The 144,179-nt window shown below is 40.8% G+C and overlaps 1 protein-coding gene across 1 annotated transcript; it reads right to left on the reverse strand.

Annotated features, from left to right (window-relative positions):
- Positions 1-627: 627 nt before the first annotated feature.
- Positions 628-63,602, reverse strand: COLEC10 (collectin subfamily member 10). Its single transcript, XM_063450269.1, has 7 exons — positions 63,584-63,602; positions 35,812-36,006; positions 25,803-25,874; positions 24,327-24,398; positions 8,277-8,330; positions 7,106-7,201; positions 628-1,312 (listed from the first exon to the last, which is right to left on the reverse strand). Exons 2-7 carry the CDS (start codon positions 35,951-35,953, stop codon positions 921-923), a joined length of 828 nt encoding a protein of 275 aa, XP_063306339.1. The 5' UTR covers positions 35,954-36,006; positions 63,584-63,602; the 3' UTR covers positions 628-920.
- Between the last annotated feature and the right edge of the window lie 80,577 nt (positions 63,603-144,179).

Genomic DNA, 144,179 nt, shown 5'->3' on the forward strand with positions numbered 1-144,179 from the left:
AACCATGCATTCTAATAATCAGGAAGCGAGAAAGGAAGGGTCGGCTCTATATCAATCAGCACACAGTATTGCATATCCCTGTATAGTACAATTTAGTACAATATCTTAGTATAACTGTACCACTATATGTGATCAGTAAATTACATAATTTTACTTTGTATAAATCTCTGCAATATATACACAAATATGTTATCCTATATTTATGTACTGCTTATAAATCACATATTTCATATAAGTGCAATGCTAATATATATATTTATTTTAACAAAATGTGCTCAGTAACGAGGGCTGAATTAGTAAATTGGAAAGATCCGAGACAAAATCTTGTATTCAGAGGTAGACATATCATACCTGCATCTAGGAAGTAAAAACAACAGATAATACGCTTACAGTATATACATTGGCACATGGTCTGCTATGTACAACCCAAAAAGAAACGATTTGCAGAGACCCAAATTTACGCTAGAAAAAACCCAACAAGTCACCTTCTGCCTTCATTTTTCCACCCAGGGAGAAGAGATTAAACTTTAATAAGTTGCATTGTTTAAGGTATACTTTATTAAACATTTCCCTTAAAAAAACCTATGAATATAGAGAAATAAAAGAAACCATGCACCATGTAGTATGTTTTATGAATTAGCGTAATTTTATTATCACATATTAAAGCGTTAGTTCAATATATTGTATGTAAAGCACATAAACCACAAGAGTAAATGTAGCAATCGTAATATCTATTATTTGTATACACTACAAATGGGAACTATGCACTTTAAATTAAGCAAATTTGATAAATCTCACTGGAGGAGAGTTAGGAGTTTTTTTGGGTAGTAAATGTGCACAAACTAGGAATATTTTAAATGTCGATGTCTGGAATGAATATAACCTTGGAGACTGGTGTGGACATCCATAGATTTATAGGGTTATTTAGCCTTTTTCGAAAACTCACACATGAAATATATAGTGAGATTACATTCTACATCATTCCAATCTCCGGTGCTTTGCATCTCCACACAGTCTTCATACCCCGAGCCATCATTTGGCTCTCCGGCTTTCCAGCTGCTGAAGTTCTGCAGAGGAGTGTTGTCTGTGTACATATACTGCTTCTCTTTCTCAATGTCATTTATTCCAATAAACACCCTGAACAGTCCCGTCTTCGAGATGTAATCAGAGATCAATGAGTTGGTGGCTTGATCCTTGGGCATTGCCAATGTGCCACCTCGTATCCTACATTGCGTCAGAGCATCCCTGTAATTCCGTTCTTCCTTCACAATGTAGTAAAACTTTTCATCTGTTTCCCTGATCCCAGCAATCACTTGAAAAAAAAAAGAAAACATATATATATTTTCTAGGTTAACAAATCTAACAGTGAACCATAAAATACAGGGTGGGATGCAATATGTTGCACTTTGAAGGAATTGGGAATGGTTATCTAGATCCATGGTTCCATACCAAGATGCACTAACAGTTAAGAAGTTAGGCCATTCCAAATTCTGCACTGCTGGCATGCTTTGAGAACCATTGGCATATATAACAGAGATGCATTACTTAGTAGGGATGCAGACATGGTTACTTTGACAAGTATATAAGAGACTATAAACTTGGTCAAAGTGCATTGTTGGGCACGCCCCTCAGCTTGGGGAGTTTCTTCTGCCCCGCCCTCCCTCTTAACCACCAATCTCAGTTTCAGACCAGCCCACTAATGACAGAATTACATAACATCATTGTGTAGGAAAAGTAAAAACGGACACCGGAGTCTGCATCTGCATGATCACACTGATCAGACTCTCGACAAAGAAATCTTTTACACCTCCAAATTGTTAGGTGTATTGTGTAAATAAAGTGATAAAGATCTCAATAAAATCCATTTTAATTCAGGGTTGTAACATTATAAAAAGAAGAAATGTAGAGTGAGTCAGTCCATCAGTGTGTCTGTCTGTCGAGCAATGTATGTGTTGCTTTCTTGTTATAGATATCTATTGTGGAAACCACGCTTTTTAGTGGAGCAATATCCGTGGATCACATCGATATTGAATTCTTGGGATCCTTGCTTTCGAAATAAAAATTTAGGAGGGGAGTCTGTTTTAATGTCTATTTTTTTCTGTGACAATAAATGTTAAATATTTGTTTTATAGCTTATACCTTAATCAGGAAGAAAAGTTTTGTAACATGCATTTATCATATGATAACATCTACACGGAAAGAATACATTTTATTACCCGAGTATGACACTAATGTGTTACACGTTTTTTTTTTATCACATGATATTTAACTAAGGGTTTCTAAGCCTCTCTCTATGGCTCATTATGTTATGACTTGACAAAGGTCATTTAGACTGCAATGTTACCACTTTCACCTCTGTTGATGCAATAAACTAATCTAGGTATTTGTACTAGACTTTCCAGTTATGGCCTCGATTAAATGAGCTTTCCAAATGATTTAATAGTCTTAGACACACTTTCCATAAAAGTCTATATGTTTGTGGGTAAAGCATTTTGGATTTTTTTTTTTATTAACAGTATTTAATTACTTGGAAAGCCTATTAATGCAAGGCCCATATTTGAAAATACAGAAATAACTTTACACGGTTCTATACTCATGACACCTGCACCGGCCTTTTACAGTAATTACAGTTGCCTGATTAAAACCAGTTTTCTGTACTATCAAAAGGACAATGCACACTGCTGTTGTGCCCAGTAGATATACTATTAATTCGTTATATATGGATACCTAAAGATGTGCTCAGATGCTCCCTATCCTTGTAACTGTAAATCTGAAATCATCTCCTGCTGAATAGGAGCTGTCTCGAGGCTCCACTAGTAATGTCAGAACCAACACAGTGTGGCATTGGTTAAACATAATGGAATGTTTTGTTAAGATAAAGAACCCAGATTTGTATTGATTGCCGGTTTGAATAAAGGACAAGCCAGGTTTATCTTACCTACCTTCTTCATGTGTTCTGGAATAGATCTGGTTGGTTAGATATCTAACATATTACATCATGAGATCATTTTAGATCAATGTATATTGAGATTTACTGAGTAGGCTGAGTTTTACCAGACTGTCATTTTAGATCATCATATACTGAGTTTTACTGTGAAACCCCAGGTATCACATTGTATCCCACTCTGAGGAAATAGCAGGTTGAACCAATAGGTACTATATGGGCTGTTAGGATCTGTCAACATCCAGAGGATATATTTCTGGGAGATAGTCTATGTGTGAATATGAGTGCTTTGACCTCTGGAGTCTCCTGACAAGTAGTGCCATAGATCCCAAGGAAAGCCTAGAAGCAGTGATCCCATTAAAATGCTATAGTAAAAATCTATGTGATCTCACCCATATTCCTCCCCTTACCCACCAGTCACTCAACTGCCACTGAAAAAAGGTAGATATTCATATATCCACAGCTTCCAATGTATTTATGGTTTATATAAATTCTGCACATTCTCCGTGAAATCTTTGTTTATCTTACTCCTTAACCAGCAGTAAGGGCTCTGTTTGCTGGAAGATTTGTTAGTGGTGTCTGTGGACTAAGTAGATGAAATTAGTGTATTGAATTTCAAATGATATCACTAACTTGTATCTTGATTCCTAGGACAGAGGTGTAAGTGTCCTATGCAAGCAGCAATCAACCATTGTCTTTGTTATTTCCATCAGCAAGGGTATTTGTATGTTATGGTGTAGAGTTGCTTAAGATTCCTTCAGGGATAGTTTTGAACAAAATGTTTAGGGGCTTACTATGCACCCACCTATGTACAGATAAATACTCCCAGACACACACGTACTATGCACAATTATATAACACCAGAAAAATACACAGAGCTACATACTCCAAGACACATGTCCAGATATATCCTCCTGTACACACAAACACACAGCCAGATACACACTGTCATACACAGATACACAGAGTCAGATACATGAGAGAAGATAAGATTGCTAGGCACACACGGTTATTTACTCGCGCACACGTATAAACACAAACTTCCAGAGACAGAGAGATGCACACTTATAGACACATACACACAGACACACACTCCCAGGCACAAACATACACACTGCCAGACACACTGTAAATGGAGACCTCAAGCTTTTACAGCCTGCAACAATTCCGCTGTTCAATGTGATCTGATGATGAGAGATAGTTCTATCCTCCCCACAGAGATACATTCAGGGCCGGCCTGGCCCATCAGGATACCGGGAAATTTTCCAGTGGGCCACAGCACTTGGGGCCAGGGAAAGAACCCTAATACCTATAACTAATACCATTTGGTATTTTTCCCTTTAGACTGTGAGAGTACGAGGGAATTATGGAGGGAGAAGCTTGGGTCCGGTGCGGCCGCATTGAGGATGCAGCGGCCGGAGGGAGCACTGCAGGGAGGGAGCTTTCTGGCACTCATGCTCCACCCCCCCGATTGCAATCCCCGCCCCCAATCTCAAGCTGCTGACCTCAGGGCAGAAAAGGGGCCTGGAAATTGGGTCCTCACCTCCCAGGGCTTTTTACAGCAGCAGCCTCCAGTGCCAGGTAGGCTTTAAATACACTGAAGCTAGTGAGTGAGAGTGATCTTTTGTGTGTGTGTGTGTGTGTGTCTGCTGTTGTGAGCATGTGTGTTTCAGTAAGCTTGTCTGCAGTAAGCATGTATGTATGTCAGTGAACATGTCTGTAGTGAGCATGTATGTGTGTGTCAGGAAACATGTCTGTAGTGAGCATGTGTTTGTGTGTCATGGAGCAAGTCTGTAGTGAGCATGTATGTGTGTGTCAGTTAGCATGTCTGTAGTAAGCATTTTATGTCAGTGGGCTTGTAATGAGCTTGTGTGTGTCTGTAGCACTACCATGGCACAATGACTTATGGGGCTGGCATACATTTTTTTTCAGGGCTGCTTTGCATTCCCAGTCCGGCCCTGGATACATTAGATAAGAGATTAATCAAACTGTCACCAACAATCTGCAGTTACATTTATTAAATCTGTTGGGTGTTTTCATCTTTTTCTTTTTTTCTTTTTTGCGTCCTGTAATTTTTGAATATCTGATACATTTTGCCAGTATAATGGATTTGTGATATTTTTTTCCGCACCAATACTTCTGAAAGAAAAGTAGCAACATTTTCCCGCCAGTATAAATTTGTCAGTTTCTGAACTGGAAATGTCTGCAAAAGAAAGCCATCACTTTTTTAGATCACTTTAATAAATACAATGGAAATAATGATGGAATTTACCGCCATTTTTAGGAACACTTTGATAAATATCCCCCGTAGTGTTCGGTGTCCTATCGTGTCTTGGCGGTGGCACACATGTTGGGAACAACTGTCAGACATGTAAGACGTTACACATGTAAAACGCCTCCCAGCAGATCTTTACAACGGCCACTTGCTGCAAGATCCTAATGTTGCTCGATTTTTTAGCATTGTATCGTATTGACCTTAGGTTTGATATATAATTTACAGAAATAAAGTATAATAAGTACCTCGTGCAAGTTGTAAATGAAGGGTTCGGTAAATAATAGTTAACACGCATCAATTTAAGGAAGATATGATTCGAGATGTCAAAAGAATGTGTGGGTGAGAGAGAAGTGTCAAGTATGAAAATGATCCCTGTAAAACAATAATTGCAGGGAAGAATACGTAAGGAATATCAGGCAAGTGTGAGCGTAAAATAATGTACAAACCATTAGCTGAGAAAGAGTGAATACTACGCTGTACAGAACTCCTTGGTGTGTATTGTACGGCACTGCGGAACATGTCTGCACTTTATAAATACTACTAGTATCACTAATAAAAATAAAAATGAAATGACACCAGTGAAAGATCATGAAACCATGTGCAGAAGCAGTATAAGATGGATTTCTACTCGGGTTAGTCACTACATCAGGGGATGGGGAAAATATGCATTTATACATTCATAAGCAAAATTAGTCTGTTGAAAAAAAAATTGTAACAAGGAAATAGCACACGTTAAACTAGAAAGAAAACAGTTTTGGAAAATTTCTCAAACTCAGCTTTTTTTTTCCAATTTGGCTATATCAGTTTAAAATGAGATATCTAAAATAAAAATGATATAAATACAAAGATAACTGGCATTTCTATAAAAGGTATTGGGTCAGTATGTTACAAAATATAGTGTCAATGAAACCATTGTATATTAGTATCGATATCTCTCAGATAAATAATTGGTTTCCCAAAACAGTGAGAGATTTATTTGCCTGCCTGGTTTTGTCCAAGTTATGGGTTTCTGTTTATTCGTGAATTTAGACACACACACATATATATGTATTTGCATATTTAGATATTTGGGCTGAATTTTCACAGTAGGAAAAAATATTCAACTCCACTGTATTATTTTCCAACTTTAGTTTTTTTTTGTCTAAATTTTAGTCTAATCTCAACTCACAGCAACAACTCTATTTTTAGTGAAATGTGCCATTGGCCTAAATAATTAAATATGGCTCTAAGCTCACTACAATTTCCTGTTTAGTTAAAAGACATTTCGGCAATTTGTTCTCAACTCACAATTTTATGTAAAAACAAAAAACATCCTAATCTGTCTAAATAAAACCTGTAGATAAGTCAAGTTGGGATACTTTGTGCTGGAGATAAAATAATTTTAAATTATCTATGATAAAGGATTTATTTATTAATCACGGACAGATTTATTCACTAAACTCAGAATTGTAGTGAATTGGAATCTAAATGTAACATTTTTTACAAAATGGTCTATTTGGATTTTAGTTCAGTACAATGCAGTTTTAGCGAGTAAATGATTGATCTGATAAAAACACTCTTCTAGGCAGAATATTTTGTATCTTGATTGATATCATTGTAAAGAACATTTTTTTTCCGCTCTAGGTAAATTCTCATTTCTTCAAATCTCAGTCTGGTAAAAGAAGTTTATATAAAAAAAAAATAAGAAAATCATTTCAAGTCATCTTCCGCCATAAATCCTGATACTTCAAAATAGCACAGTCTGAGGAATAATTATCACTCTGGCCATAGACTAGCCATATAAGGTAACCGGGTATGCAGGAGTTTACCCTTCGGAAGATGTTGCAATAATATACTTGACTTTGACCATTGTTACAATGTTTACGATTCTAGCTTTTAAAACTCACCATTCTTTACAAACATTAGGGACGATTTGAGACGGGCAACATTATTATCCAGCTGTCCCACAAATTTTCGGTATCTTCCACAGTCACAGAAGCTTCCTTTTTTTTTATTAAAGAAATAAAAATAAAGCAAATATTCATATTACGATATTCAGAGAATCCAAGTTCCTTGTATTTGACATAAAGATTCCAAAGCTTTATTAGAGGATGTTTTTTACATCCACTACTAGCCTGTAATTTGGAAAATCCACATAGCATTTAGCGAAAAAACAAAAAATCCTCTGTGCTCCATATCTTCATATCTTCCTATACTTGTAACTTGCAACTTTACACTAAGCAGACATGACACAAGAGGAACTGAACAAGGTCTTCCGTTGTGCATTATCAATAAAATGTCTTGACGAAGGGCACCAGCAATACATGTTGTCCGTTTGATGTTGTTAAATAATCACATTGAACTTTGCTTTCTCTAACACTATATTTTTCACCTATATGTTATATTGTAAAACTATTGACGGTCATTGTAAAATCATCTGAATTGAGGTGTATACTGCAACATATTAGCAGATATTGTCAAGAATAATCACAAAGTAAGAAGTCAAGCACTTTGTAACCATAACCTCTATGTGTATGATAAAGATAGTTTTTTGCCTTCATCTGTACTGGCTGTCAATGAAAAAAAAAAAATGTAAAAAAAAAAATCCACTGTGCTTCAAATGCAAAGTTTAAGATGTTGCAACGGCTCTGTCACCCCACCCCTTCAAACACACACATCCAACATGAGTATTTTATGAAGATACAATCTTATGGAGCAGAAAATACTTAAAGGGAGACTCCGCTGTCCAGATAAAAAAATAATACATAAAAATCACTGTTTAGTAAATATACCCCAAATAAAAACATGCTGGCATTTAATTATGCATTTTTTTGTTTTATTGGAGTTATATCTAAAAACATCTTGCCAAAGCTGCACATCTTGTGTCTGCAATCTTTGCAACCCTCCTCTTCTAACCCCGCCCACACTTTCTGCTGTTGTCCAATCACAGGCTTCCCAATGCAGCTCAATAAGAAGTATCTCATAACATCCCTACATGGACAGTGATCGCCGAAGCTACAATGTAAACGTAAGGAAAGAATCCCACGTTTAGTATTTTAACGGATGGAAGTAAAGTACCTGTTTTTCCTTTGCCTCCTGGAAGTCCAGGAGTTCCTTTATACCCTTTATCACCTGAAACAAACAAAACGTAAATTACTTGGAACATGTCATTGAAAACATGCAGAAGGGGCTACTAATCAATGTTCAGGAGTATACATCCAGCAGTAAATGGAGCAGTTAAATATAAAGAATGGTCTGGTTCAGATATTAACATTTGGAAATCTGGATATTATTCTAACAGTCGTTCTGAATGAATCAACAGTTGTGTCTGTCATGCCACTAACCCCATTTACTGCAGTGTTACATCAGGACAATATTTCACATTTTAACTGTGATTCTCCCTTGCTAGGATTATAAAATGTATTGCACTCAATAGTATACTTAATAAAATGCAAAATAATTTAGATTTTTGACACAGAGTGATCTATTGCAAAGTAGCAAGCAGGAGAATAAGCCAATAAAACAAACCAATCACCGTGTGCATTGCTATTTGCCAACATTGTACCTCTAAGAGAAATGTTTTTACATTGTGGCATTACTGCTCTTTATTTTTCTGCCATTGCTATTTTACCTTTGTTTGGCGCCATCTGCTGTCTGTTTTTTTTTTTTTTTGAGAGTGATCTTGAAGTGCAGTTGAGTTTTGTGAGAATTATAAATAAATAAATGACATATATATAAAATATATAATAATAATAATAATAATAATAATAATAATAATTTGAGATTATTATAGCACTTTTCTCCCTGTGAGACTCAAAGCACTTTACAAGTATACAAACATAATGACATAAAAGTTCGGAGTTTCTGTAGGTCAGCTGAGTGGACTGAATGCCGGATGGAAGAGGTGGGTCTTTATCTATTTTTTTGATTGTGCGGGGTAAAGAGTTCCAGAAGGTAGGGGCAGCGTGGCTGAATGCCCTGGAACCTGACAGGAGCGATTTACTGGCTGATCGAAGTGAACAGGATGGAGTGTATATGAAATAATATAACATATAAAAACATATATGAAATAAGGAATAAAAAAACAAAACAATAACCTAATGAGAAAATCAATGTATGTATTATAGGTTGTTCTATTTTGTAACCCTACTGCCTCCTAGAATTTGTATCAAGCCCCCAAACAGATTGTCAAACACACATGTCTATCCTGCCCGCAGTTCCCTGTGTACCCCCAAATTTATGACATGGAATGGTTAATACAGTTGTTAGGTGGATGTTCTTGCATCCTGTGAGTCTCCATACTGTTTCCTGTGTGGAAAACTGCAGAATCTTATGTGCCATCAGTACTTCCTTGAGAGAATGCAGTCACCCGTGCAACCAAGTATTTACTCTATTTAGTACAAATATGTGAACGTTTGTAGCCCTGTTTTATTTGCAGAGCAGCCTTCCAGCAAAGTGTATTGCTGTGCAATATTGCCTGTGTCCTGTCTTGTAAAGTGCTTCCCACTGTTACAATAAATGATACATAGTGCTAAATTACTAAAGACTCTTAGTCCTAGATATTGATCTGTCTACCTGGAATTTCTGATCATTTCCTTGTTCATACAGCTTTGACAAAAATACTGGTTTTGGTCTTGAGTGTGTTGACAAAGCCTCAGCCCTAGTTTTCAAATTAAGTACTTATTGACATAAGTCATCTACATTCCTGGACTATAATGTTAAATATTCCTTGGTTACAGTTCAGAATATGTCTTTCTTATGTCTAAAATATAGAGGAAAAGTGTGCAGCGCTAATTATATCACAAAATGAACCACAAAACATGCACTGTGGTGGTGTATATAACCAATCAAAAACACACATACATATACCCCAAATATATACAGGATCAGAGGGTAGCCAGAAGTCAGATATGGTAAAATGCTGTAGTGTATCCCATCTCTGAAAACTCTGTATGGGGTGATGGTGTATAGATGGTAAACCCAGAGGTATTCCTTGGTTTAAAGCTTGTTCCTCAAAATAAATGGTGTAAAACAGGCACACCAATTAGGTATACAATATACACATTTATTAGTAGAAAAATATTAAAGTCTTACATATAAGTAATATTGATGCCGTTCACAGGTAAATGCCCAAAGCACAACGCGTTTCGACGAATTAGATCGTCTTCCTCAGGTGCAGCAATACATTACAAGCTTCAAACTACATTTAAATAAAAGAATAGCACGGGAAACGGGTACTTCCAACCCGCCCCCTTCGCCCAACAACCAATCAGCGATGAGTGTGCTCGTTTCCTGTAATCGCGGCTGTTTTACTTCCGGTTGCCGGTGCTTGGCGTCGGCCGAGTTCACTTCCGCGTTTCTTTGCGTTCCACGGATAGCCAATCACACGCTCCATGCGTTCCACCCATCAGGAATACAGTCTTTTAATGCCAAAAAGGCTGTGATGCTCACAACTCAGTCCATACAGATAAATAGTAAACAGTCCATGAATAAGGGAGGAAAAATACCGATAACATAGTAAGAAAATAGCAGCATATAAAAAAAATAAAACAAAAGAATAGCTGCAAATAAAAAAAATATATATAATAAAAATGTCTGATATATATATAGTGAAAATCTTAAATCTTAATTTGAAGATCCTCAATAAAACAGAAATGAGATGGATCTTCGATTTGGAAACCCTCTCTCCTCAGGGGTTAAATATTGATTTTGACATGTACAACTATATTTAGCCTTAAGATTTGCACTATATATATATCAGACATTTTTATTATATATATATTTTTTATATGCAGCTATTCTTTTGTTTTATTTTTTTTATATGCTGCTATTTTCTTACTATTTTATCGGTATTTTTCCTCCCTTATTCATGGACTGTTTACTATTTATCTGTATGGACTGAGTTGTGAGCATCACAGCCTTTTTGGCATTAAAAGACTGTATTCCCGATCGGTGGAACGCATGGAGCGTGTGATTGGCTATACGTGGAACGCAAAGAAACCCGGAAGTGAACTCGGCCGACGCCAAGCACTGGAAACCGGAAGTAAAACAGCCGCGATTACAGGAAACGAGCACACTCATCGCTGATTGGCTGTTGGGCGAAGGGGGCGGGTTGGAAGTACCCGTTTCCCGCGCTATTCTTTTATTTAAATGTAGTTTGAAGCTTGTAATGTATTGCTGCACCTGAGGAAGACGATCTAATTCGTCGAAACGCGTTGTGCTTTGGGCATTTACCTGTGAACGGCATCAATATTACTTATATGTAAGACTTTTATATTTTTCTACTAATAAATGTGTATATTGTATACCTAATTGGTGTGCCTGTTTTACACCATTTATTTCGAGGAACAAGCTTCAAACCAAGGAATACCTCTGGGTTTAACATCTATACACCATCACCCCATACAGAGTTTTCAGAGATGGGATACACTACAGCATTTCACCATATCTGACTTCTGGCTACCCTCTGATCCTGTATATATTTGGGGTATATGTATGTGTGTTTTTTGATTGGTTATATACACCACCACAGTGCATGTTTTGTGGTTCATTTTGTGATATAATTAGCGCTGCACACTTTTCCTCTATATTTTTGTCACTGTGGTATTGTGGGATTTAGTGATTATTCCCATTAAGTGTGTCCTAGCTGCCTCTTACAGCGCCACGGATTATACTACCTTTTCACCTTTGTACTTTCTTATGTCTAGTTCTCACCCTAAATGATTTATTTATTTTCTAATCTCTTACTTCTACATCTTTGAATTTGCCGAACCTCCCACCTGTTAAGTCCCGGTGACCTCCGCAGTTCAAGGGCAAAGCCAGTGGTTGAAGATGGCTAACTAATCAGTGGTGTGTTAGGTCCCTCATTACATAATTAAAGTGGTGGCATACTAAACGGTGGCTCTTAAAAGTAGAGATAAATCAAAACAGACAACTTTTAGAAAGGAAGTTTGAAAAACATTTATTATATGATGTAGACAGCAAATGGTGTGAGACATATCTTAATGCCCTATCATAAGTCAAGGCCCAGACTTCTGTTATTACATTTTATTTCTTCACTCTTTCAATACACCTCTGTAACTTAATCCGCCTCCTTCTGACAAATAAAGAATATTTGTTCTCACAAAAAACAAACAAAAATCAAAACACAAGAGAAAGGTGTATGAAAGGGTAAAATTCTATGAGGATGATTGGAATATCTATTGTTATGTATATATTTTCTTTAATAATATCCTGTAATACCCTTCTGTATCACCCAAAAATATTAATATGCAATCTAACGTTCTTTATAAAAAATATACTTTTATTCTACACTCAATGCAAACAACAGTACTTACATTAAAAAAAAATTGTGATAGATGGTACAGCTTAACAATGTTTTAGAAAAAGAGATGCTCGATGGAGAGTAAGCGTCTTTTTCCAGAAAGTCAGGGGAACAACAAAATATGGGACTTGGTCTACATGCACCCGATTATAATGACATCAGAACTTTAAGCTAAAACTCTTGCCATATAAAGACTATCAATCCTCTTATTATACACACGTTTAAGACTACTCATGGTACAAAATAGCAAATTATCATCGGTTCTTTTTAACACCTTAGACTTCCAGACCTAATATGAATATGAACAGGAACATAGAATATTTAATATTATGCAATTCCATCTGTTTATGGTCTGTCTAAAAACTAGATAAAAATGTTATTTGCCTGTTCATTCATGCATCATTCGTATCACATTATTCGGGTATAAGAAGAGATGTGTTCATAGATTCCTTGGATGTATGATGTACTACTCAACAAAACACGTACATTTATACAATTGCTGACTATTCATGTTCCGTCCCTCTCAATTCACCTTGTTCGAATTGACTTACTTTATCTTTCAACTGACTTTACAACAAATATAATAATACTTTTTCTTAATCTCATCTGCCCACTTTATCCACGGAAACTCATTAAATTGCAAAACGTTAAATTGAATTGATATTGTATCTTGTGTAGAATTCTTAGATATATTAACTGGAGTTCCTTGTATATTTATTATTAATGGACCTCAATCGATACGGTATAAACCTTTCAATAATGTTTCTGAATGTGTACATCTTGAAAATGTAGCTCTTACTAACTCATTGTTTGCAATATCCTATACACATAATGTATCATACTCTATGGGTATTTCAAGTTCATGAGGATTATTAACTGTTTTAATTCTACCAGAACATAAACTTTCGTCACGGAAGTGTGAATGATAAATGGTTTCAAAGGTAGTATGTATTTAAAATAGAAAATAATAAAATAAAACTTCACAATTGCTTTAAAGGACCACTATAGTGCCAGGAAAACATACTCCCGTGGCGCTGAAGGGGGAGGAAGAGGTTAATCCCTTACCTTTTTTCCAGCGCTGGGACTCTCCTCCCTCTTCTTCCGTCATTGGCTGAATGCACATGCGCGGCAAGAGCCACGCGCGCATTCAGCCAGTCTCATGGGAACGCATTCTCAATGCTTTCCTATGGACGCTGGCGTCTTCTCACTGTGAAAATCACAGTGGGAAGCATGGAAGCTCCTCTAGCGGCTGTCAATGAGACAGCCACTAGAGGTTGGATTAACCCTATTGTAAACATAGCAGTTTCAGTGAAACTGCTATGTTTACAGCAAAAAGGGTTAAACCTAGCTGGACCTGGCACCCAGACCACTTCATTAAGCTGAAGTGGTCTGGGTGCCTATAGTGCTCCTTTAAGTAAAGCATGGAATTCATCATTTGCGGTAGCTGGTAATCCTTTGGGGCAAAAAAAAAGTAAAAAACATGCACTGAGGAGTATTGTAAAAATAATCAATTATAATTTTTATGTGTAATCTATGGTTGATTATTATGATTACATGCACAAGCGGCCATGTTTCATCAGGAAATTCTATTGAAAATTCAACATGTAACGTTCAGTTCTACATAAAGTACGTGTCACAAATCTTGACAATGATGACACAGAATATTGTTATTTAAAGCTAATTATGTTCTTATGAGCTTTATAATAATAATAATAATAATAATAATAATAATAATAATAATAATAATAATAACAATAACTAACCAGGAAATATATATTTTGTTTATTATTATTGTTATTTATTATTATTTTATTATTTATACAGAGCCAGCAAATTCCATAGCACTGTACAATGGGTGGACTAACAGACATGTAGTTGTAACCAGACAAGTTGGACGCACAGGAACAGAGGGGTTGAGGGCTCTGCTCAATGAGCTTAAATGCTAGAGGGAGTGGGGTAAAGTGACACAAAATGTAAGGATAGTATTAGACTAATGACAGTTGCAAGAGAGGAATCAGTTGGGAGCTATTAACAGTTTTATTATTATTATGTTATTATTTATAAGGCATGTGCATGGGGAAAAATTTTGGTTCAGTTCGGCATTCCTAAATTCGGGACTTCAGCAATTCGGAACTTTGGAACTTCGGGACTTCGGAACTTCGGGACTTCGGCACTTCGGAACTTCAGCACTTCGGAACGTCGGCAACTTCGGAACTTTGGCATTTCGGGACTTCTCTTGCAGCCGCTTAGTAGATAACTCCCTAATTCCCACGGTATTAGGGAATTATCTACCAAAAGGCTGAAAGACCTAAATTGGTCTTTCAGCCAAATTTACTAATACTAAGTAAAAATTACTTAGTATTAGTAAATTGTGCCTCTACTCGCTATACCCCGAGTAGGGGCATGTCTATCAAAACAGTGAGCAGCCAGTGGCTGCTCACTGTTAAAAAAAAAAGTGTTCCCCCTCCCGAGCCCCCACCTGTGCCACGCGAGTAGGGGCTTTTAAACTAATGGGGGACATATTGCCCACCCCGGCCCCAACCCCTGAGCGGCGGCTGGGGGCCCTAAATCAGAAAAACAGGGGGTGGGGGGGGGGCCTAATGTCCTCCCCCCGGCCCCCACCCCTGAGCGGGGGGTGGGGGCCCTAAAGTAAAAAAAGGGGGGACCTATTGTCCTCCCCTCAGCCCCCATCCCCGAGCGGCGGGTGGGGGCCCTAAAGTAAAATAATGGAGGGGGACCTATTGTCCTCCCCCCTGGCCCCCACCCCTGAGCAGCGGGTGGGGGTCCTAAATTAGGTGTGGCTAGGGTTGCATAAACAGAAAGTTTAGCTCTTAAATGGCAGATAATTGAGCAGTTAGACTGTAGGGATATGATCTATACACCAAAAATACTTCATCAAGCTAAAGTGATTTTTGTGCCTATAGTATCCCTTTAATTTAGGATAATTTAAATGCATTTAAATTATGAATCCTATCTCTCTGGAAGACATCTGTTGTTCCCACCATCCAGCAATAGATCACCAAAGTTGAAGAACTGCATTCTATGGAATTTCTCACTGCTTCTCTGCAGGGTCAGTTGGACCAGTTTGGTCAAACTATTTATCTCTCCCGTTCTTCACCTAATTAAGGCTAGTGCTTTCTAAATGTATTCTGACCAGCAGAGTGCCTGACAGTTTATCTACATATTTTTTTCTCAAATTCATACAATGTTTCTAGTTATACTTTTTTAATTGATTTTATGGTTGGTATTCTCAAATTTGTTTGTGGGATAGACAGAGTTAAGTAAGAATAATTCCAGTTCAGTTATTTTGTCTTTAAATTTAAACATTCACTTTGAATTCTCAATTTAGTGAATAAGCACGTTAGACGGGATTTGTTCATTATTAAAAGTGTTTATGGTGTTGTCAGTGTATAAACATCTATAGCGGGGCTGTCTATGGTAAAACTGGTCCACGTGTTTCATTTTGCTTGTATACCTTTATTTGCTTTGATCTTATGTTTTTACAAAATTTTAAAATAAAGCCTGTCCAAAAAAAATAAAAAAAATTAAATATGAAATCAAAATATAAAGATCTGAAACTGGAAAGAAACACAAACGCTTTCTCTGCTGGAAACGACTAATTCAAAAATATTTTAATTCAAAACAATATTTTGCAAGCTCCTGTCTGGAGTGTGTTTGATAGTCCATACATATATATTCTTTATCCCGATGGAAAGACCAAACCTTCCGGGAAACTCTGGAGAATGCTGGTTAGATTAGAGTGAAGGTATGAATGAAATACCACGAAGGGTGACTTTCATCACTCTATCCAGCATAAACAGTACAGGGAGGATATTCATGTTATATATGAGCATATGAGCAAAAATGTCAGCTAAGTCAACTTTTAAATATGAAAATGTAAATGTATATTCCTCTGATCCAGTTGTTGAATGGAGTCATTGTTTATACTTAAATAGATATTAGTTACATTTATCGAGCCTTGTGTTTAAGACCTTTTCTGGGAAGCTCCCACCATATCTAAATAGAATGCTCTCCCCGGCAGTCCCCACCTCCTCTCCGATCCAGTACTGGCACTTTATTTAGTATACCACATTACGAAAATAAATCAGATTGGCCCTGAGTGATCTGGGGGAGGCGATAAAGGAGAGATTTAAACTGGAAGTGGCAAGACTCGAACACTGCCAGACAGTGTAATGCCCCTGAGGAGGACGAAACGCGTAGAGTTTCTTGGATAATTATGTTTATTTCATGCACGTTTTTTTTATTGTAGGACTTTCTTCAAGCTGTTTACGTATGGTTGGGGACTATTGCAGAGGATCCAAAATAACCATCTCATGTTTGATGCGCTTTTACTTACTGGAACTTTGTGAGTGCAATATTTGTTAAAATCTAAAAAAAATTCACTATTTCTGCTTTCTTCCTTCACATGTAACTGAGGAATTGAGGTCCAGAAGGAGGAAGATTGTTTGCACTTAGTATGTGTTCTGCCTACTATCAATCCACTCTTGTGACTGTGTTTATCCTCATATATACCTTATGGTGTCCTGACAATATTACACAATTTTGAAATATTTGTATTGTATATTTGTTTTTTCTGAAGATTTAGAGGAATCTGGTTATCATAATAGTGTGGAGACAGGTATTTATTTCTGTTTATTTTTTTACCCCACATTTGTTTTTCCACTGGTGCGTGTGAATTTTAGTTTTAGCTATAAAATATTCTATGAATAAATAAATAAATCTACTTAAGATATTTGGTCAGCAGGTGGCAGTGCAGTCTTTGATATATTTGAAAACGTTATGCCACTAACTTGCAGATCATTCTCACAGTGCTACGTTTTAAAGAATGTATAGCTAGTTAAATGCAACCAGATCTGTGCTGTCCCAGCAAATAGGGTTACTCAAGGTTATACACGGCATGACGTGCTATCCCATAGTTCATTTAACATATAGTTCTAGGGAAAGACTGCTGAAATACTGAAGTATGAACAGGCAAAAGTTTAGAGAAACTCAGTGGTTTGCTCTTTGATTAGTCCCGGCTCAGGTCTCAAAAATGTTTTTGCTCACTTGTGCCATTACAAAGAGAACCTTTACCATTTTCATATCAGACTGATGCCACCCATTAGGGCAGTCCAGAACCGAAATGCTGCCAAGTCCTCTCTGCACAAGAGATACGTGACCCCAGACAATTGTTTCTGCCTTTTTAGGCTTTGTCAGTGAGATGTAGCTGATATCTATCTATCTATCTGTCTATTGGTCTATCGATCTATCGGTCTATTGGTCGGTCTATCTATCTATCTATCTGTCTATCTATCTATTGGTCCATCTGTCTATCTATCTATCTATCTATCTATCTATCTATCTATATATATATCGGTCTATCTATCTATCTATCTATCTATCTATCTATCTGTCTGTCTGTCTATCTATCTATCTATCTATATATCTATCTTTCTATCGGTCTATCTATCTATCTATCTATCTATCTATCTATCTATCTATCTGTCTGTCTGTCTGTCTGTCTGTCTGTCTGTCTGTCTGTCTGTCTGTCTCTCTATCTATCTATCTATCTATCTATCTTTCTATCTATCTATGGTTCTGTCTGTCTGTCAATCTATCTATTTAGCCATTTCTATGATGTATGGAGCTGGCTGGAGAAAAAGAAATTGCTCTAGTACATCTACATGATCAGTCGGTCTGTTCAGCTACCTATAAGATGTGGTCATTTACCCTGATGACAATGTATGCAATGACTTGCATACTTATTCACCTCATTTCCCTTGACTTTTTAAAACTTTGCAGTAATGCAATCTAGTATCCCATGGATTTTAAAGGGATGTTTATCATTGAACTGTCATAGCATAATTATCGGTTGCAGAACTATCTGCTTCCATTGCTTTGAAACCTCAGGTGCAACCAATCATCTTCAGATCATATAATTAGGTGAATGAAGCCCACCTGCATCCAAGTAACAAGTCCTCTGACCTCAAAAATAAATACAACTGTGTATGAAAGGCCTCACATTTCAATATAGACTACATCTAAGTAAAAAAACATCATGAAGACCAAAGGAGATGACAGAACAAATATAGCTATGGAGTTCTGAAGATGCTCCAATCAGGTTTGCTTTATATATAAACATTCCAAACCTATATGGCTGTCCCAGAGCATCATTACACCAATCATAAAAAAATGGAACAACTGTAATTCTTTCTACATGGGATCAACCAAAACCCAAGGTCTGGATAAGGATGGCATTAGAGAAGAACCTTTGCACAAATATTAAACTCCCTTGGAAATCTCCACCTTTTATAGTGTTTTAATTTGTGATTTAAAAGGATTGTATCAGGATTTTACCTCTTGATTTACAGAACATGGTAACCCCTAAATTAGCAATTGGTTGAATATGCTCTATTTGTGACAATTTAATGTCAAATTATCTTAAATAATAAATACACCTCTTTCTGGTATGTCCCACGTTTTGTTAGAGAGCTTGAGGAAAAAAGAACCCTGAAGGCAAAAGAGCTATAAAACAAGTACAAGTCCTTTATTATATAATTGCAGATTAAAAAACATTCAAGCATAGCCGGCCAATAAATCTCACTATATGCTGAGTCCACAAACTGTCCCGTCTACCATCCACTGGGCTATTATCAAAAGTTCCTCATTACTGCTGAATTTGGTCATGCTGTGCACAAAGTTACTTACGTGTTTCGCCATTCTTCCACGCTGTCTCAGAGTTTTTCGATGCCCTTACTAAAGAGGTATTAAAGACCTTCCTATAAGTGTATTGTTACAGTGTTATAATGACTGAAATTACATGCTGGCTAATGAATATTAAAAGCATACTGTGATGCATAATGATTCATAATATGGAAAAAGTTACTGAATAACAAATTTTGAATTCTAAACAATTATCAACAATTAAGAATAGGTAAATATATTAAAGGGACACTATAGTCACCTGAACAACTTTAGCTTAATGAAGCAGTTTTGGTGTATAGAACATGCCCCTGCAGCCTCACTGCTCAATCCTCTGCCATTTAGGAGTTAAATCCCTTTGTTTATGAACCCTAGTCACACCCAGGCCCGTCGCTAACAGACAGGCAAAACAAGCAATTGCTTGGGGCCCCGAGCTGGCCCGGGGCCCCAAGCAGAGCCGGTGCTTGTTTTGATTCCTTTAAGGCTGCAGCCGCCTAAACGCTCTATAGAGAGCCTCAGGCGGCTGCAGCACTCCCCGCGGCCGGGAACAGGAAACTGTCTGAATCTCCTGACCTGTACCACGCGGTACCCGGCCGCACTGAGTGACAGCCAGGACTGGAGGTAGAGAGCGAGGAGCTCGGCCACGCTACAGGGTCCAGGGAAGGAGCCGGAGGACTGAATTACCTAAGGTAGGGTAGGGAGTAAAAACAAAAAACAAACAGGGAGGGGAGAGTAAGTAGGACACAGGGAGGGGGAGGGGGAAGTAAGAAGGACACGGGGAGGGGGGACTAAGAAGGACATGGGGTAGTGGAATAAGAAGGGAGGGGGGGAAGTAAGAAGGACATGGGTGGGGAAAAAAGAAGGACACAGGGAGGGGGGAGTAAGAAGGACAGGGGGGAGTAAGAAGGAGGGGGAGTAAGAAGGACAGGGGGAGGGGGGACTAAGAAGGACATGGGGTAGTGGAATAACATAAGAAGGGAGGGGGGAAGTAAGAAGGACATGAGGTGGGGGAATAAGAAGGACACAGGGAGGGGGAGGGGGCACTAAGAAGGACATGGGGTAGTGGAATAAGAAGGGAGGGGGAGTAAGAAGCACACAGGGAGGGGAATAAGAAGGACACAGGGAGGGGGAGGGGGAGTAAGAAGGACAGGGGAAGGGGGAGTAAGAAGGACAGGGGAAGGGGGAGTAAGAAGGACACGGGGTGGGGGAATAAGAAGGACACAGGGAGGAGGAGGGGGAGTAAGAAGGACAAAGGGAGGGGGGGAGTAAGAAGGACAGGGGAAGGTGGGAGTAAGAAGGAAATGGGGGAGGGGAATAAGAAGGACACAGGGAGGGGGGAGTAAGAAGGACACGGGGAGGGGAATAAGAAGGACAGGGGGAGTAAAAAGGACAGGGGAAGGGGGAGTGGAGTAAGAAGGACACAGGGAGGGGGAGGGGGAGTAAGAAGGACACAGGGAGGGGAGGGGGGAGTAAGAAGGACACGGGGGAGCAGTTTTATATAATTTGCACATGTTTGTGAGAACTGAAAAATGTTAATGTGAGTGTATGTGTGTCTGTTAGTGTGTGTGTGTCTGTTAGTGTGTGTGTGTGTGTGTTTTTATGTACGTTGGATTTAGTTATTGTGCACTTTTTTAATGTATATTTGATTTTATGGTACAGTGGTGTTTTTTGCAAATGTTCAATTGTTGAAAATGTTCAAATTTTATGCACAGTATATGCAAGAGCAGTATTTGCACTGTAAACCTTTTTTATTTATATAAAGTGTGGGTGAACTTAAACTGTATGGCTTTGCTGTGGTTCCTGTAGGCTTTGCGTGCGTGGGGGGTGAGGGGTGAGGTTGGGGGGGGGCCTCCATGTCCATTTTGCTTAGGGCCCCCAAATTCCTTCAAACGGCCCTGGTCACACCTCCCTGCATGTGACTTGCACAGCCTTCCATAAACACTTCCTGTAAAGAGATCCCTATTTTGGCTTTCTTTATTGCAAGTTCTGTTTAATTAAGATTTTCTTATCCCCTGCTATGTTAATAGCTTGCTAGACCCTGCAAGAGCCTCCTGTATGTGATTAAAGTTCAATTTAGAGATTGAGATACAATTATTTAAGGTAAATTACATCTGTTTGAAAGTGAAACCAGTTTTTTTTTTCATGCAGGCTCTGTCAATCATAGCCAGGGGAGGTGTGGCTAGGACTGCATAAACAGAAACAAAGTTATTTAACTCCTAAATGACAGTGAATTGAGCAGTGAAATTGCAGGGAAATGATCAATACACTAAAACGGCTTTATTTAGCTAAAGTAATTTAGGTGACTATAGTGTTCCTTTAATCACTCCGACACTGGCTGGGACTATCTATTACTGTATATTAAAAAAAAATATTATTACTATCAAACTGAATATTGCACAATGCATATTTTAAGGGAAGAACATAATAGCTTATAACTTGATTCCTAATGATCACAAAATGTCCAATATTATCTATAATAATCTATGTATTAATAAAAAATCCAAAATCCTACCAATATATAGAAAGATACATAAAAAATATTGTAAAAAGTATTAAAAAGAGTATTTAAAAAATTTAAAATATTATTAAATATATAAATGTATTGTTCTAAAATATGAACCAACTCAGTTCTATATTAAAATCACAAGGGGCTAGGGCTAAGTCTAAAAATCAACTCCATTTCTTGTTTAGATAATTTTCTTAATACATTTAGCACCCTGTTTATCTATACGGGACGTTGCTGGTATTTTTCTTTGAAATGGACTGACACGCTTGTCCCTGATAACTCCTCCTTACATTATATATATGTTCTTAAATACGAGTCTTTAAGAATCTTTCAGTTCGGCCTACTGAAGCCCACATAGGAAGATTTATACATAAATTACCCGCTCGCTGTTGCATGTAATGAAATTGTGAATTTCATATTATATATTTATTCTATTTAATATATAAAAAAAACGTTATTATTTAATTAGTTTATCTAGACATTTTTTTTTTATTCCCTAATCGATTGCATATTTCACACTTTGCAAGCATCACACCTATAAAAGCCATCTCTTGGTCGTAAAAAATGATCTACTTTTCTTGTTTCTGGCAACGAACTTGGGGTCAATATAGACTTCATGTTCTTGGCTCCCCTAAGATTAACTTTGGACTTTTCTTGGTGTATAAAACAAATAATCTTGTCTTATAATGGAACATCTCTTCCTAATTCTTCTTTTTTAAAATTCTTTATTTTCAGTGTGCATTGATTATACAGGTGTGCTCGCATCGCCACAACTACTGAGACACTTTTGTATGGCATACGGACAGTGCCCATTTTTTGAGTTAATACAGGATTGTAGGAACAAACTAAGTTTAAAAGGGCTATGATAAGAAATGCAAACTGAGCTATGAATCATTTTAACGTTGCCGCACATAGCCCCATAAGGTATAAAACAAAAACCACTGGGTAAGCAATTAAACAGTAGAGCGTAGAGCGCCTGCGTAGTGGTAACTGACGAATTGCGGTGTGTTTACTGCTAGTTCAGCCTATGCCCAACAGGTAATAACCCATTATCCAGAACGAGTGTTCACAGGAGGCCTACTTATCCGCTTCCCACCAGCCCTGGGCCAGAGCAAAGTCCAACCCAGCCGCCCCACACCTCTTTCGTCAAGCCGCATACACGACCTGATTCCGAAGTCTGCAACTGGGCATCTGCATGTCAAGCTTGGTAATTGCCGTCTGCGAATGTGAGTGGAGTATATGGGGACCTCTCTTGCTGGTCCATGGCCTAGGCGTAAAGCAGCGCACAGGAATACCAGACTTTCGGTGGTGTTGCTGTTCTTAAGGCCTCTGCCTTCGCGTTCTCTGCGCCATGTTAGGGCCTCGCCCAGCATGTCTCGAGTGAATTTTGCCTCGTTGCGGGGAAGCGTGAAGCTAATTATTCTTTTTATCTGTTCTGCTTGATTATAATTAGTAACAAAGGTTATGTCCAATTCCTTCTCAGGTTATTTAGATTTTTCTTTATATATTAATCCAGTTGTTCTTTCCCCCTTTTCTACCTGCTGTGATGTTTTATCTATCTCTCCTTCATTATATTCCATTTCAAGAATCCTACTCTTCAAATAGGCAGATGGTTCCTGATAGTTCCCAGGTTGCTATGCAGTTTCTTCTTACTCTAATAAACTGATTATTCGGAATATTGGATGGTCATGGTTGATAATGGCAGTTTGTGTATAGAATATTATTAACATCCACCTTCTTAAAGAAGGCTTTCGTCTTTATTTTACCCTTCTCGCCATATATTTCCAGGTCAATTTTTAAATTGCTTTCATCATTTATAATACATTTAACGGAATTCAGGTGGAGAGAATATGTCTCCTCTTTGTGTGTTAAATTTCAATTGTAGTTGTGTCAGCAATTCACCCAGATAGCCAAGAATAAAAAAAGATCAAATAAAAAGATATGCATATATTGAAATATAACATAAAGTGAAATACGTACAACTGTGTGATGTGATATGTCTCTTATTATAATGATTGCTGTATGTACATCGTAGCCAAATCTAAGGTCATACACCATTATCCTGCTTGATAGCACTAAATGCTAATTATTTCAGAGAACAAACGGTGCATATCGAAAGGAAATATAGTAGGTTGACCTGTATTTTAATAGTAAAATGGCACTCTCGTTAATCACAGCCTAGAGAGAATAATCCCAAATAGTAATACAAACTATGCAAAGTCATTTCGAATGGATTTATGGTAATAAAACACTATAGACATGTGAATTCTAATGCGTCTCTTTATTTATACGGAACATAAACAGAAAAAACTCTTTGTACATACAGTATGGTAAGACTTTTATTTTTATTTTTAACCAAATGTGGTTCTTTTTTTCCCAACTAAACCAGTAATTGTATAGAATTTATACGGCAATTGCATGGCTTAGGCCAAAACTGGAACTATTTTCCAACTCACCTTTGAACTAATTATTTTGACCTAAAATTGACAATTAATTTTTCAGTGTGGCTGAAAATTCCCTCTTTAGTCAGTAACTCTACACATGGTGTTATGGATCACCTTCACAAAATATTAACAATGTATCAATTCCGCCCTACCTTTGGCACCGATTGGCCCAATTTTGCCGAGGAGCCCGTTGTCCCCTGAATTCCCAACTTGGCTTTTGTTACCTGTCAGAAAGCAAACAATCATTAACATAGTTGTATTGATTTGTCTGGTGTGTTTTCCTGTTTCCCTACAATGACTTCTATTTATTAGCTACTTACGTAATTACCTTCAAATCTATCTATTATTGATTTGTTAAACCTCTGGGTCATGCACATCCTTTCACTAACATCAAAAGATTCTTGTGGCAACAGAATAGCTAATATCATATGAACTTGTCTCATTGTACAGCGCTATGGAATTTGCTAGCGCTATATAAATAATAAAATAATAGTAATAATAACTATCTGTTTCATATTAACGGGTCACTCCATGCACTTCAGTGATTGGCCACCGGAGTGATTTGTATCATTCGGACATCAATACTAGGCAGTTCAGAATTCTTGGCTGCACAGTTGGGCATTACTTTGCTGAGAGTGATCAGTTGCTGATCTCAGGCAATGACTGAGCAGCAGAATTCAGAAGGAAAAAGGTGGTCCAGCGCTCCGTCAATTCAAGCAGCTTTATTAGACATGAGCAGACATTGCAACGTTTTAGCCTCCAATGGAGGCCTCGTTCTGGGCCGAAACATTGCAATCTTCGTTCATGTCCAACAAAGCTGCTTGAATTGATGGAGTGCCTGGTCCAACTTGTTCTTCTGACTAAATGACATTGAGGGATTGCCAGCCCTTGTTCAAGAGCACCATATTACTGTTTATATACCTTTTCTATTGTTGATTACAGTAAACAACTGGCAGCAGAATTGGTATCCAAGTTCTACAGCTCTGCAATAGCTGTATGTTGGTAGCCCGATGCAGAGGAGGCCTATTACCCAGCATAAACCCAGGTAAGAAGATAAACTGTTGTAACGTAGGCTGTAGGTGTTATGATGGTTGGAGTAATCCTTTAAGGCTATTGATACTATTGTATTACTGACCCCTTCGTTTTTTAAATCATTAATTTACACTTTTACTTCCTTTTCTCTCAGCCCCCTTCATAGCCTTAGGATTACTCATGTAAAGGATATATTGCTATTTCAGTTTGTGAAAAATGTTACATTATTCACTCCCAGGAAGGGCTCTACATTTTTTGAGCTGACGTGCCTAATTTTATGTTATACAATCTGTACACTCTTATGTACACTTGTACATAATCACTGGTCTATGTGAGGATCCTATAAAATGTATTGCAATATATCAGATGACATGATTAACCTGCATCTAAATTTATAAAATATAATGATTAATGAAATGTATAATTAAATGTTAGATTAAAATAAAACATATAGGTACCTATATAAAGAGATCGCAGCTTATTGTTTAATCTGATTTATTGAAAAAGATCATTTCAACTTTAGTGCAAAATTGATATTTATGGTCCCTAAATTATCATGATAAATAAGGAAGTTTAAAAAAAAAAAATACTAATACCTTTAGAACCCATGGGTCCTTCTTTTCCTTGTTTTCCAAATTCCCCTGGATCCCCCTTTTCTCCTACATCACCTAGAAAAGAATACATTTTAATAAATAAAGGTACAGGCAAGTGATACATGCTATATTAAATCACAAAATAACAAAAACAGGTAAATTGGAGAGCTCATTCATTTAGAGAATGCCATTGATAAATTAACATACACATTAAAGGACCACTATAGTGCCAGGAAAACATACTCGTTTTCCTGGCACTATAGTGCCCTGAGGGTGCTGCCACCCTCAGGGTCCCCCACCCGCCGAGCACTGGAGAGAGGAAGGGGTTAAAATCTTACCTTTCTCCAGCGCCGGGCGGAGAGCTTTCCTCCTCCTCTCCTCCTTCCTAGCGACGTCATCGGCTGAATGCGCATGCGCGGCAGGAGCCGCACGCGCATTCAGCCAGTTCATAGCAAAGCATTTACAATGCTTTCCTATGGACGCTGGCGTCTTCTCACTGTGATTTTCACAGTGAGAAGCACGCAAGCGCCTCTAGCGGCTGTCAATGAGACAGCCACTAGAGGCTCTAGAGGCTGGATTAACCCTCAGTGCAAACATAGCAGTTTCTCTGAAACTGCTATGTTTATAAAAAAAAAAAAAAGGTTAATCCTAGATGGACCAGGCACCCAGACCACTTCATTAAGCTGAAGTGGTCTGGGTGCCTATAGCGGTCCTTTAATTAAAACTCAAAAGGCGGGGGAAGCGAGGCAGGGAGTGAAACCTGACTGTAATGGGGACTGGATGTGTTTTCAGAGAGCTCCTTGTAAATCCTATGATTTAATCCAGTTACCTACACCTTTGGCAAAAGAAGCAAAATTAGATGACTACATTAGTATTCACCTCCATGAGTCAAAATTTTGCTCAAAGCCTGTTGGCTGCAAATACAGCTAGAAGTCTTTGGAGGTAATCTGTTCCAGCTTTGCATTTCTTAATCCTAAAAAATGATTAACCTTTGTGGTACAATAAAATATATTTCTACATGTAAATAAATATTTTGCACATTATAAATTGAAATCAAATGGTACAGATCCCCAAAAATCCCAATAAGTCAGTATGTAACAGCACAAAATGTGGAATGAAGTGTCCGGGATGAATTTTTATGCAATAAGCTCTAACAATGGTGATGCACTTTTTCCATGATCGTTGCCCTTTAAGTAGTTCTCGTAAACGTAAGCTATGAGACTCTGAACTTTATCATTGTGGGAATTAGTTGGGTAACCTTGACCTGCTTATCTTACACTAGTTGTAATATGTGTATAATGCATACTTTCCTTTTGTTTAATTTAGGTATATTGAGAGTAGTTTCCACAAAAGTTATTATTGTAACAATAAAGTTTTTCTTTAGGAGGAAAGTACCTGAAAAAGTAGACTTTTTTTTAAAAATCACTGTATGAAGCAATGGAAAGGTTTAGGGAATTTTCTCTTCGCCTGTTAAGAAAATACTCAGACATATACCACCACTTGTCCTCTTGTAAGCTGGAGGTTTTATAACATGCAATAACAGTGGGTGTATCAGAGATCCTGCTACATTTCTATGTTGTTTATTCACTAAACGGTGATTCTTAGAAACCAACTTACTGTGCCAACTTATCACTGTGCTGCTTTGGCTTCCTACCAATTCTCAATACGTATTAGCCTTCACCCCTACCAGAGCACAACCAGGTAGGGAATATTGAAAATAAAGCAATAATTATACATCATTTTATTTATTTATAAAATATTTTACCAGGATGGATACATTGAGATTTCTCTTGTTTTCAAGTATGTCCTGGGTCCACAATTTTTTTTTTTACCTCAGCTTATTGACTATTCTTATTTCTGGTCTCCTTGATATATTGGCCTGTCTACTCATACCTATCTCATTTTGTATTTCTGATATTGGCTTGTCTCTGACAATTTAATATTTACTTTAAGTCCAGCCTCTCTAAGGCCTGGTAATATGTATACTTCTAAGAGTTTAGATCTATATCATACATAGTTTTACTTAGACAGTGCATGTTGGGTTATAAATTCACAAATAGTTTAAAGGTAACTGGCGCCCCAGTACTACCAAATAACCAGTGCAGCACAAATTCACCCAAGTGTTATGTCATAAAAACACTTATACATACAAAGATTCTTGAAAAAAGCAAGGTGATAGCACACAAATGGTAAAGGTATTTCACAGTAGCAGCAAAAAGTAGGATAAGACCTGTTAATAAAAACAAAAATGCGACATAGCGCAGACTGTAAAAAGTGGTATCCGTGCAAATAATACAAAGGACATTCACATATTCAAGAGCTCTTCAGGTCGGCTCTGAACTCATTAGGTATGGTATCCCCACTCAGATTGATGTTGTGTAGGTGGTTCCAGTGATGTAACTCTCCAGAATTGAAGTTAAGGAACCAATGACTAAGTAAACAATGTACTTTATTACAGTAAATAAAAACACAACAAACTTAGGTGTAAAACTGTGAGCACAACGCGTTTCGCCTGTTAAGGGTCTTCCACAGGTGCATATCTCTACTGAGTTTAAAATTTCTATTTTATTCCAAACTTAATGGAAAAAGTAAAATCAGGTGTGATAATTAGTATACCCAAATATGGAATATCCAGGGTGTTCCGCCATTATAAAGAAGTCAGATGATCTATCATAACCAATTCCCAAGCTCCCTAAATGAAAAAGATCCTACCGACAGCAAAAACGTTCATGCCGCACTTCATCCAGTCTTAGATACCGCCCGGGTTCTTCAAGATTGCGTTCCATCCATTTCCTGTAATGCATCGGATTACATGAACGCCACACGTTCATGTCTGCAAACTGAAACCGGGGATTTCAGTCCTGTTTTGTCCTCAAGCACAGTACATGTTGTGGGCAAAAGTATGGGCAGTAATAAGGATGGAAAAAGGCTATAAATATAATGGCTCAAAGGAAAAAGAGGAATAGAGTAAATGGAAGTAAGGAGATATATAAATATTAGTAAAACATGTATAATACATTAAACGTTGCTTAAAAATGTATATATAGTCCCTATTAAAATACAGCAGTCGGTCTCTACAATACATTAGGGTGCAAGTTAGCAGATCGCTCCCTTATTTGGTGTCCGTACATATGGCAATCCCACGTAAGGATAGCAAATAGGGGAGTTATCTGCTAAACAAAGATCGAAGTTAAAAGGTGTCAGCCAGCCCCCAACAAGAAATCTGGGTGGCTAATGTGAATTATACACAATTTGTTGACTGATGCCAATGTGCACTGCATGCTGGCATCATGCAGCCAACTGCAGCACATTACCCCATCCCCTAGTGAAACGTTTCAGTGCCCCCCCCCCCTCAGTTTGGACTGTGGTATCTTATGTGCCAGTGTGTCTGCATGTGTGTCTGTGTATCTGTGTGTGACTGTGTGTCTATGTACCTGCATGTGTGTTAGTGTGTATATGTGTGTGTGTGTGTTTGTGTGTATGTGTATATGTGCACACATCTCAGAATCTCGTCAACACTACACACAAATACACCCCTGCATTTCAACATCAACACTACATACAAACTCCACCATTATATATAACCACACCACTGCATTCAAAAACCACACTACATAAAAATGCATGCCTGCATTCAAACGCCAACACCACATACAGACACACACCGTACATTCACTCAAACATACTCCATACAAAAACATGCTTACATTCAAAAACATGAACACCACTTAGTGCTAAATATATATATTTTTTAAACTGCGGTTGTCTTTTACATTTTAAAGTTGGGGGGAGTTGTGGGATCCAAAAATAGGACCTGCCCCGGGTGCCAAATGCTCTAGATACGCCCCTGGACATGGCATATGGACTCCAGTCTTCTTCCACCCCACTTGTAGTGGGTTGGAGGGAAATTCAACCAGCTAGGATCCAGGAACTGAACCATACCAGTTTCACTATCCTATATGCTATCTAGTTGGGTGGAGGGTAATATATATATATATATACCTCCATAGAATGGCCCATAGAATGGTACCTATCCATGTTCCTTCCCATGGCTTGTGGTGTGAATGGTAATATAAGTATGTGGGTGTGAGGCCCTAAACTCCCTAGCACTACAATAGACCAACAAGACGCTACCCTGTGACCTCTTACTGCTATCTACACAATATAAAGGGAAGCTTCATCACATTTAGGAATCTGGGTTATTATTATTATTTCTTCCTTTTGGTAAAGTTTTTATTTTTTCTGATTGTTTTCTTTTTTTATTCCAATAAAGTTCCAGTTTGGTTTAGAAGATGTTACTATTTGTATATTTTCAAATATTAATCTGTATCTCTTTCCTGCTGTTACTCCATATGCTTCCACATTTGTGTTGCTTTTGACAAATTAGACAAAGAGGCTGGGTAACAGTAATCAGAACCGTTGATTTTGTTGGGGACAGAGTGGCTCTGTAGAGACTAACCATGGGGCTGGAATACAGGTGAGTTTTATAGAGATTTATCACATATTTATATATATATATATGGGTTGTTTGTTTTATTTTAGTTTTTTTTTAATCTGAACATAAACACAGGAACAATTTAATGTTAAATATAAATATATTTATTTAAAAAAAAAACAACATAAATAGAATAAGTTCCCTCTCAATTGTCCAATAGACACATTGTGACCCCCTGTTAGAGCCAGCCCAAGACAGGACTCCCTTTTGCTTCTAAAACAGTCTGAATGATAGATTCCACCATTTCCTTAGCTACACTATGGCGTATAAACTATGTTTCATTAATATTAATGTTTAAATTAGGGTATAGTTAGGCTGAACATTTCTATGGTAATTTTTCAAATTTCAGCATTCTTGTGAAATCCTGCGTTTCACTTAATTAATAAAAACTATAAATAAAGCTAAGCTGTCTGTACACCATTCAGGACATATATTAATACATCTAACTTATCCTAACTAACCGTATACTGATTTCAGGAGAAGCTGAATGTCTAACAGATCCTATACAGGATTTGATCAGCATTCACCTCAGCTCACTTCAGATGCTGCAAATCCTGGGGAAATACAGCAAATGCAAGAATGTCATTGGTGAGTATGTTTTTACTATTTTAATTTAGCCTTAAATTTGATTCACATTAAATAACCAAAGTCAGCGCTCAACCAAAAATTAATTTTATAAATGACAGCAAATGTTTTTAGAGGTTTGCAGGTATAATTATTGTGTCATATTATTCAATATATTTAATATTTAATTGCAAAAAAAAAGTCCACCCATTTCATTGTATTTAGGTCATAGCATTCTATATTTATTTTCATGGATTGTCAATCATTTGTTATCCAAAGGTGCAATTTAGTTGAATTTCAGTAGATACAGTGAGAATGTATCTGGCCATTTTATCTCATCATTCCCATCATACTGCAGTTTCTGTTTGGGCTTTCTAACGCCACTTTCTAAAAGCAGCACATAAGTGGCGTCTAAGTGAATCATTTTTTTCTGAAACTCTTCTTTAAGTAATATTAAAAAAACCAGGACATTTACTGGAAATAATATGAGGTAAGAAAAGTAAAGAGTTAATTGGATATGTGTTGAAGCTGAGGTCCAAAACAAATTGTAGAAATTATAAGTTCTCCCAGATCAAAGCTTGGTGTCAGTCAGAGAAAAGGAGCGTTGGTTTAAAATTGGAGGAGTTTCACGGATGTGGATTTATAATCACATATTCATTTAGGAAATGTGGGCATACTGGCACATTGCACTTTGTTACAACATAAGATATTTTTTTGCAGTGTCTTATATGTACTGTTCTGATAGAAGAATAAAATTCTAGCTACACATATTACTTAATAGCACACACAAAAAAATGGGAAAGTTACTCTGTCATATAACATTTTATAAAAAAACATTTAAAAATATTTCTAACAAATTAATATTGTCTTCAAATATCCAAGAAAGATGGGAAATGTAGCTGCAATTATCGTATACAAATATAATTGCCATTCAATATGGATGTCTGGTAACATTCCACTGTGTAGGAAAAAAATAAACCAGGATTCGAATGTGTTGATGATGTCAAATGTCCATTATGCCCACAGGAAGTCCATGCCAATTAGAAGCCTATTATTCTTTTTTATAATATAAAGGTTGAACGGATTTGAAAGCGATAGACACAAAAGATAGGTGGATTTTAGATTGTTAATATAATGATTGAAGATCAAAATGAAAACATTAATGATAATAGAGATAATTAAAATCTGCAAGAAAATTTAAAAACCATGACAAATTATAAAAAATATATAATAAAAAACAAACAAACAGGATGATTGCCTCCTAATGGGCCATACTGAATATTGTTCTTTGTGTTAAAATAAACCTTTATTTTTTTTTTATTTACATTCTTATTGAGTCCAATCCACAAGCACACACATGATCTTTTGTAAAAGATCACCGTAATGTTAAAACTGAAATAATAAAGGTTAAACTTTGCCAAAAAGCCCTTAACCCACACAGGTAACCTCCCTTAGCTACATCAACCTTTTCAGTGTTGTATGCGGCATTACACATAATGCATTTTTGTGTACATGTAAATGCCAGTAATAATACATAGCTGTGACTCATGTATGCATTAACCCCTTAAGGACCAAACTTCTGGAATAAAAGGGAATCATGACATTTCTGTTTATGCAGCCCTAGCCCAGGGGTGGGGAACCTTCGGCTCCCCAGATGTTTTGGACTACATCTCCCTTGATGCTTTGCTAGCATTATGCCTGTAAGAGCATTATGGGAGGTGTAGTACAAAACATCTGGAGAGCCGAAGGTTCCCCGCCCCTGCCCTAGCCACACCTTCCCTGGCTATGATTGACAGAGCCTGCATAAAAAAAAACTGGTTTCACTTTCAAACAGATGTAATTTACCTTAAATAATTGTATCTCAATCTCTAAATTGAACTTTAATCACATACAGGAGGCTCTTGCAGGGTCTAGCAAGCTATTTAACATAGCAAAGGATAAGAAAATCTTAATTGAACAGAACTTGAGGATTGAGCAGTTTTGGTGTATAGAACATGCCCCTGCAACCTCAGCTGCAGGGGCATGTTCTATACACCAAAACTGCTTCATTAAGGTAAAGTTGCTCAGGTGACTATAGTGTCCCTTTAATAAAAATAAACCATTATCTATACATTGTTCAGTTTCCGAAAACACTTGTATTCATGGATCTTCATTCTGGACCTAGATTGAGGCCTTAATAAATGTCTAAAAGTATATCTCTATTTGCCGCTATCATGTACAACATTTTCCGATGTACTATTGGTAATGAGATGTTTGTTAAAAGCAAGGTTCTCTATTTTAAACTATTTTAATTACTACTACTGAAACTTCCAAAAGAAGAAGCAGAATTATTACATCTGTATACACCTGTTATATAAACCATCACCTACCAAAAGCACTGGCTTCTATGAGCTCCTGATGACAGCTTTTATCTGTGCATGTAAAATAGAAGACATCTGTTGAACTTTCTTTAAAATATGAATATCAATCCAGCATTCTCTGAATTCTGAAGAACACAACAGGGAGTCAGTACATTGCTTGGGAAGTCAAACATCAGCAATGTGCAAGCTTAGCCACAAATTGGATCAGTGCAGCAGTCTCTCCGGATGCTGTCGTACACCGCAGCTTACAACATAGAACACAATGTTTTTGGAGAATGTGTCTTTGTCTGGGCCCTAATCATATGTCCATTGGGCCAAAATTATCTATTTTTTTTCCCTATTCAAAGTTACCCATAAAATTCTGAGTGCTAATCCCTTCCTCAAAAAACTGGTTCCAGGTCTTATTCCACTGCTAAAAAACAATATTTGCCTATACATTAAATACTTATTAGAAATTAGACAAATCTTATATATCTGTATCCTCAGTGTACGTTCTCATTGCTCGCTTGCTTAATGGCAGAGCGGTTCCCTCTGCATAGTTTCCACATTGACTAAATAACTGCTCTTTCAGAGGGCAAAGGACAGACACAGGAAGAGGATGTAGATTACTCTAGGGGCTCCAGATATTGTTGACTACATCTAAACCTATGCTCTGTCAGCAGTATAGCTGTAAGGGCATTCTGGGAGATGTAGTCCATAACATCAGAAGTGCCAGAGGTTGCTTAACCCGTCTTAGTTAATTCAGATTCCCAGTGACATTGAACTTGTGTTTTGATTTTTCAGACTCACCGATTCCCACATGGGATTGGGTAGCCACATGGCATAGTGACCAGCTGACAGATCACTCCTCACATTATAATTAGTAAACCGACACATATTGCTCTCACACACATTCGCCAGATGTCCAATGCCGTACAGGCATCACCACTATGAACCTCTTCCCACAATACAAAAGTCACCTCCACCATTCAAAGATCTTTTTAGTTAAAAAATAAAATAAAAAAAATATGGGTACTATTCTCCCTTCAAATTATATAACAGTAATCTGATGACTGCAACAATACAAGGATGAGAGAGGAGACAGTGAAATTCCAAGCACTCACAAGATACATGCTTTGCCGTGAAAGAATCGGTGTATGTACGTACGTTTTATTCCAGTACTTTCAGAGTTGTGTTTTGGTGCCCCTCGTGTTAAGTTAGAGTTAGATTACGGATGTACAATCTCCTTCACCGCTGTTATAAAACTGATACTTTTTTGCCAATTAAGCTCATTTAATAGCCATATTTCCATTAAGTGGAATGCTTGTGTGATATTTCCCATAGATGTTGAATGGAGTAAAATGTAACATGTTCATATTTCCTAACGGGTGGAGGCCTGAGTTAACCATCGTGAAAATATAGCAAATAGTCGAGGGTGAGCCGTGGAGATCAGATCTCCCAACTGGCCCATTGTCTCTTACTTGTTACTTTGCTAACTGAGCGTATCTGTGTCATACTTTCTTACATCAGGCTGCATTGTACTGTAAATCCCCAGGCCCTTGTACTGCCCTGAATGGGTATCAATAAATAGTGAGAGCGACATATGGTTTGTTTTGTTTTTGCTGGTGTGTGGAGATGTTCTAGGTCCAGGGATAGGCAACCTTCGGCACCCCAGATGTTGTGGACTACAACTCCCTTGATGCTTTGCCAGCATTATGGCTGTAAGAGCATTATAGGAGATGTAGTCCAAAAACATCTGGAGTGCCAAAGGTTGCCTAACCCCTGCTCTAGGAGATGTTTAACAGCCATTTGCAATTACTTTGAGAAAACAAAATAATCATATCTACTAAACATAAATATAATGCATGACATATCGTTCTAATGATCGATTAATACTGTGGTTCATTATAACTACAGTATAACTACTATTGCTTTCTGATAATAATATTTCTTACAGAGATATTTTGTGAGGGTTCTAAGTATGCTTCTGTAATTTGTACTGAAGCTAAAATTGCAGTAAGCATCCCGTTACACAGTATCTATACTTATTAACTTCAAAAAATAGGCAGAGAATAATACATTTTATTTTAGGGATAAAAGGGACATTTTCACTTGGGGGCTAGGAGGGAGCAGCTCTGCATTAGGATTTGCCCGAGCATAAGCAGCACATCTATTGTGTATGTCGATGATCCTTCCTCTATTCCAATGTAGGAACCATTTAAAGAACAAGTTTCACAAATTGAAAATATGCAAGTTGAGCAGAGAATGAGAATTGCAAGTATTGTAGTGCTTTTTAAGGTTTAAGGCTGGCAAAGTATCCTGGGGGTTACAGAAGCTGGGGATCTACATTTTGGCCATCTCTGCTTTAAAAGCACACGAGATGGATAAAACAATAAAAAGATCTATGTTAAAAAAAATGAAAATATTGAAGCAATGTACAAATGGATTTTTAAAGCTGGATTGAAAATCAAATTAAATTTTTTGGTGATGAATCTCTGATCATTTGTAACTATTATAACTATTAACAGTATTACAGTGTGACGTTCTGCCTTTTTTTATTGATCATCAATAAACTATGAGTTGCAAACTATGAGCATATTCCGCAATCTCTCACCTTTGGGTCCAGGTAAAATTGTGTGTGTTGAACACGAGTCTGACACAGATCGGTTCTCAATCTCGGAACAGGAGATGTGACCAAGGAACACCACCAATAAAGCAACATATGTAGTCATCTGCAGAATCCTCGGATACACCATGTTTCTTGGCTGCAGAAAATGTTCCTTCTTTCTTCTGACTTATTTTCCCAGAGCTATTTGTAACAAAGACAACTCATTAGCTCCAGTCAATTTGGGAAGCCTCCGTGTTTTATCTTAGACACACTATTCTGCTCACTGTCAAGAATATTTATTTTTACGTGACATTTGTTTACACTCATTTATCTCAACATTGGGATTCGGCCAGGGCAATGGACAATGATGCATCAGAATAGTACATTCTCTCTCAGCCTCCTGTAATTTCTGAGTGTTTGGGCATTAAGCGGAAAGTGAAACCTTATAAGACAGTTCTATAAAGATTTAATAATGCAAAAGAAAATACGTAACACCATTTAGGCTTCTTATTTTTGATTCACAATTTTAGGACGCTATTGATTCAACTACCATGTGATAAAAAAGATGTCATTTAAAAAAAAAAAAAAAATCTAAATACACAAATAAACCAAAAAACATGTTTCCATGATAAGGTTATACTAACTTAGTGGATTTTCCAACAAAAAGACTTAATATAAATTGGGATGACCAACTCTCAACAAAATTTAGGCCGACGTGGTTGAGATGGAATAAATATTCTTGACTATTTAGTCTTAAAATTTTAAGTTTGTTTCAAACTTTTAGTGAACAAATCCAGTTATTGTTATCATACATTTTATGCTTTGAAAACAGAAATGAAAAACAACTTTATTTCAAAGAAAGCCTTCCTCTACACTGGCGTTAATTGAAAATTAAATGTACATAACGGTACAGAAGGTACAAGTAAAAGAAGGAGATGGCCTGATCAGAGCCAGATTCAACTTAAATAAAAGCAATCTTAGTTTTTGCTTCTGGTTCTGCATGAGAATAGTATTAGGTTCTATTTAAAGTTCTAACACGTCAGATGTTCTTAGATTTGACAAATTCTAACATGGGTCATAAAATGTGTCCAAGTCATGAGCATGGGAAAGTAGTAGAGCTCACTTGTAAGTAATGGAATGCATGGAAAATGGATGGTGAGTTGGAAATGCGAACGTAGTCAAGTGATGAGGAAGAAATAATGAGTGGAAATCTATTGATTATCTCAAAAGAACAGAAAGTAGGGGGCAAAGAGTATGTAAAAATCACGAAGAGAGTCCAAAGAGACAACAGGAACAAGAGTATATGGAATCAGAATTTTCCCGTACTTTACTAGGATAATTCTCTAAGTAACTGTGACATTGAGATAGGGGAAAAGGCCAAAGAGGAGAAGAATGAAGCTTCTTAGCCACCCCCAGCGCAGCCATTCAGCTGCTGGGCTCCCTCTGCAGCCGATTACCTGCTCGGGGAGCGGAGTTTACTGTAACCCCATCCCCCGAGCAGAGCACTGTGCTTGCTGCAGGCAGGGGAAGCCGGGATGTGACCTGGTATCCCAGCTGCCTCCTGCTTGTGAACACGGTGAAGGAAACAGGAAGCAGCCTGTGCTCACAATGAATGGCTCTCCTGCTCCTCCAGCAGAAAGAAGAACAACATCCTGCAGCCTCTTCTCATCTTCACAGCACCCAGGTATGGCATAACTGGAGGATAAGGGGGATTGCTTATTGTGTCCATGTTTGTAAATTGGTTTGTGTGTTAAATTGCTGTGTTTGTGTTTGTAAATAAAGTGTGAGTTTATGTAAAGTGGTGTGAGTCTGTGTTTGAGTGACAGTGTGTGTGTGTGTGTGTGTGTTAATGAGAGTGTGTAAGTGACAATGTGTGTTAGTGAGAGTGTGCAAGAGACTGTGTGTGTGTGTGTGTATTAGTGAGAGTGTGCAAGTGACACTGTTAGTGAGAGTGTGTGTATTAGTGAGAGTGTGCAAGTGACACTGTTAGTGAGAGTGTGTGTATTAGTGAGAATGTGCAAGTGACTGTGTGTGTGTGTGTGTGTGTGTATCAGTGAGAGTGTGCAAGTGACTGGATGTGTGTATTAGTGAGAGTGTGCAAGTAACACTGTTAGTGAGGATGTGTAAGTGACACTGTGTGTGTGTGTGAGAGTGTGCAAGTGACACTGTATGTGGTGTTAGTAAGAGTGTGTAACTGACAATGTGTATGTTGGTGAGAGTGTGTAAGTTACACGGTGTGTCAGTGAGAGAGTGTGTGTATTAATGAGAGTGTGTAGGTGACACTGTGTATATGTAGGTGAGAGTGTGTGTATGTCAGTGAGAGTGTGTAAGTGACAATGTGTTTGTCAGTGAAAATGTGTATGTGTTAGAGTGTGTAAGTTAGAGTTAGAATGTGTAAGTGTGTATGCCAGTGATAGAGTGTATGTATTAGTGAGATTGTTTAAGTAACATTGCAAAGGTAATTATTGCAGTTTTGCAATAATTAGCGTTCAGGGTTAACTCTTCTAGTGGCATGGTCCCGTCCTGCGTCACACAAAACCTAGCGCTACGAAAATACCACTGCGAGCGCGGCCATTGAGGAGCGAAGGCGGACTAAAGCCAGCACGAAAGACATTGGTGCTGGACCGATGTAAGTGACAGAAGGGGTTAACCCTTCTGCACCACGAGGGGGGTACGCTTGACAGAGGGGGTAGCTGTAGTGCCAGGATAACGAGTTTCTTTCCTGGCGTTATAGTTTCCCTTTAATGCCTACTCAGTGCGCCTCTTTCCCTAAATGTCTCTTCACTGTAATTCAGAGTTTAGTGAATAAACCTCTGAGGGAATGTAGTTGCATTAATGAGGGGGCAGCAAAATGTATTGCTGCCTAGGGTGTCAACAATCCTTGCACCGGCCCTAATAAAGCATGCCAATGTGTTTTGACATAGTAACACACAATGTTTATGCAAGAGATATCAGTAAAACGCTAATTACTCTCTCGTCGGAGATATGGATGTGGATGTTTAGTTATAGAATGGTATCCTGTTACACTTCTACTTCGAATAAAAACAATAAATAAAACATTTCCTTACTCAAGTAACATCTTGTAAATGCACATATGTAGGAGTAAAACTAAGTTTGTATTTTAGCAGTATGCTCTATTTACATACTGAGACATAAACCGAAACCTTGGCATGAAGTCTTCACTATGAGATAAGTGTCCACTTGGTTTATCAGCGATCTCCTCCAAACTTCACATCCCTATCCTAGTCTACAATATAAATCGCAATTCATAATTAACAGGCTACAAAGAAGCCTATTAACAAGAAATGTACCATTTACTTAAGCATGTACACAAGAACGGCAATATTTTGGCTCAAAGGACACTCCAGACCCTTAAAGCACTTTAGCTTGCTGAAATGCTTTGTGTGTGAAGAGTGTGCTTTGTGTGTGAAGAGTGTGTCCTCTTTCTTCATTTTGCAAAAAGTGCAGATTTTTATAGACATTGACAGGTTTATACATTAACCTTGTTATACCATCCTGGCAGTCAAACAACCGGTTACTTCCTGTTTTTTTTAGCTGAGTGGAGCTAAACTCAAGATGCAGCAATTGCTCAGGGCACCTGCCTTGCAAAAAAAATTCATTAGGCTGCATTGGGAAGTCTGTGATTGGACAGCCACAGTAACTCTGGGCGGGGTTAGAAGGGGAGGGTTTGCAAAAATCAGCAGACAGGAGAACTGCAGCTTTTAGAGCATTCAAGTTTTCACTGGGGGTATTTCTACTAAACAGTGATTTTCATTTATTTTATATTTGGGCAGCGGAGTGTTTATTTTGTATTTGGACCTTTGTCAAGTCGTTCTACATTCAACAGTAAAGGCTTTGGTGCTGTGATTAAAATGGTATCATGAAGAGGCCCTTCTAACAGACAGATACTGTATTGTGTTTTGCTACAAGAATTGGCAAATTTTTCTTTTTTTCCAATTTCCCAAGTTTTGCAACTGTATGCATTCCAAGGTGTGAAGCCTTGTGAAACCACTCTAACATAAGATTGATAAAGTGTATTATAGTTTGCAAGGTCATATATATTTTTCTACTAAATTCTGCGCAACACACATTTATAGAATACATCGGACGTTACACCAGCTTCAACAGAAAACAAGCAAAGCAATTTTTTTAACCCAAATCCACACTACTAAATATACCATATATATATGGGCACCCAAAGCTGGGTCAAATTTAGGTTCTTGTCTTCACTAATCTATCTGTTTTGATTAGGTCAACATTTCGTTGTAGCTACAGATTATGAAAATTGTCTGTTGACTGTCTGTGTTTTGTGTGCAGTGTATTGCTGACTTAAGGTCTCGATTTAATATTGTTGGGTAAACTTTTAAAATAATCAAAAAATATCAATACATCAAAAAACTATCATAATGCTATAATTTTAAAAGTTTATACACAAATATTAAATAATTGGAAAAGCTTATCCAACTATTTTAAATCGAGGCCTTAGATCTTGATTATATCTTGAATAGTTGAATGAATCACCATCAGAAATTATTCCTATGTCATAAAAATGTTTAAATGATTAATTTACAAAAATATCCATAGAGTTTAATATGGACCCATTTTTTACAGATTGAGATCGTTTCTGAAGCTGATGGGAAACAGTTTTGTTTTGGTTTTCATATTTTTCCTTATAATATTTTTTAAACATCTATTGCAACTAGAGACAAATAACTCAAAATGCCTCAAAATATGTCTAGGATCTAAATTATTTTTTGATAGGTAACGCTAACTCTATACCAGCCCTACCCTTAACCCAATGCTAAACATATGCCTAGCCTAACCTTATCTCTAACCTTAACTTCTACCCTAACCCAGCATTAACCCTTACCTAAGCCTGAAAGTAACCCTACTATAAGCCGACTAACCCTGACCCTACCCTAATGAATCCCTCTGCTAATACCAGTACTGATAACAGCAGGTGGGTGTCCTAGTTAAAGCAGTAGAGAGCGGTCTGTGACCACCATCTACTGGCTGCTTTCAGCATTACAGGGATATTTCCCTGCCATTTACACTGTGATCAGTGCTGGGCACTTCGCAAAGCCCAGCATGATCACAATCGCGCAGAGCTTTGCATGCAGAGTTTTGCATAGATAACCATATTGCAGAGGCATGCAGGGGGACCCCGTTAGCGTCTGTTCAGACACGAGGGGTCTCCCACGAGCAACTGCCAACAATTGCTAAGCCGCAGTGTTCTCAACTGATTTAAAGAGCCCCATGCATCTCTCAGTTTAAAATGTGGCCCTGTTTGACAGATGGGATCCCCAGGTATCAATTGACTCTCGGGTGTCCGTGGTGTGTGCAGGGATTTAACCATCCTTGCCATTGGCATTTAAATGCCTGTTTAAAATGCTGTGAACAGCACTCACTCATGAGCACTGCATACAGTTCATTGTTCAGTATAGGGTAACTAAAAATGGCCTCATCTTACAGAGGGGAGTCCCAGGTAGCGATTGATACCTGTGACTCAAGGAGTGATACCTCAGATTCTCAGGTATGGACAGAGATTTAACCCTGCTCGTACCAAAACTTTAGGACGTTCCATGCTGTCCTAACATGGTTAAAACCCACTTTGTGGAGGACGACATGGAACATCCTAATGTCGGGAAGGGGTTAATAGGCACACGTATGATACCTAAACCCAATTCATTTCCAGGAAATTGTAGAAGAAAATCTATAAAACTGTATGCAGAAGGTTCAACCAAGTCATGTATTATATCAACAGCTAAAATTGCTTGTCATGGAAATATTTTATGTCTATAATAACCTGAGCTATTTAAAATTTGACAGACTTTAAATAACTGCCAGTGTGTTTTTTGTTAGTCATGTCACAAAATGTTTTGTTATTTGGTATACAGTAAAAAGAAAACTCCTTATGATCTACGATGCCGAGATGATATGACACACACAGGTAGGCAGATAAATACAGGGTGGACATAATATAGTCTTTGAGAATGAGAATGTCATTTATAAATAAAGTTAATACAAAATTACATGCTACCTCTAGACAATAATGTCCCCTAAATATATGATTCATCATTTACTTGACTTTTTTTTTTCTATAAATGTTTCTTTTAAGTAAAAAATTAATTTATGCACTATAAAAGGTAAATCAGCCCACAGTGAGGTGACCGGTCTTTATCCACAACTACGCAAAACAAAAATCTCTTGTGTTTCTAAAAATGTACAATAAAGTGAGTCAATTTACTGGCATTGCTCACTTTGGCATTTCTCTTTTGGATTACTGTATTTAACTTTTTATGAGCACGGGTTTGTCCCCATCTCAGCAGGTGCCAGATCTGCCTGAACTTGAATTCTGGTCCTGATCGTTTCCAGTCAGTTTCACTACCTGTGGGCCACTACAGTTTGACGTCTAAGTCTGTTTTGCAGCCGAGCCTGAGTCTCTAGGAAGGGGGGAAGAGGAGGAGGAGGAGGGTTAGACTCCTGCTGTCTCAACTGCAGCTATTTGCCTCATCTGTGGCTCGTTTACTAGTTTTCGGGTCAGTTTGTTGTTATCATTTCTAGAAGCATTCTACCTACTCCTAGCTCCACTTAAAGTGCCCTCCGGAGTGTGTGGCTTTATTGCTAACCCCTAGCTTTCACAAACATAACACCTCTTACAGGCCCCCAACATCACCAGGTAACATGTCACCCGCTTCCTACAGTGTAAGCTTTGTCCCCAAAAAGCTTTTCAGAACCATCTTTGTGCATAGCATCCCAGTAACATGTTTGTCTCCACAAAACTGGTCAAGGCTATCTCTGTCCCCACACTGCTTCACAAGGCCATCTCTGTCCCCACACAGCATTCCAGTGCCATCTTTATCCTCAAACTGCTAATCAGCACCTCAAACTGCTAATCAGCACCTCAAACTGCTAATCTGAAAATAGCTCATCAGTGCCATATTTGTGCACAAATGGCTCACCAGTGCCATCTTTGACAGCTTGCAACCTTTGCCTTTAGTTCTGGTGCCCAGCATCATTTCAGGTGAGGTCAGAGCCTGACAAGAGTGTCGGGGCTTACTATGAGGGGAAAAAGCTTACCACCGGACACCCCTCATAGTAATCTCTATCTACAGAACTCCTTGGCCCTGTGCACCTCGTACACTTGCCCAGTATCGCTCTGCCTGACTCTCTTGTTTTGTACATCTATTTATGGCTTCCAGATTTGCTCTACTGCACAGCACCCATGCACACATTCCCTCTCCAGGTGATTTACCTGACTAGTCACTGTAAGATGTGATATTTTTCAAGAATGAGCATTATCTTTGCACTCTCGATGTCAACACGAGGTAAGCCCTTACACAAGGTGACAGACCCACAAATCCTCTGTATTGTTTGTATATTGTATTGTTACATTATTTTTAAATTTTTATCTTTGATTAAAGGGGCACAGTATTCATCATAAACACATTTTTAGTCCAAGATGTGTTTGAGTAGTATTACCCTGTTTTTTGTCAAAACAATTTTAAGTAGTATGACAAAAAACAGAGCTCTGCTGACCACCGCCATTGCCCGTAACATATTATTGCTGTCTAAAGTTAGACTAGATTACTGTTGACATCTATAACTAGACCAGTTTCCTCTCAAACATATGGAGACTGTATAACAATACAAAATATAGTCCTTGATTTATTTTGTTTGTTTTGTTTATTATTGTGTATACCGCAGGACTGTCTATGGATTTGATCAATATATTGTATGCAAATATTGAGCTGGCACGATTATAACAAAGGATCATGGGATTCATTTATAAAATTGCAAGGTGAGCAAAAATAGACATTCAGGTAGGGCTGACCCTTGAAGTGGCTCTGTCAGCTTATTTTTTTTATCCTGTGCTACATTTAACCCCTTAACGACGAGTGACGAACGAGGTCCGTCACTCAGGGGAATGCGTTAATGACGAGTGACGGACCTCGTCCGCCACGCGTTAAAATTAACGCCGCGATCGCGCAGTGCCGGCGATCGCGGGGTTAATGCTGTTGCTGGGTCCCTCCGAGTCAGGGGCAGACCAGGCAGCAGCAAATCCGGATATCCCAGCCCATGTGATCGCTGTGACAGCCAGTCACAGCGGTCACAATGCTGCTGGGATATCTGATCCGCCTCCCTCCACCTCGTGTGGGTTTGTGAAGTGGAGAGAGACGGATCGGTGCTACATTGTGTCCCTGATTTATTGCAAAGTTATACTTAAGTATAAAATTCACTTTTCTGGAGTTAAAAAAAAAATTAACCCTTTCCCTGCTGCTTGATCACTGCTAGCAGTGATCAATATACAGGTCACAGTACTCTACTGTGATCTATTTTTTTTTTTTACTTTCAAGGGTTAATTTTTAGTTTTTTTGTAACCCTAAGGGGTTAAATTTTATTATTTGATTTTATTAATTTGTGATTTAGTTATTTTGGTGGGTGGAATTTAGTGGGAATTAGGGAATAAAAAAAAAAAAAAAAAAAAATTTTTAGCTGTGTTAGCTGTATTAACAATGTTTAGAAAGTATAGCGCGGAGGAGGCTTATGCCCTGTTAGCGGCAGACTCAGAGGCGACTGACACTGCCTCAGAGAGTGAAGCAGGGAGTGACGCAGGGGATGCAGGGGACATGGACTATGTGCCAGATACTGCAGGACCATCAGGAGAAATTGACGATTCCCCTAATGCTGACCATGGCGCAGATGACTGGATACCCCCTAATAATTTTTCCCCAGACATCCCAGTGTTTACAGGCAATCCTGGCATACAGGCGGACCTGTCTGCCTATAGTGCGCTGGATGTTATGCAGCTGTTCTTGGGGGATGAGATTTGTGGGGAGATAGTCACCCAGACTAATCTCTATGCGGAGCAATCTCTGGCACGCAATCCAGACTCTCTTATCTCTAGGAAAGAGAGATGGTACCCAACCAGTGTGCCAGAATTTAAACAATTCTGGGCACTGACCATGTTAATGGGGCTAATTAAAAAGCCCACAATTAGGATGTATTGGGCTAAACATCCTATTTGCAATACTCCTATTTTTGCCGAGACAATGACAAGGAAAAGATATGAAGACATACTAAGATTTATGCACTTTAGTGATAACAACAAGTGCCCCCCAAAAGGTGATCCGCAGTATGATCTTCTTTACAAACTACGCCCTTTAATTGCCCACTTTAACAGTAAATTTGACGCTATATATACCCCCAATAAAAACATTTCCATTGACGAGTCCCTAATGAAGTTTAAGGGAAGACTGGGGTTTAGACAATATATCCCATCCAAAAGATCCCGATATGGGATCAAATTTTATAAACTATGTGAAAGTGGCAGTGGCTACGTATACACCTTCCGTGTATACGAGGGAAGGGATAGCCACCTTGATCCCCCAGGTTGCCCAGATACAGTAGGGACAAGTGGAAAAATTGTCTGGGACTTAATAATGCCACTACTTAATAAAGGTTATCATCTATATATCGATAACTTTTATAATAGCATCCCACTGTTACAAATGTTGTATTGCTTCGAGACCGTGGCCTGTGGCACTATTCGGAAGAGTCGCACAGGTTTCCCAAAGGCTCTAGCGAACAAAAAAATGAAAAGGGGGGAAACAGCAGCTCTCTGCCAGAATGAACTGCTGGCACTCAAGTACAGGGATAAAAAGGATGTTTTCATCTCAACCACCATCCATGGTGAAAACACTCGGAGGGTCGCAGTTCGTGGCAGAGACGAATATAAACGGGTGCCAGTCTGCATACGGCAATATAATCGCCATATGGGGGGCGTTGACCTGTCCGATCAACTGATGCAGCCATATTTGATCATGAGAAAGACCAGGGCATGGTATAAAAAAGTGGGCATATACCTTTTGCAGATGGCAATCCACAATGCCTTTGTTATTTTTAAAAAGGCAAATGCTGGGCTGAAAAGCACTTTTCTTTCTTTCCAGTTTGAGCTAATTTCTAAGCTGCTAGAATGCCACACAAGGAGACCATCAGTGGAGCCTAGCAGAAGAATGTAGGCAGGTCACTTCTGCTTTAAGATTCCACCAACCCCTAAAAAACAAAACCCCCAGAAAAGGTGCAGGGTGTGTTACAAGAGGGGCGTAAGAGTTGAGACCAGCTATTACTGCCCTGATTGCCCCTCTCAGCCCGGCCTATGTATTGGCCATTGTTTTAAAAATTTTCACACCCAGGCCGAATAAGTAGACCAGTTTTGGGGTGTGATTTTTAGTCATCTGTCTGATTGGTTACCGAATCTTGGCTTTGTCTACCGTTTATCCTGTCTTCTCTGATCCTTGACCTCGGCTTGTCCTATCGTTGTTCCGTTTCTCTTTACTCCTTTGACCTCGGCTTGTACCTTGACAATTCTCTGCTTGTATAGCCCGGCCATTCTAAGGACTGGTATTACAAGTTTCTCTCTCTGTGTTCTCTCTCTTTGTGGTCTGTCTGTGTTTTGGTTTCGGAATCCATGACAGCTTTGCCCGGGACGCAGATGACTGTGTACTACCCCCGGATAAGTTTACCCCAACTATTCTGTATATGGGGGTATCATTGCACTAAGATGACATAGCTGAGCAACATATTAGGTGTTATACTGCCGTAGCACACATAAGGATAGCAAAATATACAGTAACATCTCCAAGTGTGTGTCAAAAAGGCAGAAAAAATGCTAATTGCAACTAGACTTGGTACAAACTAACAAAAAAATGATCCTACACTAAGGTTTAGAATATACCTTTTGAAATACCTTGGGGTGTCTACTTTAAGAAATGGTAGGCCTTTGTGGGGTAGTTTGAATTTAATACCTGCTAAGATGCTTGGAAATTGCACATAGGCCCAGCGTCAAAATTCAAAGTTTGGTAAAAACTCATATAACATGGTCTCCAATGTGCCCCTTCAACATCCACATAACCATGAAAAAGGTACACATGTGGGTATCGTTGCACTAAGATGACATAGCTGAGCAACATATTGGGTGTTATACTGCCATAGCACACATAAGGATAGCAAAATATACAGTAACATCTCCAAGTGTGTGTCAAAAAGGCAGACAAAAATGCTAATTGCAACGAGACTTGGTACAAACTAACAAAAAAATGATCCTACACTAAGGTTTAGAATATACCTTTTGAAATACCCTGGGGTGTCTACTTTAAGAAATGGTAGGCCTTTGTGGGGTAGTTTGAATTTAAAACCTGCTAAGATGCTTGGAAATTGCACATAGGCCCAGCGTCAAAATTCAAAGTTCGGTAAAAACTGATATGGCTTGGTCTCCTATATGGCACTGTAGCTTCACAAAATAGTCCCAAAGACATACAATAGGGGTGTCATTTTACTCAGAAGACTTAGCTGAACATAATTTGGGGGGTATGAACTTAGTGGCACATGTGAAATATACAAAATGCCCAGCACAAATGCAATCCATATGTAAAAAACGCACAAAATAATTTTATTCCACATACTTTGGCATCTATTGGTGAAAAAATGGGGGCATGTTAAGGCACAATATGCACCTTATGAGATACCCTGGAGTGTCTACTTTTACAAATGGTAGGCCTTTGTGGGTTTTTTTTGAACAGTCAAACTGTTATAATACCCCAAATGGAAGCATAGGCTCATTAAATCCGTCTCTCAAAATTCTACTGTGAGTACTGAAAAGGACAGGTCTCTTATATGGCACTGTAGCTTCACGAACTAGTGCCAAAGACATACAATGGGGGTGTCATTTTACTCAGAAGACTTAGCTGAACATAATTTGGGGGGTTTGAACTTAGTGGCACATGTGAAATATACAAAATGCCCAGCACAAATGCAATCCATATGTAAAAAACGCACAAAATTATTTTTTACCACATACTTTGGCATCTATTGGTGAAAAAATGGGGGCATGTTAAGGCACAATATGCACCTTATGAGATACCCTGGAGTGTCTACTTTTACAAATGGTAGGCCTTTGTGGGTTTTTTTTGAACAGTCAAACTGTTATAATACCCCAAATGGAAGCATAGGCTCATTAAATCCGTCTCTCAAAATTCTATTGTGAATACTGAAAAGGACAGGTCTCCTATATGGCACTGTAGCTTCACGAACTAGTGCCAAAGACATACAATGGGGGTGTCATTTTACTCAGAAGACTTAGCTGAACATAATTTGGGGGGTTTGAACTTAGTGGCACATGTGAAATATACAAAATGCCCAGCACAAATGCAATCCATATGTAAAAAATGCACAAAATTATTTTATACCACATACTTTGGCAACTATTGGTGAAAAAATGGGGGCATGTTAAGGCACAATATGCACCTTATGAGATACCCTGGAGTGTCTACTTTTACAAATGGTAGGCCTTTGTGGGTTTTTTTTTGAACAGTCAAACTGTTATAATACCCCAAATGGAAGCATAGGCTCATTAAATCCGTCTCTCAAAATTCTACTGTGAGTACTGAAAAGGACAGGTCTCCTATATGGCACTGTAGCTTCACGAACTAGCGCCAAAGACATACAATGGGGGTGTCATTTTACTCAGAAGACTTAGCTGAACATAATTTGGGGGGTTTGAACTTAGTGCCACATGTGAAATATACAAAATGCCCAGCAAAAATGCAATCCGTATGTAAAAAATGCACAAAATTATTTTTTACCACATACTTTGGCATGTAATGGTAAAAAAATGGGGGCATGTTAAGGCACAATATGCACCTTATGAGATACCCTGGAGTGTCTACTTTACAAATGGTAGGCCTTTGGGTTTTTTTTTCAAACAGACAGACTGTTATAATACCCCAAATGGAAGCATAGGCTCATTAAATCCGTCTCTCAAAATTCTACTGTGAATACTGAAAAGGACAGGTCTCCTATATGGCACTGTAGCTTCACGAAATAGTGCCAAAGACATACAATGGGGGTACCGTTGTACTCAGCAGAAGTAACTGAACACATAATAAAACTTTGTACAGGAATAGCACACACCAACTTTACAAAATACACATGAGAAGTTCTTTGTTATAAGTTTGTGTGCGAAAACCCCCAAAAAACACAATTTTACTCCAATATTTAGCAGAGGTTGGCGGTAAAATGGCTACGTAGAAAGTGTCAAAACAACCTTAGGTAAATAGCCTGTGGTGTCTACTTTATATAAATATATACTTTTGTGTGGCAATTTTGTTTTCTTTTATGGCTATTAGGCTTACAAGACAAACATACCAAATTCTAAAATCGCTCCACATAAAAAGTTTATTTTACTCCTTGTGCTTTGTGACCTGTAACTACCAAAAAAAACTTAAATCCCAGACACATTATATATTCTGTAATTCAGAACAACTAAATGAATTTATTTTTAATTACTTTCCTTAACCTGCACTAATTATGTACACATTATTATTGCAAAAACTGTAAAAAAAACACACAAAAATTCATTTTTTTGCATATTTCTGTATTCTGTATTTTTTTGCATATTTCTGTATATATGTGTTACATCAAATTAAAGCCCTTTCTGTCCTTTAAAAAATGGTATATAATATGTGTCGGTGCAATGAATTAGTAAAAAGCAAATTGCAGTTGAACGCAAATAGCAAAAAATGCAAAAAATGCCGTTGTCATTAAGTGAAAGACAAGCTTCTGAAGCTCTGTCCTTAAGGGGTTAATTTTGTTCCCTGGGCAGCTGAGTTTTGTTTTGTTTTTCAAAGTTATACGTAAGAAAAAAAAAAAGAATTACTTTTTCTTTTGTATAAATGGCATGTTGACAAAAATTGAAAAACTGAGCTTTAATCAAATTCCATGTAATTTATCAACTATACCCTTGGATGTCAAATGCTTTACCCACCTCCCCAGCATCAAGCTGCCTCCTCAGAACATCGAGCTTTGCAGGATCTTAGGGTCAGAAGCAGTGTTTGAGGCACCTCCTCCATGACCATTCAATTTCTGATGGTGAAAAAGGAAGAGGTAAATTAATTCCAACAGACACCATGGGAGAAATTCAGTCTGGACCTGATCATATCCCAGCACTTTTGTTGAAGCTCAGTGCGCCGGCAATTGCTAAACCTGTCACAACCTTAATTAATGAATCCTTGGTGTCTGGATACATACCCAAACTTTGAAAGACTGCAAGAGTAGTACATATCCATAAAAGTGGTGACAAAACTTTGGTATCTATCTATATCATTGCTCCCTGTATTGTCAAAAATCTTGGAAAAATGCGTCCACACGCAACTATGTGAGTATTAATAACAATCAAACTATCTGACCCCTGATCAATCAGGCTTACGCCTGAATCACTCAACTACAACTGCCATCTTTAAAGTTTGCAATGACATCCAAACTGGCATGGAACAAAGAGACCTAACTGGAGCTATTTTCCTTGATTTTGCCAAGGCCTGTAAAAACGTAGGTATTGGTGATCGTCCGCTAACCTGGTTTCGATCATATATGTTGGATCGATTGCAATATGTGACCATTTCTGACAGCGACTCCCTCCCTCTTCCATTTACGTGTGGTGTTCCCCAAGGTTCCATTCTCGGCCCCCTACTATTCACATTATATAAAAATGATCTGCCTAATGTCTGCAAAGCCTCAAATGTACACATGTACGCAGATGACACCTTAATAGTGATGTCACGAACATGAAATTTTCCGTTCGCGAACGGCGAACGCGAACTTCCGCAAATGTTCGCGAACGGGCGAACCTGGCGAACCGCCATAGACTTCAATAGGCAGGGGAATTTTAAAACCCACAGGGACTCTTTCTGGCCACAATAGTGATGGAAAAGTTGTTTCAAGGGGACTAACACCTGGACTGTGGCATGCCGGAGGGGGATCCATGGCAAAACTCCCATGGAAAATTACATAGTTGATGCAGAGTCTGGTTTTAATCCATAAAGGGCATAAATCACCTAACATTCCTAAATTGTTTTGAATAACCTGCTTTAAAACATCAATTATGATGTTGTATTGATCAGGTAGTGTAAGGGTTACGCCCGCTTCACAGTGACAGACCAAACTCCCCGTTTAACGCACCGCAAACAACCGCAAACAGTCCATTTGCACAACCACAAACTCCCCATTTGCAAAAGGTTGGATACCAAGCTAGCCATGTCCCGTCCCTTGTCCTCACTGATGTCATTGAAGGTCTCTTCCTCCACCCAGCCACGTACAACACCAAGGGTCCCCGAAAGGTGACAACAAGCCCCCTGTATTTTTTTTAAATGTACACTACTGTTACACCAGATAATGTATAATAAACACAGGTTACTGGCTATGGGGGGGATAATGTATAATAAACACAGGTTACTGGCTATGGGAGGGATAATGTATAATAAACACAGGTTACTGGCTATGGGAGGATAATGTATAATAAACACAGGTTACTGGCTATGGGAGGGATAATGTATAATAAACACAGGTTACTGGTTGTGGGGGGATAATGTATAATAAACACAGGTTACTGGTTGTGGGGGATAATGTATAATAAACACAGGTTACTGGTTGTGGGGGGATAATGTATAATAAACACAGGTTACTGGCTATGGGAGGATAATGTATAATAAACACAGGTTACTGGCTATGGGGGATAATGTATAATAAACACAGGTTACTAGCTATGGGAGGATAATGTATAATAAACACAGGTTACTGGCTATGGGAGGATAATGTATAATAAACACAGGTTACTGGTTGTGGGGGGATAATGTATAATAAACACAGGTTACTGGCTATGGGGGATAATGTATAATAAACACAGGTTACTGGCTATGGAGGATAATGTATAATAAACACACACAAAAAAAAAAAAAAAAATGCAGCTTCAGAATTAATCTAAATTGTATGCTGTCTAGGAGGTGGGAGGGCCTGGGAGGGAGGGTCTGCTGCTGATTGGCTAGAATGTGTCTGCTGACTGTGAGGTACAGGGTCAAAGTTTACTCAATGATGATGAATAGGGGGCGGACCGAACATCGCATATGTTCGCCGTTCGTGGCGAACGCGAACATGCGATGTTTCCCAGGAACTATTCACCAGCGAACCGTTCGGGACATCACTAGACCTTAATCTTTGCAAGCAAATTCAATCTACTGCAGCTTGAGGTTGTGCTTCAAGACCAGTTCTCAGATGTAGAAAAGTAAGTCGCAAAAAAAAAACTCTTTCTAAACACTGACAACACTGTCTCAATGCTCTTCTGAACAGTACCTAAATTACCTAAATTTAAAAAATTCCTATCAATGCATCAAAACGAAATCAAATCAAATACTGACTCTTTCAAATACTTGGCTATATTGTTAGACCCCAATCTATCTTTTGGCCTCCACATAGAAAAACTCTCATCAAAACTCTATCCAAAACTAGGTGCCCTGTACAGAAACAAATCCTGCCTGTGCCCCACAGTAAAGGAAACGATTTTATTGCAAATGCTGATGCCAATCATAGACTATGGGGATGCAGTATATGCACCTGCACAGCAAACCCACCTTAATAAACTTAATACATTGTATTACTCGTTCTGCCACTTTGTGTTACAAAGTAATTATTTTACCAAATATTGTGAAATGCTAAAAGTGCTAAACTGGCTATCGCTGGAATCCAGACGAACCCTTCATCTTTCCAGCCTTGTGTTTAAGAGCTTTTCTGGGAAGTTCCCACCCTACCTGAGCAGAATGCTGTCCCCAGCTGTTCCCACCTCCTATAACCTCTGATCCAGTACCAGTATTTTATTTATTCTTCTTCGATACAAAAAGAAAGCGGCCCGATCCTTATTTTCCAAAGCATATAGGTAGTCTAAAAATCTTACTTTTATTTAAACAAATATTAATAAAATCATATTAATGAAATCATAATAATATTAAAAAAATCATGTGATTTTATTAATATTTGTTTAAATAGAAGTAAGATTTTTAGACTATATATTTGCTTTGGGGCAGTCTTTTTATACTTTTATTTAGTATTTTATTTTATTTGTACCTGGCGCAACCTATTTTCCATACACATCAGGTCCATCCTCAAAAGTATCCTAGCTGGGGATTGTTCCACCCACGCTGTTACCATAGAGCGGTGTAACGGACCGTTTCGCTCACAAGAGGATAAAAACCATTTAGGTGATAATCCCCTTTCAGATAGACCAGCAGCTACTGCAATCACCCCAAACTCCAAACTGCACGAATCCCCCATCTCCCGAACAGGAAACACACGAACCCTGGAAGCAGCTAAACAGGAAAAGCCCTACGAACAGCTTACACTCCTGGCAATCGGCATACAGTCAAATTCCCCCCAAGAATGAGACGGCACTTCACTTTGAGGGTTAAGCAGGAACTCACTGTGCTGGCACACCCAGCCTGGTTTTTATTACAGTCTTGCACATACAGGACCGCCCACAGGGAGGTATAAAATAACCAATAATATAACAGTTACAACCCACAGTAAAGTCCTTCCCTCTGCCTGTGATACAATTATCTTACACAATGTGAAATTTAATTATCACAGGCAGAGAAATACAGTGTAACGGAGCTCCGTGTACCCCGACCGAGTACCCTCCGTTGATGGATGCTCCTAGCGCTCTCAGAGGACTCCAAGCACTGCAGACGACACCACAACCACCGCAGGCTCCACAACCGCCGTAGCTTAACTGGAGCCGCGCCGTCTTCCTTCCACCCTGGATCGGCTTCTGTCCTCCAGGACCGTGTGGGGAAGACCTCTCCTCCAGGAGAGCGTATCCGGAACAAGCTCTTACAAGAGCTAAGTGATTAAGAGCTCAGGGGAATATGCAGCGCATAGCAATCCCCAGTGTGATATAGCAGTTCCCTCCAATAACGAGACAAGGCTACGTATTGAGGGTCAGAAGAGGTCTGAGGACTGGAACACCCAGCCTGCTTTTTATTAGGATCAGGTACATACAGGACACTCCCAGGGGGAGGATGAAATTGACCAATCACATGCATGGTAACACCCCCACGTCTCCTCCCCTCAGATAAACACATAACCCAATTAAAACATACATTATTTTACCCAAGTTCTGGATGTACCCCAAAAACAGGGGGTACAGCTTTAAATCTGGTATCCCCAAATAGCCCTTGTTCAGGGGAACAGTCTGTCCAAAAATCAGCCCATTCGGATGGATGGTTCGGGAGATACAGAGCTCCAAAGTTTTGACCGACCGCACAGACCAACTAGCCGAAAATAGTTCCATGAGTTTTGGCCTTGCGGTCGGTCTCCGTTCGCACGGTAAAATAGACGAAATTCTTGCCATCCATTCGCATCTTTGTGGTCGCTAGAATCCCCATACTAAGTTAAGTATAACTACCGAACGGCCGGTCGTTCGGTAGTTTCCGTACGTAGTTCTGGATGTCTGGAGGTCTTAGCGGTATTCGCCTGTTTGCGCTTCCGATTTCAGTTCCAGGCGTTCACAGGCAAACACCGCTGTTCGCACGCAAGATGGCCGCGAACACGTGTAAAAGTCCCGAAATGGCGGCCACCTATTCAGAGCACAAAGAATTCGCATGAAATCATACGAACGGCTGTATTCTCCAGCAATGGTATTCTCATGCAATATATTCGCCTAAATCCCCTGGCTGTTAGGTTATATTAGCAGTCCAAACCTACAGCATAGATAAAGGGTAAAAGACAGTCTAATACAAGTCCATATGCCTGAATACAGGGTTTACAGTGCAATATAGTCCAGGACCATAGTCGCAGGGGAGGAGGCAGGCAAGCAGGCCTCTCCAGGACAAAGTGGCGAAGGGCACTTCGTCACATACAGTTTTTACAAATATACTATAACTTTAAAACTATACATCACATTCACATAAAAACATATTCACAATCAATCCATTCAGGGGAACAACATATTTAAAAATGGCACGAATCAGACCAGGGGTTCAAAAGTTAGCAAAAGTATTTTTAAAGCCCACTGCCAGCATGGCTTTCCGGCCCAAACCAATCCTGGAGACAACGGAGAGGTGATCCAATTATATCCAGGGATAAAGGCAGACTCCATTGAGCACATGTTAGCAAAAGACACAAAAATACATAACTCCTATCATACTGAACAGAACCCCCACATTCAACCCATCCCCAGATGGCTTGGATCTGAGCGCTCAATATAGCCGAACAGCGCTCAGATGCCACAAACACAGTCAAATCGCCATGGGGTTTAAGTCTAGCATGAGCTGATGAGAGGGCCATAGTCAGCAGGTAGGAGGCGAGCAACCAGGCTCCTCCAGTGCACAGTGGCGAGGTTGGTTTCGCCACAAGCGGTTTGTCTGCTCCCAAAATTCTAAGTATATTTAATTTTACTACTACTTATTTGCAAATATGGAGAGCACTATAAGCCTTCTTTTTCTTTAATTGCATGTAAACTACTGGTTTGATTTAATTTCTAAACGTGTCCTGCAGGTTGGAAATGCTCCCACTGTTTAGTCTCATCCGGGGGAGGGGAGGGGATGGTGATGGGTGTCCATATACTTTCTCATTCCTTTTAATCTATCTGTTCTATGGCTACTTTTTATCATGAGGACTATGGGTCGCTGCTGTTAGCTCTTTTTACTGGTTGTTGGCTCTCCAGAGAGACATGCACACAGGGTGCAACCTGGTTTATACACTAAGTAGGTTAGCGACAAGGTCTATAGGTTGGACTTTCTTTAATGGGTGGGAGAGGCAGTCCCAATGTTCGCTCTTTCAGTGAGATGGGCGCTTGTTCAATTTGAAAGGCAGCAAATGAGTAACTGGAGAAGAGCTTAGGGATGGGCACTAGGCATTCTGCTTTAATGTATGAACCCCCAAGGAAAACATAAATATTATGGCTCTCCAATAGAGATGTCCCGAATAGTTCGCTGGCCAATAGATCCCGGCGAACATAGCTTGTTCGCGTTCGCCACGGATGGCGAACATATGCAATGTTCGGTCTGCCCCCTATTCGTCATCATTGAGTAAACTTTGACCCTGGACCTCACAGTCAGCAGACACATTCCAGCCAATCAGCAGCAGACCCTCCCTCCCAGACCCTCTCACCTCCTGGACAGCATACATTTTAGATTCATTCGGAAGTTGCATTCTTTTTTTTTTGTATTTTTTTTTTAGACAGAAGTGTGTAATATTTGAGCATGCTAGGCTGAACGTGCGTATATCATGGCTAGTTACACTAAGGGTATGAGTATATAGCAGTACATTGTTGTGAAAGATGGCTGTCATGTTTAGGGTGTAGCTTACATCAACAGTGTATTTATATCAGCAGCTCCACCACTAGTTATAAATCAAGTGTGAGTCGCCCCATGAGATGAGACTAGTGAATAACATAATACATGAATGATTAAGGTGTGAGGAAGGCTGAACTTGATGGACGCAAGTCTCTTTTCAGCTATCTAACTATGTAACTATGTAACTATGTAAGGTAAAGGCATGTAAGGAACTAAGACAATAAACTCTTTAGGAGGTGAAATAATGACATGTTTAACCCCTTAAGGACCAAACTTCTGGAATAAAAGGGAATCATGACATGTCACACATGTCATGTGTCCTTAAGGGGTTAAACGCTTCCTACTTTACGATTAGTTAATGTGCAGAGAGCAGTTCATGTGATCAAAGGAATGGTGTGGAGGATCGGCTATAGTGGGACATGCTTGGCAGGCTGCTGTTTACTGCTTGTGCTCATTCGATCCCTTCTGGGCGCCTGGTGCAGACCCTGGGAGTCACTGATACCTGGTACAACAAAGGCAAGTCTCTGGCTGAGTGCCGGGTTCGCGGCTTGAGGTGGTGGGAGCTTGTTTTGTCGGGTGGTCGAATCTGTCCCGGTGGTGCGTCACGTCCGGTGCGGGATTGTGGTGGCTTAAGGTGGAGGCAAGTGCTTGACGTGGGGCAGGCTCTGCATTTCTGTTTGTGCCTCCGGTCACGTCTTCAACGCCTTTTGCGTTGGTGGATTTTAATGGGGACTGCTTCGCTTAGCTGTGGTGGAGCTTGTTGGGGCTGTGGTGGAGCTTGTTGGGGCTTCCAGCTTGTTATTTGCTTCCAAAATTGATTAAATTTTCTGTCCAGCTTAGACTCAATATCCTGCCATGCTTTGCTGGTACCAGGAGGACACGCGGCTGCCGCCATATTGGGAGAGTTGCAGATGAGTATGTCAACCTGGGCGGCTGTGCTCTGTGCATCCATTAGCTCCAGACAGCCTCTCAGGGGTGGACCGGGATAACCCCCATCGGTCCGAGGGGGAGGGTAACAGAGCTCCTGCTGGGAAGTAGCTGCTCCTGGGCATCCCAGGATCGGGAGATCGGCCGCCTCTCCCGCCCGGTGAGCACCAGGCCACACTTGCCACGCGGAGGTAAGTAAGACTCTGTCGAGTTGCTGACCGCTATTAAGCATGTCGGTCAGGTAGGAGCAACATTGCTGGGTCATCCCCTTCTGGGGTGAAATTCGCTTGTTGATAGCTGCTTAAAGTGAGATATTGAGGGAGCTCACACAAAGTGCGTCTTTCCTCCATGACAGCTAGCCCCCCCCCCCCCCAGAAGCTGCATTCTTAGTGAGAGGAGGGACAGTGTAGCTGCTGCTGATTTAATAGGGAAATCGATAGCTAGGCTAGTGTATTCAGTGTCCACTACAGTCCTGAAGGACTCATCTGATCTCTGCTGTAAGGACAGCACCCCAAAAAGCCCTTTTTAGGGCTAGAACATCAGTCAGCGTGTGTGTCAGGCTCACAGCGTATACTGTGCCCACTTGCCCAGTGCCACCACTACTATCTGGTGGCACATTAGATTACACGCACAGTGCCCCAAATTTGAAGTGGGAGGACCAACCGAGCATCTTTTTCCATCTCCCGGTTCCTAAAATCGATGCCATATACACGTCCCCTGATAGGGGACATAACAGGGATTAAACTGATAAGAATAGTACTACTTAACACACCACTCCTATCTGGTGGCACATTAGATTACACGCGCAGTGCCCCAAATTTGAAGTAGGAGGACCGACCAAGCATCTTTTTCCATCTCCCGGTTCCTAAAATCGATGCCATATACACATCCCCTGATAGGAATAGTGTGGCGAAACCTACCTCGCCACGTGTCCTTGGAGGGGGCTGATTGCCCGCCTCTTGCCTTTGGACTATGGACCAGACTTTATGGGAATGTGATACCCCAGATAGCCATACCATGGAGCCTATTCATATAATGAAAGACTATGGGAAAGACTTTAGCTCCATGGCAATTGTACTGTGTGAGTAGGATCTGCGCGCTATTCGGTAGTTTTGTGCGTGCAGATCCCAGCTATCTGGGGATAGGTGAAATGTCTGTGTGTTATGTGTAAATGTGACTTTATGTATTTTAAAGTGTTTTATGTTGTCTTGCAACCATGTGGTTAATGGAGTCTGCCTTTAGTCCTGGGTAATTGGATTACTTCTCCAATTAACTCCAGGGCAGAAGGGAGGAAACCAGGGTGCATTGTGGGGATGTTTTTCTGCCAGCCAGAAAGGAACAAAAGATACTTTTAGTAACTTTTGAACCCCTGGTCGGATTCATGCCATTTTTTAATATGTTGTTCCCCTGAATGGATTGATTGTGGATATGTATTTTTATGTGAATGTGATGTATGGTTTTAAAGTTATGAAAGTTGTGTAAAAGTATATTTTACACTGTATGCATAATGGGATTATGTGTCACACTAAGGGGAGTGGATGTGTGGGAGGTAACATCTATGTCATTGGTTCTTTTATGCCTCCCCCTGGGTGTGGCCTGTATGTGTGAGTTGGAAATAAAAGCCAGGCTGGATGAGCCAGTCCAGAGTTCCTGTTTTACCCTCAAAGTGAAGTGTCGTCTCATTATTGGGGGAAGGATTTATGGTATGCTGTTCCAGTTGACTGCTAGGAGTGTAAGCCTATTCGTATGGTTCCTATTCAACGGTCTACAGCATTCATATGCTTGGGATAATTTAAAAGGTTTCTCGGATCCAGTGTTCGTGTGTCTCCAGTCGGGAGAGTGGTGTTTGCAGTAGCTGCCTGTGCATCTGGAAAGGTGGATATCGCCTAAACTGGGTTTTATCCTCTTGTAAGTGAAACGGTCCGTTACAAATAGTACTACTTAACACACCTTATAATAACGCAGAGAGAGGCAACGCAGAGAGAGGAGTCTGAAGAAGAGGAGTCTGAGGAGGAAGGTGGCTTTGAGGAGGTGGAAGACCAAACACAGCAGGCATCCCAGGGGGCTTGTTGTCACCTTTCGGGGACCCTTGGTGTTGTACGTGGCTAGGTGGAGGTAGAGACCTTCAATTACATCAGTGAGGACAACGAACGGGACATGGTTAGCTTGGTATCCAACCTTGTGCAAATGGGGAGTTTGCGGTTGTGCAAATGGACTGTTTGCGGTGCATTAAACGGGGAGTTTGGTCTGTCACTGTGAAGCGGGCGTAACCCTTACACTACCTGATCGATACAACATCATACCTGATGTTTTAAAGCACGTTATTCCAAACAATTTAGGAATGTTAGGTGATTTATGCCCTTTATGGATTAAAACCAGACTCTGCATCAACTATGTAATTTTCCATGGGAGTTTTGCCATGGATCCCCCTCCGGCATGCCACAGTCCAGGTGTTAGTCCCCTTGAAACAACTTTTCCATCACTATTGTGGCCAGAAAGAGTCCCTGTGGGTTTTAAAATTCGCCTGCCTATTGAAGTCTATGGCGGTTCGCCTGGTTCTCCCGTTCGCGAACATTTGCGGAAATTCGCGTTCGCCAATCGTGAACGGAAAATTTTATGTTCGCGTCATCTCTACTCTCCAATGTTTGATACCTAACTTATAGTTACTCATCAACCAAATAGGGTTAGGCCCCTCAACTAATATGCCTAGGACATCACCGATAATATCCATTTTGTATTTTGCCCTTAACAAATGGACAGCAATGTCATAACTGTGTCTGAATTTAAGTTTATATGATTGTTGATGTGCTAAGACCTGCAAGTCATAGTAAATCTTTATTACTACACTCCATTTTCAATAGTAATGTTATTGATCATATCACATGGTCCTGTGAGACCAATGGGTTTTATCTTACAATGGAGACCTGCGAGTCTCATGGTATAGTCATGCAATATTTTCTTTAACTTTTTTATTGACATCTTCTTTGTCTTTTGAACAAAAAACAATCAAAATCTGATTTCCAAAAAAAGAAGTTCTGCCATCAGAAAATGTGTAGTTGTAGCCAAAGTGAATTTTTTTGTCATGGACAAAATAAGAGCAACTTGGCACTCCACCAGCAAACATAAAATAAAATAGGAAATCCACCTGGGTGCAATCCCGCGTTCAATATATGCAGCAACCTTATGGAGCACTCACAGGTCTTCAAATCGTCCAAATAGTGTTTTTTATTTAATCTTCCCAATTTCAGCTGTGTTACAAATCAAACTGATGTTTCAAGATCTTGATAAAGACCCGAACGGGTCGAAACGTCAATTTGATTTGTAGCACAGCTGAAATTTGGAAGATTTAATAAAACCACTGTTTGCACGATTTGAAGAATATATATATATAAAGAATATATTCTTTTTCTGAAAGAATGAACTATTTACAGCTGACATTTTAGTTATAAGCTGCAGTAATGCCTGTAAATTGTGCACTTTGCATCAGGAAACCAAAGCAATTTGCTAGTCACCACCAAAAGGGAACTCCCTTTAGGATATCACAAAAAGAGATTAAAGAATGAAATGTTCTCTGATATAACTCTGACGTTCAGCCTTTCAGTGAATCTCTTAGAAACATGTAAACACGAGGGTTATATATAAAAGTGGTGTAATCCCTTCTAACAATTTTCTGCATAGCTGTGGTTTCAGAATTTTGGAACCATGCATGTTTAAACAAGAGGCACAACCGCTTGTCCTGCTAGATAACCCACCTCAAACCCATGGAGTGTTGGATGGGATGATCGAGAGTTCCGTTCAGTTGTTAATGGGGACTGTACTCCCTTAATTCACCCATTTAAAACAATGCCAAATATGTTTTATCTGCTGACTGTCCTGTGTGTACTCACTTTTTAGAAAAATAAATGGGTGGGCACTGCTGAGAATGGAGTCCAAATCAAATAAAAGGAGAGAAGTTAAAAGAAAGGTAACACACATTCGTTAGTAGGTGGTCCTGAGGAATCACTGCTTCCTGTATGGTTGAAGAAAACCATTGAACTATTTATACTGATGAGAAGAGGACGCACACTCGTTGTTTTGTTAGGGTGTTAGAGGTGCAGCTGGTACTCCAGTAATTTAAAAGCTAGAGTATAGTTTGTAGCAAATATTACTGTCTTCCTAATCTCTCACAGCTCTGACCTTGACTAGAACTTGCAGTGTTTTCTTTCGTTATCAAGAATGTTTCATTCATAACTATAACCATGCGGTCAGTTATAAAATCTATAGACCACAAATATTGCTATGGGACCTGTTCTCCCTAGTCCATGAAGAATACTGGGGATGCACCTCTTATATGCACTAACTCAACCACTACAAAAGATTGTTAGAAGCCGTCGACTTTATCAGAATGCTGACAGTCTGGCTGTCTGGCTAAGCTTTTGAGATAGTGTAAGGGGACACAAGAAAAGAATCCTCATCAAAATGAAGTCCAGGTTCGAGAGGCAGAATGTATGACAAAGAGGGGACATCAGGTTATCATCTGAATTAAATGTGTTTCCATATGGCACACGTAGGAGGAAGTCCTCGAGAAAAGGCAGAGATAGACGGTGACACAAATGATTGATTGGGAAAAAACACAAAACTATTTAAATGTTGAGAAATTACTTCTGTATTTAGAAGCAGAAAATCCACTTCAGAACTGGCCATGAGAGACAATTGCATCCATAAAAACAATACTTAAAAACTGAGAAAGATAATATGAAACCCTTAAAATAGAGGGTTTGCCTCTGATTATCACCTAATAAAAAGTCAAAACGTACAACCTGCACAATGCATGTAAAACCAAACTAGCCTAGTTTGGCTAGTAATAGAGAGGGCTACTATGTATCACCTTATCATATTGTAACTAAGTATACCAATAAAGCTAGATATACAATGTATCTCCTTGTGGGATTTTAGCAAAATAAGAGCTGCATAGTACCACTCACTATAACTTCATCAAATCATCAACACAGTGACAAACTTGTACTTCCTACACCTGTGCTTGTCAAAAATCTCAATTTTTAGAACAGGTAATAAACAGGCCACCCGCTCTGGCCAGCTAGAAGAACCACAAGTTCAGGAGACAGGAATCGACTAATATGTTACCTAGGCTACCTAGTCTGTCTGTCCATATTAAGCGTAGACTGTAGCTTAACAGATCCTCCAAGAGCGTTGTGAGTGAACTTCCTCAACATGGAAGGGTTGTGTATCAAGTCTCATGCAATAAAGTCTCCTAACTAGGTTCCAAAGGCTATCTTCCTACATGCTAATATCTCTATGGCTGCAAGCTCAACAGCAGCCTACCATACCGCGGGGCCTCACGGACACGTAGCCTGCATAAATAAACCACGGCTAATCACCCAAAACTAAAAACAATCCTGGTGACTGTCACAGATCTCTACGGCAGCTTCATCCAGGACCAATACAGTAATCAGAATTTGGTTTAACATACACACTGTGTGGGATGCATGTCTATCATTAGGTATGATTAAATTTAGATTTTTTTATTAAGAAAAAATTTGGTAGTAAACCCTCTGTTTGAGGGTTCCCTCTTTTCTTACTCAGTTTTTAGCTGTTGGGAAAGTGTCTGGGTTAGACAAGAAGCACATCAGGCTAATTTGTTGAGCATGACTTGAACTTATACTATTTACCTGCAGTGTTAATTTTGTCGACTTACAATTTTAGTCAGATTTTAGTCGACTAAACTTTTTGAGATTAGTCGACTAAAACTGGACTAAAACAATTCACATGACCAAAATACGTCTAAAACTAAAATGGCTTCTTAGTCAAAAGACTATGACTAAAACTAAGTTTAAATTTGAGACTATGACTAAAACTAAGTTGAAATTTGCCATAAAAATTCACACTGCTTGTATTTTTTCTTTTGCATTTTAATATTGTGTTATATTTTATAATAAAGAGAATTGATGTTTTGTACTCTGCTGGGCCTCTGTCATTGCTGGAATACAAATGGTCCATTTCTCTTTTTTCTTTTACATTGTACTGAGTGTTTTCCGACCGGGCAAGTCAGTATTCGAATTCTATTTCCAGACCACTAATGTTCCCGAGTATGCTGAATTCCAAAAAAAACAAGTGATTGTATTCACTAACATTCACCCAGGCAACCTTCTTCTGATACCATTACAGAAACCAGAAGGTATAGGGAAAAAATCACCATCATTTTCTCCAATGTTTAGTCCTAACTGAAGTTAAGAGGGAACTTATCCCATCACAACATGTGCTTTGTTTAGTAACTGCGATGCTTACTAACCAAAAACCTAGCTTATGATGTGTGGACCAGAACAGGAAAGTGGTGGAGGTATATTTAGCTATAAAATCATTGCAACAATAATTAAAGGAACACTATAAGGAAATAAACTTTTTTTTTTTTTTTTTACTTGTAAGAAACGTTTCTGGAAAAAAGTAACACGCAATGAAAATGGATTACTAAAATACAAGAACATCGTGCTGCAGAATATTATAAGAACAGCGGAATACGTTGGCATAATGCAGTATCAATAAAATGAATAAGGTCAACAATTCCTTGTTTTTCCAGTTTGTGCATCCTACATTCCTGCTGAACAAGTTGGCGCTTTGTAAATTTCTGCTTCTAATAAAATAAATAACTTGCCATTTGTTGGTTGCAGAACACCTACCTTCGGGCTTCTCTCTGATCTAGCTCTGGCATAACGTATCCCTCTGCCATGCTATGCTAAAACCCGTTTCCTTGCCAGAATAATGAAAAAAAAAAAGCCTTCTTTCATTCCTCAGAGGAAGCATTTTGATAAACATCCAGAAATTATCTGGCAGACGCGACTCAACAAAAAAAAATCTAATGAATGTACGACTTGTTTGAAGACTGCAATGAAAGTAACCAATGAGATTTCAGCATTGAACATCCCGTAGTATTTATAGCAGTATTGATCATTGATCACTAGCAGAATACATATCATGTAAATATTAGAAGCCTGTTTTTGCTGCGTTTTTCATTTTCTTTTCTTTTTTTGCTAAATTCCTTTGGAGAGGATTGTGAGTTTATTTTATTTCATTTTTATTTTCCATTCTATGATATTTCAGATCATTAGGGACCTTCCCTGTATCCACGTTTCCGTGGACACGCCTATTGTTGTCTTAGAATTGTGAGTTTAGCTATAATTTTTTATTAAAGAATTAAATATGGATTGACTTTCAAATCTCCAAAATAGCTGCCAAGCCCCCACTGAATGAAATGAAAAGGCAAGCTTTAAGCAGGACTCTATTGAACCCAAACATATTCTTCATCTTTCTTGTCTGGTTCATAACCGTTTCTCAGGAAACCTCCCACGCTACCTGAGCAGTATTCCTGCTGCCTTCACCCCCTCCCCCACCATGCCTTCTGTTTTGCTTACTTTCCATAGTTTATCTCAAAAATGAGAACAGATTCTCAAATAGCCAGAGAATCTTAAATGTCAAATAATTCCTAAAAACATCTGCATCTGACTTCAATAAAAAAAACTACTGAATTCACAGTTAATGTATGTCTCCTAGTATATGTGTACTTTTTGTATCTCTAAATACTTCCTGGGAAAATCAAAGAAATGTCAACGTATTTCTTAACCTGCACTGTCACCACCCCTCCCCCCCCACACACACACACACAAAATGTGTATGTCATAAAGACAAAACCTTTATGAAATACTCATATTGACTGTGTTGTAATTTCACTGAAGTTTAGGTCTAGTCAAAAGGTATACTGAGACAGTAGGGGCTAGACTTTGTCTCAGTTTTTTCCTATGCCTGACACTTCTAGATACTAGGTGAACCTACAGCCGTGTAGAAGGGTCAATCCCCCAGCTGTCACCTGTGGCACCCGGGGCGTACCTCTCCCCTCCCCACCTTAGTACGCCACTGCCAAAGGTATAAATTGTGTGAAATTACTATTGTGGAATAAATGTTGTTTCATAGAGGGTTTATTTGTGTTGCACCAATGTTCTCATTGTTATTATTTTAAATAATTAACTGTTTTGTCTCTTTTCCTTAATTAGGTGCTTTTTCACATTTGATAATTCTAATATTCAAGATAGTTACATTGTTACACAGGCTGAAAAGAGACATGTGTTCATCAAGTTTAGCTTTTCTCACATATGCTTTTGCTGTTGATGCAAAAGAAGGCAAAAACCTCAGTTTCAAGCGCTTTCTAATTTTCCAACAAACTAGGGAAAAAAAATCCTTCTTGACCCCAGAATGGCAGTCAGATTTATCCTTGGATCAAAAGGCTATTACCCCACAAAGTAAAAATGATATCCCTGAATATTGTGTTTTTACAAGTATTCATCCAGTTGCTTTAAAAAGCTTTAAACTTTGATAAAACCACCGATTCAGGCAGAGAATTCCGCATCCTTATTATTCTTACTGGAAAAACTATTTCATTTGCTTTAGACTAAATGTCCTTTCTTCTAATCTCAACTTGTGACATTGTGTCCTATGTATAGTTCTTTCTATGGATAGATATGGTTTGTATTGGCCCTGATATATATCTGTACAATGCTATCATATCCCTTCTGAGGCACCATTTTTCTAAAGAAAACAGATTTATATGTTCCAATTCTTTTATTAATTTTGTAGCCCGCCATTTTTTACTGCCCCAATTTTTTACTACATGTTTGAGGTGTGCTCTTACTGTTGAATTATAAAGAAGCAAAATTATATTTTCATCACGAGAATTAATGCCCCTATTTATACATTACATTATACATGACAATACCTTATAGGCCTCAGCAACTGCTGATTGCCATTGCACATTGTTGCCTACTTTGTTTATAACAATTCACAAATACGTCTCTTGTGTTATCTCTAATTCACTACGATTTAGGGTGTAATTTGCTTGTACATTCTTTACTCCGAAGCGCACAACTTTGCATTTATCTACGTTACATTTCATCTGCCATTTAAGTGCCCAGCCCCCAATCCATCTAAATCCCTCTCCACATTGTATTACTTTACAGAGTTATGTGTATTCTGCAAATACTGAAACATGGCTTTCGATGCTTATTTAAAGATCATAGTATCGGTCCCAAAACAGAACCCTGAGGGACACCACTTACCACTTTTGTCCAGCCTGAAAATGTACCATTAATGACAACTCGTTGTACTCTATCTTTAAGCCAACCTTCTACCCAAGAACAAGAACAAGAAGAAAGATAGATTTTTGATTTGGGTGCAAATATAGCTGAAACATAAATGTTAAAAATGTGTTTCTAGCACTGAATCCAAGAAAGCCAATTCTGACAACTTATTTTTCAGAGTGCTGTGACCCAGGCCAAAATAGGTTCTAGATTTTTGCACACTTTCACAGCTGAACAAATACTAAAAGAGATGGATGGTGAAGCACCGTTTACCTAAATTACATCAACAGAAACAAGAGGGAGCCTCATATCCATATATGTTATTGAAAATGAAGAAAATATCAAAGGTTTGAGAGGTAAGTTTATCGGGACAGCTTTCTAACATCACAATCATTGCAATAACAAGATGTGTTTATTGCACTTGGAGTGTCCCTTCAAGTTTTCCATATTGCATTTTTATAGTATATGATCCATGACAATGTTAGTAATATTATAAAATACAGTGAAGTGCAATGTGTGGCTTTCAGTAAAATGCTGGTTATTTCTCCAAGGGTGGATTCCCTGGAAAATGTGACCATAATTTTGGATTTTGGACTTTATCATACTCCAGGAGCCAGGGAATTTTCAGTGAAGAAAACATGAAAGTCTTGTTATTCTTTTATTTTTTTTGTTTGGAAAAAGCAAGACATTAGCAGCAGATCCTTCAAATCCTGCAAATTGCAAGGTGGGACTTCCATGGATCAGATATATGCAGGGCCGGTGCAAGGATTTTTGGGTACATAGGCGAAGATGTATTTTTCCGCCCCCCCCCATTCAAAAATAACATCTTCACCTATGTGCCTCTTAACCAGCCCCTCTCCCCGTCCATTATTGGTCCCCTCCCTTCCCTGTCCCTTAGTGTTCTTCTGACAGTCACACACACTCAATGACAAACACAGAGACTCACTGATCTGACACACACACACTGATTGACACTCATTGACAGACACACTGATAGTCACACAGACTCAATGACAAAGATACTCTCACTGATTTGACAGACACTCACAAACACACACTGACACACACACACATACACTGACACACTCACATGCAACACTCATACAATCACTCACAGACACACATACACTCACTCACGCACACACTCACAGTCACTCACAGACACATACACTCACTCACGCACACACTCACAGACACACATACACTCACTCATGTACACACTCACATACACTCACGCACACACTCACAGACACACATACACTCACTCACGCACACACTCACAGACACACATTCACTCACACACAATCACTCACAGTAACACATACACTCACTCACGCACACACACACACAGAGACACATACTCACAGACACTCACTCACACACAGACACTCACACAGACATTCACACACAGACACACACTCACAGACACTCACTCACACAGACACATACACACTCAGACACTCACTCACACACTCACTCACACAGAGACACATACACACTCACAGACACACAGACACTCACTCACTCACACACACAGTCACTCACAGACACACAGTCACTCACAGTAACACATACACTCACTCACGCACACACACACACACACAGACACATACTCACATACACTCACGCACGCACACACACACTCACAGACACTCACTCACACACTCACACACACACACTGACACACACACAGACACTCACACACAGACACACACTCACAGACACACACTCACAGACACTCACTCACACAGAGACACATACACACTCAGACACACAGACACTCACTCACACACTCACTCACACAGAGACACACACACTCACAGACACACACTCACTCACACACACACACTCACACACACACTCACTCACTCACAGACACACACTCACAGACACACAGACACTCACTCACACACACACACAGAGACACATACTCACTCACAGACACATACACACAGACACTCACTCACACACACACTCACACAGACACTCTCACACACAGACACTCTCACACACAGACACATCACATACATTCACAAATTATTTTAATACATAAATAATATCCACCCAGCCTCCCTACCTGGAGAGCTGGTGTGGATCATTCCCTGGGGTCCAGTGGGGCTGCAGGGCGGCGTGCGGCAGGGCTGCGATCAGGCGCTGCGAGGGAGCTCTAACCTCTCTGCTCTGCTCCCTCGCGGGCTGTCTGCTGATGCCGCGGGAGCCGGAATATGACGTCATATTCCGGCTCCCGCGGCATCACTAGACAGCGCGCGAGGGAGCAGAGCAGAGAGGTTAGAGCTCCCTCGCAGCGCCTGAACGCAGCCCTGCCGCACTGGGGGCGGAGATGGTGGCCGGCAGGAGGGAGAGCTTCCCTCCTGCCGGTCACTGAAATCTTGCGCCCCCAGAGCCGGTGCGCCCTTAGGCGGCCGCCTGTGCCGCCTTATGGACGCGCCGGCCCTGGATATATGTTCCCGCACATCCCACAGATGTTCAATCAGATTGAGATCTGGGGAATTTTTTGTCATGTTCCTTCTACCATTTCTGAACATTTTTTGTAGGGTGCATTATCCTACTGAAAGAGGCCACTGCCTTAACCCCTTAAGGACACATGACGTGTGTGACACGTCATGATTCCTTTTTATTCCAGAAGTTTGGTCCTTAAGGGGTTAAAGGAACAGCATTGCCATGGCAGGGTGTACATGGTTAGCAACAATTCATCTACATGAATTCAAGGACCCAAGGTTTCCCGGCAGAACATTGCCCAAAGCATAACACTGCCTCCACTGGCCTGCCTTCTTCCCATAGTGCATCTGGCTGCCATTTTTTCCTCAGGTAAACAATGCACACACACCTGGCCTTCCACCTGATCTAAAAGAAAAAATGATTTATCAGACCAGGCAACCTTCTTTCATTGCTCCATGGTCCACTTCTGACCTTCAGGTCCACATTGAAGGTACTCTCAACAGTGGACTGGGGTCATCATGCGCGTGCAGACCTATACGCAGCAAACGTTAATGCACTGTGTGTTCTGACACCTTGCTATCATGGCCAGCAGTAAGTGTTTCAGCAATTTGAGCTACAATAGCTTTTCTGAGTGATTATTACAGCCAAGCTGGCCTTCTCTCTTCACATGCATCAATGATACTTGGGCATCCAGTTGTTCCTGACACAAATTTTGGTACGTGCTAACCACTGGACACCAGGAACACCCCACAAGCCTTGCCATTTTGGAGATACTGTGATCCATTTGTCTAGCCATCACTATTTGCCCTTGCCAAAGTCACTCACATTTCTTCACTTGCCTGTTTTACCTGCCCCAACACATGAAATTCAATAACTTGCTGCTTAATATATCCCACCAATTAACAGCTGTCATTGTAATTATATAATCAATGTTATTCACTTATCTGTCAGGGGCTTTAATGTTGTATGATCGGAGACTGATACATGAACTGCAAGTTAACAGACTGTACATTTGCTCAAGCTCTGTGAGTCAGCAGTTCGAAAAGTTCATTTTAACTTTTGCAGGATCAAAGTGAGCAATATTGTGTTTTTTCCTGTTTTATTTAACATTCTGGTTTCAATTTAAAAGACTTGCATGTGAATATATTTTTCATTTATTCTCCCAAGATTATTGAAGTTGATAAAATAATGTTTGCTCAATTACATTATTTATATGTACTTTTGTGTAAAATACAGCCTGTAATATCATTAAGCAAATTACTGAAGGATTAACAAGCATAGAGTACAAAGTTTTTAGTTTTCCAGGAATTGTTAACTATTTTCATATGCTGTTTTGTTTCTTCCCTGCCTACTATTTTCTAATGCTTTTAACATTTTGGACACACATTCAAAAATATTCAGTTTCACGTGTACATTTGTATGTATATATTTTATTTATTTCTATATAATTGCAATGAACAATTACGAATAATTTCAAAATGCAATCATTGTGTAATAGTACATAATAATAAATAATAATAAATATAAACACACATCTATAAAATTATACATTTTTAATGTTACTGAGTTACCTGCAGTGCTTTTCAAAGAGGGTGCTCACCAATAATGAGTACCAAAAAAAGAGATACTCTCAGAGGATGGTAAGTTTACTTTTATTTTTAAAGGTATTGAGTTAAATGGTGCCCCCTCATTATTTGTAGGGTGAGGGGGGTAGGTAGGAGTTTATTTTTAGGGGGAGGGGGTGACTAGGGGTTTGGGGACCCCTAGTTACCTGGGGGGGGTTAAATTTTCATTTAGGGCCCCCACCCACCGCTCAGGGGTGGGGGCCAGCGGAGAGGACATTAGGTCCCCCCTATTTGTATTTTTTGTATTTAGGGCCCCCACCCGCCGCTCAGGGGAGGGGCCAGGGGGGAGGACATTAGGTCCCCCCCATTTGTATTTAGGAACCCGCCGCTCAAGGGTTGGGGGCCAAGGGGAGGACAATAGGTCCCCCCCATTTGTATTTAGGGCCCCCACCCGCCGCTCAGGGGTGGGGGCCATGGGGGAGGACATTAGGTGTGTCCCCCTTATTCTTGTTTAGGGCCCCCACCCACCGCTCAGGGGTGGGGGCCAGGGGGGAGGACATTAGGTGTCCCTCATTTGTATTTAGTGCCCCCACCAGCGGCTCAGGTGGTGGGGGCCAGGGGGAGGACATTATGTGTGTCCCCCCCTTATTCTTGTTAAGGGCCCCCACCCACCACTCAAGGGTGGGGGCGGGGGGAGGACATTAGGTCCCCCCCCCCCAATTTTTATTTAGGCCCCCACCGCCGCTCAGGGGTGGGGGCCGGTGGGGAGGACAATAGGTCCTCCTCCCTTTTTTTTACTTTAGGGCCCCCACCCACTCAGGGAAAGCAGGAACAAAGTTAATTCAAGTAACAACCGATAAAATCAGGAGCTTAGATGAGCGTCCCTCTCACAAGGCAAAATCACCAAGCAATTAGACTTAGGCGAGTCTTCCCTATATGGCAGGGAAGCCGCGCGTCATCATGAGGGCGGAGTTAATTGCTGAAAGTGGACATAACCTCGAGGATTCGGCAATGCATTCAGACAGGTTCTGACACTGACCTGGGGGACGCAGCATGGATAAGAGGTCCCAGAAACAACAACAACCCAAGAAGCAGCCAGAACAGTTCGTTACCACCAACAAAGTTAAAGCGGAGATCCAGGCCTTGGGCATGAGGACGGTACTGTTGGAGCAACGGGTGGAGTCCACCCAGTTCAAAGATGGGCGCACCCGAGTTTTACACCTGGACGGTTCCAACGGATTTGGCGTTCCCCAGCACCTCGGCAGAGGTATTGCATCCCCTCTCTCGCGTGATTGGTATACCGTGGGCGAGTGATATCTGCTGGCAGAGGGGCCTTTGTCATAGTCTGCTGGCTGCAAGGGGTTAGCCTTGCTGGGGGCCTACCTGGGGTGGGGACCTGCTTTGTCTTTGTTCGGTGGTGGGCCAGTTGGGTCTGTCCCACACCGTGCTTGTTAACGGTGGGGGCCAGGGGGGAGGACATTAGGTCCCCCCCTATTGGTATTTAGGGCCCCCACCCGCCGCTCAGGGGTGGGGGCCGGGGGGAGGACATTAGGCCCCCCCTATTGGTATTTAGGGCCCCCACCCACCGCTCAAGGGTGGGGGCCGGGTGGAGGACATTAGGTCCCCCCATTGGTATTTAGGGCCCCCACCCACCGCTCAGGGGTGGGGGCCGGGGGGAGGGCAATAGTTCCCCCCCATTGGTATTTAGGGCCTCCACCCGCCGCTCAGGGGTTGGGGCCGGGGGGAGGACAATAGGTCCCCCCCTATTGGTATTTAGGGCCCCCACCCGCTGCTCAGGGGTGGGGGCAGGGGGGAGGAAAATAGGTCCCCCCATTGGTATTAAGGGACCCCACCCGCCGCTCAGGGGTGGGGGCCGGGAAGAGGATAATAGGTCCCACCCTATTGGTATTTAGGGCCCCCACCCGCCGCTCAGGGGTCGGGGCCAGGGGGAGGACATTAGATCCCCCCCCCAATTTGTGTTTAGTGCCCCCACCCACCGCTCAGGGGTGGGGGCCAGGGGGGAGGACAATAGGTCCCCCCCTTATTCTTGTTTAGGGCCCCCACCCACCGCTTAGGTGGGTGGGGGCCCATCACTATTGTGGCCAGAAAGAGTCCCTGTGGGAAATTTATATTTCTATTACTTAGCGGCCCAATTAACCCAGATTGCCCTGTGGCATTCTACCCTGGAGGAAAGAGTTTAGCATCTTCACTAATGGGTTTAGACCTAACTCAGTTTTTCATGTGGGTACCGAAAGACCATCGACCTTCCCTTCGAACCGGTTATCCTAAATCTTAAACTCACTGAAACTATGGGATTATGTTGCTTGAGAATACAGCTTCCTCTTCCCCATTCCTGTTTACACCATTCCTGAGGAATGGGGCATACCCCCCCAGGTTTGAGAGCACACGATTTAAAACATGCGGGACTGCAGCATCTTTGCCCTCAATTTGAGTCTCTTTCATAACCTTTGAGCTGAAAACTAGGGCTACCCTAAAAACTTCTGATTTCTTTAGATACATCCAGCTTAGGGACTATGCTCAGTACGCCCTGGTCAGGAAGGCTGCATTACAACAGCTCATGTTTTTCGAAAAGATGTGTTCTAGGGAGCAATTCCAGAGGGGCTTGATTTCTGTTCTATACGCCCACCTTAGCACCACTATCTTAGAATGAGGAGAGTTGACATATACTGACCAATGGGAAGCTGACCTAGGTGAACCGCTAGAGGGGGTTGAGTGGCAGGAAATATGGAAAGCAAAGGCGGCATCATCTATATGTGTCCCCTTGCAGGAACAGTCATATAAGACCATGTTTCGTTGGTACACCACCCCTGTCAAATTATATACAATGCATAAGATCCCCACGGATTTGTGTTGGAGAGGGTGTGGATAAAAGGGACCTTGCATCCACATGTGGAAGGAATGCTCAGACGTGATAATATACTGGAAAAAATCAACGGTTTGCTGAGGGAAATTCTCGATAGAGATGTTAAATTAGATCTTTGGGTGTTTTTGTTAGCTAGACCCATGGAAGATTGGACGGAAACTGTAACGGACCGTTTCAGCATAAAAGGGAATAAAATCCGTTTAGGCGATAATCCCCTTTTTACAGAAAGGCACAGCTACTGCAGAACATCAAAACTCACGAACTGGATATAGGTGAATAAGGTAGCACTCCAGCTGGAACCTCACAAATAGCTGCTAGCAGATGAATAGGAAAAGCAGACATCAGCTTACACTCCTTAGCAATCAATCTCCAACAGCATACAGTGAATCCCCCAAGAACGAGACAAGGCTCCGTGTTGAGGGTTGAGCAGTGGTCTGAGGTGCTGGGCACCCAGCCTGGTTTTTATTACATGAGTACACATACAGACCACACCCAGGGGGAGGCATAAAATAACCAATAACATAGATGTTACCTCCCACACATCCCCTCCCCTTAGTGTGACACTTAATCCCATTATGTGTACAGTTCAAAATGTACTTTTACATAACTTTCATAACTTTACAACCATACTTCACATTCACATAAAAATACATATCCTCAATCAATCCATTCAGGGGAACAACATATTAAAAAATGGCATGAATCAGACCAGGGGTTCAAAAGTTAGTAAACGTATCTTTTATTCCCCCTGGCTCAAACAGTAAAAGTAAAACATCCCCACAATGCATCCTGGCTTCCTCCCTTCTGCCCTGGAGATAATTGGAGAAGGAATCTAATTATCCAGGACTAGAGGCAGACTCCATTAACCACATAGTTGCAAAACAACATAAAACTCTTTAAAATACATAAAGTCACATTTTATACATTAAACACAGACATTTAACATATCCCCAGATAGCTCAGGTCTGCGTGCACATTATTAGGTGAATGGCACGCAGACCACACAAATACAGTTTAATTGCCATGGAGCCAAAGTCTTTCCCAAAGTCTTTCATTATATGAATAGGCTCCATGGCATAGCCATCTGGGGGGTATCACTGCTCACACAGGGCAAGCACCGAATGGCCCCACTGTATTTAAAGGGCCAGAATGAGTGACATGCACTCTGTTAGGGCCGAATACTGTTTGTAAAGGGCCCAATCTCCCAGGGCCATAGTCCAAAGGCAGCAGGCAGGCAACCAGGCTCCTCCAATACAATGTGGCGAGATTGGTTTCGTCACAGAAACATAACAAACGTTTGTACACAAGTTGAATCTGGCAGCTAGGAGGGCTCTAGCACAGGTTTGGCTTCAAAGGGAGACCCCTTCCGTTTAAACAGTCTTTCAAAAAATGAAGGATACTTACCTCATAAGTTAATGGCCCAGGTAGGGGGTGCCATGAAGGCATTCGAAAAAGTCTAGGGCTCTTGTATGTGTGTATGGGGAGCACTGTGTGTATGGGGGGCACTGTATGTACGTGTGGGGCACTGTATGTATGTGTGGGGCAGTGTGTGTATAGGGGGGTACGTGTGTCTGGGGCAATGTGTGTATGGGTGTGCAGTGTATGTGTGTGGGGGGCAATGTGTTTATGGGTGTGCAGTGTGTGTGTATAGGGGGGTACGTGTGTCTGGGGCAATGTGTGTATGGGTGTGCAGTGTATGTGTATGGGTGGCAGTGTATGTATGGGTGTGCAGTGTGTGTGTGTGTGAGGCAGTGTCTGTATGGGTGGCAGTGTTTGTGGGGCAGTGTGTGTGTGTGGGGCAGTGTGTGTATGTGGGACATTGTTTGTGGGGCAGTGTATGGGGGCAGTGTATGTATGGGGCAGTGTGTGTGGGGCAGTGTGTGTATGGGTGTGCAGTGTGTGTGTGTGTGTGAGGCAGTGTATGTATGGGTGGCAGTGTTTGTGGGGCAGTGTTTGTGGGGAAGTGTGTGTGTGGGGGGCAGTGTTTGTGGGGCAGTGTGTGTGTGGGGCAGTGTTTGTGGGGCAGTGTGTGTGTGGGGGGGGCAGTGTGTGGGGCAGTGTTTGTGGGGCAGTGTGTGTGTGGGGCAGTGTTTGTGGGGCAGTGTTTGTGGGGCAGTGTGTGTATGGAGGGGCAGTGTGTGTGGGGCAGTGTGTGTGTGTGTGTATGGGGGGCAGTGTGTGCATGAGGGGTGAAGGAGGGTAGGGAGGCTTTTTAATAAAAAAAACATTTTTATTACATAAATACATTTATGTCCCCCCTCCCTTCCTACCTTTACTGGGAAGAGGGGGGACATTTCTCCATCCCTGGTGGTCCGGTGGGTAATCCCTGGTGGTTCCAGTGGTGCGAGTGAACTCTAGCCCGCAGCTCCAGGGCTAGAGTTCCCTCTTGCGAGATTTGGAGCGTTGCCGCGGTAACCACGGCAACGCTCCGTGCTCGCGAGAGTAGGACCCGGAGGAGCTGCAGGCTGAGCTCCCAGGTCCTCTCTCACTCCCTCACCTGCCGGCTGCCAGCACGGTGCCTGCGGACTGGGGAGGAAGATCTCTGATCTCCCCTCCGGTCCATGAAGGCACATTGCAGGGCTGGCACTTGGACAGTGCCAGCCCTGCATTAGCCAACAGGGGAGAATCTCGGGGGGGGCAGAGGCAATTGTCCCGCCCCTGGATACACCAATGCCCCTTCCTTAACTTGTCCTAGAAATCAGGGACCAGTGCAGCCAGCCAATAGGTCTGAAAACTCTGCTACAGGGATCTCTGAACAAACCAGACAGGACACACAGTTCCCAAATTGAACTAACACACAATTCTTTATTTTTTGGACAAGGACTATCTTTGGTGATGTGTCCTTAAACATGTGGTGAAAATCATGTAAAATATAAACATGCAGAACATTGGATAACAAGCAATTATAATTAACAGTTAAAAATGCATCATACAAGTTATTTTTCAAACAATAAAAAGCAACAATACATACATTTAACTACTTATTTGCTGGCACTAATTTGCATACCCGCATTATATAAATGTACACATTTCTATTTAGTCAGCAGAGGGTGCTGTTGAGTTATCAAACTAACATTGGGTAGATTCACACAATGAAGTAATTAAGTAGTAGGTCAAAATCAATGTGGAGTCATTGTCATTAATAAATTAAAATTAGGTCTCATCAGAAAGCAGAATTTAAAGATTACAAAACAAAACGGTGTGCGCATAGAAGGCAGTCCCCACATTACATAAAATACCGGAATAATAAAGTTAATACTTAACTTTTATTTGACTCCAGTAGGAAGCTGCACTAAAAAAAAATTACATTTTAGAATGAGATGAAACATTCATTCATAACATTATATCTACTCGTGAGAATCATACTTCTTCATTAGACCTAACCCTAACCACACCTTAATAGATAACGCAGCACTAATATTATCATTGCCAGATTTCATACAAGGTATCTTAAAGGGACAATATAGTCAACAGAATAACTGCAGTTTATTGTATTTGTCCTTAGTACAATCATTCCCTTCAGGCTTTCTGCAGTACACACTGAGTTTACAGAGAAAATGCAGTGTTTACATTACAGCCTAGGGATACCTCCACTGGCTACTCCTCAGATGGCTGCTAGAGATGCTTCCTGGGGCAGTGCTGGCTATGCCCCATATCTGCCTACTTGACGTTCTCCGTCAATCCAATGATTTCCTAAGTGAAATCATTGTGATTGACTCAGAACCCCACATCTGATGATGTCAGTCAAGCAGGCAGAACAGGAGTAGAGCCAATAGCAGCAGACTGGAATACAAGTAGGATTTTGCTATTTAGGGGAGCAGGTGGGGGTCAGGAGGTCTCGATGGTGGTTTTAACACTATAGGGTCAGGAATACATTCCTGACCCTATATTGTTCCTTTAAGGTGAAAATATGTATGATGGCTAATGTACTGTTTATACAGATCGTATAGCAAGGTATATATGCTGCAAATGTGACCTGGTCTCCTGGACTTCCATTTAGGTCTTTAAATTAATTTTTTTTTTCCTTCTAATGATTCTCAACAGGAAAGGTTTCAAATCCATATTTGCTGTAATTATAGGGCTTGTTGCAAAGTTACAGCTCTCCATAGTGATACATGTGTTTGATCTTATTAGTTCATCAATAAGGATTGAAGATAGATCTTCAGTAACGAGTTTGACAAGTAAATAGAAGTACATTTTTACTGGTGATTATTAATTGCTTAGAGGATTTGAGTGTTCCTCGCTAGTAACTATTAGTGTGAAGGAGGTATGCAGTTTTTTGTTTTTTTAAGGACCATTAGGGTCTAGGCACATGATGCACATATATTAAGGAATTATCCCCTTAGGTGGGTAAGACCTACATAAAATCATGGCCAGGAGGCTGAAAATCATCTGGCCCTCTGTATAGGAAGGGGCCACAGGTGTATCTCCTCCTAGTACTGGTAAGTTTTCAACACAACAAGAAGTGCCCAAATAAGGAAGATCAAATGTTTATTCCTGCCTTTTGCTTGTCTTGCATACTTTGTTTTCAAGATACACAATCTTTGCAGAAGTGGGTATCATTGACTCACATTGTAAAGGCGTTACTGAAAAGAATACATACTGTGCAGTCTTCATGGTCTTTAGTGTAACCGAGTGGAGGTGTCCTGGAGGTTTAATTATTTATTGACAAATTAGTCACACTTCCAAAATCCAGAGTCATACCAGCTTGAAAATGTTTTGGCAATTTTTAGAGGTTTTTAAATGTGACGTGATGGGGAAGGAAGTGAGATATTTATCAAGGTAAACCAATAGCCACATGTCCATATATATTGACGGTTCCGTAAAATGGATTGCGGCAAATTTTGGACTTTGTTCCAGACGTTATTTCAGATTTATGCAGGAAGCTAAAAAGAGATAGGAAATGACTGAAACATGCCACAAATACATGTTTGTATTCTAAGTTCAACCATACCACAACCGATGCTACAGTCTTATGAAAATAGAAACAACTGCACACAGCTATTTAATTAATTAAACCATATTATTAAATTTGCTTATCCCCTGCTGCTCAGGATTTAAACTGTAGGAGCTTTCATAAAGTGGTTTGGAACAGTTCAACTTTTAAATTGCAACAGGATATTTCATCTTTCATGCTAAATTATATTTCATTATAATTCCTATTATAAAATAAAATGTAACACAGTCTAATATTACCTGGTTATGGGCAAGGGATATTAAAACCGTATAGTTTATATTGTTCTTAACTGACAAATCTGGATTGTTAAAATATTTACAAAATATTTACAAAAATACAAAAAACTAAAATATGAATTTATTTCCAACAATTGCAGGAGTGTCTATGTTCTTCAGAGACAGCTTTGTTTGTTATTATACTTGGTCCTAGACAAGCCACAGGGTTGTATGTTTGATTCCAAATTGGATCAACTCAGCTGGCCATCCTTTGGAGATTAATACATTATGTTTTGCGATTCAAGCACAAGGCATCAGGTATCAATACCCCAGACCATTCTTGGAAATGAAATTATGTTAAAAAGTTTTATTTAATTTTGGCATATTACTGTTGCTGTGTCTCTCGTGCAGAGGGAACTTGCTGGCATTTCGGATCTGGACTGCCCGTATGGGTGGGACCAGTCTGATATGTTTCAGAGATGTTCTCTCTGTAATGGCACAAGATGAGCTAAAACCAGCTTGAGAACTGAGCTTGGACCCACCGAAGGGCAGGCTATTTCAGCTGCTGCCCGTTCTCAGTATACTCTTGTGCCCTGTTTTTTGCTCTCCATATTACAATGATTGTACCATTGTTTCAAAGTGAAACACTGTTAAAATGTTATATGCATGACATATAAATATAATAACTATGGTATTTTTTGGTCACCTAGATCTCAACATAGAACTTGAGACTCGATGAATAAATCCCCAAGTAGTGAAGATGTAGTAAAACTCGAACTAGGCTTTTACGTTGTGATACACAACTGAATACAGAGTTTTCTTTAAAATGTATCTTCTAGAACTTCCTTCTAGTCTATCTCACCCACCTTGGGCATTTCAGACATCTCTAATCTGTAACTAAATTGAAAGTAATACATTATTTAAACAAGTGGTAATTTCTTGTGAAGTGTAGACCTACTTTGTTGAAAGGTGGGAGATTTTTTATTTTTTTTTTATTTTATTTAAATAATATTCCTTAACTTCAGTAGGATTACATTAATAATATTGAAAGCTTTTGGTTTCACTGAGCCCTTTCATGTCAGTGGCTAAGAACATTTCACCTGAGTAAAAATTCTTATCATATCAAACATTCTAAGATGTAACAACATAAAAAAAAAGAGCTCGTGCCCTTAGATATGCAGTACAATGTTGGTCCAGTTGATGGAGCCAGAAGGCTGAATTTCAATGGAATGGTATATATCATACTTCTTCTGAATGTTACCATCATACAGTTAATTGTTTCAAAGTATGTCTGTAAATAAATGACCTCGAAAAAAAGCATTAAAAAAGAAAAACACAATTGAACTTTGTGACAGGAATGTATGTAGGCAATGTGGTAACGTCCCACTATACGTGAATTTGGCAAAATATGCATAAAGCAATTACCAGTAATGTCATTCTGGGGATTATTTACCAGAAACTGTTATAGTAATCAAACTTTCAGAAAATTTTAAGCTACAGTAGCCCAGATTACACTGGAGTTTCTTTTTTCTTTTCCAACATACTTTAGATTGGATTTGGCTAGTCATTTGTCTCTCCAATTATATTTTCATTTTACATAGCTGCCAGGTCAGGGCTTGGATTTGCCATTTGGAACCCACCTACAGGCAATGACCTACAGGGGCACTATTTACAACACGTATGATTCACCTTGTGCTCTGGGTCTATTTAACCCCTTAAGGACCAAACTTCTGAAATAAAAGGGAATCATGACATGTCACACATGTCACGTGTCCTTAAGGGGTTAAAGGCAAATTACAAAAATGTGCTGAAATATTTCTAAAACATTCCTTTCATTAGACTGAAAAATGGAAATAATCTCCTACTAAGGAGATCTAAAGCTGGCAAGGAAAATGAATAGACAACAGTAGTGAGATAATACCTACAAATTTCTAGTAGGTGTGGTATATATGTCGGAGGGAAAATAAGAAAAAATAAGCTTTTTAATACAGTGGCTAGTGCCCTTGGTTAAACAAAATTAAATAGTTGACATATGTCTTCATTGAATCCTTTACTAAATAACAAAGGGTAACTATACTAGCTCCCCCATAATGGCTGATAATATGATGATGGTAATGCAATTACCTTTAATCATATTGCCAGGGGCAGAGAAATTCCCTCCAGATCTATGGGTATAGGCAGAGAGTAAGAATCAGGAGTAAGGCTGTGATAAAATGTATCAATAAGGTGATATAGAGTTATATATGTATCACAGACAAACAGCCACCCCTTCAGGGAAATCCTCTATACTAACCCCTAGTCTCCTGAAACACCTTCATGGGTGTTCTAAGCTGGAACTAAATCTAAGCGATTAAATCAACTGCCTAATCTCCCATCACCAGTCACTGACGAAGGTGTTCTCATACACCGAAACGCGCGTCATTTCTTTTCTTGTCACTTCACTGTTTTCACCAGGGACACTTTATTGCACGAAATGGGTACTTAGACCCACTCTTTATCTCGCACTGTGCTGTCCCTAGCTAGCTATGGTGATGGGAGATTAGGCAGCTGATTTAATCGCTTAGCTTTAGTTCCAGCTTAGAACACCCATGAAGGTGTTTCAGGAGACTAGGGGTTAGTATAGAGGATTTCTCTGAAGATTTTTCTGAGCTATTACAGCCCACTCACTAGTCCAGTACCTCTGGATACAAGCTATGAGAAGGAGCGGCTGTTTGTCTGTGATACATATATAACTCTATATCACCTTATTGATACATTTTATCACAGCTTTACTCCTAATTCTTACTCTCTGCCTATACCCATAGATCTGGAGGGAATTTCTCTGCCCCTGGCAATATGATTAAAGGTAATTGCATTATCATCATATTATCAGCCATTATGGGGGAGCTAGTATAGTGACCCTTTGTTATTTAGTAAAGGATTCAATAAAGACATATGTCAACTATTTCATTTTGTTTAACCAAGGGCACTAGCCACTGTATTAGAAAGCTTAATTTTTCTTATTTTCCCTCCGACATATATACCATACCTACTAGGAATTTATAGGTATTATCTCACTACTGTTGTCTACTCATTTTCCTTGCCAGCTTTAGATCTCCTTAGTAGGAGATTATTTCCATTTTTCAGTTTATTAGCTTATCTGGGTACAAGCCCTTGGTGGAGCTGGCACTACCATCTGACCATATGCCCTTGTATTTACCTCTCATACTTTTTTCATCTTTGAAGTTGATCGGTGAAACAAGGAAAAAGTCGTCCATTTATAATTCCTTTCATTAGTGCTGTGCGTTATCCAATCAAATGCCTCATACTGAAGCAGTACGTACAAATCTTCAGTTCAAAACTTCTTATAAAGATGAGTGACCCATTAACATGACAACTACAGACGCTTATGGAAAATGTTAGATGTACACGTTGCAGTATTGATCACCACTGGACAACTGTAGATTGAGTAAAGGGAGGAGATGTTTTCTTCCTGAAAGTCCCTACCTCTGCCAGTTTTTATAACAGCAGCAGGCAGGTGTCTCGGCCAGTGCACTGACTTGTACCCTTTAATCTAAAACTTAACACAAAAAACACATCCTCTGAAAATAAGCCCTAGTGTGTTTTCAAGGGAAAAACTAATATACAACCTAAGCTTATTTTCGGGGGAAAGACTTTGTGTGTGTGTGTGTGTGTGTCAGTATCAGTGAGAGAGTGTGTCTGTAAATGTGTGTGTGTGTGTGTCTGTGAGTTTGTGTTTGTGTCTGTCAGAATTTGTCTGTCCATCAATGTGTCACATAAATGAGAGTGTGTGCCTGTCAGTAAAAGTATGTGCAGGTTAAACAGTGTGTGTGCCAATGATTGAGACAGCATGTTAATGTCAGCACTGGGGTTGCCAAACTTATGGAAGTGACCAAAAGAGGGGCCAATCACTCCACACTCACACACAGTCAAACGCTACATACAATCACACTCAGACGAACCCCACACAGTCACTCAGCTAACCCCAACACAATTACACTCAACAACCACACACCCTGGTCCTTGTTACACTCCTGGTGACAAACACTTACCCTACACATACACACCATTACCCGGTACACTTAAAGGATCTATACATGCACCAAGACTATTTCTTTTTAATGAAGTCTTTACTTTCAGATTTATCCCTCTATGGAGATATATACCGTACCTATTTTTTAAGCAAGAGTACATGTTGAAAATATGCAAAAACGTGAATGAAGTGGCTGTCAGTTGTCACAATTTCCCTGTCACTGTTACTCCATGTCACCTGTTATAATTTCAGTCAATATGTGTAAGAGAAGCTCACAAAATGCAAATGTTTAATTCATATACTGAAACCCAGGCTACCATCAATTCACCCATTTCCAATTCTAATCTCCCCTGACATCTCAGCGTCACACCTTCCGTCCACAAACCATATTTTAATATTCTCTGAAAGCATGCCAGTTTACATAATCATTAGAGTATTATTTCCAAGTCATGTTTAGTTGGGGAAAATACTCTTATACAGGAAAAAACATTTATCTGAATTTCACATTGATAAACTGTTCTGTAAACAGTAACAGCTGTGAAATACATAATGCAGTGGCCTCTTGCTCAGTGTAGTATAAAGATATCCAAAAGATATTAAGTATTCGAATTTTATGATTTTCTAAACTTACGTAACATTACTCTGTGACTCGTTGACCAACAGGATTTTAACACAATTAAATGAATCTCACAGCTGAAAATGGCAGAAATATATTAAATTATTAATATAGACTAATGATGATTTGAAGCGTTACTGTTTAAGTAGTTGTTCTTAAAGGGACACTATAGGCACCAGGACCACTTCAGCTCATTGAATTAAATAACTGCAATAAATACCTTCATGGCTTAACTACACCTCTAGTGGCTGGCAACCCGACAACAACTAGAGGGACTTCAGGGTCGTTAGGCGACTTTTGGTCGCCTAACTCACCCTGGACATCCTCACGCCATGCATGTGGACATCCAGCGTCATCTAAATCACCATAGGACAGCATTGTATTTCCTATGGGGAAATCCTAATGTGAGCTGTCGTCTGAGGTTGGTGACAGAAGGGGTTTTTAACCCCTTCGGTAACGCAGGGATTGGACACTTTAGAGATCTATAGTGCCAGGAAAGCAACTTAGTTTTCCTTGCATGTAGGACAAAATGATACTACTTAATGCTTGGATTAAAACACTTGCTATGCTATGTATGTATGTATTTATGTATTTATTGCTGGAGAAATTGGCACTCACACCTTAATTATTAGAAATTAAAGGGGCACTATAGTCACCTGAACAACTTTAGCTTAATGAAGCAGTTTTGGTGTATATAACATGCCCCTGTAGCCTCACTGCTCAGTCCTCTGCCATTTAGGAGTTAAATCCCTTTGTTTATGAACCCTAGTCACACCTCCCTGCAAGTGACTTGCACAGCCTTCCATAAACACTTCCTGTAAAGAGAGCCCTGTTTATGATTCACTTTGTGCTCTGGGTCTATTTAAAGGGAAATTACTCCCTCAAGTCCTTTATTGCAAGTTCTGTTTAATTAAGATTTTCTTATCCCCTGCTATGTTAATAGCTTGCTAGACCCTGCAAGAGCCTCCTGTATGTGATTAAAGTTCAATTTAGAGATTGAGATACAATTATTTAAGGTAAATTACATCTGTTTGAAAGTGAAACCAGTTTTTTTTTCATTCAGATTCTGTCAATCATAGCCAGGGGAGGTGTGGCTAGGGCTGCATAAACAGAAACAAAGTGATTTAACTCCTAAATGACAGTGAGAGGGGATATGATAACATTATACAAATATATTCGGGGCCAATACAAACCATTGTGTGGAAATCTATTCACAAACCGGACTTTACATAGGACACGAGGCCATGCGTTTAGACTGGAAGAAAGAAGATTTTGTCTAAGGCAAAGGAAAGGTTTTTTTTACTGTAAGAACAATCAGGATGTGGAATTCTCTGCCTGAAGAAGTGGTTTTATCAGAGTCCATACAGATGTTCAAACAGCTACTAGATGCATACTTGCAAAGACAGAATATTCAAGGATATAATCTTTCAATGTAGGGTAATAACTGCTTGATTCAAGGATAAATCTGACTGCCATTCTGGGGTCAAGAAGGAATTTTTTGTCCTAGCTTGTTGCAAAATTGTGCTTCAAACTGGGGTTTTTTTTTTTTTTTTGCCTTTTGGATCAACAGCAAAAAACAGGTGTGAGGAAGGCTGAACTTGATGGACGCAAGTCTCTTTTCAGCTATCTAACTATGTAACTATGTAATTGAGCAGTGACATTGCAGGGGAAAGATTTATACACTAAAACTGCTTTATTTAGCTAAAGTAATTTAGGTGACTATAGTGTTCCTTTAAATCTTGTCTCGGTGCAGCTAGCGTCCATATATAATCCAAAAGTGATAAAAAAATATATTTATGAATATATATATGTATTTATTAAACCAATGACTGTTTTATTTTCATTTGTACAGACTTGTATTTAAAAGAGGGAGTGTAAATCTGTATTTAAAATATTGTTGATAAAGTGTCTACACAGATGCGAAACACGTTCAAGATCACTCTAGATTTTATGTTTTATTTTCTTTCTCCCCTTCTATCCAATGCAAATATATTTGAAGTTGTGGAAATGTTGTTATCTTTGCATTATACCCTAGTGGATTTAACCCCTTAAGGACCAAACTTCTGGAATAAAAGGGAATCATGACGTGTCACACATGTCATGTGTCCTTAAGGGGTTAAGTAGCGTCAGTACTATTCCTATAAAACTTTCACAGCGAGTAACGCTTCCTTTATCGCTTAGTGCATATACTGGAGTGCGGTGTACACACTTTATATCTTCTACTTGACGGATTTCAGAAATTGTAACGCCAGTAAGTGGGTACTTATGTATAAATAGATCATTTTGAAAGTTTCATCTTCCTGATAATTTGTTAAGACTGGGGCTGTGGTTTACAAAATCTTTGGTTACATATGTTGTCTGGTATCTCCCTTTTAACAGAACGATGACTCCAGTCTGCAATTAAAAAGTTCATAGAAGACTCAATATTTAAAGGGGGGAAAGCTAAAATATCACAAGGCTGCCAAACTCTGACAGCCCTCACATCCCCCTGCTTGTTAACAAAAGCAATATACATTTCACAAGGTTACACAGGGTCTTTATTGACGGTGATATTTAACTCATTGTTGTGCCCCTTCTCTTTGCATTTCCTTTGTTTGCCTCAATCATATTTTCATAGTCCATGTTTCTTACAAGCAGCTGGTGAGTTTCAGGAATGGTGCAATATTTCACGATGTGTATAGTCATTAAAGAGTCACTCGAAGCAACTTCACAACTGGGCATGATGAAAATGTAATGGTACTTAGAACATCCTAAAGCTGACTCCCAGTTCTGTCAGTGGTTTAAGACTGCCCCACAGAGCTGTGCTCTGTTCTAAATTGTCATGCATTAATTTAGTTTAGGTTGTGTGTGTGGTATGTGCACACTTCATGCACAACATTTTTTCTATGTGTTTACTGATTGATAAATTGATCTTCTATTGGGGGTGTTTGTAGCTCCCTAATGTCCTCCAAAGGTTTTACCTACTCACCGAGGGATAGAGTGTTGTCTTGTTTTAAATAGTGATGTATGTTTGTTTGTTTTTTTTGTTTTTTTAATTCTTTATTTTTGTTGTGCACATATAAATCACAGGCAGGTAAGAGGTGCCCCAAAAGCATTCCTCCAACATATCCCACGCTCAACATGCGGGGCACTAGATGAACAGGCACATTTTATAATATAATATTAACAAGTAGATACAGTCGCTTGTGTAGGTAGCTAGGTAATTAATTCAAGTTAAATCATTGCGGTGGCTATGCTTTTGATATCTAAATGTTAATTACATCGCTTTAGTGCTATAAGTAAACAATTCCGTTACACAACGTATTGTGCTTGAGTAGAGTAACGCATTATGAGTAGACATTAAGTATGCATCGATTAGCAGCAGGATACAGTTAGTTACTATGCTGTAAATCACTAAACAATGTTGGCGTATATTAGTAGATGAACAAGTGTAGACTGCACACTAAACAATACATTTGAGATCCTTATATAGGTTGAAGTGGCTTAAACAATATGCTAGGCAAATCCTAACGCCCAATCTGCTCTAATTAGTGTATAAGCAGTTCAGTGTGTTAGTGAGTTAAGCAGGCTAGTGAGTTAGTGAGTTAAGTAAGCTAGTCACAGGTTAAGCGTGCTGTGTAAAATTTGTAACACGCCGGACCAAAGCCAGATGAGATTTACAGTTATGTTATCCATCTGTTGCGAAATCTATTATCCTCTAACTGCCATAATTAACTGATTGATTCTCCAGTATCTTATGGAATGCAGTACTTTAAAAAAACGTTGGGTGTTACACAATAAGAAAGAAAAACAAGGACTATCTGTGGTAAACTCAAGACTGATTTCCATAATGTAGGCAAAAATATCAGGCTGTGACTTGGGCTGGAAAATATTGTCACAACTATATGGTCCTGAATATTACAATTTGGCTTTCAACTCGCGATGCACAGTTTAGCAAATGAACCCCCTTTTCTGTACTGCTCTACTTCTTTTCTGGAGGGAGCGATATTGTAACATTTCCTTGTCTTTGGACCGCTAACTACTTATAAAACGGGCAAGGGAAAACACACCCTGTGTGCGACCTCATCTGATCTACAGAGGCACTTAAAGTAAAGCGGGGAGACTAAGGAACGTTAAATTCACAGTTACCATAGTCACATTATAAATCAGGGCAATAATCATAACTGAAAATAAAGATGAAGTGCAGTCCCATCCCTGAATTACAGGGTGATATGACATCGGCGGGGGCCCATGAGGGTGCTATCCGGCTGATCGGGTCGCCTCCTTTCCTCAGCCAATGCCTTGTCTCTGGGGCGGTTGTTGTCCCTGTTGGAGCCGGCAGGTTTCCAGCTGCGATCTGCTGTGTGTGGGAGTGTAAGGCTGTTCTGCCGCTGGGTGCCGGACATCGGATGCTGGGACCGCAGAGAATCCCCGGTAGTGGTGGTATATGTAGGTTTGCCAGGTGCGCCAATGGTGAGTGTAGGGCCGGTGCCCCTTCAAAGCTCTGTCTCCGGTGATCCTTGTCGGGGTTCTCTGCATGCTGCGTTTGCTGGTAGCCCGCTTTGCTGCATCCCGGTCATACGTGTGGCAGGTACCCGGGTTTCTCCCGTGATGTGTTGCGCTCTGCGGGTCCGAGGTTGCCGAGACCGCTATATGTGGGGCAGGCTGTGTTTGTTGGCAATTCCCGTTTTTGTGTGTGGGAGCGCGAGTGCCGGCGCCCAAGGTTTCCCGCCCTTGTGATTGCCGCTGTATGTTTGGCCGGATGGCCGCTCTGAGGGTTTGTCTTGGGAGTCCGTAATGGCGGCGACGGATCTCTGGACGGATCCACGATGCCACCATTCGAGCCGCCTGAAGACCTGACACTCCCCTGGCACACAAGGTTTCGTGGAAGCTCAGGAAGAGTAGGTCCAGAGCTTCCAGTTGGTGAGCATGTAGACAGTCGCCAGTGTTCCCTCTCTTAGGCCCTTGCTGGGCGGCCATCTTGGATGTGCCCTGGCAGGCTTGTGCCTCTGCTGGCTGTGTGGCTGTGGTCCTTCGTTATCTGCTTCGGTCCGCTTTGTTAATGGGTACCGGGATAACCCCCACCGGTCCAGAGGGGGGGGGAGGGAGATCAGGAGCGCTTCTAAGGGGATCTGGAGTCGAGGAGAGCGGCCGCCTCTCCCCGGCACCAACTCTTATAGGCCGCAGGCAGCTTTTCGGGTTCTGGGCTCCGACAGGCTCCAGAAGGGTATCTGTCGATTCTGTGGTGCACCCCCGATGTGAGTAGCGCACCCCAATGTGTCTTTGGGCTGAGTAGCCTTCGATATTGCCGCTTATTCTAGCTGCCTGACAGGAGCTCCTTCCCTGCACGTCTGTTCAGCTTGGCGGTCAGACTCCGCCCCCCATGTTTGTTTGTTTTTAATATCTTATGACTAAACCACCTGTACAGCAACATTGCTGTTGGGTCAATTGAAAGTGGATCATCTGTGAAGGGAGTTATATTTCATGCACATATGCCTATATACAGAGGCGTAACTAGAAACCCATGGCCCCGGTGCGAAAAGTGCCCTGGGACCCCACCTTGCATCTCCCTGCCTCTCCATTTGTATAACACACAGCACATACATACATGGACACACATGCTAATACACAGACACACAGAATGACACTCATTCAGATACACAGAACGACACTTACACAGATACACGGACACACACTGACACACATGCAGATACACAGACCCACAGACACCCACATATAGACACACATGCAGATGCAAATACACAGAATGGTGCTCATACAGATAAAAACAGTGACACACATACAGATACATAGGGACACACACTGACTCGCATGCAGACAAACAGATCCACATACAGACACACGTGCAGAAAAACAGATCCACATACAGACACACATGCAGACAAACAGATACACATACAGAGAGATACATATATAGACACGCATGAAGATACAGAGACGCACTTAATTAAAAACATTCAGATAAACATACAGACAAAGAGATACACATGCAGACAAACAGATACAGACACACACAGACATACATACACACACACACACACTGACAGACACACACACATATATATACTGATACATACATTGTCACTCGCACACATGCAAAGTGTTAATAAAATGTTTAGTGACTTCCCTGGGGTCCAGTGGCTGCCACTCTGACTCCCTCCTCTCCTCCCGTGTGGCGCTCTGTTAGCTGGGAGTAAGTGAGTTCCTCCCAGCTCTGACATCATCACTTGAGCCCGGTTGTGCTCTTTAAGTGCCGCAGCACTGACTGGGCCCCAGGAATTTCATTGCCATCGGTTGGCCCCAAGAGCATGGGCCACCCAATGGACCCCCTTAATGCAGCACCGGTGGTTTTTCCACATGGCTGGAGCCGCACCACAATGCTGGCAGGCATGCCACAAGGGTCGACAGGGTGGCCGGGCCCGGTCACAACTGCAACCCCCTTGACTGCGGTAGTTCCGCCACTGCCTATATAACAGTCTCTTTGCCCTCCCTCCTCGACTTCATTTGCTGCTGTTCAGCTTGCTGCATGCATTCTTAATGTGACAAATTTTCCTTTGCTACATACTTTTTGCAAAAGGATGATCCTCAGACAGTGGGGTACATACCGCGGTCACAGGGGACGCAGCTGCGATCCGGGCCTGTCACTCCAGAGGGCCCGGCTGACCTTCAGTCCCCTGCTACCGGGTACCCGCCACCATGTTTTGCCGCCCCGGCCCGTGCAGCAAACTGCTGGGGCTACACATGAAGGGGCCCATCAGATGGCCCATGCTGTTAGGGCCACCCGATGGGTATGGATTTCCAGGGGGCCTGGTCAGCGCTGGGCGCTTTAACAGCGCAACCGGGCCCCCTGTGATGACATCAGACATAGCTGAGAGGATGTGACTGCCCCGGTCACTCCTCCCAGCTATCAGAAAACAGCACCAGAGGAAGGAGGAGGGAGTCAGAGTAAGGAACTCTGACTCCCATCAGGCTGAGCCCCCACTGGACCCCAGGGAAAGTCACCCTCTTGCAAAAGGTAGGAAACAGGTGACTTAAACATTTTGTATATGTGTGTGTTTGTATGTATGTGTCTGTCTGTGTGTATGTGTGTCTCTGTATGTATGTGTGTGTGTGTTTATGTGTCTGTGTGTATGAATGTCATGTGATGTGTGTGTATGTGCATGTGTGTGTCTGTATGTATGTGTCTGTGAATGTTTGTGTGTCTATCTGTGTGTATGTGTCTCTGTATGTGTGTTTGTGTCTGTGTTTGGGGGGAGGGGCCATGGATCAGTTTCGCACCAGGGCCCCATGGATTGTGTGTCCCCAGATGTTTTAAAACTACAGCTTCCATGATACTTTGTTATTCTAGAGCATTCTAAATGCATGCAAAACAGCCAGAGAGTTGTATTTCTACAACATCTGGGATTACATCATCTACTAACTGAAGTGATGCCGGACAATCTAACTCAAGGAAAGGAAGACCACGGCAAAACAATGGAAAACAAGAACAACTTAGATTTAAAATTTAGATTTGATAAGGACTGGGCCAAAATTGCATGACAATAATATTTCAGTACTAGAATTGGTTTTGTACAAGAGGAAAAAACTAAATGAAATAAGCACAAGGCTAAGAGCTGTTTAGAGCTGTGGTTCTTTACCTCGAGATCGCAATGCAAATTCAGCTCCCCATGCCAATTTATTGGGGTAACTTCAAATGTAAAGGTCCAAGGCAACTGCCTACAATAACTGGATCACTGCCTCCATCAGTGCATTAGGGACACCTCTAACATTAGAGACATAAGATTTCTTAAGTATACATTGTATTACTGTTGATAAATATGTCACTAAGCTACGTTTACAAATTATGAATATGAATATTATGAGTAACTAGAATATTTTTCTAGTTACAGAAAAGGTTCATAAATGTAATGTCATGTAAGTAAAGGGTGCACAACCATTTGGAAGGCAAGGACCACTTTGAAAATTTGGTATATATCGTGGGCCACACAATAGACAACTCTTTTATACAATACAGTAGCAATGAAAGGAACGCATGATTCAGTTAATGAGAACACTGATTAATAATTCAATATTGGGAACTATATCTGCGGTACGCATTGCTCCACATTATAATCAGCACTCTTTGTCCTCAATTTTGAATTGGAGTGCTTCATTCTGGAAAACATCTGTTCACGTAAGTACATGTCTCCGAAGACGGAGAAGATTCTTGCAGCATGCATTCCTAATTTGACAACATTTCCTTTTCTGCATACTTTTTATAAAATTCTAGGATAGACACTTAATTCAATTTGATTTTCAGATCTGAGTCACATTTAAGGTCAATGAGTTCCATTTGGAGATCCCGTTAAGTCTCCCATACATTCACAGAGAAGGGGGTTGGTTACCATGTTCAGGGTCCTTGAGCGTGGAAATCTTGGAGTCTCTCATGGAACTCAGTCTGGTGCTGAGATATTGCAGCCATATATTGAGGAGTCTATTATACGGACTGCCTTTTCATTTGGCTTTCAAAATGAGTTAAAATCTCAATTTCACCTGAAAAGCTTGGATTAAACAGGACGTGCACCATTTAACCTTTTGACTGAAGCTTTTAATTTAACTAATTCAGTTGTGAAAAAAATTGATTGGAAGGGTCCAGTGGCACACAAGTGGCCTGTGGGACATGGATTGTGGACAACTTATGTGCATAATTTAAAGTGCCACTGGTTTAGAGCACGCTCAACGTTCTGGTTAACTTTTTAAAAAATGTTTCACATTGCTCACTTTTTTTTGGCAAATACCATTCATTTTTTATTATTATTATTGATATGTTTTTATGACTTTTTATGAGAACACGAGATTAAAAAGAAATACCAGGTGATTCCACAGGATGAGGTTTGTGAAATTGCATGATTCAATGATCTTCTTGGATTGAAGAGAAAGTTATATTAATTTATCGTTAATCCCAGGGTTTAGTGTGCAACATATGTGGATCAGCTAGGATAAAATGCGGTTAAAAACTGGAAACTAAGTATGGAAATACAATGTCAGAACAAAAGTCAGTTTTGTTTTTCTTAAATAAGGCCTATTCTAAAAAATGAAAAGGCACAGGGGAGAGTATGAAATTCTATGAAGGATTTTTCAGGATGCTTTTTGAATAATATTTTATTTCTATTCTAAATGTTCTAGGATATACAATTTCCAGGATGACAATGAGACACATTGTGTTGGAAATTACAGCACAGGTAAAGGGACAGATCATGTTATTTACAAGTTTAATCCTTTGCGTGGAAAGGGGTGGCCAATGTATTTTTTCGTCTATCTTTGTGAGCTTTCCATGTGGCAAGTTTCAATCATCCTTCCCTTACACATGTCAGTATTGTTACACAGAGCATTTCTCACACATCGATATTGGCATCCCACAAATCGGGATGCTAGTAGCTAGGGGTTAAAGGACAGGGCCAGTGATGCAAATCACCTGAAAACCCAGCAGGTCAACCTGGCATGAATACATGCCATGCTGCCTGCTAATCTTGCAGGTCAGCCAACTAAGGACAGACCATGCAGGAAGTGTGGCTTTATGAGGTAGAATCATTGGAAGCTAAGATTCACGTCAAAATGAGAACATGACCCACATGAGTCACACAATTATGTCATAGACATGCATAAAGACTTTCTGCACTACATTTTCCAACAGTACAAAAGTCATACAGCACTCACACAGCACAGCTATCTTCATTGTTAAACAATCATACATTACTCTCTAATTACTATTCTCACAATACCAGGTGTCACTTTCATGCCTTTAACTATTTACATCATTCTTCTATGGCCACCCCTCATACTAACCTTACAGCTGATGACTTTGCATGCTATTTAACTCACAAGATTAATCAGTTAAGGAAAGGATCCATTCCTCTCTTCCTCAACCTGACCTGCACTATGCCTCTCCTACCCTACAAGCATTCTCCACAGTTGGAGAACAGGTGGTGTCTGTACGTCTACTTTCCTCTTGTCCCACCACCTTCCCTCTTGATTCCATTCCCTCCCACTGTTTCAAATCTCTCTTTTCTTGCCACATTATATATTACCATCTTAAAGACATGCATAAAGACTTTCTGCACTACATTTCCCAACAGTACAAAAGTCATACTGCACTCACACAGCACAGCTATCTTCATTGTTAAACAATCATACATTACTCTCTAATTACTATTCTCACAATACCAGGTGTCACTTTCATGCCTTTAACTATTTACATCATTCTTCTATGGCCATCCCTCATACTAACCTTACAGCTGATGACTTTGCATGCTATTTAACTCACAAGATTAATCAGTTAAGGAAAGGATCCATTCCTCTCTTCCTCAACCTGACCTGCACTATGCCTCTCCTACCCTACAAGCATTCTCCACAGTTGGAGAACAGGTGGTGTCTGTACGTCTACTTTCCTCTTGTCCCACCACCTTCCGTCTTGATTCCATTCCCTCCCACTGTTTCAAATCTCTCTTTTCTTGCCACATTATATATTACCATCTCCTTTTATATATTTTGGTATCGTCCCCACATCCCTTAAACAAATTTTCTCCATATAGCTACCATCCCATATCTGTACTCCCTTCTATTTTTTCTCAAGAATTCTGAAGCGACTTATCTGTACCCATCTGACATTGTCAACTCAAACTATCTCCTTGATCTTCTTCAATCTGGTTTCTACCCCTATATGCTGCAGAGATTGCTCTGACTGAAGTTAAATGATCTAATCACAGCTAAATCCAAAGACCAGCAGTCCATAGTAAGTCTTTTCGACCTTTCTGCTACTTTTGACACTGTTGATCATGTCTCCTTTTTCAAACCCTTTGCAATCTCAAATTTTGTGACACTGTCCTTTCATGGTTCTCATCCTGCCTCTCCCAATGATTCATTGGTGTTCCCTTTTCTGCTAGCATCTCTTCCCCTCATTCATTCTTAATCCCTAGGGCTTTGTCCTCTGCCACTCTGTTCCCTTCTGTTTTCCCTTTATAATGCCTTTCTGCCATTTTACCTTTTGTTGCCCAGGCTGTGGTCCCTTCCTTTCATGTCTCCAGCGGTTCAGACGCCGGCCGCTATATATATATGCCACTTTTGATGACGTCATGACGTTGATGATGTCATGGCCCGCCAAACGGTTCAAATTCAAACGTTTTGGGGGTGTGGCTATAATTTAAAGACATAGGGTATAATAGGAGCACTCAGGGAATGGATCATTGCCTTGTTGTGGTTTCTGTTTTCAGTTTCCAAGAGTGCGTTATACCCTGTGTCTATTCTGGTATTTTGATCTTGGCTTTTTCCTGACTATTCTCCTTCTATCCTCCCTGACTCGCTATTGGTTTTATCGATTCTCTGCTTTCTGGCTTCCCTGACTCAGCTTGTCCCTGACAATTCTTGTTCTATCAGCGTATAACTCGGCCATTCTAAGGACCGGTAGACTTTATTATTTCTATTATCATATCTATTTACTCTGTGTGTTGGGTCACAAGTTATCGTGACACTTTCTTGACAAACGTATTAATTCTTCTGGATCCCAGTTCCACCTACATGCCTATTGAACTTGAATATATCTACTCCCTGATCCCTCTCTCCTGCTATTCTAGACAGCATCACAAGTAGTCTATCTTCCATCCAAGCTCTCTGTCTTGATGTTACCTTTGATTCAGACCTTACCTATACTCCTCATATCCAGTCTGTTGCCAAATCCTGACATTCCAACTTAAAAATATTGCCCGCATCTGCTCCTTTAATTTCTCGCATTGACTACTGTAATTCTCTCCTAACTGGTCTCTCCAGGAACCACACTGTCTCACTACAGTTCATAATCAATACTGCTCCAAGGCTTTTTCTCTCCCGTTACTCCTCTCACACCTCACTCCAATGTCAATCATTATGCTGGCTTCCTTTGTCTTATAGTATTCAACTCAAAATATAAACTTTTACCTACAAACAATTCTACTCCAGCTAAACTTCTTCACTTAGATACATAGGTACACTCCTTCTCAGTCACTCCACTCTGACAGTGACATTTTCCTGTCCACTCCTTCCATACAGCTAACTCACACTTACAGGCCTTTTTGCAGGAAGCTCCATTCCTATGGAACAAATGTCCTCACCCATCAGACATTCTCGTAGTCTTCAATCCTTTAAGGAGTCCATTAAAATCCATAGTCTTTCCTGAGTAACTGCCATCTCTCTCAAATCTACGTCTTGCTCTCTCACCTCAATTAGTGGGTCCAAACTCTACTTCCCTCACACGTTCCAATTCTCCTACTTTCCCACCCTGTCACTTGGTTCATATTCCCCCCGGCAGCCATTCCTATTGTGTTTTTATACCTTACCTTTTCTAGATTGTAAGCTCATTCAAGCAGGGTCCTCATCAACCACTTTTTCCTGTCACAATTTGTAATAGTTTGTCACATTTGCTGTTAAATACCCCCTTTATAAAATTGTAAAGTGCTGCTAAAAAATTATTACAATATAAATAAACCTAAAAAAGGGGTCAATATCAACAAAATATACTATATGTAAATTATCATATGCTAAATAATTGTTATATGATGTTTTAGATTCATATGAAATGTTTATTTGTTGATTAAAAACATTATCTCTCTTACTCTGGTATAGTTAAAAATTTTTTTACAAAATGTAGTTTACAAAATGGACATTATAGTATTTGACATACATTTACTAAAAAAAAAAGTGTTACAATGCATCAATACTTTATAACTATACACAAAGGTCACCAAGATATCACTTTAGTTACCTATCTACTACATTTTTAATAATCAACAGCCCGAGTAGATTCAAAGTTAGCCAGAATGGAGGAAGAAATGGGTGGGCTGCTAGGATGGACGAATGACATGCCCCGGGATTGAGGAAATTATTAGAGGTTTCGATACTGATTTAGGATGAAAGCAACGGATTCTGACAATCTCTTATATTGGATTTTGATTTAACTGGTATTGCCAATTTAGACTCCAGTTGTACACATACATTGTCAGCAGGTGAAAACAAAGATATTTGTTTTCTTTTTAATAATAATTGGTGGAATTTTGTATAATTATTAATTGTTTAGAATTTGTGGTTTTGTTTTTTTAACACTTCACTACCTTTAATCTAACTTCTTTAACCACTCTACGTGCCAGCATGCGGACATGAATTTCGACATGCAAAGGTAGCTATAGAGTGTGGGCGTAGGAGGAGATGCCATTTGAAGTCCCTCTGTAGAGATACAGATGGTCAGAATGGGGACTTGGCAGAGAACATTGGAAAAACAGCACTAGAGCAATTGGAGATGATTGATGGGCGTTAAGCAGGGTTGTGCTTCCTGGGTCCAAGAATGAAATGCTGCCCCTCTCCCCTCCCCCCTCCCCCCCACCTAAAAAAAATATATGTTTTTGCAATAATAGTGTCTCTATGTATATGTGCTCGGGATGAAACATGTGTGTGTGTGTGTGTGTGTACTGGGGATGAAGTGTGTGTCTAACTGTGTGCTGAGAATGATATGCTTCTGTGTGTTTGCTTGCGGTGGATGAAGTTTGTGTCTGTGTGTGTACTGGGGATGAAGTGTGTGTCTGTGTGTGTATCTGGGGATGTATCTGTATATGTGTCAGTGATTGTATCTGTTGGTCTATGTTTCTGCATGTGTGGCAGTGTTTGTATCTGTGTGTCTGTATATCTGCATGTGTATCAGTGTGTCTGTATATCTGCATGTGTATCAGTGTGTCTGTGCAACTGTATGTGTGTCTGTGCATCTGCATGTGTGTCAGTATATGTATCAACCCCCATAATTTTTTGCCTAGGTGAGGTGTTTTTAAATAAAACTATTACAATCTGTGAAATTTGAAAGCATTGTTTAGTGAATAAGCGAGTGCGCTGGATTAGGTATTTTGTATGTTGTATATATTGGCCCCAGCAGCACCCTATAATGTATGCATGTTCAGGTGATTGCAGCCCTCTTGGTTTTCACTCCTCCCTGTCACAGGTGCCTCATTCCAGGACCCTATTTAGCCTCGACCTGCAGAGAGTCCCAGGAGGAAGTAGTTCCCAAGTAAGTGGATTGATCTCTTACGGGCAGGCATTAGGCTGCTAGAGTAGGACCTGCCAAGAATGGGGTACATTGATGTTGTGGCAGGCTTGTGCAATACATGATCATATAATGTAACTAAACCCCCATTATTTTTTGCCGAGGTGAGGTGTTTTTAAATACACCTATTACAATCTGTGAGATTTTAAAGCATTGTTTAGTGAATAAGCGAGTGTGCTGGATTGTGTATTTTGTATGACTCATGCAGATATTAACATACATACAGATGTGCACACACTGATATGCCTACACATACAGACACAGACACATACAGACAGACACAGACATACACACACACTGACACATACAGATACACACACTCAGTGGCGTACACACAACCCATGGGGCCCCGGTGCGAAAACTGATCCGTGTCCCCCCCCCCGCGCGCACTTACTCTGCGCGGGCTGGTGCCGCAACACATGGCGGTGGGCACCTGGTCGCAGGGCAGCGACCCCTGCGACCGCGGTATGTACGCCAGTGCATGCAGATACACATACACTTAAAGGACCACTACAGACACCTAGATCACATCAGCTCAATGAAGTGGTCTGGGTGCCAGGTCCCTCTAGTTTTAACCCCGCAGCTGAAAACATAGCAGTTTCAGAGAAACTGCTATGTTTCACTGAGGGTTAATCCAGCCTCTAGTGGCTGTCTCATTGACAGCCGCTAGAGGAGCTTCCGCAATTCTCACTGTGAAAGACGCTGAACGCCCATTGGAAAGCATTGAGTAATGCTTTGCGGTTTGAATGCGCGTGTGGCTCTTGCCACGCATGCGCATTCGGAGCTGAGAGGCAGATCGGGGCGGAGAGATCCCCAGCGCCAAGGGAGTCCGGCGCTGGAGAAAGGTAAGTGCTTAAGACACACACACTCTAACGAACAGACGCATACACACTAGCTAACAGACACACACACTCTCACGAACAGACGCATACACACTAGCTAACAGACACACATTTACTGACAGAAACACAATCAGTGACAGACATACATACACACTCACTGACAGACAGACACATACACACTCACTTACAAAACACACACTCAGTAACAGACGCACACAAACTAACACACTCATTAACAGACACACACAGTAACACACTCACTGACACACTCTAACACACACACACACTCTAACACTAATACACACACTCTAACACTAACACACTCTAACACACACACACTTTTTTTTTTAATTGAATCCCCCAGCCTCCTTACCTTTTGGAGAGCTGAGGGGATTCCCTGGGGTCTAGTGGTATCACCGGGCAGGCAGGCAGGCTGGTGGGCGCGCGAGGGAGCTTCCTGAGTGCTTCCTCTTCAGCTCCCTCGCGCGCCGCGTAGGGATGCCGGCGCCAGAAGATGATGTCATCTTCCGGCTCCGGTATCAGTGCGGTGCGCGAGGGAGCTGAAGAGGAAACACTCAGGGGAGAGTGCTCCCTTACGCGCCCGCCAGCCTGCCTGCCACCCGGTGATACCAGGGCCAGCCTCGGGGAGGGCCTGAGGTGGCCGGCTCCTGGGCCCCTCAGGGGAAGAGACTGGCCACAGTGGCATACATACTGGGTCGCAGGGCGGCCGGGCCCCCTGGTGGGCCGGGCCCGGTCACAGCCACCACCCCTGCAACCCCGATATGTACGGCGCTGTGACACACTACATACACAGACAGATACACAGATACAGGCACACACTAGACACATATGCATACACACACAAGATACACACATACACAGATACACACATATGCATACACACACAAGATATACACACACACACTCACAAACACAGAGATATACCCATTAAAAAAATTAAGTCACCCATCAGTTTCTTACCTTCTGCTGGCTGTGGCTGGTGGGAGTTGGGGGCCTGCACAAGTATACATGTGTTGGGAGGGAAGAGGTCTGCATATTTCTTTTCAACTAAACTGTTGGTAAGGCACCTCTAAAAGAACATGTAGACATTTTGATACTAGAAGGAGAATATTAAAAGCACAAATAGCAATGGGCAAGACTAAACAGAAAACATACCAGCTTGTCTTTAGAACGTAGCATCGCCTTTATATAAACAAGCTAATTAAACATTAGGCGGTTTGTGCACTAAAAAGTGATTTGAGGCAAATTGAAAACCTGGAAGTGCGCATATTGGCACCTAATTTAGTATTTCGGACTTTATTTAAAAAAAACAGAATTTTCAATTCAGCCCAATTTACAGTTTAGTGAATGAACCCCTAATTGTAGTAGTCAATGAATACAAGTGTATTCTTTTCCCATGACATTCTGCAAGAAAATGAAAACATTTTAGATACCATAATATATGGAACATCATATGCTATTTTGAACATAACTACATATTCTGTGGGTAGGGAGCCTACGGTGTGACGGAGCGATTTATTTTGTATATAACTGGAAACATACTCATTTTGTTATTACCTAAAAAGCAGCGTGTGGTTTCCCGTAGATCACACCCATCAATCAGAATTCAAAACCACAGCTTCTTGGAAGCCAATACACAGCGTTAATTCATAACTAGAACTGCAAGGAAGGTGTTATGTATCTGAGTCACTTTGAAGTATGTCTGTAAAACAGGAAGGTAAGTCTACAGGTGGGAAGTATGAATCAGTAGAAAATAATATCAACTAAAGTCTTGGAAAATCCCAAGTAAATCGAACCGTAAGGACTAGCATGTGTTTTTATATATTTCTATCGTAAAACCACCTAGAAAATCAGGTGCATATTACACTGTTACGGTATGGCAAATATATTGTGAGATAAGAGTCTGCAGGTGCATAATATCACAGGATTATCTTGAATAAAAAATGTATAGTCTTGTCATTGCAGGTGTTTCCTCTACTAGACTGTGAATAGGCACTTGTTATATTCCTGAGTCTAATTTTTATTTACCTTTTCCGTTTGTCCAAATGACAAGCCCCTGTTTAGTTAATCAAAATGTGTTCCATTAAAGGACCACTATAGTGCCAGGAAAACATACTCGTTTTCCTGGCACTATAGTGCCCTGAGGGTGCCCCCACCCTCAGGGACCCCCTCCCGCTAGGCTCTGGGGAGAGGAAAGGGGTTAAAACTTACCTTTCTCCAGCGCTGGGCGGGGAGCTCTTCTCCTCCTCTCCTCCTCCTCTCCTCCCATTCGGCTGAATGCGCACGCGTGGCAAGAGCTGCACGCGCATTCAGCCGGTCTCATAGGAAAGCATTATCAATGCTTTTCTATTGACGCTTGCGTGCGCTCACTGTGATTTTCACAGTGAGAATCACGCAAGCGCCTCTAGCGGCTGTCAGTGAGACAGCCACTAGAGGATTTGAGGGCTGGATTAACCCATTTATAAACATAGCAGTTTCTCTGAAACTGCTATGTTTATAAACAAAATGGGTTAACCCTAGCTGGACCTGGCACCCAGACCACTTCATTAAGCTGAAGTGGTCTGGGTGCCTATAGTGGTCCTTTAAGCAAAAGTGTATCAAACTGTAAAACAGTAAATATATAAATTAGGAACTCAAGTTATACATTGATAAGTATGCTGCCAAGTATGCATCTCCTTCCCATAAGAAGATTATTCATTATAGTGAGAATTCAAAGTAAATTCAATATACATCTTTAACTTTAAAGGGATACTATGGGCACCCAGACTGCTTCATCGTATGGAAGTGGTCTGGGTGCAGTGTGCCTGTCCCCTTAGCTCTGCAATGTAAAATATTGCAACCTTCATAGAAAATGTTTTACATTGCAGGGTTAAGACTACGTCTAGTGGCAGTCTACAAGACAGCTATTAGAGGTGCTTCCGTCGGCCAGCGTCTTGCAGAGCTCCATAGAAAAGCGTTGAGTCAATGCTTGCCTATGGGGATGGCCTAAGTGTGTGGTTTGGTTTTCCCCCTCGTGCTGACATTGGAGGAGCTGGAAACATATTAGAGAAATTTTGCTCTTAAAGTTGAAATTCACTTTGAATTTACTTTGAAATACATTCATGAATAACCATGGTAGAATTGGAAGATGTTCTGTTCCCCAGGGTATAAAAGGGAGCTGTCACTTTCCAGGATTTTTTAAATAAAATGTTTACTTAACCCTATACTAAACAAATATGTATTTGTAAGGTGTGACAAAATTAAATGTAGAAATCCACACCTCTATATCTTGCAACTGGATGCCACCATGTTGGCTCCCTGTCAATCTTAGTTATAAGCTTGGTCTTTGCATCTGAAAGTCAGGATAGTGCTGTGAAAAGGTGTGACGGTTACCCCTATAGAGTGGGGGTATCTACCGTCTGGACATCCTTCTTCCCATTGATGGAGAGCGCTGCAGAGTTCCAACCTGATATCCTGAGGAACTGGTATAGCTGAAGAAAGCTCTTACAAGAGCTAGCAGGGATATAGCAGGTATAGCTGTTCCCTACAACACGAGACGAGGCTGCGAGTTGAGTGTAAGAAGGTCTGTTTTATTGAGCAAATTGCACTTCTTTTATACACATTTTCGGGCCAGAGGAATACCCCCTGGACCTGATGGAACACAGGGACAACAGGAACATAAACCAATAGCAACAATAATTGTTACTGTAACACTCCCACATACAGTCAGCAATCCTTCCCCTCTGCTGTGATATAATTAAGATAGCTAATGGAATAACTTGATTATCCACAGGCCAAACTTAAACATATCCCCATAAATTATACATCCCTGTATAGCTCTGATCTGGGTGAACAACATAACCAAAAAGCATCCAGATCAGAGCAGGGGTTCTTGAATTCTGTGGAAGTCAAATTTGACCAACTGCATGCTTTATTTCATGCCCAAAAGAGTTCCAGAGAATTAGGCTGTGCAGCCGGTTTATCTTATTATTCACATAATGTATAAATTGCACGAACGGATCCATTCGAGCATTACTCCATTGGATGCGTCTCGTTCAGGAGATTGTTCTCCCTGAATAGCGATCTGTTCATGTGGATTCAGCTGAATGCACGGAAGCTGGAAGTCCTTTTGAGTGTCTGATTTTGGTTCCAGGCGTTCGACGACAAAACACTGCTGGCTGCGTTCGGCTACACAAGATTGCCGCCGCCCCGTGTTCGTTCATACGAACGATGACCACCCAGCCTTTCATCAATTAGGCTGCGGTTAACCACAGCTTCTGGTCGGTTAACCAGCAGCACACTCCACATGCAGGGTGGTCGGTCGTTCAACACTTTGTTCGGCTACTTGTATAATATAATCATGTTCGCAATAAAGTCTTAATTTACCGAACCAGATAAGGAACACATCAGGGCATACAAAATCCAGCAATGACAAAGGGGAAAACGAAGTCCAGGGACGTGTCCTTTGTTGCAATAAAACACCACATAATCACTGTAGGGAAGGGAAAAACCACCATAACTACTGCAACTACAGAGGGTTCTTGTTACAAAAGGGTTGCAGGTAGTTTCTCCAGTTGCCTGGAACAAGCTGAACACTCACCATGATCCAAAGCTCTCCCACCTAAGATCTGTGAGGACTTGACTATGTCAGCTAATAATAAGGATATAGCTTCCTTAATGCAGAACATCCAATCTTTGTTTACTACATGCAAGGACGTTCTTAGATGAGACTTAACAACACTAAATAATGGGCCGCATTGGGTTCTGCAGTCCTAAGACACTATTCCTACACAAATTCAGAGCTTACACAAATTATATTTGGATTTGTCTATGAGAATGAACCAGATTGAGGATGCCAGCAGGCTTATGAATGTAAACATCATGGCTGTTGCAGATAATGTGAACCCTAGGGGGTTACCTTAATTTACTCACCACCTTACTGACTCACATGGAAGCCAAATGCATCTTCTTAGATGCCCTATACAGTTTTCCCTAAACTTAAAGAGCCCCAACGTCTGCTGTCTGGGACATCCTACTAGGATTTTCATTTGTAGCGGACAAGGTTAAATTTGTGAGTGCAGTGCATAATAAATCGCCCCCAATAGTTGAATCCCACCAATGGAGGCATTCTTTGAGTCAAGTCAGCCAAAAACCTTGTGTTTCTGCCATTGCTTATTGCAAGAGATCACCTACTGTATCTGCAAAATATTTTTTTTTTAAAAGCTTGTGTGATTCAGCCAATAACAAGAGCTCATTTATTGTTTATAAGATGTTATGCAAGGGTTTAAAAATCTTTTATTTAAAAGAATGTTATCTTGTGGGTAGAATGGACGTAAAACACGAGTGTTCATCCCTCTATGAACATTTCCTGTTTTGTAGCATTAAAACAATGAATTCAAATAGTTTTTATTGGAATACTTACCATTTATTTTACACATAGCACATCACACATCACAATTGCAAATTATTTTTTTTATTAAAACACAAAAGGTAATATGAGAAAACGTTTTTGTTTTTTTTTGGTTTCCATAAATATTCATCTCTGGTGCTCTGAAACATCTAAGTAAGTTCATGTGCAACAAATCGCCTTCAGAAGGGATGTACATTATCATTTGAATGGTATCAGTTTGTGTGCAATTAAAGTCTTATAATATCTCAATATAATTACAACTGTTTCTATTGTCAGAGAGCATATCTATGAAAACAACATCATGAAGACAAAGGAGAAATGAAAACAGGACTGGGATAAAGTTTTGATGAGGGAGCAGTCAAGGCTGGGTTATGAAAAAAATATAAAGAATATGACATAACTTCAACTTTAACTAAAGAAAGTTTGCAACCAAAATACCCTGACCAGTTCAGGAAAGCATTAGTCAGACAAGCAACAAGAGCCAGCCAATGTTAACTGAGATGGAGTTGGAAATATATACAACTGAGATCTGAGAAATTGATCAGCATCATTTGTAAAACACAATCCACATGGTGAAGCATAGCTTCAGGTTGTTGGAATGATTTTCCATGGCAGGAAATGGAAAACTGAAATGAGGACAAGATCATTGGAGATAATACTGGACAATACTAGAGGACAACCTATTTCAGTACCCCAGACAGTTAATTGATTAGTTGATTGGTGTTTAATGTCTAAGAATGTCCAAGTCAAAGTTAAGACCTCAATCTGATTGAGAATCTGTCAAAAGACTTCCTACTGTTTATCAATCAATGTACTAAGCTGGAATCTGATCAGGAATGTCAATACTGATAGTCTCGACCAGAGTGATTATTTTATTTGGATACGTTGTTGTAAGATTTAAACGTTGGAAGGAGAGGGAAAACATTGGACAAAAAGAACAGTCTAACACATTTCATGCCCTTGGACATTTATGAAAAACAGTTTTCCCTAAAATATCCATATGAAAAAAAAAAAAAAAATGTTTGTTCCCAAAAGCAATCCAGCTTGCTCATAAATGAGAAGATCAAGCGTCTGTGTGTCATTAAGTGTTGGCTAAAATCCAGACTGACTGACAAGTGTTTATCTATCAAGTATTGACTCGGGGTTGAATACTCATTTAGCTAACAACGTCTATTTTTATTAACGTTTGAATCACAATAAAAGTATTTTGCACCGTTAATGCCTTAAATCTGTTGCAAGAAACAAATAGCCAATCACAAACAAAACAATATTATATATACAGTGTATATATATATATTTCTGGTCTGGGATCCAGGCTGAGTGCATACAATGCGTTTTGAGCTATACCATTAAGACCAAGATGGTTGTGGTGTGCTAAACCCAATAAATGTTAGGGCTGAAAAAGAGGGCCCACCTAATGAAAGAGTATAATAGGGAGAGGTGGGTGGGGTTCCAAACAGAGGCAGAATGTTGGGAGGTTGCTCGGAGGGGGCAGATATAGACCGGCAAAAAACCCTCAAACAACTCCAGGCCTACTGCCTTTACATTTGTGGTCGGGGACAAAAGCTGAGGACATACAATAAGGTCTGAGCTATACCAGTAAGAACAAGTTGGTTTTGGTGTGCTCCAAACCAATGGGTTGGCCTGAAAAAGAAGGTAGACATATTAATGTTACCTAATCTTAGAACAGCAGTTATGAACTGTTCCATATTGCCAAAAACGTCCCAGGTTGCTAGTAAGGTAAGCATGAAGGACTTAATGATGTAAATAATTGGTACGATTGGGCAAAAATTATACGGTAACCCAGTGAACAATGTTGAAAACATGAAACTATGCTGGTTGTAATATAATGTATGTGATTACTGTGGATGTAAGTACTGCTCTTGACTAGATGCTGTAAGGAAATAATGTTTCTTCCCAACAGCTCGTGACTAGCTGTACAATCTAAAACTGGACCTGAAAACAAATTGCCTGAATGCCTAACGACCCATAATTCCCTATTATTTGTCTTCTCCACTATATCATTCCATATATTGTAGCAGCAGTTTTACCTGAAATAGAAGAAAATCGTTATATCGAATGGTTTGTAATGAGCTCCTCTATAAATAGTAGGACAAACTGTATAACACCCAATTACTGGCTGACTTGTCTTATGCCAAGGGCCGAAACACCTCCGTAGTCGAGGATGGGAGATGGCCTTGCAGGTAAGCTATTTAATGGCACGAAAAGCCGATATACTATCTAGGGTCAACTAAGGCACCATAGCAGCAATACTAAGCTATACATCAGGTTCTGTAGAGAAAGAGGTTGTCGTAGGCAGTGAGGTAGTTTTGGAAAAGCAAGTCACTTGCGTGGTGTCCTAAAAAAACGTAAATGCGAAAATAATGAAACCAAATTTGCCCAAATAAATAGATATAAAACTACAATATTGAGGAAAGCTAGAAGGATAGAAGTAGATGAAAAGAATATGGTACTTAAACACAAATATTGATTTGTGGATAACCAGACACAAATTTGGACCAACTCTGCATTGTCACAAAGAGGCATAGTATAAAACATAACAGTGAGGACATGTGGAGTGACTGAAAACGAACATATAACATCATATAATATAGTAAATTACATGCATCCCCCCCAAAACAAAACCTGCTATACTGATGAAGTATTGAAGCGTGCATACTTCATACTCATAAGCAAAAAAAACTATTACTTACAGCAATTGCCTAATAAATGTAATAAATTGAACAGATAGAAACTGTAAGTGTAAATGTTCCTGTAGTTGAGGGGGACATTGTTGTTTTTTATGAACAGAGTCCCCTTAACACCTGTCTTCTGGCAACTGGCAATAGTATGTCCAACGAAACGCAAACTGCACCCTTGTAGTACTACACATTACTGTGTACCGATTAGGTGGCATGGGACCATATAACATACAGCTACATACTATTAATACCAAAACAATACTGTATATATCAAACTGACCAAATATACTGGCAGTCTCTGTAGATAAAAATAAAGTAAGTATGTCGATGTATATGTATTGCCAGTTGCTGAAATAGGTGATTTTAAAGGACCACTATAGTGCCAGGAAAACATACTCGTTTTCCTGGCACTATAGTGCCCTGAGGGTGCCCCAACCCTCAGGGACCCACTCCCGCCGGGCTCTGGGGGGAGGAAGGGGTTAAACTTACCTCTTTCTCCAGCGCCGGGCGGGGAGCTTTCCTCCTCCTCTCCTTCTTCCTTGCGACGTCATCGGCTGAATGTGCATGCGCGGCAGGAGCCGCGCTCGCATTCAGCCGGTCGCATAGGAAAGCATTTACAATGCTTTCCTATGGACGCTTGCGTGCTCTCACTGTGATTTTCACAGTGAGAAGCACGCAAGCACCTCTAGCGGCTGCTGTCAATGAGACAACCACTAGAGGTTTTGGAGGACTGGATTAACCCTCAGTTAATCCTAGAGGGACCTGGCACCCAGACCACCTCATTAAGCTGAAGTGGTCTGGGTGCCTAGAGTGGTCCTTTAAGTAACCTGATAAAATAAAAAAATAGTTTTTTTGTGCGCTGTTCCTTAATCTGTATTATGCATGAATTTTGGTTGCAACCGCAGTACCATTCCTGCGAAATGCATGTTTCGAGTGTGCTCCCAATTCCTTTTTGTCTTTATAGCATATTGATAGGCATCATTATTAATATGATAAGTACAAGCAGGGCCAGTGCAAGGATCGCCCTATTCACTCCACGGTGGTCCTATAAGTTTAACACCACACGATGAAACATTGCCATTACCTTGAAGGGTTAAACAAGCCTCTATTAGCTGTCACTCACACAAACTAGCTGGACATCGAGTGATGCATTTTGTCCAAACAGTGGACTTTCTCAAGAGCTATAAATCCACCTCTGAGCCTTCTCCTTTTCTGATACCTCTTCCAATAGGTTGTGATTTGGTTTCTCCACTTCCCAGGTGATTCAGCCACTTCCGTATTCAACACGTATGATGTCATCACGCTCTATGGATTATAAATCATTATAAAGTTTGCTCTCTTCCTATTTTTTTTAACTAGATATCGAATAATCTACTTTTGACAAGTTGAAATTGGCATTGCACCAATGCATGAAATTGTGTAGTCATTAGGCCAGACAATTATGCCATATGCACAGTCATAGGTACATCTTTTCTCACTTTCTGGGCTGACTCACTTTCTCAACTGTCCGAATTTCTTTCCCAAAATTGTTTTGGTAACAAAATTTTGTTGAGTCAAACCAAGGCATGATCTAAATTCTGCCGTGACAAAAACAGTGGTTCATAAAAAGCAAATTTTACAACGTGCACAAGTCTAATATCCATGATACTCAGCTAGGCTAAGGCTCACTGGGAAATGTAGTTCCCAATAATCTGCAGTGCCAGGGTTAGCAGTAACAGTTCTATGTTGTCTTGAAAATACCAATTACTTTTCAGAGTGATTATATTTATGAATTACTTGTAAGATTACATTCTGAATGCAGCTTTGTAATTTACAGAAAATCCTTAATTAAGCTCTTGGTGCAGCTTATGGTGAGAATGTAAGAGCATTTCCAATTTAATCAAAAGGATTGAAACCTAATCTAGAAACTTCAATTGGGTATTTACCTTTTATCCCAGAGTAGATACAGTATATAATTAACCATGTTCTAAACCAGGAAGAACATACCAGACATAACTGCCTGATTCACGTGAAATCGAGGTTTTTCCCAGTAATGAGCACATTGCTTTTTTACATACCTTTTAAAAGTACCAAATATTAGATAACAAAAGCCTTATAACGTGTCTGCAATTTAGTTTCTGGATGTAAAAGGGTCCATTGTTACATAGTTTAAATACAATAACCTATAATTTGGAAACTTATGATCTGATTTTAGTAAACGTCATCAGCTGAAATGATCAGATTTCATTATTATCCAAAATAAAAGTATAATTTTATTAACGCGTTACTCCAAGCATCAAAACCCCATAAGTAGAGCCAGCTGTTATAAATTATATGATTCCAGATGTAGCTTTGTCCCCTTCCCTGGTAATGGTTTGCCTTCTTACCTGGATCCTTTGCCAGGCACTGGCGCTTCCTGGAGGTCCGGTGACGCGCCCTGCAGAAACCAGAAGCTGCGGAGGTTGACAGTCATTGGCAGAGAGCATCAGTTGACTGCTCTCATTCAATAAATGAAATTCTGTGCAACAAAAGTTACATAGAGTTGACATTGGCCAGCCCAGAACTCTAGGCTGGCCATGCTGGTGGTTGTGAGGTTACGCCTCAAGCAGCTAAGGGGTTAATCTCTGCATGTGCAGTGTTTCAAAGCAAATACAGACTACAGACACCATGACCACTTCAAATCACTGAAGTGGTTATGGTGCTTGGAGTAACTCCTTCACAGAAGGAATTTAAAGGGCTATATCAACAACACCAGCAGTGAAACTGCATCTTAACCCAAGAAAGAAATTACAAAGGGCAGACGACTTTAAGTTAACAAGGCGAAGCTTGCAAACCTTGGATGAATCCAGCAGCCATCAAGCATTGGAGACATTAGAAAAGGACCATCAAGCGTTGGAGACGTTAGGAAAGGACCATCAAGCGTTGGAGACGTTAGGAAAGGACCATCAAGCGTTGGAGACGTTAGGAAAGGACCATCAAGCGTTGTAGACGTTAGGAAAGGACCATCAAGCGTTGGAGATGTTAGGAAAGGATCTATGTCCATTACTGTGCTAAGTCTTCAAGCAGGACTCTGACATGGGAATACTTGGTTCCATGTATACTCTAGCATCAACGAGCTAAGTGCCAGAGGCATCTAATGACTAAGAATAATTATGATTACATTTTAAATATATCCGATGCTATAAAAAAAAAACTAAAAAAAAAAACACTTCAATGGAGGTTTCACATCATCAATAATTTCTACATTGCATACGATAGCTAGTCGAACCTTTTCAGAATAATAAATTGTCCATCTGAAAAGTAAACCCGAGTCCATTGGTGGGAGGTGGCTCTGAATTCACTGGAGATGGTACTTTCTGAGTGCTAGATTATGGTAGGTGGATAAAGTGAGAAGAAGTAATCAATAGAGGGGGGGGAGGGAGAAGCAGTAAAATAAAATCGATATACAGGTTATTCACTGAAATTGGGAATTCAAGGTAATTTTCCAATAAACATTATTATTGCTTTGTTTCATCTGGACTCTTCGGAAGTCTCCATATGCTGCAAAAGTCAATGTCCAAACAACTTATTTTCAATATATTTTAATTGAGGTTGGTTTTGGGTTGTACAATAGGAAATGAATAATACAAAATACATTAAAGGATGCTTCTAGGCAGCCTTACCCACAGGAGAACAATGGAATATAAAAGCTTGGCTGACATTATAATCCAGAGTAATAACAGTGAAACAATGTGTCAGGCAATCAATGATGATTAAGAGTGGTGTTTTCTCTACATCGTCAAGTAATAAAAAGTTGAGGAATGTAGGGAGTGGATACTTTCTTAGACCTTCTATGTTAGTGGAGAGAAAATTATCTCAGCTGGGAAGTGGGGATTCCAGATTTGTCAGAGGAGTTTCTGGATATCACACTCTACTCCCCCACGTCTTCAGATCATTATTTGGCTTAAACTGTAGGTAACATGAGAATGTGATTTATGCCCAGCCCTGTCTGTGATTATTTATATATCTGTGATTTTATTAGATTCTGCAAGCACATATCACTACACATCATGGTTTGGTTGGTTTACTAAAAGGGTATATCTTAAAAAAAAAAAGAATTATACACAGAGGTCAGTAAAAAAAAAGCTGTAATATTTACACTCAAGACTTGAGATGCGACTTCAGAATGTAAGTGTATGAAATTTGCTTTTCACTCTTTCCGAGTGGCAAACATATAATGTGATATTGAAGGGTAATAAACGTGGTAAAATAATACATGTCGGAGTTTGTGCATTCCCAACACATAGTGAAATGTGCTTTTTGTAATTAAAAAAAAGTGTAGAGTCTATTAGACCCCAATATTACCCAGGGGAGGCACAACAAATGGACTTCCCTATTTCTCCTCCTTATGCAAAGAGGGAGTAACCCTTTCTTTAACCTAAGTGCAGTGGTAGACAGTAAAAATAATAATGGCAGAAAAGGTACAATACAGCCACGGCTGGGCAAAAGAAAGTACACCCACGTTGAATTCTATGGATTTACAAATCAGGACATTAGAACAATCGACTGTCTTTAATGTTTTCCACTTTTGTATAATCTTTCTCACTGTACAATGATGGATTAAATTATTTGGAAATGGCCTTATCACCCTTCCAATTTGTTTGGGCAGCAATAATTGCTTCTCTTAGATCATTGCTGATGTGTTTCCTCCTTGGCATTGTGTTCACACACCTGAATGCTTCAGACCAGAAAACTGCTAAAACGTTGGCTTTTATAGAGCTGGGCACACTTGCTGGCATTCGATTAGCATAGCAGCACCTGTCTGCTACTTAGCATCTTAATTCCTGTGGAAGCAGTAAGGGAGTACTTGGATTTTCACACATGGGTTCTTCAATTATTATTATTTATTTTTTTGACAATCTAATTTTTATTGCGTTTTTTGCAACAATAGGGCTTACAAGGAATAAAGTGATAATACACCATTACAACATAGTTACAAACTAAAGCGTGCTAGAAAGCAAGTGCTAACAAACATTTCACATTCGGAATTATAGCGAGAGCCACGTAATCCTATCCCTTCCTAACCAGAAAGTGTGCGAGGGGGGCAATGTCAAAGGGCTCGAGTGCACGCCAGAGTGCAGTTTATTGTCCCTGTGTACGATGTGTTGCAAGGAAGGTTGCTACCAATGGGGATTTTGGGGAGCAGCCTGAGTCAATGTGTCATGTTGAATGGGCTTCTGCACATGACATATAGAAATATCATAGAGGGTGCACTTTCTTTTTCCATGACCTGTACATATTAACTGTACATTTTCACATATATAAAAATGTGGTTCTTCTCCTCACATGTCAATCAGATGTTGGCATAGAGGGCTTCGTAACATCACCAGTCTGCATGCTGAGAAATGAGTAAGAGGAGAACAGACTGCAAAGACATTGCATTTCACTCAGAGACAGTGAAATGTGTTAATCATCACTTTGAAAAATTATATATTCATAGTTGATGGGACGCTAGCAGTTAAAGTAAACCTGTTCACTCTATGGCGGTAGAAAGTTAAATATTGGACAATTTTATTGTGAGGGAGCAGAGACAAACCATGTTATTCTCTAAATAGTGAATTCAAAGTGAATTTGCCAAGTAGCCAAATGGAAAACTCAGCTGATTTTTTTTTCCCATTCTGACTGTTTTGGCATAAAATATTAAATGTATTTTGGATACTTGACTGTTCAGAGAATAATACTATCAGAGAAGAAAGGCTCACAACAGTTCATCTCATCTCCTCAGCAGCTGACACCTGTTGGATTTTAATGCCACAGCCCAAAGCCACCTTCTCCAACACACCACATAAGCCAAACTTTGCATAAAATAGTAGAAATAATAGAAATTAGTAGTCGTATAGAGAAAATATCCTGCATCCTAGTGAGTACTTTAAAACCAGATTGATTAACATGTGAAACATATAAAACCAATGGGATTTTGATTAAACATTTTCAACATTTAAGGAAGTGGGAACTATGTAGGAAACAATGATGCTTTGAATTTTCTTTCTGATGTAATTGATTTAAAATGTGCTGTGCCATACTCCACATATCTCTTATATTTATGAATGGGTGGATGGGGGATTTTTGTAATTTATGAATAAGGATGACAGAAGCATTTTTTTTCTGATCTGTAAGCAAGTAAACTCATTATATCGGAGACTAATAAGATGTGGAAAGTCACGTCAGTAAACAGAGAGTAAATTAATAAGAATGTTGGTTGCATTATGTCTTTGAAGGGAGGGGGGCAGAATGTGAGCTCATTTATAGGGTAGTATTTGTACTGCACTAGACCAAAGGCCATTTTGCAATCCTCATGTATGCAACATCTACCTTCAGTAGTGACTGCAAGTATTTAATAAGAGTTGTATGAATGTCATGTTTGGATAAGGCAAAGCCACCCTTACCATTTGTGTGGCACTGGTTAAGACAATCATGCAACCTGCCCCCATCTACACAAATACATTCATGATTAACCCTAAGTCTAATATCCTGTATGTCCCCCTCGTGCTGCCAAAACTGCTCTGATGTGTGTCGAGGCATGGACTCCACAAGACCTCGGAATGTGTCCTGTGGTATCAGCAGGGCCGGTGCAAGGATTTTTGCCGCCCTAGGCAAAAGTAAAGATTGCCGCCCCCCCCCCCCCCCATGTGACATCACAATACCCTACCCATATGATCTGCCATGTTAACTAACACCAGTGCTGCCATGTTTACATTAAAAGGCCTGCAGGGACAGGCTATAGACACCAGAACCACTACATTAAGCTGCAGTGGTTCTGGGGACTATAGTGTTTCTTTAATGTGAGGTAAATTAGAGATTAGTGCCACAAATAATATACTAGATTGCCTACTTACAACCAGATGAGGATGATGATGGGCTCTAGCTGCAGTCTGGCTCCACTGATCTGGTGTAGAACAGGCTCTCTGGAGGCTGTTTGTAACTGTGGTCACAAAAATCTATGTTCTGGGAGAACGGGAAGCAGCTCCATTTTTTTTAAGGCCCTTTACACAGCTCAAAGTCTGGGTCCCAGGGTCTACCTTCATGTTCCACCAATGAGTTTGTTCACAGGGGGTGGAGTATGTCCTGATATGTGTGTAAGGAATGCATTGTGTGAATCTGTGTTCGTATGTGTAAGGGCTGCAAGGTGTGTTTCTGTGTATGTACGGGATGCAAGTGTGTGCGTCTGTAAGGGGTGCATTGAGTGTAAGAGTTGCATTGCTTGTGTGTGTGTGTCTGTGTGTGTAATGCATTGTGTGTTTTTCTGTGTGCAAGGGGTGCATTGTCTTTGTGTGTAAGGGGTGCATTGTGTGTGTGTGTGATGGATGTCAATCTCTCCCCCCTCCCTTGTCACTCTCTTCCCCCCTCTCCCTCCCTTGTCACTCTCTTCTCCCCCCTTGTCCCTCTCTTCTCCCCCTCCCTTGTCACCCTCTTCTCCCCTGCTTGTCCCTCTCTTCTCCCCCTTCTCTTGTCACTCTCTTTTCCCCCGTTGCCACTCTCTTCTCCCCCCACTCTCATTCCCCCTCCCTCCCCCGTCAATTCCCCTCCCTGTCAATTTCTTGCCCCCCACCCTGTAAATTTCTTTCCCCTCCCTTTCAATGTATTCCCCCCCTTTCAATTTATTCCCCCCATCCCTTTCAATGTATTCCCCCCACCCTCCCTTTCAATGTATTCCCCCCACCCTCCCTGTCAATTTATTCCCCCCTCCCTCCCTGTCAATTTATTCCCCCCTCCCTCCCTGTCAATTTATTCCCCCCTCCCTTTCAATTTATTCCCCCCACCCTCCCAGTCAATTTATTCCCCCCCTTTCAATTTATTCCCCCCCCCCCCTGTCAATTGATCCCCCCACCCTCCCCTACCTCTGTTGTAGCGTGGCCGAACCCTATATGGTCCGCCGGTACAGGGAGCTTTTGTTTCTTCACTTAGTGTGCACTTCCTGTCAGTCCAGCCGGGTACAGGAGACAGATGCTCTCGGTATCCGCGGATCAAACAGAGCTCGGCCATGCTACAGTGAGGGAGTGACAGGAGGGAGCGCTGAGCACTGAGCACTTCCCTCCTGTCAGCCCCTCTCTTCATGCTGCGCCCGGGCGGTGCGCCCTTATGGACACACCAGCCCGGGCAAAGCTGCAGCCGCCTGAGGCTCTCTACAGAGCGCTCGGGCGGCTGCAGCATGAGGGCGCCCTAGGCTGCCTAGACCGCAAGATGCGGTCACGTGTCCCACCTGAAGCTAAGAGCGCGCCGCGAGTCTCGGGCGCGCTCTTAAAGAGACAGTGGGAGCCTAAATTGCAAAAAGGCTCCCATTGGCTCCTGTCATGCCAATCACCCCATACACTTACCTTTTGGGGGTGTGGAAGTGACAGGAGCCAATCACATTAGTTTGGAGGCTACTTATACTTACCCTTTTCCCTTAGTTCCTTGCCCTATCGTGGTTTCTGCTACAGTTCCCTTTAGCGCTTGTTGTGTTCAGTTGTGTTCCTCCGTATTTGACCTTGGCTTTGTATTCTGACTTCGTTTTCACTTTATCCTTGTCTGTTCTGTTTGCCGGCTTGCTGATTCCTGTGTACCAGACCCCGGCTAGTTCTCGTTTACGTTGTCTCTTTGTGCCCTTGACCTCGGATCGTTCCTGACTCTGTACTTCTCCTATATACGTCGAGTCCGGCCACTCTAAGGTCCGGTAGACGTATCTCTCCTCTGTGCTGTCTTCTGTTTAGCTGGATCCTGCGTGTAGGGGTATATTCTCGTTACACATAGCTTGTTCGCGTTCGCCACGGATGGCGAACATATGCGATGTTCGGTCCGCCCCTATTTGTCATCATTGAGTAAACTTTGACCCTGTACCTCACAGTCAGCAGACACATTCCAGCCAATCAGCAGCAGACCCTCCCTCCCAGACCCTCCCACCTCCTGGACAGCATCCATTTTGGATTCATTCGGAAGCTGCATTCTTTTTTTTGTTTTTTTTTTTAGACAGAAGTGCTAGTTGCACTGAGGGTATGAGTATATAGCAGTACATTGTTGTGAAAGATGGCTTTCATGTTTAGGGTGTAGCTTGCACGTTATCAACTGTGTATTTATATCAGCAGCTCCACCACTAGTTATAAATCAAGTGTGAGTCGCCCCATGAGATGAAACTAGTGAATAACATAATACATGAATGGTTAAGGTAAAAGCATGTAAGTGTAGCGGTACTTACCCTCTCCAGGGGCCGGCCGGGGTCCTCTCTTCTCGCCGCGCGCGGTCCTGCTCCTGCACGAGCCGCGCGCGGCTCAGCCAACGATAAGATCAGTCAGGCGGGCAGTGACCGCGAGAAGCGGTCACGTGTCCCGCCCGACACTAAGAGCACGCCGCGCGTCTCGGGCGCGCTCTTAAAGGGACAGTGGGAGACTAAATTAGAATCAGTCTCCCATTGGCCCCTGTCATGCCACGTTCCCCATACACTCACGTTTTGGGGGCGTGGATATGACAGGGGCCAATCAAAGTGAACTTTAGGGTATTTATACTCACCTGTTTCCCTTGCTCCTTGCCCTATCGTGGTTTCTGTCCAGTTCCCTTTAGTGCTTGTATCGTTCAGTTGGTTTTTTGGTGCTTGACCTTGGCTTTGTTCCTGACTCCGCTCTCTCCTTATCCTTGCTTGCTTATCCGCTGTTTTGTCCTCTGTGTACCAGTCCTCGGCTTGTTCTACGTTACGCTGTCTCTCAGTTCCCTTGACCTTGGCTTGTTCTAGACTCTGTCTTCCTTACTCGTCCTAGTCCGGCCATTCTAAGGTCCGGTAAGACGAACCCTGGTTTCTTGTCTCTTGACTATTGAACTATTCCTGCGTGTTGGGGTATATTACCGTGACATTACGATAGGGCCATGGACCCCGCAGGTTTAGGACAACAGATGGCCACTCATGAGGCTAGATTCGCAGAACAGGATCACCGTATGGATCAAATGGCTCAAGCCATCCAGACACTGTTATCCAGATCAGCTCCGGTACCTGTACCTGCGCCTCCTGTAAACCCTATACCAGACACAGCTAATATGCCTAATGCTTCAGCACATCTAACCCCGCCACCTAGGTATGGAGGGGACGCTAAGACATGTAGGGGATTCCTTAATCAAGTGGAGTTCCACTTTGAAATGTACCCACGTTCATTTCCCACTGATAGATCTAAGGTGGGTTTTCTTATGCACCAGCTTACGGATAAGGCACTAGAATGGGCAAATCCTATTTGGGAGGCTAATGGGCCTATGGTACACGACTTCACTAGCTTCCTCACAGCGTTTCGTAGAACATTTGACACGACTAAAAGGTCAAAAAATGCCGCCAGGGCATTAATGAGAATAAAGCAAGGATCTAAATCTGTAGCCGATTATGCTATTCAGTTCCGTACCCTTGCCTCACAGGTAGATTGGACTAATAATGGGCTTACTACTGCGTTTATGGAAGGTCTGTCTGAAACTATGTTGGATGAGGTAGCAGCTAAGGACCTCCCTGTACCCCTGGAGGACCTGATTGACTATCTTATCGATATAGATAACAGGATCCGTGACAGGTTATATACCAGGTCCAGAAATAGACGTTTTGTTCCCGTTAACTCCCCTAGAGCTGAGACTCCCGAGGGATCTAAAGGTTCTGAGGAGGAACCTATGCAGTTAGGGGTTGCCAAACTTACTGATGCTGAAAAGCTTTATAGGAGAAAGGAGGGACTTTGTCTTTATTGTGGTAGGAGGGGTCATATGAGACAAGAATGTCCCGTGCGTCCGGGAAACTATCGCACCTAAGACCGTATAGAGGACTGGCCTTGGGTGTGACATCACAGTCCTCACATTTGCCTCTTAATAAATTACTTCTCCCTGTTTCCCTGCACCTTGGTAGTAACTGCATAGCAGGGAATATACTAGCCCTGGTTGATTCCGGAGCGGCCGAAAACTTTATTGATTCCAGTTTTGTCAAGGAGAATAACATACCCACCAGAGAGAAGGAGACACCCTTGGCCGTTGAGGCCATAGATGGTAGACCATTATGCTCTCCAGTTATCACACATGAAACTGTTCCACTACTTATGTCTACAGGGGTGTTACACTCTGAGACCATTCGGTTTCAGATCATTACTTCTCCTTCCTCTCACCTCGTGTTAGGGTATCCTTGGTTACGTACTCATAATCCCACCATTGATTGGGAGTCAGGACAAATAGTTTCTTGGAGTGATTCTTGCCAAGAGTCTTGTATTGTTAAAATCACCCCTTTGAATTCTACTAATATTCCTCCCGTGCCTACGGTCATACCCCCTCAGTACCTGTCTCTTAAATCTGTTTTTGATAAAAGGGAGGCTGAAAAATTGCCACCTCACAGGCCTTACGATTGTGCTATCAATTTATTACCTGGTACGATGCCTCCCAAAGGGAGAATATATCCTTTATCTCCTCAGGAGAATCTGGTTATGGAGGAATATATTAAGGAATCTCTAGAGAAGGGATTTATAAGAAGATCCTCTTCCCCGGCAGGGGCGGGTTTCTTCTTTGTATCTAAGAAAGATGGCGAATTAAGGCCTTGTATTGACTATAGGGGCCTAAATAAAATCACCGTCAAAAATGCGTACCCCATACCTTTGATCACAGAACTATTTGATAGGCTTAAGCAGGCCACAGTTTTTACTAAATTGGACCTTAGGGGTGCTTACAATCTCATACGTATCAAAAAGGATCACGAGTGGAAGACCGCATTCAATACCAGGAGTGGCCACTACGAATATACTGTGATGCCCTTTGGTCTTTGTAACGCCCCAGCAGTTTTTCAAGAATTTATTAATGATGTCTTACGTCAATATATACATACATTCGTTATAGTATACTTGGACGACATATTAATTTATTCTACTGATTTACAGACTCATCACATGCATGTTAAATTAGTGTTGAGAACTCTTCTGGTTAACGGTCTCTATTGCAAACTCGAAAAATGTTCATTTGATCAATCTGAAGTCCAATTCTTGGGTTATATAATCTCTGCCAAGGGTTTTCGTATGGATCCCAAGAAACTGTCTGCCATTATGGAATGGCCTCTACCTCAGGGTTTGAAAGCCATTCAGCGTTTTCTGGGGTTCTCTAATTATTATAGGCGTTTTATTAAAGGGTTTTCTGCCATTGTAGCGCCTATAACCAGAATGACCAAGAAGGATGGTAATACTCATGTCTGGAAACCAGAAGCACTCAAGGCCTTTGAATTCCTGAAGGCTTCATTTGCCTCTGCTCCTATTTTACAGCATCCTGTCCCTTCACTGCCCTTTATTCTTGAAGTTGATGCTTCTGAGATAGGGGTAGGTGCCATCTTGTCTCAAAGAGATTCACCTGAAAAGCCGTTACACCCTTGTGGCTTCTTTTCCAGACAGATGTCCAAAGCAGAGAAGAATTATGATGTAGGCAATCGTGAACTCCTTGCTATCATTTTGGCGCTCAAGGAATGGAGACATCTGCTAGAGGGTACTAGGGATCCCATCCTCATTTTAACGGATCACAAAAACCTCTCCTACCTTAGTGAAGCAAAAAGATTGTCTTCTAGGCAGGCCAGGTGGTCTCTGTTTTTGTCTCGTTTTAATTTCTTAATCACATACAGACCGGGTGATCGTAATACTAAAGCTGACGCTCTGTCCAGACAATTCGAGACTACTGACAAACTCGAGGTCGATGTTACCCCTGTCATTCCGCCTGACAGAATAATAGCTACTACTGTTCTTTCTATTTCGTCTTCTCTCTTACAAGCTATTCAGGCTAAACAAAACTTGGCTCCTGGGGAGAGGCCTGCTGATAAGCTATTCGTTGATATACCGGAGAGACGAGACATCTTGTCATTATATCATGACACTAGAACTGCTGGACACCCTGGTATTTCTAAGACATTCTCAGCAGTTTCTAGATATTTCTGGTGGGCTTCCTTGCGCAAGGACGTCACCGATTACGTTAATGCCTGTAGCACTTGTGCCAGTATGAAGTCCTCCCACAGAGTTCCTTGTGGGTTGTTGCATCCGTTGCCCATACCCGAGAGGCCGTGGTCCAATATATCCATGGATTTTATTGTTGAATTACCTCCCTCTAATGGTAAAACTGTCATCCTGATGATTGTGGATCGTTTTTCTAAGATGGCTCATTTTGTGTCTCTTGTCAAATTGCCATCATCCAGGGAACTTGCCTCTATCTTTGCCAGGGAGGTGTTTCGGTTGCATGGTATTCCCACTTCGATCGTGTCCGATAGGGGTAGCCAATTTATCTCCAGATTCTGGAGAACGTTTTGTACAGAGATGGGTATCTCCCTCTCGTTTTCTTCCGCCTACCACCCCCAGTCTAATGGAGCTGCTGAACGTGCCAACCAATCTCTAGAGCAGTATCTTCGTTGTTTCGTGTCCCACCATCAGAACAATTGGGCTGACCTTCTTCCTTGGGCTGAGTTTGCTCGTAATAATGCTGCTCATGAATCCTTCGGTAACAGCCCTTTTTACGTTGTTTATGGCCGGCATCCCGTGGTTCTTCCGGCTGCATTCTCCTTACAGGGCATGCCAGCTCTGGACGAACATTTGGCTAGTCTACGTAATACTTGGGAGCAGGTTCAGTGTTCTTTGGTGGCTTCAGCTGCTCGCCAGAAGGTTCAGGCAGACAAGCATCGCAGGGCGGCTCCATCCTATGCTGTGGGAGACCGGGTTTGGCTTTCTACTCGCAATATTCGTCTTCGTGTGCCTTCTATGAAGTTGGCCCCTCGTTTTATTGGTCCTTTTCGTATCTTGCATGTGGTTAATCCTGTCTCGTATGCATTGGATCTTCCTAAAAATCTACGCATTCCTAACGTGTTTCATACCTCCTTGTTAAAACCCCTCCTGTGCAACCGTTATACTCGGCATGTCCCTCCTCCTCCTCCGGTTTCTGTGGAGGGCCATGAGGAGTTTGAAGTGGCGGCTGTAATTGACTCTCGTTTGCTTCGGGGTCGCCTCCAATATCTGGTACATTGGAAGGGCTATGGGTCTGAGGAACGCAGTTGGATTTCCGCTGACGCTGTTCACGCTCCTCGCCTTGTGCGTTCTTTCCACGCTCGTTTTCCTGCCAGGCCTGCTCCTCCCCGCCCGGTGGGCGTGTCTTCAGGGGGGGGTACTGTAGCGGTACTTACCCTCTCCAGGGGCCGGCCGGGGTCCTCTCTTCTCGCCGCGCGCGGTCCTGCTCCTGCACGAGCCGCGCGCGGCTCAGCCAACGATAAGATCAGTCAGGCGGGCAGTGACCGCGAGAAGCGGTCACGTGTCCCGCCCGACACTAAGAGCATGCCGCGCGTCTCGGGCGCGCTCTTAAAGGGACAGTGGGAGACTAAATTAGAATCAGTCTCCCATTGGCCCCTGTCATGCCACGTTCCCCATACACTCACGTTTTGGGGGCGTGGATATGACAGGGGCCAATCAAAGTGAACTTTAGGGTATTTATACTCACCTGTTTCCCTTGCTCCTTGCCCTATCGTGGTTTCTGTCCAGTTCCCTTTAGTGCTTGTATCGTTCAGTTGGTTTTTTGGTGCTTGACCTTGGTTTTGTTCCTGACTCCGCTCTCTTCTTATCCTTGCTTGCTTATCCGCTGTTTTGTCCTCTGTGTACCAGTCCTCGGCTTGTTCTACGTTACGCTGTCTCTCAGTTCCCTTGACCTCGGCTTGTTCTAGACTCTGTCTTTCTTACTCGTCCTAGTCCGGCCATTCTAAGGTCCGGTAAGATGAACCCTGGTTTCTTGTCTCTTGACTATTGAACTATTCCTGCGTGTTGGGGTATATTACCGTGACAGTAAGGAACTACGACAATAAACTCTTTAGGAGGTGAAATAATGACATGTTTAAACGCTTGATACTTTACGATTAGTTAATGTGCAGAGAGCAGTTCATGTGATCAAAGGCATGGTGTGGAGGATCGGATATAGTGGGACATGCTTGGCAGGCTGCTGTTTACTGCTTGTGCTCATCCGATCCCTTCTGGGTGACAGGTGCAGACCCTGGGAGTCCCTGATACCTGGAACAACAAAGGCAAGTCTCTAGCTGAGTGCCGGGTTCGCGGCTTGAGGTGGTGGAAGCTTGTTTTGCCGGGTGGTCGAATCTGTCCGGTGCGGGATTGTGGTGGCTTAAGGTGGAGGCGAGTGCTTGATGTGGGGCAGGCTCTGCATTTCTGTTTGTGCCTCCGGTCCCGTCTTCAACGCATTTTGCGTTGGTGGATTTTAATGGGGACTGCTTCGCTTAGCTGTGGTGGAGCTTGTTGGGGCTGTGGTGGAGCTTGTTGGGGCTTCCTGCTTGTTATTTGCTTCCAAAATTGATTAAAGAGTCTGTCCAGCTTAGACTCAATATCCTGCCATGCTTTGCTGGTACCAGGAGGACACGCGGCTGGCGCCATATTGGGAGAGTCGCAGATGAGTATGTCAGCCTGGGCAGCTGTGCTCTGTGCATCCATTAGCTCCAGACAGCCTCTCAGGGGTGGACCGGGAAAACCCCCACCGGTCCGAGGGGGGGGTAACGGAGCTCCTGCCGGGAAGTAGCTGCTCCTGGGCATCCCAGGATCGGGAGATCAGCCGCCTCTCCCGCCAGGTGAGCACCAGGCCACACTTGCCACGCGGAGGTAAGTAAGACTCTGTCGAATTGCTGACCGCTATTAAGCATGTCGGGTCGGTCAGGTAGGAGCAACATTGCTGGGTCATCCCCTTCTGGGGTGAAATTCGCTTGTTGATAGCTGCTTAAAGTGAGATATTGAGGGAGCTCACACGAAGTGCGTCTTTCCTCCATGACAGCTAGGCCCCGCCCCCCGGAAGCTGCATTCTTAGTGAGAGGAGGGACACTGTAGCTGCTGCTGATTTAATAGGGAAATCGATAGCTAGGCTAGTGTATTCAGTGTCCACTACAGTCCTGAAGGACTCATCTGATCTCTGTTGTAAGGACAGCACGCCAAAAAAACCCTTTTTAGGGCTAGAACATCAGTCTGCTTTTTTTTTTTGTTTCTGTGTAATCTAATTGCAGTTGCCTGCCTGCCAGCGTGTGTGTCAGGCTCACAGCGTATACTGTGCCCACTTGCCCAGTGCCACCACTCATATCTGGTGTCACAATAGCTTGCATTTAAAAAAAAAAAAAAAAAACTTTTTTTACTGTAATATAATAGCAGTCAGTTTCCTTCACACGTGTGCGTTTCAGGGCCTGCCAGGGCACAGTGTCACACCAGTGCAACTAATATCTGGTGTAACAGTAGTGTACATTTAAAAAAAAAAATACACGGGGCTTGTTGTCACCTTTCGGGGACCCTTGGTGTTGTACGTGGCTGATTGGAGGAAGAGACCTTCAATGACATCAGTGAGGACAAGGAACGGGACATGGCTAGCTTGGTATCCAACCTTGTGCAAATGGGGAGTTTGCGGTTGTGCAAATGGACTGTTTGCGGTTGTTTGCGGTGCGTTAAATGGGGAGTTTGGTCTGTCACTGTGAAGCGGGCGTAACCCTTACACTACCTGATCGATACAACATCATACCTGATGTTTTAAAGCACGTTATTCCAAACAATTTAGGAATGTTAGGCGATTTATGCCCTTTATGGATTAAAGCCAGACTTTGCATCAACTATGTAATTTTCCATGGGAGTTTTGCCCATCTCTACTCATAGTCTATAACATAAATATATTTCCAGGCTCCAAACCTTAATCGGCTTATCACTTTTGAGGAAAATTTTAAATTGGTGTAACACTAATGCATTTATTATATCTGTAATATGCTGACGCAATATGCATATTTGGCAATGTTTTTCTTAGTGTATCACCATGCATTAAAAAATTATATTGTATCATGTTTTAATCTGTCAGGATGAATCATGACAGATTAATTGAATGCAGATCTATCTCAAAGCTTTCCAAAAAGTCCCTTGCTAATAAAAAGGAAATCACATTTTGTTTCTTACAAAATTGCCTCTTGGTCTCTGCTTTAGAGTAAAAAATCAGAATGAGGTTTTAGAGAGACTGATTTGACTAATGATTTTCTGTGTTTTAGAAAAGTGCTAGCACACCTCCAAAAATGCATTGCATTCGATGTTATTTCACTGTTTCTGTAACATGGTGTGGCAATGTGTTACATATTCTCTTGCAAACACTGTATAGGTGGTCCTCGTTTTTCGACTTACCTGTTTTACGATGACTCGCAATTACGACCAGCTCTCTCGCGGGGTTGTAAGTACGAGCCGTCGTGGGAATTATTAGAGGGATTCCCGACTCTAGTGCGCATGTCTGTGTTCAGGGACATTGCACCGAGCATAAACGAACGCAACAGAGCAGGGAATCCCTCTAATCTATGTTCAGGGGAAATTTGCCCGAACATAGATTAGAGGGATTCCCTGCTCTGATGTTTTCCCCGAACATAGACAAGCGCAGCAGAGCAGGGAATCCTTTAACTCCTCACTTACTGACCAATTCGTTCTACGACCAGATCGTAGGAACGGAACCCGGTCGGTAAGTGAGGAGTACCTGTGATGTGGAATTATTAAAAATCTTTATTGTACTTGTATTGAATTATTGTACTAACTCCATTTTAACTTTATACTGTGACTTCAGTCCTCCATTTTGTCCTCCTAACCTGACTTCTTCAGTCCTCCATTTTGTCCTCATGACTTAACTTGTTCATTTTAAAACTACCTTACGTGACTGAACTTCTCAACCCAATTAGTATAGTAGACAAAGACTGTGTTTCCTGCAAGGACAAGCACCAGGAGGTGCTGGCTACTCCTTAAACCTTGCTGGCTACTCCTTAGAACTTGTAAGATAGTGTAGTTTAAAGGCCACGAGAACACAGTAGTAATGAAATGTTCTATTCATAAGAGACCTTGCACCTGGACATGAAGCCTGATATCATTGACCGTGTAAAATGACGCTCAAGACCCCCTTATCCCCACCCGTGTCTAGAATAATCCCACCTCTGGTGGGTGGGCACGGGACTAACCTCTTAATTTTTCGAACCAATAGGTAAGACACTAACCCCGACACTTAACAATTAATCCAATTGATGATGTTTATTTGCTGATATTCTAATAATCAATGATGACGCAAAATGCCTCTTAAAAGGGCCTGCGCGCCCGCTTTTACTTCACTTGCCAATAAACTTTCTCGAAGTTATTTTAACCTGAACCTTGTGTGTCAGACTTAATTACTTCAGCGTATATACGCAATTCAATTTTATTGATTTGGACAGGAACAGATAGACATTTGAACATTTTGGTTTACTTTCAAAAAGTACCATAACACCTGTAGTCATATTAAAAGAGCGAGTTTGTTCAATATTATAAAAGTTGGTTTGAGTCCAAATTTATGTTTGACTTTTTATTAAAATTGTAAGTGTCTCTAACACCTAAACATGGGCCTCTATTTAATTAGTTTGAATTGGCATCGGAAAATATTTTCATGTGTTTGAAAAACTTTGCAAATTATTTATCTATTATGCTTTTTAATTGATCTAATATTTTTCAATAAACCTTTTTAATTATGTAGTATTATGAAAAAAAATCAGTTTGTAATTTTTTAAAACATTTTTACATTTAGATACATAATTTTATATATGTATAGGTTTTATGTTAATATTTTTCAAATATTTTAAAAGTTTATACAAAAATATGAATTCATATTTAGCTGAGGCCATAGTTAGGAAACTTTGCACTCGATTTTAGTATTGTTGGATAAGCATGCAAAATTTGTTAACATTTTTGGATAAGCTATTAAACTATAAAATGATGAAATATATTTTTTAAAAACTCTAAATATTACAAAATAGTTTTCAAGCTACTAAATAATGTTAGAAGTTTATCCGAAAATATTTGATGATATGGAAATTGTACCCAGCAATATTAAATTGAGGCCTTTACGTGCACTTGCCCAGAGATTTGGTGCCAAATCATAAAATTTAGCAAACTATTGAATGTCCTTATATGTTGCCAATCTGTCAGGGCACTCACCGGCGTGGGGATAGAGCTGGCACCCGAATCCTGTACTGCAGCGATCTTGCCCATCTAGTCGCGGTCCACTGTTACTCTACGGGTTCAGGCTGTCACGGGCATGGTTGTGCCGGGAACCACCTCTTATAGGGGCAGAGTACTTAAAGACAAAACACCAATTAACCAATGAAATAAAAGCGTGAACATCTCTCCTGTAAAACCTCATCCCAACAGTACTCAGTTATACTGTGCTTACTGTGGTGTTAACTTGTGTGTCTAAACCTGTCTTGTCGGGGGCGGGGCCTGACAGCCAAGATGGCTGGACGTGTTTGTAACAAGCTCCTGCTACACTAACCTAAACCATATGAAAAACTGAGGCAAAACTGGAGAAAACCGACCCTAGGTAGCCAGAGGATCACCCTAAACACCCTCGACTACTCCCTAAGCTTGAACATGGGTGACCCGATGGCAATACACACCGTTACAGCTTGCGGCCTACTACGGTCGACGGCCTGGGTGTTGGGGGTGGCGGCCGTGCTCCAAACCCCGGGCTCCAGGCAGCCACAGGAATCTGCAAAGCCCTGCCCCCCCCCCCCCCTTGGACCGGCGGGGGATATCCTGGTCCCCCCAGCTACCCGGAGCCCGACCCCACCAACACTCAGGAACACCTCTCCGAGTGCCAAAGCCCAACCCAGCCTCACAGCAAACCCGGGAGTCTCCCCAGCCACACTTCTCTCGAAGACTGGACCCAGCTGGAAACCGGGAGCGATCGGTGCCACAGCTCAGGAGGGGTCATCCACAATCCCATGCCTCGCACCCGTGACAGAACTTACCTATAGGGGCAACACGGAAGCCTCGTGACCAAGCTCACACGAAGCTCCACACTCAGACCAATGACACCACCGGGCAGGTCGCCCTCAAGATAGACAGGTCGGTACACCCGATGGGCATAGGCTGAGGGGGATGAGTTTAAACGGCATGTGGTGCAAGGCCCCAGCTTACATGCCTGGCACCCTCAGGGACAGCTTACATGCCTGGCACCCTCAGGGAGTGCTGGTGACGACCTACTGCTGTTGACGACCTACAGCCCAGATACCTACCTGGCCACATGTGCCCCTGCTGAACTATGACCAACTGTCAAGCAAAGTGCTAAACAGTCTGGTGTTAGTAGACCTATTGATACATAGAGTTGACGGTTCTAAGCATTACTTTGGTCTAAGAGATTAATCAATTATGCTAGATACGTTTCTAAACATGCTATAATAGTGTATCAACTAGCAGGTAGGCGCAACACAAGGTATGGTATATATGGTATATACCTTGTGTTGCGCCTACCTGCTAGTTGATACACTATTATAGCATTTAACCCCTTAAGGACCAAACTTCTGGAATAAAAGGGAATAATGACATGTCACACATGTCATGTGTCCTTAAGGGGTTAATCAATGCTTTCCCATGGGGAATTAGCTGACACTGGATGTCCTCATGCAGAGCGTTAGGATGCCCAGCGCCAGATACCGGACCAAAGTTCTGTTTCAATTCAGGAAGGCCTCTGGTAGAGTGATCTGAAGTTATCTGGGTGCCTGTAGTCAGTGCATCCATAAGGTGGCACAGGCTTAGGGCTCCAGAGCAAGGGGTGCAAAAATCTAAATCCCCTACCTCTGGCTGGGGACTTGGATTTTTAAAATCACTGCTACCTACCTTGCTCTCCCTGCAGCCAGCAGCTCGGCAGCTAAGTCAGCTGGCTCCTTCTGATGATGTCAGAAGGATGTGACTTAACTGCTCTTTCCCCCAGACTCCCCAGCGGAGGCTCCAGCTCTTCCCCCTTCGTGCAGGCTCAAACTCCAGGCTTCAGCTCCTGCCCATGCAGTCCCACCATCAGAGATAAGGTCCCCCCCCCCCCCCCCCCCCAAGGTAAGCGTCATGGAGGGGGTAATACTTTGTTTGGTTTTAATCAAAAGGGATTTTTCTGTTTTGTTTCATAATCTGCCTCTGTCCCCCCCCCCTTTACTGCCCCTGTGCCCCCCTCTACAGCCCTGGACCCCACTCTATATCCCTTGTGCTCTGCTCTACTGCCCCTGTCTCCCTCTCTTGCCCCTGTGCCCCCTCTACTGCCTCTGCGTCCCCTTCTACAGCTCCTGTCCCCTCTACAGCCCCTGTGCTCCCCTCTACAGCCCCTGTGCTCCCCTCTACTGCCTCTGTGCTCCTGTCTACTGCCCCTGTCCCCTCTACTTTTACCCCTTACTGTGCCTGCCCCCCACTGTGCCTGCTGCCCCCTACTGTTCCTGTCCCCCTACTTTCCCTGTTTGTATGCCTTTGTCTGTATGACTATACGTCTGTGTATGACTGTAAATGTATGTCTTTGTTTGCCTGTGTCTGTGTCTCTGTATGACTTTGTCTGTATGTCTCTGTATGACAGTGTCTGCATGTCTCTGTGTGTGCCTGTATGACTATGTCTGTTTGCATGACAGTGTACCTGTATGTGTAGATTGTATGAATGTGTGCTTGTATGTCTGTGCCTGTATGACTGTGTTTTTTTTATTATGTGGCTGCATTTATCTGTGACTGTGTGCCTGTATGGCTGTACTGTGTTGCTATACATCTATGTCCATATGACCTGGGAGGAAAAAGACACACAAAAGGCCCTGGTGGGGGGACACACACACAAAAAGCCTGGATGGAGAGAGCCACAGAAAAGTGTAAGTAATAGACACACAAGGGAGGCTGTAAGAGACACATAGAGGGGTGTATGACACATTAAAGGGGGATAAAATACACTGAAGGGGTAAGAAATTCAAAAGGGTGTTACGAGACACAGTTGAAAACGCATTTTGTTTATTATTTTGGGGGAGGGGAGGTTGCGGCATAATGCATCTTTGCCTGTGTAGCCAAAAATCCTTGTACCGGCCCTGCCTATAGTGTCCCTTTAAGATTGCAGTCTTCACTTCCACATCAGCCAAGAGACAAGTCATGGGCTAGGTTGCTGGTGTGGGGAGTTGCAGCAGCCTCGATTTTACAATTAGTTTTTCAAATCGCAATAATAATCAGTTTAGAGTATGCAAAAGTCCTTCTGGCGATCCCTTAGTTACCTGAAAAACATTACTGTCACACACCTAATATGCCTAATTCTATTGGTGAAACCAGTTACACCAACTCACGGTCCTAATCCCCCTTTATGGGTGCATATGGTTTTTGTCCAACTCTGTTTTCTTTTAAAAGAAAAAAAGAAAATTTGCATCCAACATGATACCAAACACTACTGTACAAATATCTTTTGCGATGCTCATTTCAGTCCTTGATTAGATCTACGTGGTTTCTGCTTAGTAAGAAGAACATAAAAAATTAAGTGACGTGCACAAAATAGTGAGCACAAAATGTACAAGCTCCTCCGTGGTTTACGTGGTTACTTTGAAGATTGCACTGCACAGTCATGTCAGGATATCAGTACCATGAGATTTCTATCTGTGGATTGATATTTGTTTAGCTGATATCTTGAAAATCTATAAAAAAAAAAAAAAGATGACTCTAGAAAATACACTGTATATCTTGCGAAATTAAATATTCTGAGAACATATCATGATATACAGAAGTTAATTACGTTGGGCAATTAATTAATATTAATTAATTGCCTTCTATGCAATTGCACCACGACCATGCACAGTTTGTGGGTAAACCTATGCTCCGGGACTCTAAATTAGTGGTCGTCGTTAGACTTGTGCACAGCGATAAAATTCAGCTGGACTAAAACGTTTATTTTGGAAAATATAAACATCTTTAGAAAAAAATGAAATTTGTTCAAATTTCTGGGAAAATCAAGATTTATTTAGGAACCAAATCAGAACAAAAAAAAAATTCAAAAATGGACGCACCAGTGTGCTGAAAAATATATGCATTATATAATATTTGGTATATATTTTGCAGTACACTAAAAGAAGCATTTTTCCGCCATTTGGGTCATCGATCACGTGAGAAAAAGTAACCAACAGGAGGAGTAGTAAAAAAACAACAACATTTGTATATATAAATAGATGCGATAGCTGGCGCTTAACCCCTCCAGGACGGAGTCAATAGTGCACGTTCTGATCAAAACAAAATGTAAACATAAACTGGAATTTGCGCTATATGTCTGTTCACCCGTAATTCACCGTTGTCACATTAAGTGCACCCACACTTATTATATATCATTTTGCTCAGGAGAAACAGGGCTTTAATTTATCATTAACTATTCATATATGGAACATAATGTATTATGAATAAAATGTAAAAAAATGTGAGAAAATAAGATTTTTTTTTTTAATTTATATTTCCGTCTGAAATTTTAGCCGTGAATGTCATAATACTGTTAAGTTTTACTGCACAAAAATGCTCATATTTGTAATCAGCAATGTCTCACGAGTACAACAGTATCCCCCATTAACAAGTTTTATAGTGTTTTGGAAAGTTACAGGGTCAAATATAGAACGTTCCATTTTCAAATAGATATTTGCCAGATTAGTAATGTTACCTTTGAGATGGTGTGGTAGCCCAGGAATGAGAATTACCCCCATAATGGCATACCATTTGAAAAAGTAGATAACCCAAGGTATTGAAAGTGGGGTATGTTTATTCCTTTTTAGTAGCCACTTAGTCACAAACACTGGCCAAAGTTAGCGTTCATATTTGTTTTTGTGTGAAAAAAACAAAAAAAAACTATATTTGGCCAGTGTTTGTGACTAAGTGGCTACTAAGAAAGACTGGACATACCCCACTTGCAATACCTTGGGTTGTCTACTTTTGCAAATGGTATGCCATCATGGGGGTAATTCTCATTCCTGGGCTACCATACGCTCTCAAAGGCAACATAACCAATCTAGCAAATTTAAATGTAAAAAAAATGAAATGCAAGCCTTATATGTGACTCTCTAACTTTCCAAAACACCATAAAACCTGTACATGGGGGGTCCGGTTATTCTCGGGAGACTTCACTAAACACAAATATTAGTGTTTTAAAACCGTAAAACATATTACAATAATAATATAGTCCATAAAAGTGCAGTTTGTTTGTGAAAAATAAAAAAAACTTCACTTTTACTTAACATATCATCGTTGTAATACAATTTACCAGTTTTAAACACTAATATTTGAGTTCAGCGAAGTCTCCCGAGTAAAACAGTACCCCCTATGTACAGGTTTTATGGTGTCTTGGAGAGTTACAGGGTCAAATGTAGTGCTTGCGAATTCAATTCTCTGCACTTTATCCCTGTGTTGTCAGGCATGTCAATCAAATTTTATTTAATGAAATCACCTAATTATGTTAAAAGATTACTTAAATATACATGTAGAATTTTAATATATATATGTATTTAAATTCTACGTGTATACTAATGTAATCTTTTATGTAATTATATGCAATCATCTATATACAGTGGGACCTCAGTTTACGAATTTAATGCGTTCTCCGGGGCATTTCTTTGCGAAACATTTGTAAACCGAAACATGGTTTCCCATAGGAATGCATTGAAAACCAATTAATCCGTTCTGGAGGTCAGAAATAGGTAAAATGAGCTGACATGGAAACCAACCCACAATGCAGAACACACAATAAAAGGCATGCAAACGACAAAGTTTAGCTCCCTACCTTTCCACAGCTTGAGAAATGCACCAAAAAGTCTAAAAACAACTGAAAACAATTTCCAGAATGACTCCAAAACTCGATGCAAAAGCCACTCTAACACCTCCACACTCGACGCCACGTGCTACCCACAGGCTCCAGCATGCAGGGGGCGGTGCTATAAACCTCCCAGGTGCAATTGTGTATTGTGAAACAAATTTGTAAACCGAGGCATTATTTTCAATGGATTTTCATTTGTAAACCGAAAATTATGTTAACCGAGGCGTTTGTAAACCGAGGTCCCACTGTATATATATATATTTGCGGTTATTTGTATTTTATATATAGATAGATAGATATATATATATAGAATGTCATTCTAAGTGTATTTTGTTACCAATATATATATATATATATATATATATATATTTTTTAATTCTTTATTTTTCTTGTGCATGTAAAGACATTTAACTTTTTGTCTTGCGATGCCACAACAGCATTAGCAAGCTGATTAAGAACAGTAGGTTTAACATGGCATGCGATTTGACAGCCCATTTTTATATTAATATCAGACTAGAGCCGGAAACATTTATGTCAAGATAAGAGATACGATTTTAAACTAAAGGTTATATTTCAAGCGTAGTTTCACGTATGGTTAATAATAGGCATTTGCATCAAATTTATAAAACAAGCTAAATACCAGCTGAGTAATGGCGTCTAGTGTACTGGTTCTCGTCGTGGTTTTCAGGCTTAAAATACAAAACAGACATTGCCCCTCAGGGGTATAAGAGTGAGTAGAGGTGTCCCCATAGGTTGTCAACATTACATCTTGTCAAGAGTGAGTGAGAGTAAACGAAGGTAAAGACAAAGAGTTAGGTCAAAATAAAGGATACAATTTTAAACTAAAGGGTCAGAGAGTGTCAGCACAGTCAGACATACGGTTAATCATAAGCTTTTACATCAGTGCATATCAATGCCGCTTTAGGTCATTAAGAGATTGAGCTTGATCAAGACATGCTACGCTAATCACAACAGCATTGTGTGTACCAGCTACAGGCTTAACCTGTTGTTGCACCGCTTAGCATAGAGTCTCAGATGCAGTGTGAGTGAGGAGAGCAACCAATAACACACTAACAAACATAGATAAACTATAAGTGAATGCGGAAAGTCCGCTGTACCGCCTAACAAGGATCCCTAACAGGATTTCAAGTACTGGTCTGCGGTCTGTCCATTACTCGCCCCCTATGTTGTGCATGGTTCTCTGCCGAACGTCCATAGCTATAGGGGTCTTTCATGTTGGCATGTAGCAGTCAGCCGACTCCCATCGTGGGAACCTTTATTTCCTGTAGTGCCGTTATGCGATGCTCCTGGTTTCTGCTCGAAGACAGTCCCTGAAGTTGGGTGGACTTTTTAGGGCAGTGTATGGCGGCAATCATGCTCCTGTTTTGGTGTGGGCCCTGTGACATGTCGGCATGTTCCAGGTGACCGCTGGAGGCCGTTTTCTTTTCAGGCTGGCGCCTTTCGCCGGACTTTTGTTGTGTTAGAGGGATTGCTTGGCGTTGTGAGAGCGGGAAGTCTCCTCTGCCCCGGACTTGAAGTGGAGCCTGTGCCTTCTTGTCACGAGCCTGGGTGCTGGAGTGGCCCAGGGTCGTCCCTTTTGGGATAGTGCGGTAAGCTTTGCTGGTCTGAGTAATTATTTGTCTCGCTGTTCTCCGCCTGTGTGGCTGACACTTATGGGGTGCCTCCCTAGTTGCTCCCAGCCCGGGAGGGCCCGTATCGTGGAGGTTCATAGTGTGAGTTTGCTTTGCACTCTCAGGTGGGGTCTCGGTTCTCCTCATTCTGTTACCCCTTTTCCGTGCTGGCGGCGAGGGGAGAATTGGCGCTGGTTGTAATTGCTGCAACCATTTGGCCCAGAAACGGTCAAAGAGTTCATCTATTGGGTCTTTAGCATGTTTGTTGGCGTTTGGGGTGTACTGGGGCTCTCGTCTGTCTCTAATATATATACATATAATATATGTAACGTCATTCTAAGATTTTAATACTAATATATGTACTTATATTAGTATTAAAATAAACTTTGAATGACGTTACATATATAATATATATATATATATATATATATATATATATATATATATATATACATATACATATATATATATATATATATATACACATTTATTTTATTTTTACTATTAAATGTTTAATTTTTTTTTTTTTACACCTCCTACCAGCAGGGGGACTGTCTGACATTTCAGACAGTCCCCCTGCTGGCAGATCCACAGCCAGCTATAGGGGGCCATGTGATCGCTCTTTGAGAGCGATCACATGGCCCCTGGTGGCCTCATTTGCCGGGGGAGGGCTGCCTGGGCTGTCAGGCTTTAAAGCCCTTTTAATGCGGGACGGCATAGAACGCCGTAACGGCGTTAAGGGGTTAATTTAATACTATATAGATATATATATAATTGTTTTCCTCACCCCTCCTGTGTGGTATGTTTATTTATCATTCTTGGATCCTCTACCAGAGGCCTGGGAGTTTGAGGGTTCTGAGTAGTATCTTAGCTGTTCCTAGAACTGCACTTGTCTAGACAGCGATCTCAGATGTCCCACTTGGAATTGGTTTAAGCCACTCCACCAACTTGGAAGTCACTGCCCCGAGTGCTACTATGACAACTGGGACTACTACTGCCTTCACTTTCCACAGTTCTCCACAGTTTTTAGTTCTTCTTTCAGTCCTTGGTATTTCTCCACCTTTACATGTTGCTTCTTCCTGATGTTATATTCACTGGGTATTGCCACATCCACCACCACTGCAGACTTTTGTTCCTTGTCTCCCACCACAATGTCTGGTTGATATATATATATATATATATATATATATATATATATATATATATAAATAAAAATAGTAAGAGTCCTTGCACTCAAGCTATAAAGGTATAACATTTCTTTGCCGGGTGCCAGCCAGGGTTCAAATATCCAAAAAAAAAACAATAAGTATAGCTGCACTCATGGTTGGAGATAAAATCTTCAATGCTTTATTCAATTCATTAAAATAGGATCAACGTTTCAGTCCAGTTGTGTCCAAATGTAAAACTCTAGTGGATACTCCTTATATCACACACACAAAAAATCGCAAATAAAAAAAAAACAAATTCAGTGTTTGGATTATGTGCCCAACCAAAAGCAAAAAGTAATTATTTAAAAATAGGAACAACTATATCAAATACATAAAATCAATTATAAACACTGGGATCCTCCCTCCGAGAGTCCAGCAGACATTCTCAATTAATTTAATTATTTGTTAATAAATCTTTGACAAAATCAACAACACCTACTAGTGATTCCTTCCTGGAAGTTTGTTTTGTATTTCTTTTTATATGTCTACATGCTGCCCCGGTACATGCTTTAAGGGGTAAGTGTTATCCTATATTTTTTTTTTTATTGTAAAATGGATATTTTAGCACTACATTTGAACATTTGTATATCATATATATAGAGAAGTTAGCAATAAAGGGGAAAAGGAATAGAAAAAAATAGAATAGAAAATATATATACTGACACTCCTCAGTTATCGACCGGGTTCCGTTCCTACGACCCAGTTGTAGACCGAATTGGTCGGTAAGTGAGGAGTTAAGGGATTCCCTGCTCTGGTGCGTTCATCTATGTTCGGGGACGTTTCCCCGAACATAGACATGCGCACCAGAGCAGGGAATTATTTTAAATCTATGTTCGTGGAAATTGAGGCATTCCCTGCTCTGGTGCGTTCGTCTATGATCGGGAAAGTTTCACAAAACAAATCTTCAAGTTTAGTCTTCAAGGCTATAAAGTATATTGACTGTCGGCAGCAATAACCCAAAGATTCTTACTTAGAACAAAGTGCTGTATGATTTGAGTGACGCCTGGGAAACAGGGCCTGGCTTTACCCATGAAACATCAGCTAAAATGATAGCATATCATATATATATATATAGAATATGCTATCTTATATCATGCCAGGTAAATATCTATGTGAGTAGATTTCAGTTTCGATATGTGGTCATTACGAACATCTTTGGGAAACCAAGTTTACCAAGACCTGCTAATTTCATGAAACTGGAGGTGGAGAATGGTAAACAACTGCTTACATCATTTCTGCCAATAATGTGGTAAAATTCAACTACGGAAGCAAACAGGCAGCCATCTTCCATTCATTCATTTCCTTTAAATGAAAACACCAGAACCCAGTTATCAATGTGTATCGGAAAGTAAGATGTACAATTTACGTCAGAGTATAAACAACCAACACATGAATAAGGTCATAACAACTCATTTCTATTTAGGCTGCTTTTCATGGAGGAGCAACGATTACTTCTACATTTAAATTACTGTCTTGCAGACCTTCGTGTTTATAGTATTTAGTACAGAAAAAGAAATATGCATTTTACAATAAAAAAAAAAAATATTGTGTATACTATAAAAATGTGTAAATACTAGAATTGGGATAGGAAGAAACGTAATTCGACCAAATGTGGGTCAATTGACGATTCTGCCTAAAAAAACGAACTCCAAGCCAAAATGGGAATGGAATCACATTATTACAAACAGTGAGAGTGACAGTGAGACTGTCAGCTATTACTGCCCAGTAGTTAGTAATGTACCCCTCCGTGTGCATTGGGTGAGGGCTTCAAGACGCTGAATGTAGGTTCTGCACACTTTGTAGCACTGCCCCAGGAAGCACCTCCAGTGGCTGTCTGTCTGAGTGACAGCCACTAGAGGTGTTACTAGTCAGCAATATAAACACTGCCTATATTCTGAAAAGCCAGTGTTTACATCAAAAAGCCTGAAGGGACATGCTATAGACTCCAGATTCACTACATTAAAGGGAAACGATCCGTTTTCCTGGCACTGGAGGGTCCCTCTCCCTCCCACCCCCCAATCCCCAGTTGTTGAAGGGGTGAAAACCCCTTCAGTGACTTACCAGGGACAGCGACAGGTCCCACGTCGCTGCTTCCTCCTCCCCCGCCGCTCCTCCTTCTGCATACGTCGGCCGGTGGGCGAGACTGATCTCGCCCACCGGCCGAGGAGACCTAACGCGCATGCGCGGCAATGCCGCGCATGCGCATTAGCGCACCCCATAGGAAAGCATTGAAAATTAATTTCAATGCTTCCCTATGGGGAATAGAGCGACGCTGGAGGTCCTCACACAGCGTGAGGACGTCCAGCGACGCTCTAGCACAGAAAACCTGTGCTATGAAGCAGGACGTGTCCTCTAGTGGCTGTCTAATAGACAGCCACTAGGGGAGGACTTCACCCTGCAAGGTAATTATTGCAGTTTAAAAAAACTGCAATAATTACACTTGCAGGGTTAAGGGTAGTGGGAGTTGGCACCCAGACCACTCCAATGAGCCGAAGTGGTCTGGGTGCCTGGAGTGTCCCTTTAAGCTGTAGTGGTTCTGGTAGCTATAGTGTCCCTTTAAGAATTTTATTTTTGTCGACGAAAATGAAGCTTTGCTAGTTAAAAAATCCTGGCTCCTCCTAACATTTTTAGTTGGCTCCTAGATTTCAAACCCTCCAATTGCTGCCCCTGTACGAGGAGTAGGCAATCATTTAGTAGTACTGTGCCAAAACAAGATCTTGAAGTCTCTTGGTGTGCCAGTCCTATCTTTTTAAAATTATAGTGTGTGTGTTGCTGTATTCTGCTTGTGTTATTCATGGGTGCTAGAGTTGCTTTGTAGCATTGTATTTGTGCCTATGTGGGATATTATATTGTATATGTTCATGAGTAGTTTGTGGTATTGTGTATGCTACCTATGAATGTGGGCTGTGTATGGGGGCCCTTTGTGGAATTGTGTGTGATGATATGACACATTGTGTGTTTGGTGGTGTATATGTGTGGGGCTGCTTGTGGGATTTTCTGCGTGTATGTGGATTGTCAGTAGTGCTTTGCTTGTGGGGACTGTTAGTGTGTGGGTGGTTAGTATTATTTGTATGAGAGGAAGGCGTATTCGGCAGCTCTTTGAATATCTAGCAGTGTGGGTGACTTTCCTGGGGTCCAGGGGGCAGGCTGATGAGGTACAGGTCAAGGGCAGGAGTGGACATAGCTGCTGTGGGCTGCTCTACTCCAGTGTGGATTCCCGTTCCTAAGTGCTGGGAAGACGTGGTCTGAGATCACTTCCTCTAAGTGCTACAATGTGTAAATTGAGGATTGACCATTACCATCTGCAATCACCACTCAGTTTGCATTAGCAGATATCTGAAGCCCCACTGGCACTCCTGATAGGCTAAAGTCTGAGTCTGAGCTATGAGTGCCGTGCATGACACGTGCCATATGTTGCTAATCTCTGCCCTTTACCCTACTACAGCTCCTAAACACGCTACTAAAGCCCCCAATGTTAGCCCATATTCCCCCACTGCAGCCTTATCCATATTACAGGCCCAAACATTCATTTTCTCCCACTGCAGCCCCTGTGCCCACACTACAGCCCCAAATTCCCCCTTTTTAACCAATAAAACCATATTCCCCTTTTTAAACTACAGCTCCTCTCCCCAATTGCAGCCATTATTTTCCACAGTAAGCCCCCTTTTCCAAATTGCAGCTATCTCCCAATTCAGCCCCTAACCCCCCTACTACAGTCTCTATTCCCCCAATAGGTTTTCTACCCCCTCCAATTACAGCCCATACCCTCCTCTACAGCCCCTACTACAGTCCCTACCACAGCCTACCCCCCACTACAGCCCTAATCCCCACTGCATCCTCTGTCCCCCACTACAGCTCCTAGTCACCTACTACAGCCCCTAACTCCTTAATTACAACCCCTATCACCACACTGCAGCCCACTACCAGTGCCCCTCCTGAGATTAGGCTCTGGATCTGCCCCTGGCACTGATAAGTTATAAGGGCACAAATATGGCACTAATAAGCTATTTGGGCACAAAGATGGCACTGATTAGTTGATTAGTTATGTTGATACAAAGAGCACTGATTAATATTTTGGGACACAGATGGCTCTGGGTAGCTGTGTAGTCACAAAGATGACACTGGGAAACTGGTTACAAAGATGGCACTGATGAGCATAGGAAATGGGTGTAGTTAAAAGGTGTTATGTTTGTGAAGGGGAGGGGTTAGCAACATAACCACGGCCACCTGTGGCACCATAAATATTTTTGCACCCAGGCATCAGTGAGCCTAGAATTGGCCCTGATTGTGACAATATGTGACAAGCTAGCAGTAACTATATATCTGTATAGCGAATTATTGGAAATGTTTACTACTGGAGAGTTCAGTTCAGTTTCTATTTTTTTGAAAAAATGTTTCACATTTATTTTGGGTTTTTCTACATGAATTTGAGACACCAAGTGTGTATATGTGTGCATTTAAATGTAATTTTCTTGGTGCTGTTAGGGGTTTATGGGACATGAACAGTTCTCCCATTCAAAACAATCAGAATGTCCAAGATTGGCTGACATTGGAGCAATTTCCGGGTCAATAAGAAAAAGTAGAAGAAGATTTAAAGAAAAGTTAATACGGTAGTTGTATTGCTCTATAACACATTGCAAATAGTTTTTGTAAAGTCCCTTAGTTAATTTGTTTTTAAATTGAGTTTGACTTGTGTGTTCTACAGTCATATTATATTATTACAAGATGACAGACCACAGTTATTATACTGAATCTAAGACTGCTTTAACCGCTAAGAAATTAAAAAATCTAAAGACTCCGTCAACCTACCATGACAGTGTCCCATGTGGCTTGTGTATTTGTATATTTTTTTTTAAATAAACATTTGGCTCTTGTCAAACAATTTGTGAATGAGTAACTTGCTTGTTTAAAATGGTATTTGCCTATATTATGGCATTCCATTGATGTTTTCCACAACTATGTGTATAGTCTCTAAGCCACTGAATGCCCTCAATCAATGCTCTGGGCACAATTCATACGTAGAGCATTGAGGAAACACATGGAAGCACAGATAAGCTTTTCCAAAGCTATAAGTATACATTTAATTTACTAAACAACTTTGGAGCTTGCCGTTTTAACCTTGAATTGACAGAAGGCCTAGCTGGGAACAAAATCTGCCACCTTGAAGTTTGAACATGTACCACAGATCGTCATTATATATAGATATCTCGGCACACCAGATGTGATGTCTCTCTGTCCCTTGTCTCTGTTTCTCTCTCTGTATGCAAACCAAATACACGTACCGGGAAAATAATTAAGCATACTGAAAATTACAAAATAATAAAAAAATATATTCATGCAAAGTTATTTCTTGAAAAACTTACAGTATAGCATCAAATGTATAATAGCTGACAGGTTAATGATTTTCCCTAGATTCCGCTGTCTACCATGTATCCTGTTTTCACAGAAGCAGCTAATCCCAGTTTTAAAACCTGCTTTGACCCTACAATGAGCAGAACATATTAACAAGATGGATTTTGAATGTTGCAATGTGAATATAATGCAATAATTGTGCAATAATTTACCCATTATTATTATTCTTATTATTAATAAGCTGCTGTGACACTGTGTGCTATCACACCGTGTGCACAACACAAAAACTTCAGTATATAAAACAGTGTATCGCTAATATAAAAATAAAGAAAAAAATAGGAGTGCTGATTAAAAAGGTTTCTTATATGCCTTAGAGAGTAATGATATGTGATCTCTATATCAGGGTTCTATACCTTTAAAAAAAAAATAATAATATATATATATATATATATATATACATACACACACACAATAGTGGAAGACATTACGACAAAATAATGTGTCAAGGAAACACTCACATATTTTTGAGCTATATACTTAGCTTGTGTGGTAACAGCATAGGGCCTGTTAAGGCAACCCTCCCCTTATTGTGTTCAAGATCCTCCTGGTTCCGTCATGTATAGTAGTTTAAAGAAGATAGATATGGTGCAATATTGTAGTATAAACAATGTCTCTTTAATAATATAAAGTAAATACTTACAAACCAAGATTCAAACAATGTGCTCAAATACAGTGCAATGTGTAGTTGAGGACTACACTCGTTTTTTTTTCTTACTTTATACGGTATAGAAGACACATTATAACGGCGCTTCATATTTTTTTCTTTATTTTTATATTAGCACTACACCGTTATTGAAATATAAAGAAATGTATAAAAATAAGTTAAAAAAAACATAAATGAGGGGGGGGGGGGGCGGAGCCAGCTGGGGATCAGGTCGGTCGCATAACCCCGAGCTCCGTGTCTCAAACTGAGAAACTGATGCTTAAAAGGTGGATAAGAACCCCAAAAACAAACAACCCACTTACCAGAGGCATACTGGAACACCATGGGCAAAAGAACTAAGAAAACAAGGGCAGATAAAGCCCCCACGAGCCGAGACATCGGAGACTTGCTCCGCGGCATGACTAAGGCCGCATGGGACAAGATGGCGACGGCAGATGATTTTTACTCATACTCCTTGGACGACTTTACTGCTGACCTGTATATGGGAACAACTGCCAATACAGCACCAGCTCCCACCAAAGCCACATCCAAACCGGGGGAACCGGTGACAGCGGACTTGCTTCAACAAATGCTGAGCGAGCTACGCAAAAATATCGCGGCAGACATGGCCTATTATAAAACTGCTATAGACGCGGCAACCGCCAAAATAAACAGGCTAGAGGATATCTCCGGCACCCAAAACACACGGCTGTTAGTAGAACAACAAGTGGCCGACCTCCAGCGCCATCAAAAATCCTCCATAGACAGAATGGACTCTATGGAAGACCAACGCAGGAGATACAACCTAAAGGTCAGGGGCATTCCCGACTCAGTGGGGGCAACAGAGGCGCCACACTATATAAGACGTCTCTTGAACACTGTCCTGCCACCTAAGCAAGCGAAGGCAGTACAGCTAGACGGAATGTTTAGACTGCCAAAACCTACCAGAGCTCCTGCGACCGCATCCATGGATCTCATAATCAGATTCCAATCGCTCCAACACAAGGCTCTGACCATGGCGGGGCTCCGGGGAAAGACCCCCTCACACTTTGAAGGATCAACACTATCCATCTTCTCGGACCTGACCAGGACCACCATGGCATGGAGAAAGGAGATGCAACCAAGCCTACAGCTCCTGAGAAATAGAGATATCCCCTACAAGTGGGGAACCCCAAGAGCAGTCATTGTATCCCACGGAGGGACCACACACAGAGCACACAGCGTCCAGGAGCTCGGATCATTGCTCACCACCCTGGGCATCTAGACGCCACCGAACCAGAGAGGTCTGAACCTATCACAACTGAACCCAGCCGATATTCCTGAGTTCACGCCAGGCCAAGCTCAGAAAACGCAGGGACACGGCGCACCACTGTGAGAGACTTACCCAGAGGGTGAATTCCATCTCCCCCCCTGCCTGGGGACTGACTTTCCATAGATGCACCCTATTAGCTTTACCAGTAGATAGTCACTCCTTACACATTACAAAACCGACCTAACCCTACACCCTAGCCACACATATGGCTCCTTAGCAGTGACAACTCATGCACTCAATCTCAATAAGCACTACACGTAGTCCGCACATACATGGCCAATCCAGAGAGAGCGGGATAACGTAGGAGCACATAGCTCAATCGTGAAATCCCCCCCCCCCCCCATCCCCACAACCAAACCGAGACATACCACTAAACAATTGCAGTAAAGGGGATGCTTCTCTCCTCAGTGGAGTTTCTACTTTTACATACCGTCACTAGACAGCCGATCACTACTGCACCACTGAGGCAAATCGTGTCATGTTTATGTTTGTACTTCATTTTGCTCAAAAAATGTTCACACTGCATATTACTGCTCTAATAATGATCTGTAATACTTACAAAGTTGATGTTTTTATACACCTTATGTTTGAATGCCATATATGTCATATGTGCAGTGTGACACAAAAAATAAAGAATAAAAAAACAAAAAAAACATAAATGTGTAGACTATTTAGTGTAGAGATATAGGATTCACAAATGGGGGAACATCACATAAAGTTGTATATTAAAAGGGTTATGATCATGACTGGGTATTGACTACACAGTGCAGTACTCCATAGTCCAGAAATCTGGAAAGGTAATGTTTTCTTTCTAGGGATTTTAATTTAGCACCATTAAAGCAAAGTAAAGCCTGTTGATTTTTACATTAATGAAAAATGTATTTATTTTTTTTGGCATGTTTATGTGTTGTAACAGCTAAAACAGTTTCAATTTCTCTGGTTTCTGGTATATCCAGAAAGGCCTAAATAATACAAAGTTACACATATAATATACACAAAACACGGACAACCAATAGCAGTTTTTTTTTTTTTTAAATTGCATTAGCTTTACATAGTGAGAGAGTCATTCATTAAAGGATCACTAAAGGGTCAGGAACACAAACATGTATTCCTGACCCTATAGTGTTAAAACCACCACCATCTAGTCCCCCTGGGCCCCTCATGCATCCATAAATATAGCAAAATCTTACTGTATTCAAGCCTGAAGCTGTAAGTCTGCATTCTGTTAGACTCATAAAAACAAGCAGTTTGCTGACATCTTTAGAAGTGGTGGCCTGATCCAATCACAGTGCTTCCCCATAGGATTGGCTGAGACAGAGAAAGAGGCAGATCAGGGGCAGAGTCAGCATGATTCAAACCCAGCCCTGGCCAATCAGCATCTCCTCATAGAGATGAATTAAATCAATGAATTTCTATGAGGGATGTTCAGTGTCTGCATGCAGATGGAGGAGAAACTGAATGTTTGGATGCATTTTAGGCAGCCATGACCCAGAAAGGGTCTCTAACAGCCATCTAAGGAGGCCAATTAAGTTATCACTAGGCTGTAATGTAAACACTGCATTTTCTCTGAAAACAGCAAAAAGGTAATGATTCTACTCACCAGAACAAATTCAATAAGCTGTAGTTGTTCTGGTGACTATAGTGTCCCTTTAAGTTGAAGTAATTTTGGTGCATAGTGTGTCTCTTTACTATACTGAATAGTTCTGAAAAACCTATAACATGTAGCATCAGTGAATGGCTAAGAATATAAGATATACAATATAACTAATAGGGTGAAAGTAGACACCTATGTCACATGTCCTTGTTAATTGAAACCTGAGGTTAAAGCAGGCTATATATAGTATGTTTTGTAGTCAACTGACAAAGAATTAAGTTTCTCCAATCTAGCTAATCTAATATTATTGCAATATATGTAGATAGAAGTAGAATTGTTTTGTTGTTTCAAGTGTATAGACACTTGTTTTGTTGCCTAAGACCTCTATAATATTACAAAGCCTTCCTGTTCAGGGAGGATTAAGGGATACTATAGGCATCAAAATAACTGCAAATGTTAACTTGTTTTAGAAGTTTTATCTCCTGCTCAGCAAATTGAACTTGAATCGCCCAATAGGCTTTTGCAGGGTCTAGAAGGTGGATTAATGGAGCAGGAGGTAAATTCTAAATTAAACCGAATGTGCAATAAATTAAGTTCAAACATTAGATGTCTCTTTACATCGAAAGAGACATAAACAAAGTGATTACATAAACAGATGATTTAACTCCTAAATGACGGAGTATTGAGCACTGAGACTGCAATGGCATAAAATATATATACGAAAACTACCTCATTAAGCTAAAGTTGTTTTGGTGCCTATAGTAACTCTCCCAAACATCATTCTTAAGATATTTAAGCAGACGATGTTAGTGGAGAGCATGTAAATGAGTAAAAATAAATAATTGAGGTACAAAAATATTGTCAAAATAAAAATGTTAAAAATAGTAGTGCTGTTCAGAAACTGTATAATAGAATTTAAAGGGCAAATAAGGTTGCTCGGTAGAGTGTTGGTGTACAATAATAAAGGTAAAGTAGAATAAGGTATTAACCTCTTTGTAAATACTGTGAATCTTATGGACCAAAGCTACGACCCAACTAGAAAGGCATGGAATTGTCACCTGCTGCCAAAAGAATGAACTGAAAAAAAAAGAACTCAGGCTATTAAATGGGTGCTTGAAGCAAGGATACACGAGAATGTAAAAATAAAGACATATGCTAGGAAATAAGTATGCATTGGCTCAAATAAATAACATATGTAGGAAAACAAGCATCAGGAAGCACACTAGAGTACTCTATACGAAACAGACTTTGCAAGATGTTGCAAGAAGACATGATTCATATACAAGTCAAGAAAATAAAAAAATAAAAAAATAGAACATTATAAACTGCATTTAATTCAGTCAAAAAGGTACGGGTTTTGTAAAAACATGTAATAAGATAGAAGTGCCCACTGTGAATGTGACATACTCTTTGGAACTGTGCAATAAAAGTTACCCAGTATAAATGGCCTGAAACTATTGTATAGACAAAATGAATTCAAACCAAAATCCCACATGACCGAATTGACTAAAAAAGTTTTGGTTCTTTCTGATGAATTATTTCGACCAAACCAAATTATTCGGCCATGCGCAAGTCGAATATTTATATTTGAAGGTATTTATGGGGAGGGATTATTTGATTGACCTTGTGTTTGATATGCTTTATAAAACAATATCCTTGGAACTTCCAGAATAAGTTGAATATACTCTAAGAGCATGTAACACGTCAACTGCGAACAGAAGTTACTCCATTCCACTAGTTAGGTGACCTTCAATGGCAACTGGTTGAATCAGAGCTTATTTTTCAGTTTTTTATAACAAATGGGGTGAATTATTAATTAACCATATACTGTCTGTTTTGTTTTTTGTTTTTGTTTAGAATTGACTATTTTGTCACGATAAAAATACTTGGCAAAAGTTAGAAAAATAAAGCAAAATTCATTTTTATTCACACCAGACAAATAATTTACCATTAAACTGAAACAAAGTGAACAAAAAAGAAA

Source organism: Pelobates fuscus, chromosome 4 (genome assembly GCF_036172605.1).
Source record: "Pelobates fuscus isolate aPelFus1 chromosome 4, aPelFus1.pri, whole genome shotgun sequence".
Taxonomy (NCBI): Eukaryota; Metazoa; Chordata; class Amphibia; order Anura; family Pelobatidae; genus Pelobates; species Pelobates fuscus.

What these genes read in the sequence shown, in the direction of transcription:
- COLEC10 (XM_063450269.1), bottom strand. Translation starts at nt 35,953, where the DNA reads ATGGTGTATCCGAGGATTCTGCAGATGACTACATATGTTGCTTTATTG. An exon ending in AGGACCCATGGGTTCTAAAG is followed by an intron (nt 24,399 to 25,802) that starts GTATTAGTATTT and finishes GCTTTCTGACAG; the next exon opens with GTAACAAAAGCCAAGTTGGG. An exon ending in TGGGCCAATCGGTGCCAAAG is followed by an intron (nt 8,331 to 24,326) that starts GTAGGGCGGAAT and finishes TGTTTGTTTCAG; the next exon opens with GTGATAAAGGGTATAAAGGA.